General features: G+C 37.7%; 1 protein-coding gene across 2 annotated transcripts; it reads left to right on the top strand.

Annotated features, from left to right (window-relative positions):
- The first annotated feature begins 64500 nt into the window (after nucleotides 1–64500).
- LOC149804490 (protein amnionless-like) lies at nucleotides 64501–136757 on the top strand. 2 transcript variants are annotated; one of them, XM_089940705.1, is made up of 13 exons: nucleotides 64501–64660; nucleotides 65436–65602; nucleotides 91254–91353; nucleotides 91819–92039; nucleotides 92542–92694; nucleotides 104129–104225; nucleotides 104969–105054; nucleotides 109988–110120; nucleotides 111540–111638; nucleotides 133443–133554; nucleotides 134055–134229; nucleotides 134960–135067; nucleotides 136221–136757. In XM_089940705.1, exons 1-13 carry the CDS (start codon nucleotides 64618–64620, stop codon nucleotides 136320–136322), a joined length of 1596 nt encoding a protein of 531 aa, XP_089796831.1. In that variant the 5' UTR covers nucleotides 64501–64617; the 3' UTR covers nucleotides 136323–136757. The 2 variants fall into 2 exon arrangements, with proteins under 2 accessions (XP_089796831.1, XP_089796832.1); XM_089940706.1 differs by lacking the exons at nucleotides 64501–64660; nucleotides 65436–65602 and adding an exon at nucleotides 65609–65772.
- The last annotated feature ends 7422 nt before the right edge of the window (nucleotides 136758–144179 follow it).

Here is a 144179-nt window from a genome sequence, read left to right as displayed (position 1 = left end):
CAGCTTGCATTATTGGGCATCTGTCATAAATCTTTCCACATATGCTATTTATTCTTACACTACCTGGGGATGTTGTTGTTGTTGTTGTAGGGTTTAAAGTCATTTTTCAGCACACAATAGGCTACACATGGCAGCCAGTATTAATGGTGGAGGAAGAACCCAGGAAAACCTCGGAAAGAACCACTGACCCACAAGAAGCTACTGGCAAGCTTTCTCACATACCCGCATTGGCCAAATCTGAGACTCGAACCCACGCAGACAGAGGTGAGATGGCAGTGATCCGTAACGGAGAGCGCTTTAGACCACTTTGCCACTCGGGGGCCCCCCTGGGGATATTGTGATATCCTACATATATCCATATGATACATAATCAGTATGTTACCACATTTCCAAACCACGGGGTTAAAACAAAATGTTGCAAGAGGCATGGATGTCATACTTGTCCTTCATCTTCTACATAGAGGCATGCATAAGTAGAATTAATGCATCAAATGTATTAGACAAATTTTGTAATAATATTACTTTGTGGTCACTTTCAGTGGGCAGCCGGATAGGGTGGAAATGTGCATTAAAGTGGGGATTTGCATTCTTAAATTGTATTGAGCAGAGGACATTCTGGAATGAAGGCCTCTTCAGTTTGGTAGAAATGGTGTCGATTCATCATCTAGTATGGCCATCATTGCTAAACATTTAAATGCCTTGGAACGACTTCACAAAAACTGATCAGCAGGATTATTTGTTCTTTGTAAACAGCATTTAGCAGGCCCACTTGTTTGTTCTTTGTAACTGCATTTAGTGGGCCGACCTGTAGTTTGTACATTTAGTAGGCCCACTTGTTGTTTGTGCTTTGTAAGTGCATTTTAGCAGGCCCACTTCTTGTTTGTGCTTTGTAACTGCATTTTAACAAGGCTGACTTGTTTGTTCTTTGCAACTGCATTTTAGCAGGCCAACTTGTTTTTTGTTCATTGTAAACAGCATTTTGCAGGCCCACTTGTTATTACATTATTTTTTATTTTAGTGGGACCATTTCTTGTTTGTTCCTTGTATGTGGGACCATTTCTTGTTTGTTCCTTGTAAGTGAGACCATTTCTTGTTTGTTCCTTTAAGTGGGACCATTTCTTATTTGTTCCTTGTAAGTGGGACCATTTCTTGTTTGTTCCTTGTAAGTGGGACCATTTCTTATTTGTTCCTTGTGTGTGGGACCATTTCTTGTTTGGTCCTTGTAAGTGAGACCATTTCTTGTTTGGTCCTTTAAGTGGGACCATTTCTTATTTGTTCCTTGTAAGTGCGACCAATTCTTGTTTGTTTCTTGTAAGTGGGACCATTTCTTGTTCCTTGTAAGTGAGACTATTTCTTGTTTGTTCCTTTAAGTGGGACCATTTCTTATTTGTTCCTTGTAAGTGGGACCATTTCTTGTTTGTTCCTTGTGTGTGGGACCATTTCTTGTTTGGTCCTTGTAAGTGAGACCATTTCTTGTTTGGTCCTTTAAGTGGGACCATTTCTTATTTGGTCCTTGTAAGTGAGACCATTTCTTGTTTGTTCCTTCTAAGTGGGACCATTTCTTGTTCCTTGTAAATGCATTTAAGCTAGATTTGTGCTGCAGCTTACTAGGATAAACATGTCAGACTACTTTGTTCAGAGCATTCAGAAACTTACTTGTTTGCAGAATAATGATAGTTACTTATATCTGATTGTAATTAATACATTTAATTTGAGGTTTATTAAGTTTGTTGTTGTTGTTGTTGTTGTAGGGTTTAACGCCACTTTTCAGCACAAGATAGGTCATACATGGCGGCCAGTATTAATGGTGGAGGAAGAACCCAGAAAAACCCCAGAAAGAACCACCGACCCACGAGAAGCTACTGGCAAGCTTTCTCACATAACCACATTAGCCGAATCCGAGACTAGAACCGACGCGGACAGAGGTGAGATGGCAGTGATCCGTAATGGTGAGCGCTTTAGACCACTCGGCCACTCGGGGCCCCTATTAAGTTTGTAAATTGTTTTCCATTTACCATAATATAACATATTGTTATGGCATTTTGTGAGAAGCTGGCATGTGGTTGATATTTATAGGTTATATAAAAATTGAAAAAATCTCAGCTGAGGTCATATGTCAAATACTGTAGATGCATTAATTTATGTGGGTACTCTTTGCTACAGGAAGAAGGGATACAGCAGGCAGAAAATGTATCAAATACATATAAATAAAAAGAAATTGAAGATTTTTCTTTCAGCAGTTCAAAATAAACTAGTAATAATGTACCATATTAGCCCCATAAAACTATGTTTCTGGTTCCAAATTTTGTTTTCTACCCCCATAAAACATTATATTTCTGGATCCAAATTGTGTTTACTTCTAATTCTATAAAATGAAACTCAGTAAAACATATCCCTTGTAATGTGAAAACCAAGACACTTTTTGTCCTTTATCATGCACAAAACTGAACCCTATAAGAACGCAAACCTAATCAGACAATGTAGCCCGGGATTTTTTGGCTTGTTCTCAAGGGTTTTCATTTTGGTCCAAAGGGTCCCAAGGCATTTCTTTGGCCTAGAGAAGGGACTTTATTTGGTCACAAGGTTTTCATTGGTTTCAAGTGATTTCATAGGGTCCCAATGAGAGTGGACTAATATAACTGAAAATTTGTAGGTAGCATGTTTCACTTGGTATTTAAATCCTTACAACTATTTTTTTATGAGATGCAAAGGATTGTGAAATTAAGTTGCTGTTTGTGTTCTCTTTTTGCAGCTGGACAATCTTGATGAGTACCTAAATGCCACGGTAAGGTTGGAATGTTGTGGGATACAGATGCTGCTGCTTAGATGTGTCCCTGGCTCATTCAAGTGTCCCAACACGCACTGTAATGCCCGTTACCGTTTCTCATGGTGTCATGGTTGGTAACATTTACTCACATTGAAGTGTCTTGGCATGATATAATGCCAATTATGCATTTCTTAATGTCATGGTTAGAATTGTGAACCTAATTTGAGGAGTCTCAAAACCCACTATCCTGCCTATTAGTGCCTGGTGTCTTGGTTAGAAATGTGAACCTACTGTTAGGTGTCTCAAATCCTCTATCCTGCCCATTACTGTCTGGTGTCTTGGTTAGAATTGTGAACCTACCTTTAGGTGTCTCAAACCCTCTATCCTGCCCATTACTGCCTGGTGTCTTGGTTAGAATTGTGAACCTACCTTTAGGTGTCTCAAACCCTCTATCCTGCCCATTACTGCCTGGTGTCTTGGTTATAATTGTGAACCTACCTTTAGGTGTCTCAAACCCTCTATCCTGCCCATTACTGCCTGGTGTCTTGGTTATAATTGTAAACCTACCTTTAGGTGTCTCAAATCCTCTATCCTGCCCATTACTGTCTGGTGTCTTGGTTAGAATTGTGAACCTACCTTTAGGTGTCTCAAACCCTCTATCCTGCCCATTACTGCCTGGTGTCTTGGTTATAATTGTGAACCTACCTTTAGGTGTCTCAAACCCTCTATCCTGCCCATTACTGCCTGGTGTCTTGGTTATAATTGTGAACCTACCTTTAGGTGTCTCAAACCCTCTATCCTGCCCATTACTGCCTGGTGTCTTGGTTATAATTGTGAACCTACCTTTAGGTGTCTCAAACCCTCTATCCTGCCCATTACTGCCTGGTGTCTTGGTTAGAAATGTGAACCTACTGTTAGGTGTCTCAAATCCTCTATCCTGCCCATTACTGTCTGGTGTCTTGGTTAGAATTGTAAACCTACCTTTAGGTGTCTCAAACCCTCCATCATGCCCATTACTGCCTGGTGTCTTGGTTATAATTGTGAACCTACCTTTAGGTGTCTCAAACCCTCTATCCTGCCCATTACTGCCTGGTGTCTTGGTTATAATTGTGAACCTACCTTTAGGTGTCTCAAACCCTCTATCCTGCCCATTACTGCCTGGTGTCTTGGTTAGAAATGTGAACCTACTGTTAGGTGTCTCAAACCCTCTATCCTGCCCATTACTGTCTGGTGTCTTGGTTATAATTGTGAACCTACCTTTAGGTGTCTCAAACCCTCTATCATGCCCATTACTGCCTGGTGTCTTGGTTAGAATTGTAAACCTACCTTTAGGTGTCTCAAACCCTCTATCATGCCCATTACTGCTTGATGTCATAGTTTGAATTGTGAACCTACCTTTAGGTGTCTCAAAACCCTCTATCATGCCCATTACTGTCTGGTGTTATGGTTAGAATTGTGAACCTACCTTTAGGTGTCTCAAACCCTCTATCCTGCCCATTACTGCTTGATGTCATAGTTTGAATTGTGAACCTACCTTTAGGTGTCTCAAACCCTCTATCCTGCCCATTACTGCCTGGTGTCTTGGTTATAATTGTGAACCTACCTTTAGGTGTCTCAAACCCTCTATCCTGCCCATTACTGCCTGGTGTCTTGGTTATAATTGTGAACCTACCTTTAGGTGTCTCAAACCCTCTATCATGCCCATTACTGCTTGATGTCATAGTTTGAATTGTGAACCTACCTTTAGGTGTCTCAAAACCCTCTGTCCTGTCCCGTTCTACTTCATTTGAAGTCATGGTTAATGTTAGTGTTGTATTGAACTATCAGTATTTTAGTATGCATTGGTAAACAACCTTATTACAAATATTGTTAAAAATTCTTCTATATCATTATTCTAACTATCACTCTTTTTTAGCTAATATTCTGGATCTATTTATTTTAATTCGAAACTTGACATGATTAGTTTTAAAAAATGACACTAACTAGTCCAATATATGGTTAATCACTATCAAATAAACATACCACCACCACACACACACACACACACACCCGTACCAGATCTTGCAGTAAGCAGGCCAATAGTACCTTTGGACTTGATTAAGCTGTCTACATTTTTCAAAAACTTCTACCAGGAATCTGTCAATCCTAACGATTGTTTACTTGGGTACCCGATCAATGGGAAATTTTATTAATTGTGTACAAACCTGAAGTTGTCATCATTTTCAAAAAATTCACAATATCCTATAATATTACTAACAGTTGTCATCTGGTAGAAAGTCCAAGAGTTCATCCCGATTTCCTGATAAAGTACTGAAATCTCTCTATCATCGTCTAGTAAATAGTTGTGGTCTAGTCATGATAAATATCGTCTGACCCTGTGTCCTTTGCCTCACTGTCATATGCTGTTGCTTTTTTAGAGAATGCGATTGAGCTTTGTAAGTTACACTTTTATTATACAATTTGTGAAATCTTAGGTTGCAACTAAATACATCATTTGTGTGGCAAGATATAATAACCACCCTCTGTTACTTGACATTGTACCACACTTGCAGCTCAAATTAGAGTTGTCGCATGGGAAAACAAGCTATGGGATAAGGTCAGTTATATACTGGAAGAGGCTGGCCTCTGCTTGGCACTGAAAAAGTACACATATTTGCAGTTTAATCAAATGGATTATCACATTGAAAACAAATCCAGTGCTTCCTTTACAAGCACCGGCAAAAAACTTGGATATGGTACATGTATACCATGTGGCTCATTTTATTACCCAGGTTATTATCAACAGGTAGGTACCCAGACACCTGTTGGTATCTTAGTTTGGCCATAAATGCTTGGAAAATGGTGAAATTAATTGAGCATTAGATGCTTCATAAACATAAGACATTCTAGAGGGATTTTTAATCTTGCAATGTGCATGCTTTAGTACCATCTATCTGTGCATGTTGATCCCCATTGTACCTGCTGTGTCCACATTGATACATTGATATATTCGTATCAGTTGGAAAGAATTAGGAGAAACATATAGGGTTCCCACTCTAACAGGAAATCAGTGGGTGGGAAAAAGTCAGGAGTAAGAGTAGGTTTCTTCTTGACCAGGAAAAGCAAATTGTGCAAATAATTGATGAAAGTTTGGGGGAAAATCTGGAATTTTCAGTCAACTCTTCAGTCATTTGAGATGCAATGCTGTATGGATCATTTGAGTGCTTGCCCTAAACATTTGTATAGTTAATCCAAGCACTCAGGAGATCAGATTAGTGAAGTAGACTGGTTATCCATAGCTGCCAACTGTCTCCTTTTTTCCGTATTTGTTCCATATTTTGGACCTGAATACGCATGTATGTTTTTTGTGTGTTAAAAATCTGTTTTTTCAATAAATACTTTTTTTTTATAATTTCCTTTCAGTTTTCTGTTTTGAACGCAATCTGGTTCCATTAATATAGTAAATATGTTGCATGTATAAAATATGATTGGTCCATTCGAAATCGAGGCTGCCATGCCAAATTTTAACTGCCAGCCGCTGCCATATTGGATTGCGCAGACCATCTGCTGCTATCACTGTATCGCGATGATGTTGAAAAGAAAAGCAGAAGAGTCAGAATTTTATCCAGCATAGAAAAGAAAGCAGATCTGGAAGGACAAGTATTCTGTCATCTTTAAATTTGTGAAACCCTCTCGTAAAGGAGAAAACTTTACATTCTGCAAATTGTGCAACTGTGATTTCACTATTTGGCATGGAGGTGCCTATGACATAAAACAGCATGAGAAAGCTAATAAATATCAGCTTGCTGTTTCATTATCAACAACACAGCCTGAACTGAAGTTTATACGTACCAGAGAGAAACTTGACGTAATTCGATTGGAAGTTCTTTTTACTAAATTTCTTATAGAAAGGAACCTTCCTCTTTCAATTGCTCGTGAGGTTGGCAATTTATTTTGCACACTTTTTCCAGACAGCAACATCGCCAAGGATTACTTGTGTGCTAGAATGAAAACAGTGGCTATCATTATTGAGCTGGCAACAGACAACCATAACTACATTGTGAAAAGACTGAAAGGTGCGTAGTTTTTGACTTTCTAAGTTCGTATTTTATCTGTGATATTTGTGATTGCCAGAAAGTTTCAGACTCACCCCCATTGCACAAAATTATTTTTATCTCTTCATTTCCTTTCGTGCTGTATTGTTTTGATGCACTATTCAACCAAAAACTTGCATAAACTCAACTTTCCTCTCTAAAGAGGTCAATGATACTTTGTATAAAAATATTACCTTTTATTAAAATTAAGATGCACATTTTTAGTAAAAGAAAATGAGATGCTGATTTTGTGGTGAGCCTGATACATACTATTTTTTCTTCATTTAAGAGAGAATATTGCCTTGTCAGATAAATTCAGCCATTAAGTGGATAGAGCTTAAGAGGAAACAATTTACAAATAAGAGTGAACCTGTTTGTTTTAGATTATATAGTGACAGTTTGGGTATGTATCTTTCAGCGTAATTTTATGTTTCTTTTTCTTTTCATTTCCTAGATGGATTATCCTACATTGGTACTGATGGAGGAAATGATTCAAACAGCCAGCTTTATCCTCTTGTTGTAAGATTCTATGATCATACAAAAGAAAAGATTACAACTGAATTTCTTTCATTATCAAGCTTGAATACGAGCACATCAACTGGGGAAATATCTTCAATATGATAAGCAATGAACTGTAGCAGTTGGGGATACTATGGCAAATGTCATTGGATTTGTATCTGATAATGCATCAGTAATGATGCATAACAAGGGGGCATTTCTTTTATCCGAAGGAAGAAACCAGATATTATTGCCATCATCTTGGCTGCACTAAAGGCAAAGGCAGCTGATGCATTACCCATAAGAATGGATGAACTGCTAATTGACATTTTCTATTACATGGACAAAAGTGCCAAGAGAGTGCACAGATTCAAGGAGTTACAAAGCCTGTATGAAATCAAAGTGCATACAATTTTAAAACGTGTGTACCAGATGGCCGTCACTTGGCCAATGCATTAATAGGTTACTGGAACAATGGGAACCTCTCACAGCTTTCTTCAAAGCCAAGGCATGTGTTCATCTCCAAGCAATGCAGAAATCCAACCCAAGTACTTCTACCACCACCTCTGTGCTTTCAGTAGGAAAAAAAACCCAAGACACCTCTTCCAGCACAAAATGAATCACTTTAGAAATGTTTATTTAGTAGCCCAATCAAACTGTACAAGATACCTGAAGTTGCTGTAGATGGTGGTTCAAACGAGAAAGTCACGTGTGCACTATCTTATGACACCAAGTCAACTTCAGCACAAAAGTGGACTATGAAACCTCAAGCTGACAATCATGACCAGACAAAATGTGGCAAACATACATCATCAAAGAAGATGAAACCTGAACCATTGGCAAACAAGGGCTTGTCAATATATGAATGATTGATCAACAAGGAGACAGTTGCATATGCACTTTTCCTTAAGTCAGTAATTCCTGTTTGGGGTCGGCAGTGTGGTATTAAGGGCTGTTCTCCACAAATTCATATATTACAAGATTGTCTAATGAATCTTTTCAAAGACCTGGTCTGCAGATTTATTAAGCCCGCAGTCATAGTTGGGACAAATGACATCACTAACCTTGATTTCAATGATGAAAATTTTATGTACACAAAAATTCCACTTGTCATCTCTCTTGTAAACTTGTGAATACTGTACACAGATGGGCATATTCTCTTTGCTCTTTACTTACCTTTCTTCCTTAGACTTCTCACAGAAAATTTAAAAGCTAATAAAACACTTAACAAACCTTGAATTATGAACACTCATGCTAACAATTTTTTTTCCCCAAACATTTATTTGACAATTCTTCAAAAGAATTAAAAGCTCCAAAAAATTAAATTCATTTGCATCAGGGTCTAAATCTGGCGTTGGTCCTTTGTTTGGCCTCTTGTCATTGTGCATTTTATCATTTATGATCCATCGATCAGCTCTTCTTTCATTTTCTTCTTCTTCTCCATCCTTTTCAACATTCTCATTCTCATTGCTACCGCTGTAATCTCCAGTAGCTATTTCGATGTCATTATCAATCTCACCTGATTAAAATCTGAAAATTCTCCATCAGAGTCTATCAAGTAAAAGTCTGCTTCCAGTGGCTGATTCTTGTTAATTTGCATCATTTTCAGATCTATTTATTTTCACTATTTCTGCTGCTATCGAAGTCAAACTTTTTTCCCTTTTTTTTAGCAATGTCACTCTATCTGTGTAAGGTAAAATATTTTGGTTAAACTGCCTGCATAATTAGGAAATGGCTCAAATCAACCAAAGGTTTGCGCCAATTTAACTAATTGTGCGGGATACAGGCCTAGACAAATGCTGCCACCCAAACTCGGTGCCTGGGATACAAGCTAGGTAAATTCAGCCAAGTTATCGAGGCACTTGGGAGATGAGGGAGGTAAGGTATGGCAAGTTATCGAGGCAGCAGGGGTTAATGTGTTATGCACCAGGTATCGAGAGAAGTTTTTCAGTGCTGTGAAGAGATATTTTATAAATGCTTGCACCTGTGTGCAGAAGAAATTCCCCTTAAAGAATTAGGTTCTGACACGTGCCCGAGTTGCAAATATTAGCTCAGGGTTAGAGGTCTCTTTTGCAGACATCAGATTCTTTCTCAAGAAATTTTCCATGTTACTGCTGAAAAAGATGGTGAATCTTCTTCTGACGAGCTTAGAGCACAGTTTGCCACATACCAGATCAGGACAAGCTTAGAACAGTTTGCCTCATACCAGATCAGGGCAAGCTTAGAGCACAGTTTGCTGCATACCAGAGCTCCCTGACTGAAACAATACTCTCCTGCAGTAGTGTTGATCGACTGTGGATTCTGATGTCAAAGATGAAGAATTCATGTGGAGACTTTCTTTATGATCATCTGAGTTATTTTATGTTAGGACTTATTTCTTTACCACACTCTAATGCTGATTGTGAGAGGATTTTTAGTTCAGTAAAAAAAAAATCACACACAATTCAGATCATCCATGAAAGATGGTACATTGGAATCAATAATGATTGAAAAGACAAGGTGTGGAAAAGGCTCATATAAACATCCTGTGTCTGATGACTTACTCAGAAGGTGCAAGAGTGCAACACGTGTATCTTTGACATTAAATAATTAATTAACTTACTGACCTACTTTAGTGATGGTTGTGGATGTTGTAAACAGTTACATATGCAGTAAAATTTTAAAAATCAGTATTTCTTCCTGAAAATCAGTATTTTTGTCATAAGCAGTCAGTATTTTTGTAGTCAGGGGTTGGCAGCTATGGTTATCATTTAGTTCAATGTTCCTCATTATCGTTTCTCAAGTGGACTGATAAGAGAACTAACCCAGAATCACTTCATTCCAACTAGTCTGTGACTTGTGATCTTGGTAAATGTTTGTTAAAAATAAAGCTTATCTTGCCCAGTTTCCTTTATCACATGAAATTGTATTGTGATAAATATTTTTGCTTATTATTTGGTAGTTTGTGCTTGGAACATAGTGCAAAGCATTATCATCAACAGTAATTTTATACAACCCCCTCACCTTTGCAATGAATTTTACCCTGCCAGATATGTAGATATTCAATGAATGTTGGGGTAGTTTTCAATTTCATTGTCCTGAGCTCTTGATGTCCTTGACAGTGACTGAATTATATATACGGCCCATTAGGAGTGGAACGATTCCTCAATATATCAATACATTTGCCGTATCAATGCATGAAGCGAAGAACAAGTACAAAACATACCCTTTACAAGTTACTTTACTATTCAGCAGTCATGAATAGGTGTTGTTCCTTTACATTTTTATTCTTTAATTGAGAATAGACATCTGAGAGAGTTATCACATGCACAGGTACTCAAGTTTCTTAGTAAAAAAAGAGAAAACTATTGACAACACCCACTCGCCTTCTACAAGGTAACCAGGTTTGTACAAACCCCCCACAAGCCAATACCACGCTTTTATCTTATCCCAAGCACATGTTCATCTTAAAGGAGACATTTCAAATGTGTTCCCCATGTATAATGAAGTATTTTACTTGTTTAATTAACTCTTTACCTTCTGCTAACACATATATGCGACCACAAAAATTGCCTTGTAACCCCAGAGACGCATATACAAGCTGCTAATAATACTCTCTCTGTCCCGGTTGGCTCATACATGTGTTTCCGGCCAAGGGTTGGGAAACCCCAGATGCGCATATACACGTTTCATATTAAAGCTTTGTATTGGATGAAATTACACACATCCATTCTCTTTTATAATATTTAGCCAATGAAAATAGTCCTTACATAAAATGATGAACGTATTAGTAGTTTTACAGCATATAAACAGGAAATTCTATTGAAAACAAGGTCATTGGTGACAATAAAACAAAATGTCAACATTCATGTATTCCGATGACGATTCTGATGGAAGTTTTGAAGGATTTGAAAGTGATGATATTGATTTTAACCAGATTCAAGATGAAGATGAAGGATTGGACATTAGTTTAAGTCCAGTTTCGACACCTGACATTTCAGATTTATCTGATTCCGAGGATGAAACGCGAGACAATCAAATCTGGTTGGAACACGTGAGACTGGTAAATGTGGACGACTTTACAGCAGTTTCAGGGCCAGCATTTATTTTAGAAGAAAATGCAAGGGAGATAGATTTCTTTTTACGTGCTTCAGGCAGTATCATAAAAAATGACCAAATCTGCAGTAAAATAGTGGACACATTGGTGTGCAAAATAGTGGTGAGAAAAGTAATCTAATATACATTTTAAACACACATATTGAGATATATTTTTTTATAATAAATATGTGAATATAAACATTGATTCCTGTGGATTATATGTACTTGTTGGTGGAAATGAGTGGCACAAAACATTGGTAAGTCTTTAAAATTTTATTTTTCATTAAATTACATAGTTTGCATGGGACAAAATTGATACAGAAAATGTAGACAGCATTTAAATAACTCCAGAAGTTCTCACTCAGGCAGCTATTATGATGCTCTGGGGTTCAGCCTACAAACTGCTGCTAGAAGGCAGGCTGCTTATCAGGCTTAGTAGCCAGGGCAGCAAGTACTTGCAGAAAGTAAAGAGTTAAAAACCACTTTTATTAAGTTTCTCTGTTCAGTCCTATCTTGTCAGCTTGGGTCTAATTTGATGCCTATACTTCAGTTGTGTCATGCAGTGAAAATGTTAAATTGATATCTGATTGGTTGATATTTCTTCCAGTCAATAATAAACAATAACCACTAATCAGAACTTGATGTAGCTTATTCCTGCATGACACACAGGAAGTACTGGCAAAGCAACAGAGAAACGTTGCACTAAAATTTTGACCATTATGTAGTATTTTACTGAAGTTTCAGTAACGTTTATAGACATTTCAAAAGGTTTCAAATAAATATTGGATTCGAATTAAAAATGACTTTACTAACTAGGGTAATATTTCAGTGTACATGAAACATAATTATAATGCTTTTGTAGTCCTATGACATCCAAGAGATATGGGAGTGGTACTGTAGAGCAAATTTTAATGGGAGCAAAAACTATTATTTCTCAGAGTAGACATCAGGTCAATTTTCAAAATCCATCTTGCACCAAAGCTTGTAGTTCTTTTGATAGAGTTCAAAATTATGCCTCGTATTACTTTTATGCACACCTTGTTTTCGTTAGGCTAGTGTAGTGGTTCAGAAACCACATTAATTTCTTAGTACTTGCAGATATTTTGTTTTTTTAGGTATTAATTTTCTTTTTGGGACATAATCTCATAGATAAGCTTGTATTTGCTAACCATAGCAAAACTGGTTCAGTGTGTCAGAAATGTTTCAGCTAAAGTAAATTTCTGATTTGAAAGGGAGCTTCGTTTTTTTAAGAAACATGGTGATGTCACTCTACTTAAGATCTGGTGCATTTCCCTTCATCCGATGCTTAACTGACATTCAGCCCCAATCCCTCCTTTCGGCATGATGAGGCTGTACCCTATTTCCAAGCTCAGTAGCATCATGGTCTTTTAAGATACACCAAAGTGGGTGGTAGTACAATAAAGCAGATAGATATAGCTCTACAATGATACCAAATAATCTGGACTTTCTCCTTGCATTAGAAAATGCAGAGGTAAAAACAATTGTTGAGACTTGTTTTTTTTACACAAAAAATTCACCCATTGTTGGAATCTGATTTTGTGTCTGGATATGAGACTTTTTGGCCTCTGATCTGACGCACAACAGTCTGAATTACACACAGACAGGTGAACCTTTGCAGAAAGTAGGATAAGTTGGGGATTAGGAGTAAGAAATGGCTAGGAGATGAAAATGACTAGTCAATAAGTCACCAAAGAAAAAAAAGGAACTCCAACTTTTACCCTTCTGCATATGCATGAGCTAAATAGCCATTAAAAAACTGTTTCTAGCACAACTTGGCATGAGTCTAAGTGAAAAGCTCTTGGAAGCAGATGTATTTGAATGTATTCAGAATTAACTCCCAAAGTGAGTTTCCTGCCCCCCTTTCAGGCAAAAATGACGAAAATCTCCAAGGTCGAATGGGTTAATGCAACTCTAATATTTTGTGTATGTTGCTTAGAAATTTCATCTTGTACACATTATCAAGGACAAACAATTCTCATCAGCAACAGGATTTATAATATATAGAGTTTATGGGTTCTAATCCAAAGTTTTCCAATAATCCAGCAGTCTGATTGGATAACACAATGTCCAGTTATGTCATACACTGATCATTGAGCAAACTGAAAAATTGGAGAGGGGTACAGTTTGAAAGTACAGTTTTAGAAAGTTAGAAATTCCAGCTCCTTCTGATGCTGGCAGCTGTTTTTTGCTGAATCAGATACCTTAAACTGAGATGGGTGAAGAATGTTGTTAGCGGCTGTGTCGGAGATAATGCCACATTGAAACAAATGAAATGTGATCATGTGTTTCAGACAAAGTGGACTGGGAAATGGCCATTGCTATGAAGTAACAGTCAAGGATTGACATTCAGTGTATGTGTCAAGCATTACAAATAATGTGATGCCCTTCAATCAATCAATTAAAGGATTTAAATCGCCTACACAACTAGTGCTTTCGCGACTGGTTAAGTCTCGAAGGTCGAGATTTTCAATTGATCGGGACTGTAGGAATGGAGCCACTACAGTTCCGCTTTTATGTGCGAATGTCGTACTTTTTAATTCATGAACATGTCTGGCCAAGGAAAGGAGGCAAGGGGCCAGCGAAATGCGAAATGCCACAGGAAAGCTGTATGCCCAGAAACGTCAAAGCATGTAAGATCAAACCAAGTCCATTTGTACTAGTGGACAGAAATCTATTCCAATGGTGTGTAAGCCATTCATGTAATTTTCCTATTCCTTTGATTTGTGTAATTTCATTGCTATTTTTAATTAAAGTTGGAATTTGGTGTACATGGTGTACTTTTGATTTTCCAAAATGTTGTCAATCAGCTGGGTGTCAGGCACCCTATACATGTTTGGGTTACACTGTGTTTACTTTCGGTTTTCACTTTTGATGGTGGTGTACAAAGGATCGAGTTAGAGTTGTGGGGATAGAGCTTTTATCGAAAGCTTGTTAGGAGCTTCCCGTGGGACAGTGGTTCTTCCCAGGATTTTTCTGGTTTCTTCCTCCACTTGATATGGTCACCATGTATGTTCTACAATATGTTGAAAAATGGTGTTAAACCAAAAACAGCAGCAAATGATGTATTCATGACAGGATATACAAAATTTCCAAATTAGTACTGTTGAAAGATGAGAAGTAACAACTTGTAACGTGTTGGCAAGTAAGAATTTTACATATCACAGATATGGGCATTGAGTTAAGAATATCACAGATATGGGCATTGAGTATAATGTCACAGATATGGGCATTGATATGAATATCACTGGTATGGGCATTGAGTATAATGTCACAGATATGGGCATTGAGTAGAATATCACTGGTATGGGCATTGAGTATAATATCACAAATATGGACATTGAGTATAATATCACAAATATGGACATTGAGTATAATGTCACAGATATGGGCATTGAGTAGAATATCACAGATATGGACATTGAGTAGAATATCACAAATATGGACATTGAGTATAATATCACAGAAATGGACATTGAGTAGAATGTCACAGATATGGACACTGAGTATTGATATCACAGATATGGGCTTTGAGTATTGATATAACAGGTCCATGTTGTAATCTTTCAGCCATGCTGTGTAATGAAGGGGTGGCACCCAGAAACCACTGCACAAAATGTGGAAGGTGTACAGACTTCAGGAATGTCCACTGTCAGGTAGATATAAAATTGTAGTCGTATAATAATGACCTTATTTAAAGAGTGTAACACAATTAGCTAAAAACTAATCTACCTTGAGGCCCTCATACAAAGGAATTTATTTATTTTAGCTGTATTGTAAATAGAAGAACTTCATTTTTAAATTTTCTCTCTTCTTTAGTATGCCTAGATAATAACATTACCCAAATGAGTGATATTAGACACACTTGTGTCTCTTTGTTGTGTTTCTTTCTTAGTATGTCTGCATTGTAACATATGGAAATTTAATTTTGTTGAGAAGACAGTTTAACTGCTGAAAGGAATCCTGTGAGTATTTTTTATCTTGGACTGTAATGTTGTATTTTAAAGTAGTACATTGGAATTCACGGATATATGCATCATTGGTTCCCAACCATTTTTTGCCATGACCCTAAAAAATATCCTCACAATCGGGTTTCCACATTTTAATAAGTTTTGCAACCCGAAAAAAATCTTGGCAATCTCCAAAACATCATTGGGACCTTTGGGGATCTGAACTATTGATCTGCATTGTGTAACTGAATATTTTGGTGTTGGAAATGGTCGATGGAGGTTTAACTTTGTATATTGAGCAGTAGGGCTATGAAAATTGAAGGAAATATGTATTTTCCATTCTCACTGTCTTCAAGGTCTTGATTATATAGTTTAAACAAGGTTGTCTGATTTTTTTTCTTTTTACATCAGAAATGTAACAAGTGTTACTTTGCTGGAATAAGTGGTTTCAAGTGTCCTACCTGTAAAGTGGAAGAGATGGAAAGAAACCAACAGTCACCAGCTGCACAACCATAACACTTGTATGTACCTCACATATAAGGCTGAGAAAATGGAAAAACCAACCATCACCAGCTTGATAATGGTAACAGGTGTATGTTACATCACAGCATGCAGCCATCATTTGAGCTGATCCAGAAAGTAGCAGAACACAACAAGTACTAGGTTCGACTTTTCAACATACATCAGTGAGGACTATTTTTAGGAAAAAAAATTGTTCCCAAGTAATAATTTAGTGTTTGTTTTTGTAAATGTCACCTTTTTAAAATAATATGTTAGTAGGTCTGGATCCCATGCTGTTTGGTGGGTAAGTGAAGCTCAAATAGCTGTTTTGAGATTCCCAGTTTTCAGTCTTGTCCAACGTAGTGTTTTTGCTAGTCCATTAAATAAAAGGAATATTTATATATTGCAAGATTGTTGGATTAGATATTGCAAGATTGTTGGATTGGTTATGGGGCTAAGAAACTGTATGCCATATATTTTCTATTCAGGTCTTGCCTCACAACATTTAGAGCTAAATTACTTGTAAGAATGTCACTATAAAGAATCACAATGGACATTTCATACAAGTTACCTCATTCTTGTAAATGTATTTTAATTCCCATAGGATACTTTTCTGAAGTCATGGGTTTTTTTCTCCACCTTTTGGTGGACTGGGTTGAGATTAGTGATACAAAAGTCAGTATTTGAATTGTTTTCATATCTTACTTTGATATTGGTATATTCGTTGTTTTTTTTCTGAAAATAAAATTACATTAAATTAAGAAGAAGGGAAATAAGATGCTTGCAATGAGGAAACAGTTTGGTTTCTTTAAAAATATTGGATATTCAATAAACTTGAATAGATGATCCCTGTCGGTACCTATAATTCTATTATTACATTACAGTTTGAGACATTCCATGAACTGTGCAGTACTTTTTTGGGGTATGTTTTCTTCACAGGTAACATTCCAATATCATATTTGACAACGAGAATTGTATCAGGAAAACATGGTCTACTCCATTTGCTCATTAATATTTATTTTTTGCTTCAAAATGATAAATAAGAAATGTGGTTTTTGTTATTTATACATGGTTGGTATCAATATGCTTACTTCTGTATAGCTTTTGCTGCCTATCATGGGGAGATTTATAATATGTACTTTCAATATCCTGTATTTTATGCAAATTTAATCTTGGATAATTGTTTACCTTAGTTGCTCTCAGGTTTTCACAGATGTTTTATTTTCCATCAACTATTGAAAAAACCCACAAGAAACTTGAAATAATTGTATTTTTTATGTATACAATAAACATCACTAAAAGAAATTTTTACAGTAAGCATCCTATTGATCCAGAGTTTTTGGCCGCCTGCATTTAGCTGTTGGGCACATGATGGGGAGGGGAGCTATTTAAATGGTCACCTGTATTTAGCTGTTGGGTAGATGACGGTGAGGATAGCTATTTGAATGACATTCTTAATTTAACTGTTGTTACAGACTTTAATCCTTTTGATCTATGATACACTTGTACATATTTTCTTTTCATTATACAAATTACAATTGATAGGTGAGAAAATTGTTTATTCTTTAGGAGCAGTGTGTTATCTTTTGCTCTGTATTTTGTAGAAAATAATGTATATTTGAATAGAATGTTCATCTTTTTGTTACTGAAAATCTTCACTATTGCAGACTGTTTATGCAGAAGGTACTTCATACATTTTCTAAGTTCATGCCTGTCCTGTCCACCAGAGTGAAATTTTAGTTTTCATGAGATCACTTTTCAGCATATACAGATTAGCTTATTGATTCATGTACAAGAATATAGTTTAAAGAATTGCCAATGTAATTCAGCATAGCACATTTTCCATTGGAATTTATTTGATGATAAGAATTGCTCTTTAATATTTTTCCTTCTACTCCATTGAGAAATCAGACAAATTACATTTTATGGACAAGATGTTGGAAATGGTAGAAGTAGTACAAAATGGCTGAGAAAACCTAAGCTAGAATTGTATGTTTTCATGATTTTTGTTGAGCTGGCATTAGTGGGTAGCAAGGTATATCAGTAATTTTTTTCTGGAGCAATGTTTATAATTCCTTAGGGTTTTGGTTCAAGTTTTTGATTATCCTTAGTTTTGGCTAAATACTGTGATTTGGGATAAAAAAAAACAACACAAACACCAATAATTCTGTGCAACTAGTTTTGTATTTAATGTATGCTTCTTCAGGCACAAAATGTTTTGAAAGAAACAGATGACGTCTTTATATTTTAAAATAACAATTTTATATATACAACAGGATTTTAAAGATACACGAGTCTCTAATGAAAGCTGAATCAGTAAAATAATAAAACAAAATAGAGACAAACAGTCATACATATAATTATATTGTTATAAAGGTAATACAATTTATCAGTTTAAAAAAATTTTATACAATTTTATATAGTGCATTGGTATTAAGGCCATTTGTATATATATAGTATCTAACTTGTGAATCCATTAAGTTTCTTTTATGAGTATGTTCATGTCTCCATGCACAATATCAATTGGCATGAAAGAAAAATTGAGTCAAATAAGCTGAAATATTAGAGGAAAACTGAGGATCTCTGTAATTTTCTATATATTGGATTCATAAGTTTGATACTTTGTATACTAGTGACCTTAATACCAGTGCACTATATAAAATTGTATATTTTTTTTTATTATCGATGAGTAGTATATCCTTTATAACAATATAATTCTATGTATGACTGTTTGTCTCTATTTTATTATTTTACTAAATTCTGTGATAGATTTCTCATTATATTTGACATGAATCATTCTCAAGCTAAGACCATTCATTCTGTTACGTGCATACTTTGCCTTTTTAACCTTTGGGTCAAGGTCACAGAAAATGTGTGTCAAGGTCTTGGGTAACATTTGTTTAAAGGCTTATATTTCCTAAACTTTTTGATAGATTTTGTTCATATTTAGAACGAGTCAGATAAAACAATTTATTGAGCAACATGCATCCTCAGTCCTTTGATCTAGGGTTAAGGTCACAGTCATAGAAAATTTGTTTTAATGCTCCAGTCAGCAACAGATCTGTTTGACCTTCGGGTCATAGAAAGTTTTTGTTAAGGTTTTGGTTAAAGTTTGTTATTTGCTCATATTTCCTACTTCATTGATGGATTTATTCATAATTTGGATGAATCTTTTTGAAGCTAAGACAAAATCAGTCTGCAATATGCTGGCTCATCATTTTAACCTTTGTGTTAAATTCATGTGCTTTGATCATTGGCTTGATATGCAAACTCGCTAAAATAATAATAACCATTTTTGTATCTAAGATTGAATATATGCATAAACTGTCCATGAAATTCGAATGTAAGAGTTTTTGTGGCTCATTCACATAAATTCACAATTAACTTGTTTTGCATCTTGCAGATATACATGTTGAAAAGTTATCTACATGCCCATAATAGCTGTACATGGTTCTAAAATACAATAACTTCATTTACAACACATTAACAGCTGAAATGGCCATAATGTGGCTAAAACGACATGTAACTAAATATGTTGCTTTTGTTTCAATAGAGGATCTCTAACCTATTCAGGTCCACTTATTTTGTTACATTTCATTGATTAGAAGATTTTAAGTTTTGTTTGCTTGTTTTCTTTTTGTTTTTTTTTTTTTTGTTTTTTTTGTTTCCTTTTTGTTGGTGTTTTGAATTGTGGCTTCCAGAAGAGTGTAGCCTGATGTATGATAATATTTAAAGAGATGCTCCCTAGGGATGTGAGAGCACAAATTGCAGAATTTCTTCTTTTGAATTTGTGCACTTGGAAAGCAGTGATGTGTGCGAACTCCTATAAATTTAAAGTGGTGCATCTAAAAATGCACTGAGCATAATATAGCATTTTTATTGAACTGTTTAAGATAAACTGAATAAATAAAACAAAAATTTAAAAAGTAGAGATACTTATTTTATCGCAATACTTCAGTCCTTTCCAAATTATGCAGAAGGAGATTGATAATAAAGATTGCTGGGAAATCCCATTATTTAGAACTGGAAAATTGTGTACTTGAGGGGCTCAGCAATTGATTCTATTTCCTCATATTTGCACATGCGAAAACTTGGGTCTGTTTCTGGATTCTGAGATTCTAGTCAAGCATGGCTGTACAAAAACTACTGAATCTTTCAAGTGAGTGCAAATCTGTACAGTAAATGGCAAATGAAGAAGTGATGGATGGATGAAGCGAGGGTTTCTTACCAAACACAGGATGATAATTTTAAAAATATGTTAGATGCCAGGTTGGAGGAACCACTAAAGAAGAAACTGAAATTTGATTTAACATTTTAGAAATTCCTGCTGTTACAATATAAATGGGTACAACATTGCACCAAGATGAAATTTATGGTGGGTAATATTTGGAAACCTGTGGGAAAAGTAACCATTTTAGAGTAGAAATCATAGTTTGAATTGTAAGATATCCACTCTTACACATCAAACTGAGTGACAAGATCACATGCATTTTGGAGAAAAGATATCCATCAGAGATAAAAATCTGCAGAGATGGACTAGAATGGAGGCTGTCACCAGAAATTGGATGATGTTTATACACAATGTTAATATTTGTATTAGGCTATAATCATAGATCTAAGCAATGATGTGTCTGTAGTCAGTTTTTTAAAAAATCTGCCCTTAAAAACAGAAAACATATATTACATTTACCAAGCCAAATACACACTTCCTGACAAAGAAAATAAGCTCAAAAGATTCATAAATTATTTTTTTACAAAGTCTTTTTGCAGACATGGATACTTGATTGAAATTTTAAAAACAAAACAGTAATGACTTTCTTGAACAAAAATGATGCCCCGTGTCCACAGTGATTCTAATAAAATGCTTAGATTTGTGAGTAATATATTTACCCCTGAAGAAAAATTAAATAATATAAAACGGTACCCCATATTTATTTCCATATAAAGATTCATATGTATGATTTTACAGTTCAGTGCAAAAATAATACTGAGTACAAACATTTTGTACACAAGAAAAATTCAAAGTCATACCAGTGGTTTTATCTACTCCAATGCAATGTGGACAATTCTACACTGTAGACAAATAGTGCAATGTGGACATTTCTACATGATAGACATAATAAACAGTGCAATGTGGACAAGTCTACACAATAGCCATAATAAACAGTGCAATGTGGAAATTTCTACATGATAGACATAATAAACAGTGCAATGTGGACAATTCTACACAATAGCCATAATAAACAGTGCAATGTGGACAATTCTACACAATAGCCATAATAAACAGTGCAATGTGGACAATTCTAGATGATAGCCATAATAAACTGTGCAATGTGAACAATTCTTCACAATAGTCATAATAAATGGTGCAATGTAGACAATTCTACACAATAGCCATACTAAACAGTGCAATGTGGACAGTTGTAGATGATTGCCATAATAAACAGTGCAATGTAGACAATTCTACACAATAGCCATAATAAACAGTGCAATGTGGACGATTGTAGATGATAGCCATAATAAACAGTGCAATTTGGATCATTTTAGATGATAGCCATAATAAACAGAGCAGTGTGAACAATTCTTCACAATAGTTATAATAAACGGTGCAATGTAGACAATTCTACACAATGGCCATACTAAACAGTGCAATGTGGACAGTTGTAGATGATTGCCATAATAAACAGTGCAATGTGGACAATTCTACACAATAGCCATAATAAACAGTGCAGTGTGGACAATTCTACACAATAGCCATAATAAACAGTGCAGTGTGGACAATTTTACACAATGGCCATAATAAACAGTGCAATGTGGACAATTCTACACAATAGCCATAATAAACAGTGCAATGTGGACAATTCTACACAATAGCCATAATAAACAGTTCAATGTGGACAATTCTACACAATAGCCATAATAAACAGTGCAATGTGGACAATTCTACACAATAGCCATAATAAACAGTGCAGTGTGAACAATTCTTCACAATAGTCATAATCGGTGCAATGTAGACAATTCTACACAATAGCCATACTAAACAGTGCAATGTGGACAATTGTAGATGATTGCCATAATAAACAGTGAAATGTGGACAGTTCTACACAATAGCCATAATAAACAGTGCAGTGTGGACAATTCTACACAATAGCCATAATAAACAGTGCAGTGTGGACAATTCTAGACAATAGCCATAATAAACAGTGCAATGTGGACAATTCTAGACAAAAGCCATAATAAACAGAGCAATGTGGACAATTCTACACAGCGATAATAAACAGTGCAATGTGGACAATTCGACACAATGGCCATAATAAACAGTGCAATGTGGACATTTCTACATGATGGACATAATAAACAGTGCAATGTGGACAATTCTACACAATAGCCTTACTAAACAGTGCAATGTGGACAATTGTAGATGATTGCCATAATAAACAGTGCAATGTAGACAATTCTACACAATAGCCATAATAAACAGTGCAATGTGGACAATTGTAGATGATAGCCATAATAAACAGTGCAATGTGGATCATTTTAGACGATAGCCATAATAAACAGAGCAATGTGGACAAGTCTACACAATAGCCATAATAAACTGTGCATTTTGGACAATGCTACACAGTAGCCATAATAAACAGTGCAGTGTGGACAATTCTAGACAATAGCCATAATAAACAGTGCAGTGTGGACAATTCTAGACAAAAGCCATAATAAACAGAGCAATGTGGACAATTCTACACAGCCATAATAAACAGTGCAATGTGGACAATTGTAGATGATTGCCATAATAAACAGTGCAATGTGGACAATTGTAGATGATTGCCATAATAAACAGTGCAATGTGGACAATTCGACACAATAGCCATAATAAACAGTGCAATGTGAACAATTGTAGATGATAGCCATAATAAACAGTGCAATGTGGATCATTTTAGACAATAGCCATAATAAACAGAGCAATGTGGACAAGTCTACACAATAGCCATAATAAACTGTGCATTTTGGACAATGCTACACAGTAGCCATAATAAACAGTGCAGTGTGGACAATTCTAGACTGTAGCCATAATAAACTGCAATGTGGACAGTTGTACATAATAGCCTTAATAAACAGTGCAATGTGGACATTTCTACATGATAGCCTTAATAAACTGTGCAATGTGGACAGTTCTAGATGGTAGCCATAATAAACAGAGCAATGTGGACAGTACTACATGGTAGCCATAATAACTGACAGTGTGTACAGTTCTACACAATAGCCATAATAACAGTGCAATGTGGACATTTCTACATGATAGCCTTAATAAACTGTGCAATGTGGACAGTTCTACATGGTAGCCATAATAAACAGTGCAGTGTGGACATTTCTACATGATAGCCTTAATAAACAGTGCAATGTGGACATTTCTACATGATAGCCTTAATAAACTGTGCAATGTGGACAGTTCTACATGGTAGCCATAATAAACAGTGCAATGTGGACAGTACTACATGGTAGCCATAATAACTGTGACAGTGTGTACAGTTCTACACAATAGCCATAATAAACAGTGCAATGTGGACATTTCTACATGATAGCCTTAATAAACTGTGCAATGTGGACAGTTCTACATGGTAGCCATAATAAACAGTGCAATGTGGACATTTCTACATGATAGCCTTAATAAACTGTGCAATGTGGACAGTTCTACATGGTAGCCATAATAAACAGTGCAATGTGGACATTTCTGCATGATAGCCTTAATAAACAGTGCAATGTGGACATTTCTACATGATAGCCTTAATAAACTGTGCAATGTGGACAGTTCTACATGGTAGCCATAATAAACAGTGCAATGTGGACAGTACTACATGGTAGCCATAATAACTGGGACAGTGTGTACAGTTCTACACAATAGCCATAATAACAGTGCAATGTGGACATTTCTACATGATAGCCTTAATAAACTGTGCAATGTGGACAGTTCTACATGGTAGCCATAATAAACAGTGCAATGTGGACATTTCTACATGATAGCCTTAATAAACTGTGCAATGTGGACAGTTCTACATGGTAGCCATAATAAACAGTGCGATGTGGACATTTCTACATGATAGCCTTAATAAACAGTGCAATGTGGACATTTCTACATGATAGCCTTAATAAACTGTGCAATGTGGACAGTTCTAGATGGTAGCCATAATAAACAGTGCAGTGTGGACAGTACTACATGGTAGCCATAATAACTGACAGTGTGTACAGTTCTACACAATAGCCATAATAACAGTGCAATGTGGACAGTTCTACACAGTAGCCCAAAGAAACGGGGCACTGTGGACAGTTCTACATGATAGCCCTAATAAACTGTGCAGTGTGGACAATTCTACATGGTAGCCATAATAAACAAAATTCCTAATTCATTAACTTGTTAACCCCTGGAGGTTTTTGTGTTGTTATCGCCTGAAATGCAAGTAGGAAACACATTTTGGGGGCTATTTCTGAATACATCCTAATACATCGACTTTCAAGAGATTTTCCATTAGCCTAATGCCTAGTTGTGTTAGAAACATCATTTTTCTTTGGTTATTTTGCAGAAGGGTAATAGTTGGAGATCTTTTTATTAACTAACGGACCCATCATTTTCATAATGAGACCACTCTATATTCCAAATGCCCACCTTATCCTGCTTTTTGCAAAGGTTCACCTGTCTGTGTGCAGTTCAGATCGATCTGCCTTGGATATGAGGTCAAAAAGTCTCAAATTCGAACACAAAATCAGATTCTGACCATGGGCGAATTTTGGGTGAAAAAACTCGGGTCCAAAACATTAGGTTTTTGGGTGAATTTTTTTTTTTAGCCTAATGCCTAGTTGTGTTAGAAACATCGTTTTTCATTGGTTATTTTGCTCGTGCATGAGCAGAAGGGTAATAATTGGAGAGTGTTTTTTATTTTCCTAAGGGATCCATTATTTTCGTAATGAGACCACTCTTTATTCCAAATGCCCACTTTACCCTACCTTTTGCAAAGGTTCACCTGTCTGTGTGCAGTTCAGACCAATCTGCCTTGGATCTGAGGCCAAAAAGTCTCAAATCCAAACATAAAATCAAATTCTGACCATGGGCAAATTTTGAGTGAAAAAACTCGGGTCCAAAACATTTGGTTTTTCCCACTGCATTTTGTAGCGCAGCTAGAACGTCCAGATTATTTGGTATCATTGTACAGTTCCCACTGCATTTTGTAGCGCAACTAGAATGTCCAGATTATTTGGTATCATTGTACAGTTACATCTGTCTACCTTTCTATAATACCACCCACTTTAGTGTATTGTACATGACCTTGACACTACGGAGCTCAGCAGTAGGCTACTACCTGCTGCCGTATAAACGCGGCACCAGGGGTTAATGAGTGAATGATTTGCATATGCCCCTTCAGATGGCAAAATGTGAAAGGCGGTTCTGAGCAGCAAGAAATAAACATTGTTACAACTGCCCTGGGAATATTGTTGACAAAGACGAGACCAGAGTGGAGCAGGAAGAAGTTGAGATGGAGATAAAATCTTGGCAGCATTAATGCATTTATATTCTGGTGGGTTATTTTTTTACAGTCAGTAGATGTATTCCATTGTAAATTTGCTGGCATACTGGAGTATGGATGAGCTTTGTACCTTTATTTCACCAGCCAGTAATATGGTTATTTTTTTAGTTACATAATGTTAGACTGTATGAGAGTTCAGTTAATTTCATTACTATTTAGACCTTTGTTAACATGTTGCAGGTTGGGTGATCCATTCAAGTATATAGTAACCTGGTTTTTACAAACCTTGTTCACCCAAATTAGAACTTAATATTTTATCTTAGGCTTGAATTACAAATCCACCAACCCTAACAAGACCTTAATAAGACAGCATATTTTCCAGAAGTCAGACCAATTTTCAGTAAGGTGTAAGAAAATGTGCACTGATATTGTCAAGTCGGAAAACGTATTTAAAAAGTTCAGAAGTGTAATCAGAGACAGTGATGATAAATATACTCATCTCAGAACTTTGAAAGTTCACTTAGACCTTAATTACCTCTAGTACAGTTCCAAGCCCTATGGAGCTAAAGGGCTTCTAACTATCTCTCAACTTGACATAATCTTTGGCTTTTTATTTCAATTTCATTTGGTGACAGCAACCTTCTCTCCTGCCATGAGTCACACACAAATCAACACTTGCTGTCCAGTAAAAGTTTCTTTTGCCTTCCAGATTTTTTCCACAAATTCTGAATATTCCATTTGAAACCTTATCATTCGTTCATTTTGAACATGTATTGTTTGTTGAAGGTTACTTTAGAAAGTCCTATAAGCATTAGCTTGATGAAGCAGAGGGTTTGCATTATGAAAAAATATCTGCAGTTTAAAGCATCTGAGGTACTCTGTAAAGTTAGTCTGGTTTCCTGACCAACTTCATTGATTCTAATATGAAACCGGATCAGCATCAGATATGGACAAACCAGTAACTAGATTTTACTGCAATAATTGTTGTTAAGTAATTTTTTTTTTTACAGGTAATTTCCACAAGACTTGTCAAATCATAAGGGTTGGCATGTCTGGAATTTTCCAAGAGAAATAATTGTCATAATTTGCTTGAGTCAGTTTACCAAATTATTTTTTCTCTCCAATCAACATATTAACAGCATCTTGACCAAGAATTTTCATCTGTTGGAAAAAAAACTTGGTCTGGTGGTGAGCAATGGACACCTTGTCATGCAGGAGTACTCGGTTAATATTCAGCATTATTATATGCTCATTTTTGTCTCTGTTAACTTTACATTATCAGAATTGTGCAGTATCTTACAATACTGAACACCTTTATATTGCATGCACATGCAGGACATATGTGCCTAAAGATAGAATAATGTATTAGGAACTACTTTGTAAACAAACCTTGTGTAGTAGATGCTTTAGGTTTTGGTTGGATAAATTTGTGAATGAACTAAAGCAGCTGTTTTGTCCAACTGAAAGTATAGATAAAGTTAACGATGTGGATGAGTTCACCAAATCAGAAATGAAGCTTTCAGACAAGGAAACAAATAAACATGATATTTGCAGTGTCGTCAAACGTGAGAGATGCAGTAATTGAGAATATTGTTCAGATGACAAATAGAAGGGTTAAGACTATGACATGCTCTCTTGGGTCTAAAAAAATATAGCACAGAAAAGCATATTGAGGCCCAAGGCTATTGCATATCAATCAAAGACATACCGTTTTACAAGTTTGAGAAAATACTAAATTCAAGAAAAAAACTGCAACTAAAGTTTTTGGTAGGAAATGAAAGTCTCAGAGCCAGTAATCCAATGAAGAAAAGTATTTCCGCTGGGTAAATGGAGTGTCACACAACAGCTGCTTTTCAATTTTCCCAATGTAACTATTTTGATACAGTGTTAGGCTAGAAGACACTGTATGATACAGGTCGTAGCTGGGGTCCCTGCAAGTGTCAGTGCATAAGCATGTTTTCTTTAGCTGGTAATAAGAATGGGTAATAAATATACTTACATTTATCAACTTAGAAACAAAATCCATGCACATTCATTCACAAGACGACTCAAAATTTCAATTTTAAGTAGACCAAAATGACAATGCTTTTTTAAACTGATGCAGAGTGTGCGATTAAGTTAAAAGGTCGCTATGTGTGCATGAATACTGTTGTGTATTGATGAATGTATGGTTGTGAATTTATTTTGGAATAAAGCATTAATTCAATTACATTGTTTCTTATAATGTCCTTTATTTTTAAGCCTCAGACAGTTAAACAGAATGAGCATATAATAAAAAGGTTACTGCATTTGTATGGGAAAATATGAACTAATTTTTTCTGAAAAATACTGCACTCAGCAAGGTCATGCAATTTGTTTCCGAAAAACTTGTTCGTATTTTCCCATACAAATGCAGTAACCTATAAATGTACCCATTTTTTGATTTTTTTTATAATTTGTATGTGCTTGTTTTTACCTTGATTTAGGGAGGGAAAAAATGTTTCTAATAGTTCCTGTGCAAAATGTACATGACATTATTGCCCAGGATAACGGAATAATTCTACATCAGTCTGTTATGCATTTTTAGCTAGCCAATACATTTAAGCATAAAATAAAAAAAGAAAACAGTTGTGCTTGTTCTGAGTGAATTACAGGTGTATTGCATCTTCTGTTTGAAAATCTGAATCACTTCTATTAATACAAAACTTGCTGATTCAGTGTCCCATGAATTTTCTGGGGTTGGGGATTTTAATAGCTTTGATGGTTTCAGCAAATCACAAATTTAAAACCCAGCAAACTGTGTTACTTTTTGTGAAACATAGAACCTTTTACCAATGCCATGAATTGAAGTTCATTGTGACCCCGCTATAGCATGCTTTGTTATAACACAAATTTGGATATAACATGATCGTGCTGTGGCTCCAAAAATTTCATAAGCATGACTTTTTCTAGTATGTGAACAACTATTTTTTTCTTTTTAAAAGTACTCAAATAATGTAGAGATAGTATCATTTTGGGGGAAGTGATGTGTATGATTCTAATATAAGACAACTGTGTTTTGTATACATGTATTTTTCTAATACACGAAAGAAAAAAAATTCTTAAAATTATGAAATAAACATAAAAAGTCTGTTTACTCACCCACATATCACAAGATGTGTCAGTGAATTAGAATAGGTCCAATGTATTCTCCAAACACCACAAAATATGTAAGTGAATTAGAATAGGTCCAATGTATTCTCCAAACACCACAAAATATGTAAGTGAATTAGAATAGGTCCAATGTATTCTCCAAACACCACAAAATATGTAAGTGAATTAGAATAGGTCCAATGTATTCTCCAAACACCACAAAATATGTAAGTGAATTAGAATAGGTCCAATGTACTCTCCAAACACCACAAAATATGTAAGTGAATTAGAATAGGTCCAATGTACTCTCCAAACACCACAGAATATGTAAGTGAATTAGAATAGGTCCAATGTACTCTCCAAACACCACAAAATATGTAAGTGAATTAGAATAGGTCCAATGTATTCTCCAAACACCACAAAATATGTAAGTGAATTAGAATAGGTCCAGCGTACCCTTTCAGATCAAGTGTGACTAATGGAAGCAACCTTTTTGACCTGGAATGTATCCCATTGTTATGTTTACACTGAGTGCATTTTAAGGATCTTACTCTTCCCTTTTATGACTTTTCTTTGTATACTTGCTTGTAAATTCAACTGTCACCCACCCACCCACGGGGGGGGGGCTACAAAAAAGTCAACATCTTTTTGACCCTCTTACAAGTCAAGGTATATTTTGCAAGTCAGATTTGTCTGAAGCAGTGACTTATCAATGAGTCTGATCCATCTGAGGGGCCCCGAGTGGTCTAAAGCGCTCTCTGTTACGGATCACTGCCATCTCACCTCTGTCTGTGTGGGTTCGAGTTTCAGATTCAGCTAATGTGGGTATGTGAGAAAGTTTGCCAGTAGCTTCTCGTGGGTCAGTGGTTCTTTCCGGGGTTTTCCCGGGTTCTTCCTCCACCATTAATACTGGCTGCCATGTATAGCCTATCGTGTGCTGAAAAATGGCGTTAAACCCTACAACAACAACAACAACAACAAGATCCATCTGAAGCAGCAACTTATCAATGAGTCAGATCCATCTGAAGCAGTGACTTGTCAATGAGTCAGATCCATCTGAAGCAGTGACATCAATGAGTCAGATCTGTCTGAAGCAGTGACTTACCAATGAGTCAGATCCATCTGAAGCAGTGACTTACCAATGAGTCAGATCTGTCTGATGCAGGGACTTGTCAATGAGTCAGATCCGTCTGAAGCAGGGACTTGTCAGTGAGTCAGATCTGTCTTAAGCAGTGATTTATCAATGAGTCAGATCCGTCTGAAGCAGTGACTTATCGAGTCTGAGTTGCACATTGGAAAAATAAACAAACCCAATTGAATATGAAAAAAATACTTAACCAATGTAAAATACAGTAATATTATCATGTGGAACACGTCACAAATGACAGCTTACAATTTGTCCTGATTAAACCCATTAAAATTCATATTGTTTGACATTTTATATCCATTTATGACAAAGCCATAATTTCAATTATAGGTAGCATGCAAGTGTAAAAATAGTTCAGAATGATCCTATTCGCAATATCCTGTATTGTTAATTCTACCCATCTTATTAAACATTGAAAGTTAAAATGCACATTTTTATTGAACAGGATCCTGTAAATGTCACTACCTAATGTCATCTGGTACAAAGTCCAAGAATTTATCCTCATTGTGTGATAAAGCTCTGAATTCCTCGATTGTAGTCTAGTAAATCATCATGGTCTGTCTGTAAATATTTTTAGACTCTCTTTCCTTGGCTTCACTGTCACATACAGATGCATGTATACAGACTCAGCTTGGGCCTTGAAAGTGAAACTGATCATACAGTATGTGAAATCTATTAAAGGTTGTAACTTGATGTGTCAATTGTATGGCAAGATCATAGGGAGTTCAAAATACCACCCTCTGTTACTTAGCACTGAGCAAGTATCAGACCTGTTTTGATCAAAGGATTGTCACCTGGGAAAATAAAGAGGGTGCTGAGTTTACAAGTTAAAAGGTATTATGGCCAAACAGTCACTGGAAGATGTAGAACTCTACTTGGCACTTAACAAGTACAAGTACTAAATTCACAGAGCAAACAAAAGGAGTGTCAACTTGAAAGCAATTGAGTGATGCTTTTACAAGCTAAAGGACTGGCCATTTAGTATGCATGCGGTGGGGGGGGGGGCTACTGGTAATGTACATATGCATAGGAAACTGGGTGGTGGTGGTGGTGAAACCTCGATATTAGTGTGTCTAATACGTAACCTGTTCGACTGGGTTCAGTCGGCATTTGAATTTTAGTGGACACTAGACAAACTTTTTAAAGTTAACACAGCTTATTTCTTTGATGCAGCCAGACATTCAACGTCGGTGAACTATGTTTTATTAAACACAATATTATTAATCCTTGATTGTTTCTGCATGGATTAAATATAGGCTGTTCTGTAGAATTTGGGAGGGGGGTGCATCTAGCAGACATACGCAGGTTGGGGGGGTTGTAAAAAAGTATGCATGTGTACAGGGAGAGGGGGTCAAGCTTTGTCATATTTTTGCATACATACTAAATGGATGGCCCCTAAGTGCTTATTGGGTCAATTGCACTGGCAGAAAATGTGGGAAAATATCACATGGGAGTGAAAAAAATCTAACTCGAGGAAACAGAAAATACAACTTAAAACTGTTATTGCATCAAACACAGCAAAACACAAATATTAATACAAATCCAGGTTGTTAGGTCTTGTACAAAAATGGAAGCAATATACTTGCTAGCAAATACCCATGGTAAACTACATTGATGGACTTTCACTTTCATGTGGGTAGTATTTAGTTTACCTGTAAAGTTTTAAAATCCAAAAAACTGTAGATACAATCAAAACTGAAACAAAATTAAATGCTAACCACAATGATAATCTATTTCACTGTCAAGGCTACAATAAACCATTATTCAGGGACAGAGAGACAGCAGGGGCAGATCTTCTTGTATACATTAGGGAAGATGTAAATGCAGAAAGGTGACATAACCTGAGTCACATGAAATTGTGAGTATACGGGTGGAAATTTCTCAAAATAATGTAAAATCATTCCTAGTTGGTTTCATTTATAGACCACCTTCCTCCAAAGCAATTTAGATAACTTTTTGAAACAAATGGAAAATGTTCTTGCACAGGAGAAAGAAACATATATACTCAGTGATGTAATTAAGGACCTTCTCAATACTCAAAGTAGGAACAATTGGATGGAATTTATTGAATCATTAGGCCTAGTCAAGCTGGTAAATGAGCCCACAAGGGTAACAGAAATGCCAAGCACTCTTATTGATCACGTTGATACCAACCTACCAGACAGTGTGGCTTATGTTAATGTAACGAATGTTGGGCTTGGACAAGAAAGGTTAAATGAAAGAGAAATAGGAGAAATACACACAAAGCTATCATTTTTACAGAGCATTCAAAAATTTAATGAAGAACAATTTCTCAAAGAAAGCACAGTTAGATGGTTTACTTCATACTTAAGTGAGAGAACCCAACATGTTTATTTAAATAATGTTTTGTCTGAACCTGGAACAATTAGATATGGAGTACCACAAGGCTCATTTCTAGGTCCATTACTATTTATTTTATTTATTAATGACCTACCACTTTACTAAGGGACTCCATATCATCTAAAGATCTCTATGCAGATGACATGGTATTGTCAGATGTTCAAAACACAAAGCATGAACTAGAAATTTCTTTACAGAATGCTCTAAACAAACTGGAAAACCGGTGCGCAAAAAAGAACAAATCTTGATAGTGACTAATTATGCCTGACCTGGAAGGATACAAATATGTAAATGGTCTTTCATGTTAGACTACTTGGTGTTTTGGTAAAAGATAACCTATCATGAACTGAACATATCAAACGTATCAGCAAAAAAGTTAATCCAAGTTTATGGTTTCTTAGTAGGATAAGACATTTTCTCCCTGAAAGGCACAGAAAACCATTTTATAACGATTACATACAACCCTATTTGGACTACTATAATACAGTATGGGGTAATTCAGTAATAAAAACATAGCAAAGCTGACACATCTTCAAAACAGAGCTTTTGGACTAATATCAATCCAGAAAGGAAGCTAGGAAACTTTAGCTGGTAAGTTAAAAATATTAAGTATTTAAGACTGAATCCGGTTGAGAAAAGCCAAATTAATGTACAGAATATCCAATAATAGTGCTCCTGAATATTGACGATCACTATTCCGTTATAGACTACCTGGTAACACTCCACATCTGCAATCCATCGCTACCAAACAGTATAAAATTCACAAACCAAATAAGGAATTATGCAAAAAAAAGTTTCCAGTACTACTTTGCTCTGGAATAGTATTCCAGTTAAGATCAGAAATGCCCACACTATTTCCTTCTTCCAACACAATATATGCAGTGGCTTTAAGAGATGCAGTTAAAATAAATAAATTTCCTTTGTATGAGGGCATCACAGTAGATTAGTTCTTCAACTAATTCTGTTTTCCTCTTTAAATAAAGTCATTATTTTTATTATTATTATTAATAATGTGTAATGAATACTGTCATATATGCTTTCTGAATGGAACTAGTAAGATAGAAACATAAAAATATTTGAATTGACAATATGTTTTGCCCATTGGGTAGTTTTTATCAAAAGAATTCCCTTTCTTACCTGGTAAATGGATTAGATCTTGCCATGTATGTACAGTAACGGGTCTCATGATGAGGTGCCCCCTTCAGTATAAGGTGGCTTCATTATGTAACAGTAATGCTATTAATAATGTACCCCATCAATATAAGATGGCATCATTATGTAATGGTAATGTACCCAATCAGTATAAGGTGGCTTCATTATGTAACAGTAATACTATTTATAATGTACCCGATCAGTATAAGTTGGCTTCATTATGTAACAGTAATGCTATTTATAATGTACCCGATCAGTATAAGTTGGCTTCATTATGTAACAGTAATGCTATTTTTAATGTACCCCATCACTATAAGATGGTTTCATTATGTAAAAGTAATACTATTTATAATGTACCCCATCAGTGTAAGGTAGCTTTATTATCAGACAGGAATGTCTGCAATTGGCACATACAAAGCAAATTGGTCACAAGTTTAATTGGGAGTGAACATCGCACGCTTCCAATTTTGAAATCTTTGTGTCTATTCATCTTTTGTAAAATGTTTGAATATTTTATATTATAAGCAATGTAGTGAGGGATCTCTACATTTGATTGCATGATCAATTTCAGGATTTCTCTTCAAGTATGGATCTTTTGTTACAAGTCAGAGTAGTCCAACTGTGTCTATTTGGGACATCATCAAAGTCAGTCCATCTCATCACTTCATATTACAAAAACTCTGTCTCATCACATTGTTCCGAGATTTTGTTTCTATTTAGTAACTTTTAAAGGACTTCATTAATTTAAATCCAGTTTTTTACAAGCCATTACCTTGGTCGAGTTTAATTTCATCATTGTTTGGCAACATTTTGCAACGTTAAAATCCAGTTGACTTTACTGTTACCCTTCATTTAGTTTCACCTTAATTACTTTTGCAGGAGTTCATGGTTTGAAATAAAATTTGATACAAGGCTTTGCAACAAGGAGACCAAGGACATATTTCTACAGTTGTCTACAAAAGTGTCATGGAGTTGTTGCTCTTGTTTGACTTGGACTTTCCCCCAATAGTTTAGTTTCTGCATATTTTATCTTGAAGGATTGAAAATTGTTGTTGAGGATTTTCATTAAAGAGACCAAGTTATATCTAATTTTACTTTTCCAAGGCCCATGGTAACCAAGCAGTCAAAGGGGCCCCTGTTGGACTTAAATGTATGTGTACACCCTACATCAGTGACATCTTTTGATATATTGCCCTGAAAGTATTTAGACCTATTAGACTTTACGTCAGCATGCCCATATCTGTCATCTTGCTCTGAAAGTATTTAGACATGATAGATTTGAGGTCAGTATGCCCATATCTGTCATCTTGCATTAATTTTTTTTATAGACATAATAGACTTGAGGTCAGTATGTCCATATCTGTCATCTTGCATTGAATTTTATTATAGTCATAATAGACTTGAGGTCAGTATGTCCATATCTGTCATCTTGCATTGAATTTTATTATAGTCATAATAGACTTGAGGTCAGTATGTCCATATCTGTCATCTTGCATTGAATTTTATTATAGTCATAATAGACTTGAGGTCAGTATGTCCATATCTGTCATCGTGCCCTGAAAGTATTTAGACATAATAGACTTGTGGTCAGCATGCCCATATCGGTCATCATGCTCTGAAATTTTTTAGACATAACAGACTTGAGGTCAACATGTCCATGTCAGTCACCTTGACTGAGGCAGATTTTTAAGTTATGCTCCCTTTTAAAAGTAGAAGAAATTTTTGTTTGAATGTTTTTAAAAAAATAAATACAATGGTATTAAATATGGTGGATCAGATGATACACAACACAAGTAGTTAACAAAGTAACAATGGAGATGGATCAATGCTGCAGCAGGAACAGGAGTGTCCTTTTTAGAGGGAATCACACGTGTAAAAAAAATAATAATAAATACTTTACAGAACTAATCTATCTTGAGGCCTTCTATCTGTTACGTACAATATATATTGCAGAAAAGGAAGCATTATTTATTGTACCAGAACTGTTCAATTGTCTAAAGATTTCATCCTTTGATTATGAAAAGAAGAAATTCTTGGAGTCTGCTTTGTGTCACTGGGAATGTTGTTACATACCAGTGGACCAGTATATTGAAAACGTTTTTTAAACAATTCTTTCTTTGGCCTTGGCATAATGTAATTTTTTACTTCATATGGACCTTAAATTTGGAGTACCATCAGCATCTCTTTGGTGAAAGATATTGCTTAGATAGACAGGAATGGCTTTTCTGGATACACATCTATTTGGCCTAAGAACTATTCTTTCATGTATTGTTAAAACCTTTACATTATTCATTGCATCCTGGAAATCATCTATACATTGATGTAGAATTAAATGGCAAGCCCTCGTTTGGAGTCTTAAAGGTGTTGTTATGTTTGAATTAGAGGTATTACCACAAATTATATTACAGTAGTCTAGATATGGCTGAATATAATTTTTATAAAAGATGACCCTAAACTGATGAGGAATGTATGTTTTGATTTTCCTCAGTAGCCAAAGATAAGAGTTAACCTTTTCTGAAACCTGTTTAATGCGAATAGACTAAGTAAGTTTGTTATCTATGAATACACCAAAAATATTATCATTAGAGGTTATATTAAGGCTCACATTGTCAAATAGAACCTTGAGTATGTCGCTAGCTACCAGTAGCCTTGCTTATTTTGTTGCCTTGTAACTAGTAGGGCTTTCTTTTTTTTCTGTACTTATGATCATACTGTTTTCCTTGCAACATACTTGAAGTCTGTTGAGAGCATCTTATTTTCAAGTACTGTTTTGGTTTTGCCCATCTCAGACAGTGTAGTATCATCTGCATAGAGGTCAGTGGAAGAAACTGAAGTTCCAATCTTAAGAAGTAAGTCATTGATAAATAGAATGAATAACAGGTCCAAAGATAGAGCCCTGTAGTACTCCACAATTAATATATTTACTTTTAGAAAGTTTACCATTTTAAGATACTTTTTGCACTTTCAGTTAAGTAAGAAGTAAACCAGTTTAGGGAGTTTTCACTGCATTGATATATTTTTAGTTTTTCAAGCAAAAGTTCATAGTCTTAAAAGATCAAAAGCTTTACAAAAATCAACCATAATAATGCTTACCATTTTTTCTTGATCGAATGCTTTCAGCTATTTATCAAAGATACAAGTGCAGTTTCACAGGAGTGATTCTGTCGAAAGCCAGACTGATTATCATGAATAAGATTGTAAATGTTCAAATAGTTTAGAAAAGAATCATGTACACATATAAAGAAGGAGTAACTTATTTTTAAATATTTAATATTTTCATTTAAAAATCATATGTATGTTGTGGAGTCAAATGTGATCAAACATGTATTAATGTCATTTCAAATAGTTAATAATAATTGCAGTGCAGAAATATTTTTGAAAATCCCAGTCTGAACATTCATGTTTTCTGTATTGTGAATCAGTCACCTGATTTTTGTTGTTATATTCTGGTAGTAAATCAAATACTTTTCTTAATTTAAGAAAGAGAATACTCCACAGCTAGCATACCATTTGCACTTTATGGCAACTTGACTTTTCTGCTGTTAGCATGTCATCTTAATAATTATCTGTGGTAATAATAGCCAGTAATTTTCAAAATCACGAAACTTGATATCATAGGAAAAGCCAGCAGTAAGTGTAGTTTGATGACATACCTTCAGGTATGTATTAAATTTTAGGTTCCTTATCTGTATGTTAAAATAAATGTCCATATGTTGAAAGCAACAAATATTTACATGTATTACATTTCCATCAGTAAACCCAAATACACGTGTGAGAGGTAAATTTGACATTTTTGTCTTGAATATGCAGGCTGCTGGCCACTTCAGAGGTGTTACAATTCTTAAGAGTACTTTAGGACACAAACTTGTCAGTAATGGAGAATTCTGACTAAATAATGGGTGACCAATGGACTGGGGGGAATTCATTTGAGAGACTAATAATTATTTTCCATTTTATCACCTGTAGGTATGTGGTTCTAGTCAGCGATGCTTCTTTTATTTTCTTTTGGTTTTTCTTGCTCTTTATTTTTCTAAGATCTAGTCATTAGCTCTGTATATTTTCAAATGTGTGTCAAGGTACAGCTTTTACTTATGCTAGAAGAAGGTCGTGTCGTAATTACCAGAATTTCTAATCTTTGGCTAAGACTCAAATATTAAAGTAAAGATGTCACTATCTTTTGTGTAGAAACAAAGAGAAACATGTATAGTGAGTAAAGACATCTTATGAGGCATTCTTTAATTAGGTGGATTATAGCAAAAGATGTTTTTTCAAGACAGATTGTTTTAAGGTTATTGTACAAACTGATAATACAACTCTCATGTTAATTGTATAAACTGATGTACATCCATCCCAAGTGTGTCATAAAAACTGATGTCCATCCATCACAAGTTAATGGTACAAACTGATGTCCATCCATCACAAGTTAATGGTTCAGACTGATGTCCATTCATCACAAGTTAATGGTTCAAACTGATGTCCATCCATCACAAGTTAATGGTTCAAACTGATGTCCATCCATCACAAGTTAATGGTTCAAACTGATGTCCATCCATCACAAGTTAATGGTACAAAATGATGATGAACATCCATCACAAGTTAATGGTATAAACTGATGTACATCCATCACAAGTTAATGGTACAAACTGATGTCCATCCATCACAAGTTAATGGTACAAACTTATGTACTTGAGCTTGCAATACATTTAAGGTAGTGAAGCCAATATATGGGTATTTTTTTTTTGTTTGTTTTGTTTTGGTTTGCTCATATCCTGTACAGATCTAGAGGGAATGACCTGCAATCATTTGAAATCGGAATAACTCCACTGAAATAACTCAATATTGATAAATCCTGACAATACATCGGCATGTACTTTATTGTACACAAACGTGTGATGGCCATTTAGACTCCAAAATAGGTCATTGTTGCAGGTGCTTGTTTCTTTTAAGAATCTGTTTATTTTTTTAAATTATATCTTCATTAGCCCTCTGTACAAAATGACAGATGTGAACCCTTGAATACACAAGTGAGAAATATATTTTTGTACTTTATATAGATTGATCATCTCATTCTAGTTGCTCATATTTCTTTCATTATGTGTCATTAAAAATCAGCAGTTTTATTTTCTTTGCAAACTAATATGTTTGACGCAGTAATGCCTGATAAATAACAGGCATTTGCTGGAATCATACTGCTGCTGTAAATCTTGCGAAAATAAACGGTTTATGCCACCATCTAAATGTATATGTTTATGGTTTTTGTACACCCGTACTATGCAGTAGTAATATTATCAGCATGGTTTTTGTACACCCATACTATGCAGTAGTAATATTATCAGCATGGTTTTTGTACACCCATACTATGCAGTAGTAATATTATCAGCATGGTTTTTGTACACCCATACTAAGCAGTAGTAATATTATCAGCTTGGTTTTTGTACACCCATACTATGCAGTAGTAATATTATCAGCATGGTTTTTGTACACCCATACTAAGCAGTAGCAATATTATCAGCATGGTTTTTGTACACCCATACTAAGCAGTAGTAATATTATCAGCATGGGCATTAAATGAAACGTGGGAAATAATGTATGGTGTTATTTGGGAAACGTAATATTTAAACATCCAGAATTACCTACTATCCTGCACTCCATATGTACTATCCAGCACCCCATAATTACTATCCAACATGCTGTGTTTTGACCAGTATTCAGCAATATATAATCCAGTATCCCCCATTACCATCGATACACCATGTAATTATGTAATGACCAATACCCAACACTTGTTTTAACATGCCCCAATGTGGCCAGGTTTTGCCTTTACAGAGATCACTGGCATCTCACCACTTCTCAAAATATACTGGCTACCATGTAAAACCTTTCATGTGCTGATCAAGGGCATTAAGTCACAAATTGTTGTTGTTGTGTGGTTTAACGCCATTTTTCAGCACACGATAGGCTATACATGGCGGCCAGTATTAATGGTGGAGGAAAACCCCGGATAGAACCACCGACCCACGAGAAGCTACTGGCAAGCTTTCTCACATACCCACATAGGCCGAATCCGAGACTTGAACCCACGCAGACAGAGGTGAGATGGCAATGATCCGTAACGGAGAACGCTTTAGACCACTCGGGGTCCCCAAGTCACAAATTCACATCAAGTCAACATGCCACGTGTATTGACTAATACTTAGTGGTCTACTATCCAACACATCACAATATACTTTACAATATCCAGCATTTACTATCCAACATGCCCTGTGTAGTAACCAGTACTCAGTCATGTACTATCCAACACTCCACACGGACTCTCTGGTGGCCTGAATGGTTAAAGCGTACGCCTAGGATGCAGTAGTTCGCTGGTTGTTTCTGACTTGTTTATTACCACTGTTCTGGATTAATATAAAATAAGAAACATCTTGGCTTATCTCCATTATGTCGTGTTCAGTGTTTTTCTCAGGCTTACATAGTATTTGGTGTTCACCAGAGCCAATGCAAATTCTCACTCCACACGGAGTTCGCTTCATTTTATTATGTGGAAATGTCTATTATTGCATTGGCCTGGAGTGAAATCAAATCCATACGAAACACATCATCCTGCATAAGCGTCGTGCTAGATGCCTTCATTACTGTTGGTTCCTAATTGTCCCATGTTTCAAAGAGAGTCGAGTAAGATCTCGGGGAATTTTCTGGATAAAGGATCTGGTACACTAGGACTGGCTGTCTCGAATGACTTCTAAATTGGACACGTTTAAATGTTGGAACTGTAAAGGATTTTGATTGATAGCTCTGTTAAGGTCTGCATTGCTTGCTTGCTTGCTTAAATTAAAGAGGCGTGCGTACATAAGTATATATACCACTGGTTTATGACTGCACCGCAGCCTGATATTGTTCCTGGGGGAAGGAAACAGTGTCTCAGCCCCCAAGCTTTTATGCCCTCAACGAATGCTGATAATTTTAGCCGTCAGCTGGTGAAACATGAGGTTTCATGCTAGCTGAGTTGTAGGCTGACACAAGCGGGAATAGATCCAGCACGCACTCGTGTCTAATGTGTATTTTATTTTCTATTTGACTTGTTTTGTTGAGTGGGAATGGTACCTACACTCATTCAAATGAAGTTTTGGAACATTTATTTTTGGTGTCCGGACGTGGCAAGGGAGGGAAGGCCGTCGTCTGTTGTCCTTGGTGGTGACCACTGGATCCAGGTTGGTGTTAAGGTGAATTCTCAGTTTTGATTGATTATTGTAGCCAAAGAGAAACTGATGCTATCCTGTGCTGGTTTGTTTAAGTTAGTGAGAGAAGGTGAGAGAGAGATAATACAGAAGAAAAAAAATATTATTTATTTTTTTATATTTTCTTTTCCCTCCCCTCCCATAAATTTGAATATTATTATTTGGTTGGGGTTTCACTAGATTGCTTGGGATAGGCGGGCGACTTTGCTGATTACTCAGGTTTCTATGGACGAGTCAAAGTCGCCCGTCATAATTGTTTACCTAAGTTTGATATGGGTTTTGAATGGGGGGAGGGTACATTTTTTTTAAAGAATAATATTATATGGGTGGGGATCGTTTATGAGAGGCAGTGTAAATTTATGGGGATAGGTGGAGAGTTCAAATCTGAGAAGGAGAAGTCGATGACTTGTGAAACTGCAATCGAAACGGTGGATACCCTTTCCAACGAACTTCGACTTCTGGTGTCGACGTTCTCTCACTTTACATGTTCTTTGATGGAGAATGCTTTTGATATCGCACACGTCTTCGTTATTGGTCATTCTTTGTAAATATGCAAGTAAAACATTCCTTCTCACGCTTCTCAATTCTTATCTTCCAGTTTCACGTTTACATACTTGTCCATTGACATGAAACATTTATGTCGTCCATTTGGGTAAATAACAGTTGTCAAAAGTGCGTTGGAGTCGAAGGAACTACCCAAGCTGATTATGAAAACGCGTCAGTGACACAAAACAAATATTTGTAGCTTCGATTGTACGACGCTAAATGAGAGATGTCAGCTATTTTTGCCTGCCATTACTGATAATTCTAGCTACTTTTTTTATTTGATTTTTGGAAAAATTTTGTCGATTGGTTTTATGTAACGTGTACGTGAATTGATCTTGTACATCTTGCAGACGTACACGTTTTGGTTTGCTTTTAGTTGCATGATACAATTTTTTTTTAATTTCTCAGTAGCGAGTGACATGAGGGGGATTGTATTAAATGTTGGCTAAAAGTGTATCCATGCTGCCATTGCTGCTTCTAAGAAAGTCACGCAGTGTTCGATACTTCTCATAGGTTGTTCGTGTGGTACCTTCAGTTGCGACCTTTGACGCGTCTGACGAGCAATAGGAATAGAAGCACTCATGGATACTTAGGTCTCTTGTTTTATTTTTTATATCGGTCTTCCATCTTTCTGAGGTTTTTTTCTTCTGCTAAAGAAGGTGTAGACTGCTTTTATTTCTTCTCGCTGGGGAGCAGGGAAAGGTGTTAATAAGCTTTTATGACAAATAGTAAGTAGATTCCTATTTGTCAGTCCCTGTGGTTGTTCCTGTTATCGGCTGTGTTTCTTTTTGCTTGTCTTTGCCTTTCATGACATTCTTTAAATCTCCCAGAGCAGATTTAGCTGTTTTCTCTAAAGCTTTCTAATGCTACAGTTGAAAACGTTGCAATAATTGTCTGTACCATTATTATTTTTCACTTTGTGACGAGTCTGTTCGACCTATTATCGATTGTAATTATTTTTTTTAAGTGTGACGTCTTGGTGATGTTAGGATTAGGAGGTAAATGAGGTATTCGTTGTTTGTACCAATGATGAAGTTACATCATCGTTTGTAAGTAACTAAAGTTAATTTTTATCTTTCCATAATATCCTTGGATAAAAGTGTGAAGTCTGTCCAGAAGGGTGTCCTTTTCAATCTTAAGATTTGTTTTCTCATCGAAGCATGTAGATACAAGATGTACGTATATTTAGCTAAACGTGGAGACAATCTCATTTTCCTCTTGTTTTGAAAGAAGGTTTCTTTGGACGTTAACGATGATGGTGAACTTTGTGATATAAGTGTTTTAGGAGGATAACATATGTGCATTGTGGTGTTTCTTGTAGCCCTTTTTCTTGGCTACTCCAGCGGCAGCTAGAGCAACAACCAAAAAAAAAAAAAAAGAAAAGACGTCCACGAATTGGAAGTTTGTTTAGAAATGGATTTTCTGTTTTTCATCAAATCGAGAAACACTGGTATTCAATCTGATTTTACAGACATCATCATTGACGTAAGAGAAGATGTGCAAGAAGAGACCGTCACCCAGCGAGTTTTTCGTAAATATGTACGCGTACTAGCGGCAGAACCCCTCAAAATATCTTTAAGGATTTAGGCTGTTGTAAATTCAACAGTTACTGCAAAGCTCAAACCGACGTTATCTTTATTTTATGACGTATTCAATATACCGGTGCATTCTACATGTTTGTTATGATTTTATGGCCCTAAACTAAATAACAAAAAGAGACAAAAACACCTGGTTTTTATAAAATTTAAACAATTTAATTATCTAAGTTATGAAATGAAAAGTTTAGAGACCTTACAATGAGGTAAATGAGAAATATTCCTAAACACTTCTACCACAAGTCCGAATTAATAGTGTTTGGAACTATTTCTAGGTCCACAAATGTGTGGCTGATCCAACAGCCTTGATGTATCACAATGGCATTCTCCAGAACTCCTTTGAAAAAATTCACAACAATTCCAAATTAATATTTTAGTCCAAACAGTAATATAAACATTTTGTAATTCCAGTACATAAATCAAACAAATGTTTCCTCTCAAATTATATGAAAACATTAAACAAATCTACCGAATGAAATTAAAACCTGTACATGGGAAGACATAAAAGAACTAATTGTCTATTTCTTCGAATTTGTATACACTCTACGGATCAACGTCGCAGTATTTTCTCCTCAATCTATGTCGCAATTCCTCCTACATGACGTTTCATGCTACATCCCATACAACACATTGCAACAGAACTCACTTGACATAACCATCCAGTTGTAAATTACACCTAACTTGTCAACAGGATATTAAGCTTGATTTTTTGACTTGTAAACAACTATTTATAGCTATTTGCAAGCTGCAGTCATGCCAATATAGTAAAGGCACGATATAGACATATATAACAATGTATATCTCGTAATGGTCCAAATTTTGTGAGATTAAACTAAAACAACATGGTTACTAGTAGTCTAATTCAACCAGACACTCGCTTGGTTCTTTTACATCTTTGCAATACTATGGTCTCGCAAAACCAAACAAAAATCCTGAGTTTTTCTCGTAAAGACAGAACGATACTTTCAAAATCTAGAAAAGCGATTTAATTGGCTATTGAAATGAAGTGATATCCATGTGATTGCTATCATAAGGTGACGTGACGTTTCATTGCACATGTACATTTTTATTGGGTTATTGAGACACAGCTGCGTCGGTGGTGTTGTTAAAATGTATCCTAAAAGTTTTCAATATTATTTTGTTTTGAGTGATTGCAGAAATGTCTTAAACAGTTTTGGGATAGGGAGAGATATTTTTTTAATATTTTATCCACGTTTTACCAAAGAGCTTTGTGTTGGCAGCAGATATCAATGAAACATTGTATCCGACATTAGTATGCCGTAGGTCAGCTTGGTCTGAGTCGTGCTGATGTGTCAACAGTTCTTTGTTGAATCACAGAAAAGAATTTTCCAGTGTTTGAATTCTGTGAAAATTTCGATAACTGTCCATGTTCAAGAATAAATTTAGAGCACAAGTATTTCCAGGGAAAATTAATCTCTTGGAATCCAAATAATTTGAAGAAAACAAAATAATTAGCCCACAAAACTGGTCACAACGTAAAACACCTGGACGTATCCAGTGTTAAGGCAAGTATTGACTATTCTTTCACAAAACATCAATAATAAATCTAGCTGGGGCGCAAAACAGATGTCCTGATGTCGGTCAATCCTCTGGAGAAACCTAACTGACACATGTTATTTGTCACGTACTCCAAGTAAGCTTCGATTTAACTTTATGAATCTTACTCTGAGAACGAATTTTAATTTTTATTTTTAAGTTGTTTACTTCAACTCTTAATGATTCTGAACCAAGGTTATTACTAGGTCAGCATTAGCTACAATGTTTCTATTATTAGTAGTTTACGAAAAACAGTTAGGTCAAATATAACTTAACTGAATTTCTGGAAAATGTCAAATTCAGTAAATAAAGTTATTAAAATAGCATGTAATGGTATATAAAAATTTAAAACTAGCAAACAATTAAATTAAATCAAATATTAATTAAATCAAATATACATAACAACGGTTACAAAAATAAATGAGTTAAAAATTATTGTTATTCTCAGCTTGTACACAGGATGCCATCTAATGTTAAACCTGTTAACACCTTATCATGTTATTCCTCATGTAGGTATCATGGTACCAGTTGTTTCACCATATACCTCAATGCTAATGTTTGTGAAATAAATATACTTTCTATCCTACCGCAGCTTGCATGTCTGACACTGTCATAGAGAACAATGTTAGATTGTCGATTTGACAAGGACAAAACCAGATACTCCATTGCATTTAAGAGAGATACTGGAACTAAACAGGGGTATGAGTTATCTAGTCATAACAGACACATTTTCAGCCATGTGTACAACATTTTTTAAAAATACATAATTTGATCTCAACTTTTTAAGCCTAACATAAAGTATAAGTATTTCATAATGCACCAATCACAGCTAGTTTTGTTGCTTATTTCTGAATACAATGTTCCCTACACCTTAAGCTCCGCCCACCTGGGGTCGTACAATTGGTACCGTTATACCTATAGCCAACCTTAATTTTTTCAATAATCTGTGATATGGCTCGGGACTGTACAAGTAACAAGTGTACATAGTCTCTCTTGTCAAAAACAATGTTAAAAGGTACCAAGCTGTCTTAATTAATGTGAATGTAATGGTCTTTGAACTATTTCAGCAGTTGTTTTCATATTTGTGCTTTACTACCAAACTAAATTTTGGGAATAAAATGAATTGTTTTAACTATGAGTTGTGTTTTATTCACATCAGCACTTATTGAACTTCACATGGGTGATATGGGATAAATCACATTATGTCATATTATGTAATGACTAGGTCAACGGTCAATGTACCAAATAGTATGTACCTCTCCTACTTCAAAAAGTACAATTCACCTAACATAAAGGACTTAATATTTGTTTGGTAGATGCAGAACTTAACATCAGAGACAGGTGGACATGACCCAATCTTATTTTAAAATGCAAGCTTTGAACACTTTACATTGTCTTCAGATACATGAGGTCAGTAACCCCCAGTCCTCAAACAAAGGTCAACCTACCCATCCTCTTTGTCACACAAACAGAAGGCTTCTCTCCTCTGTGTAGTGAATAAAACTGATGCAATATGCCAATCTGACACCAAATATATTAGATCACAGCTTCTAAGTGAGTCCAGTGGAGTTAAAAACAGGAGAAAAGTGTGTATTCAAAATGGAAATGTAGCTTATGATAAAGGAATTAAAGGAGACAAAAGCAGCAATGATAAAAATGGGATGTGAAAGTTTGATGACCTTACCTTGGACAATATCTGGAGGCAGTGCCCCCAGAGGTCCAAGGACAGCCTGAAGGCACCTGTGCTATAACATCCCTTATAGGTACCAACATTTCAGGTGAAGTGGTGTTTATTCCCATCTAATATAAAGGGTGAATAATGTAAATAATATAGATGCATATAATTTATTTTTCTTCTACATAAGAAATTACCAATAATGGGCTTCAGTTAGGCAGAAAAATACCTAAACCAAACAAAAGACACTTTATCAGTTTTTAAACTTGTAAACTTTACTGTGACAAATTATTAAATAAATCTGGTGTAAGGGAGATAACTGAATGATATACATAAGGTGTGGTATTTTTATTTCCTCCAATATATTATCCATGTAATACAGATGAGTGCATGAACAAGTGTATTAACTTCAATGCATCTAAATTATCCAAAAATACATTACTGATACAATGAGAACCTAAAATTGGGACTTCTATATGTAGCGGAGACCTGAAGAGTGATGTAATTTTGCTTTCTGAGATCAGGCGACTCTTTAATATCACATAGTTCATGTTCTTTACAATGCCAGCATAAACATGCAGATATGATCCCATGCCAGTTTGGATTCTTGCAATGGGATGCAAAATTTGAAGAACAGTGTGGACTTGAATGGAAGGAATGGGCAATGTGACTAATATGGTTATCACTCAGTAATATTTGATCTAATATTGAAATGCCACAAAAACGTATGCAGAAAAAATAGAATTAATTGAAAGTCAATAGTAGGCTATATTTAGGCTTATACAGGTGTAAATGGCAAATGCTGACTTAAAGAAACTGCTCCTGTCTGTTGATATTCCCTGCTACTTCAACCAAAGGGATTACAAAAGAACTTATCTAGATAAACTGCATGAACAATTTTAAGGCAGGAAAGTGTATAAAAATGGACGATTAGAGCAGGACAATTAAAATCAAAGAGGGAAGGAATACCATATCTTTAATAAATTACCTAAGATTACCCATACCAGAACATCCTACATGATACAAGTGATCTAAGTGTACTTAGAGCGTTCTCTATCCTGGTTTATGGCATGCCTAACAAGAACAAGATAGTTGTTTTTGTACATATGCTTTTTCATCTTTTGCAGGAAAAATAGTCACTATTTGGCTAAAATGAACTATATTATGTTTACATAACTTATTTTGTTGCAGGTATGCAATCTAGGAGCTGACAACACAGATTTAAAGCAATCAGGCAATACAAGCCTATATCTGCCATAGCTGTAGTTATCAAAAGTCCCCATCCAAAGCCAACTTGCGCTGTTGTCTGAAGATTTCATACATTTTATTCTTAAAAGAATTTCAATATTTGACCAAAACTGCTCAGCATCCATTTGTTTTCCTACATCAACCTAGTACAGTTCATAAATGGCGCCCACATGTATGTGTTTCTATGGACACACTGAGGCTGTTCTTCCCTTTACGTATCACCGTACCAATTGTTTTACCATATACCTCAATGCTAATGTTTTGCGAAATAAATATACTTTCTATCCTACCTCAGCCTGCATGTCTCACACTGTCATAGAGAACAATGTTAGATTGTCAATTTGACAAGGACAAAACCAGGTACTCCACTGCATTTATGAGACAATACTCTAGTGAAACTAGACAGGGGTAAGAGTTATCTAGTCACAGCAGACACATTTTCAGCCGCGTGTACCACATTTTAAAAAAAGATCATAAAAATACAAAATCTGATCTAGATATGAATTAACATAATTTCACATGTTGCCAAGAGGCTCAACTTTTTTTATAGTCTAACAGAAAGCATAAGTCTTACATAATGCACCGATCACAGCAAGTGTTGTTGTTTATTTCTGAATACAATGTTCCTTACACCTTAAGCTCCGCCCACCTGGGGTTGTATAATTGGTACCGTTATACATGTAATCGTAGTGCGATCATTCTAAGATGGTGCCGTTAGGATTATTTATCTTGTACCTAATGTGTTATGTGGGTACCCACATCGCCACCCTATACTACTGTTAAGCATTTGTTGAATTTACGATTGGTAAAGTGTGCTGCTTTATTTAAATTTACAAATATCGCATAAATAACACGCTCGCAAAACACATAGGTCTGACAGAATTCGACTAATTAAATACACACAAAGTCTAGGAGATTTCCTGTAATACAAAGCGCGTGCTTTCTGATGAACTTTTGCTTGATTAGATTTTTTTTATAAAAAATTGTTCATTAAGCGACTCGCTTAATGGGTTTTCCAAAATAGATTGTAAAATTTGTCTTTTGCTGAAATGAAACCATAATGTTTGAAAATGTTCGATAATGTCCACAATTATGTTTTGAGGGAAATTGATGAATAATTCGATTTTTCTTTCTTCATTACGATTTCCAGCTATCTGATTTGCCAGGTCCTTTTGCAGTTCTTTGTTTCATACAGAAAAATAAGTTCATTCAGCTACGCCCACTGGCACTATTTTTTCGGACATTAGCAAAGAATTATGGATAAAATTTTCTAGCTACAATCAGATCATCATGTTTAAGGTGTAAAATAAATCATGCTGTGAATGAAAAATATACCCTTCCCCAAAACAAATAAATAAACAATGTTGCATCGATCAGAATGTAGATAATCCACTGTTTGAGAGAGAGATTGGTGGGGGGAGGGGTCGCTTGCCATGATATTCCAAATTCTCCTCGAAGTTAAATTTTTGCATGTAAATTTTAGCATTTGAAAATCTAGTAACATCAAGCTGACTCAATTATTCGAGTGGGACTTGATGGACTCGACTATTCGAATGGAACTGGATTGCTCGATTATTAGAGTGGGAATGGATTTACTAGACTTATCGAGTGGGACTGGATAGGCTCCGCTATTCAAGTGGGACTGGATTGACTGATTATTCGAGTTGGACTAGATTGACTCAATTACTCTAGTGGGACTGGATTGACTGCTTCTTCGAGTGGGACTGTATTGATTACTTATTCGAGGGGGACTGGACTGACTGCTTATTCGAGTGGAACTTGGTTGAATCGATGATTTGAGTGGGACTGTGTTGACTTCTTATTCGAGTGAAACTTGGTTGACTCGATCATTCGAGTGGGACTGGATAGGCTCATATCACCTTGCAATTAAACAGGCTTTGGATCTTGACGTGGAGTCGTACCTTTTTTTTTCTTTTTTTTTGTTGAACGAAATTGTGGCCTACAACATACAAACAAAGAAGTTAAAGATGTTAACATTCTTTTCAGCTGCCATTCCAACTGAGAAAAAAATATTTTCGCGGATTTAAAAGGTATGGACCTAGCTGACTCACCTTGAAAACAGGAGAAGATTCGCAGATAATACAGTCTGCATATCGTTTCTTCGTTTCATATTTCAATGAGTAGTCCAAGACCGAACTGCATTCGCTTCATCATTTTGTTCCGAATAAATACTTTGAAATCTTTTATTCAAACTGTTGTCTAATCATTTTCAAATGGTATACCTTTAATTAGTCCTTTAAATGCATTAGTTTGTATATTTAAAAATCATTTTATATTACACCTACATGCAAGACAATCAAACGATTGATTACATCCGGAATCGTTCTGACTTCAACTTAGAAAATACGAAAATATAGCTGCAACTGACCTTGAACCGCATTTATTTGCTACAATAAAGGCAACAGAGAAACTGGCATAGATGCCGCCATTTCATGGGTGGCTTCACACGTGTCCTTAAACAAACCAATGTTTTCCTGTTTTCAGTAGTTCGTCGTTGGATTTAGAACGGTTATCAGTGTTGACCGTTGACCATGATATTCCCAAGTTTAAGCCTCGAGTGAATCACTCATTTGGACATATTCAGTTTTTATGCTAGAGTTTTTCTTTAGTTTAAGCCATTTAAAAATTTAAGGCTCAAGTCACTTATATTGTGTTTATTCGTGTTTCTGTGAGGCTTCAATCCAAAGTTTCAGATTTTGCAGAGGTTACAGTTTTAAGGCAAAGTGAATCTCGACATATGGTCCAAGGGACCATGTGTCGTTGAATGTAGCTATGTTGAAAAGATCCGACATTGCTGATGTTGGTGTGAATCAGTTTTATATCAGCATTCAATATACACCTTACATGTGTCACCCGGTCCGCTTCGACTTTCATCGCTATTCAGTGGAAAGTTAAACCAGGGTTAGGAGGTATAAAAACAAAAGCGAGGCTCCATATATTTTGTCCATACGAGTCACTGTGACAGTTGACTAAGGAAATTCAAATTTAGCAATGTTAGATAAAACATACCAATTTTAAAATTTCAGGATAAACGAAAGTAAATTTCATATTACACAGGAAAAATGATGTAACATCTATGTAGTTCTTTATTAGTATAACGTTACGTTTGACTTCATGCACAGTCATCACATGATATTCCTGGTGAGAAAACATTTGCTCAAGGTGAGCGATTATTCAGAACATCCTTGTCTCTTCAAGATGCGACTTAGAGACTTAGACTGGTCACCTGTCTTAGTTTTGACTTAAATCCGCACGTGTGCGGTAGCTACATCGTGGCGGTGAAAAAAGCTACTTGAGACTCGGAGATAATCGTTGTTGTTGTTGTTATAGGGCTTAACGCCATTTTTCAGCACAAGATAGGCTATACATGGCGGCCAGTATTAAAGGTGGAGGAAGAACCCGGGAAAACCCCCGAAAGAACTACCGACCCACGAGAAGCTACCGGCAAGCTTTCTCACATATCCACATTGGCCGAGCCCTAGACTCGAACCCACGCAGACAGAGGTGAGATGGCAGTGATCCGTGACGGAGAGCGCTTTAGACCACTCGGCCACTCGGGGCCCCCGGAGATAATCGTAGTGATACTTATGAAATTTGTACGTGTTTGGCACACCAACATCGAGCGTTTCAGCTATCAATTAAATATGTTCACTTTTAATTCTAGAAAATTTAAATAATAACAAAGGAAATGTCCTTCATTTTCCATAGTTTTTCAACATGTGCTAACTTTGCTAAATCTGATGATATGTCGTCCATTAGTTGTGACGCCAGTGAGGTTATTTTGACGTAAAATGAAACAAACATAAAGCAATTCAATATGGCCTCATGTTACATCGGATGTTTTTTCTAGTATGCGACGGAAAAATCCGAACAAAGTCCGATTATGGGTGATTTACATTCGCTTGATGTGAACAATCTAAATTGTCTCAGATTAATATCGACAATGGTTTGCCAAGAAACAGTCTCAATCTGCTCTCAGTTGAGTGATGAAACAAAGCCACTGCCTGCAAAGATTTGTTGGCATGAGGTCAGTCTCATTTTCAATAATTTTTGTTATATTTGCTTTGAAATTTGGTGAAAAACAAATGAAAATTAACAATAACAGTACTAGATTTACTAAAATCTTACAATTTCTGTAATTTTCATTTTTTACGAATCTACGGTCTACGGTTTTGTACGACTCTACAACGTAACAGAAAAGAGTGAAAACGGATACAAAGTGAACAATTAATAAAAATCTACAGTATAATGAATGAAATCCTGAATAGTCTTACAAGGTCTATCGGAAGTCCAAAAGTATCGAGTATTCCAAATGAGTTCCAGTGGTGTTCCTAATGAAATCCAGTCTAGTGTGCTAATGTACCAATAGCCTGGGATACTTCAATGTGCTTACAGTCTTGACGTATTATAATGATATAATCCAAAATGTCTTTAAGCAAATTCAGAGAAATTTCAGCACAACTACTTAATCCAAGGTGAGCAACTTGTAACTCCAATCAATAATTTAAATAAGTAAATTGAATCCTCTTAACGGAATAGAACTAAATGTCTCCACTAAGACTGGTGTTTAAAATAGGAATGATGAATATCCGGGTAAACATCTTATCTTGAAAACTAAGACGCAGTTTGAGAATCAGAACGAGAGTCGGATAATCATTTCCTGAATATTCTACTTTTCAACAATTAGTAGCTAACCAATAATAACTTAGATCACATCGTTTTCCTATAGAGAAACCCATGGCCTTAACTCAAATCCCATCAATTTCGCCAATAAGATTTTTTCTATAACTTACAAGGTCAAAAGGCCAGAGTAGCATTTTTGCCAAACGAAATGGCTTTATCCTTAAGTACAAACCCACTATCTTGAATCTATGTAATATGTTTGAAATGAAACTTACAATACAATAATTTTAAAAAATTAATACACGTAATATAGATATACATACCACGTTACCTTCAGCGAATCTCTTGAAAAGAACGAGTTTTAACAATTAAGAAAAACGAGCAGGCATTTCAACAAGAACACGACTAATTTGAAGCTATGGTGGCAGTGGCATTTTGAGAGAAGCTTGTTCGTCGCCAGTTGAGCAGTTTGGTCCAGTCTGAGTTGGCATATGTTGCAGATATTCAGATATGTAGCACATTATGATTGTCACAATGCTTGAACTCGACACTTTTGCTCTGTCCGTCAATGCGCAGTTTTAGGCAGCAAAATAGCGTAGATCTACAACAAAATAGCGTAGATCTACAGCAAAATAGCGTAGATCTACAACAAAATAGCGTAGATCTACAACAAAATAGCGTAGATCTACAGCAAAATAGCGTAGATCTACAACAAAATAGCGTAGATCTACAGCAAAATAGCGTAGATCTACAGCAAAATAGCGTAGATCTACAACAAAATAGCGTAGATCTACAGCAAAATAGCGTAGATCTACAACAAAATAGCGTAGATCTACAACAAAATAGCATAGATCCAACACATTTTTTTAAAAAAAACTGAAACGTTTAGCCCATGCTTTATACTCCATACTTTTTAGCCGTAGGACGATTCGTATATCAAAACAGTGAGTGGGAAAAATTACATAATTTCTTATATACTTTGAATCATTTTGCAAGTTCATAACCTGAATTTATGTGAATGCAGAATAAACGTGACTTTAAAAAGTACGGTAACGTCACTAGTAACATTCGTAGAGGCTTTTGTTTCGGATCGTACGAGATTACACAAGTCCTAGTTTTTGGGTAGTTCGCATTGCAAGTTTGTACCTCAAATAAACAACATAAGTGTCAAAAAGAGGAATTTTGTGAAAACTGGTGCGTAACCTTAGACTAGGCATAACTAGTGTATTTGCACAATTTCTTTTAAATATATTTTGCTCGTATATTTCTTTTCTGGAAAAAAATATCTCTCAAACATCATATGCACTTTGAAAAAAGTATATATATGCTACTATATATATATATATATATATATATATATATATATATATATATATATATATATATATATACATATTATATTGGACAAAAATGAAATTTATGTCATTTAAATTTAGTTTACAATGAGATGAGTGCTTTTTAAATGTCTTGAAATTTCGAGTATTCATACTGTATTCTGAAAACAGTTATAAAATGTGAAAACTTCTGAGTTTGAGTGTAACTTTTCGTTTAGTGCTGAAAAAGTTTGGCGTAAACGTGAACAAAGCCTGGCCAGAAGTCTTACAATCCAATCCTATTGTTAGTAATATGCGCTCTGATCATGACTGTAAAACCTTCGCGGATTAGTTCGATGCTTTGGTGTTTTAACGGTTAGTTTGATGCTTTGGTGTTTTAACGGTTAGTTTGATGCTTTGGTTTTTTAACGTTTAATTTGATGCTTTGGTGTTTTAATGGTCAGTTTGATGCTTTGGTGTTTTAATGGTCAGTTTGATGCTTTGGTGTTTTAACGGTTAGTTTTGTGTTTTGGGTGTTTTAGCAGGTTAATCTGGTATTTTGGTGTTTTACGGTACAGTAACATAAGATCTTTAGCATCGAAACAATGGGAGTAAAGTGCACTGCTCATGAACACACAATCGTGGCCGATATAGGAAGGCTGATCTGATGGTAGGATTCGAACTCGCACCATTTCGGTTGCGAGATTGGTACGCTAACCATTCCACAGATCAGATCATTTAGCTGAGGCAGAATGTAGTGTATCCGCCATGTGTACATAACTAGCTCTGCTGGTCTGTGTCACGCGGCATCAGTTGAAGTGGATTTATATATGGAACGGATATACAATAAACGAGTACCCAAGAAAACACTTAACGGAAAAATCCTTAACGTGCACAATTAACTAATTGCTTTTCATTTTCGTATTGTCCTCCTCTTTGTGGCAATTGTGACATGCTATTTTGTATGACGTATCGTGATCATATGTCTCAGAATGATGCTGGTTAGCTCAGTATTTTAAATATAAATGCGCAACTATCCACTCATATGAACAGCTGTGAGCTGTCATCAGCCACTTATAATCTTCCGCGACCTTCTATTGTCTCTCATATCTAACACAGTCGCGCATTACAGAACATCACCAGTGAAACAAGGTCAAATTTAGGCTGCGGACGTTGATACCACATATGCAGTGTGGGCCAATATGATTCATTTCATCAATGTTGGTTAAAACTTTGGATTAGAGTAAATTCAAGGTGAGAACATGGCTCGTGTGTACGCTTAAATGGAATATGTGGAGCGAGAGATCTACATTTGCTGTCATATTATTTTTTTAAAAACACAAGTCGTGACAGAATTTCCACTTTGACTAAGTTTCTTTGGTTGAAACTCTTTTTGAAATCATAATCTAAATATTTCAGATTGTGTCCGATGAGAAGTGTGTGTGTGCTATTGTATCTTACTCAGCATCAAATTGAACAAGTATACATGTCTAGAAGGAAAGCGGTCTTCTTCCATGATACAAATATTACAGTCCATTTAATATTTCAGTTATTTATATGACAAATTAGTCATATCCACCGTTCACTTACGAAGATTAGAAATTGCATGTAGGCAAGCAGCGCTCATATACGATGTTTCATATTTTTCAGTTGACGCTGTCAAGTTATCTGCATTTTCCGTATTACCAGTCTGCGTGCTAACTAGTGAGGCACCAAAGAATGAACTTGTCATTTCTCCCAACATCCGCACCTGTCAGCGTTGCATCAAACGAAACTATGGCAACAGAGAGGCCGTTTCTAATCGCTTTACCCGTCGTTATCGTCTCCATTTGTATCTTGGTCGGGTTTACTGGAAATTACCTTGTTCTTTATGTTTATAAGAGCAGATGGAATAAATCTACTTACTGCATATTCATCCTATGCCTGGCCCTCTTTGACTGTGTAGAATGTGGCATTGGAATGCCGTTCATGATAGCCAATCAATTCTCTGTATCCTCCAATGCAGCCTGTAAGGGTTTTACTTTTGTACAGTATTTCGTGTCAATCGGATCTGGCCTGATGCTGGTGATCATCGCCTTTGAACGCTACAGGAGAGTCTGCAAACCCAGTTACCGCCAATTATCACCCGCCACGGGCAAGTTACTCGCTTCCGTTATTACTGCCATTTCTCTGTCGCTGTCCTGGCCGGCATTGCTTTTATATGAGTACGATACACTTGTTCTTGATAATTTTTCTGAAGGAACATGTCATATATACACTGAGCTACTGTCTGGCTCCGTCTATCCAGTCGTGTATTATGCCATTCTCGCCATGACGTGGTTAATTGGATACAATACAGTGACCGCTTTTTATGTTATGATTTGGAGACAAATGAAAACTCAGTATGATATTCGTAGGCAAAGGAGAACATTGTCCGTGAGAATGTCAAAGAAGAGCGAGACTGGTCACCACACAACACAAGATTCCTTCGCAAAAACCAAACATGGCGCAAGATGGAAAATTGAAATAATTGAAGTTCAGGAGACACATGAAGACTCGAAGAACCGTCAGTTGCCTGGGGCGAAATCATCAGGAAATAACCTGGAACAAAGTCCCGAGAATGAATCAGAACGCCAAACATTAGCAGAGCAGATGAAAAGCTCAGTGACAAATTCAGAGAAGTATTCGTCACAAACATCTACAGAGCGATCTTTGCAATCGACGAACGAGCTCGTACAGAAATCACGGGATAGTCACTTTCAAAATCTTGCTGAAGGCGAGCCCTCGCTGGAATTGACCAAGAAAATATCCAGAGACTTTCTAAGGCCAGAAACAAAACACACTCCGTCCTCCAGACAGTCCGACTGGGATCGTTTGAGGAAAATTACTAAAATCATGTTTGTCATAGCCCTTGTCAACATGGTCAGCTACATCCCACACATTGCCTTCAGTATTCTTACTTTTGCCAACCCAAACCGTGTCTATACAGAGATAGAAGAAGTTATTTACTTCCAGATTTTATCAAGATCCTTTATGATCAATAGCGTTGTCAACCCGTTTATTTATGGCGTGATGGACCAAAACTTTCGCCTCAAGTGTAAGAAGCTTAAATCAAGATGGCAACAAAGAATTAAACTAATACAATTTCCTTTTATGAGGAATAAATGATGAAAGATTCTGATTGTCAATTTTTATCATACATCAATCCCATAGTTGAACACTTTCATACTATTCTCAAACCATCTGGTCGACCATGTGAATGCGACTAATTTAAAGGGCAATTTTAAGAGGGGGGTGGGGCTTTTGCACGGGAGTTGGTGACTTAAGACAACTTAACTCAGCTATTAATTTGTCTAAAGTTTGTTGTTGCATATGCAATATTGGATTTCGGGACTGGTTGTATGTTTATGAATGATTTTGTTATGATGGAAACTGCTGAATAAGGACTGACGAAGTACAGTCTAGTAATATTCGAACATCTTTGGACTAATGTTTAAAATCCCCGGCTTTATTAAATCGTAAATCGCTAATTACAAAATGACGTGGAAGATGTCGAGAACTTTTTCCCAGTTTTATAGCTAAAATTTATCACTAAGATGTCTGATACAAGACTTCATCCACACAACGTTGAGCTTAGTTTATACAAACTGCAAGAGTTAACTCCATTTTTAAAAGACAATCTTTTTAAAATATTTGTTATTTATATTAAAGTGCAATTCACCGGAAATTATTATTATTATTATTATTATTATTATTATTATTATTATTATTATTATGTTAACTTTTATTATTATTATTATTATTAATATTATGTTAACTTTTATTATTATTATTATTATTATTATTATTATTATTATGTTAACTTTTATTATTATTATTATTATGGTAACTTTTATCATATCTTAATATCTTGATTTTCATGGAATCATTATCTGCTATGCATTTGTTATCGGAAGACGACGCTTAAGATGGAGGACAGATATGTAAATAGTCTTGTTCACACAGACACTTGTGTAACTCTGAAAGATATATCCTGAGCTAAAGTTTGTTATAAAAAGTCTAAACAAACACTTGTGACTCTCATAAGTAGCTTTGCTAAAAATCTGATGAAGTCGCTGATAGGTCGACTGGCTACATGTATCATAATCGTCATTAGGGCCTAGCGTATTTAAAGAAAGTGGTTTGGTATTGTTAACAACCGTTTATTTTAAAGATCTGAACGAGATAGCTCGTATTAACCGATACACATGATGCATATTCTTCAACAGGTCTAGGGTCTAACGATTATTGCACAGTTGTTGTTATTGTTTTGGGGTTTAACGTCATTTTTCAGCACACTATACATGGCGGCCAGTATTAATGTTGGAGGAAGAACGTGGGAAAACCCCGGAAAGAACCACCGACCCACGAGAAGCTACTGGCAAGCTTTCTCACATACCCACATTGGCCGAATCCGAGACTCAAACCCACGGATACAGAGGAGAGATGGCAGTAATCCGTAACGGAGAGCGCTTTTAACCACTCAGCCACCCGGGGCCCCATTATTGCACAGAAAGGCCTGAAGGCCAGGTGTACAAATAAGCACAATTCTTTCATTTTTGTTTGTGTCTTTGACTCGGTAAAAAAAAAAAAGCAGGTAAAAATTTATCAGATATGTTATTCGGCACCAAATTCCTGCAAACTGCAATTCTGTTGGAAAAATATGAACACCAATCTATTCCTTAGACTTTGAAAATGATTTTATTGTGAGCCGTGTTTACCGACGGTATGCCGATACTTACTACGTGTTTGGAAAACCCGTGGATTCAGTTTAAGCCGGAGACCATTTGAAAGTGTGGTTTGACCGTGTACCGGGGCCCCGAGTGGATCACTGCCATCTCACCTCTGTCTGCGTGGGTTCGAGTCCAAGGCTCGGCTAGCGTGGGTACGTGGGAAAGCCTGCCAGTAGCTTCTCGTGGGTCGGTGGTTCTTCCCTGAGTTTTCAAGGGTTCTTCCTCCACCAGTTATACTGGCCGCCATGGCCTATCTTATGCTGAAAAATGGCGTTAAACCCTAGAACAACAACTTGACCGTGTACCTGCCGTGCGTCGCCAATTGTCTTCCATAACGTTGAACATGAGTGACTATTTTCAACTACTTTGTTTTTAAGGATAACATTACTTGATCAATATCAGGCACGCTTCACTGGTAAATCAAAGTCTTTGAGGTATGCAAATACTGACATCGGACATCCGATATCGTATAGATCATTAAACCCTGCTTGGTACCATCTTAGCCTGGTAAACTATTACCAATAATAAGGTCGGCTGACGTGAATGCTTAGTAAGCATTAGACGAAAGAGACCAAATATTAACACAGTTCTACAAGGAAAAAATATACTAACTTGGAACTGTTCATTGAGTAGTGAAGATTTGGGTGGAGCTTAGAAACATCTAGTGAAACTATCACTTGGCGTATCGACAGCTAACAAAACAGTACGGTCTAACGATAATTCTAGTGCATGCCTGTACAGGTGACAAACTGGGAAATATTACATAATTAACCCGTACTGCTTGTTTTTTTTAGTCCTTGCCGACAGGTCCTGTGCACCGAGACAGTCGTCATTATGGACGATGTACAAACTCATAAATGTGATGATATTGGCGTCTTGTGCCTAAGTTCAGCGATATTTTGAAAGGGTCTCAGCGATGCTGCTGAAGCATTATGTTACGTTTTACAAGACAATATTTCATTTCAAGACGTTGAAAATAGTCAAAAGTCATATCCGCCCCCAGACTTCAAACGCCCTTCTCACTCTAAGTAAAATTATGCCAGTTTGGCCTCCAGTTTTTGGTACAGGTGGTAATGACTGAATAGGTTTCCCCCAAAACGTGCTTGACAAATAGACTGCGTTCTTTTGCTATAAATACTATTCCCCAAAATGTGTTTGGCGAATCCATTCTTTATCATGTACAAATACCAACTATTAAACATAAACATATTTACAAGGTTGACAACGTTTTAAAGTAAGACTATATCTCCAATCACTTTGTACAGTATCGTTTTGGCAACAATGTACAATAAGTTTCTAATCCAAAGAAGAAGAAAAAAGCCATGATGTTCACAAAATCACCTTTCTATTTTCTCATCATGTTTAGAGAAATCATTTACGAAACATGTTAATACATGTTTTAATGGGAATCGAAGAGAGCGTTGATAAACAAAAAGGAAAAGCACAATTGTTACGAATCTATTATCATAAAATAAATAACAGAAAGGAGGAAAACCATGTTTTGTCAAAATTAACAAATAATTTAATTACGAAAGTTATCAAATAAAAAATTAAGAGGAACTTACGGTATTATGAATTGAATACAAAATAATCCAAAAGTCCAAAAGTTATATTCAAGTCCAAAAGAATCGAATGTTCCAATGAATTTCAGATCCTCGAACGTCCTGGTCTGCCAACAATCCTGATGTATCAAAATGGCATTGTCCAGAACTTCTTTGAATAATTCACACTAGTCTCAGAATAATATTTTAGTCCATTGAGCATTTTGTAGTTCCAGTGAATAATCTAAACAAATGTTTCATCTGAAATAATACCTAAACACAAAACTAAATACATTTAGAGACTGATGCTACAAAAAGAACGTAAGAAATAAGAATAAGAAAATCGTCCAGCTCCACGTACTTACGTGCAAGCGTAATAGGTAATGACGCATTTGCTCATACTAGCTACGTGGCATATTGAAAATATCCCACATCGTAAAAGATCCCACCTGACTTAACCCATCCAATGGGAAATAACTTTTCTTATAGAAGCCTCCTGACCCTACCAGTCAATGAAAAATTACCCTAAACTTGTCAAGAGGTTGTATCATTAATATTATTATTATTAATGATGTTAAAACACCAATGTCAACAGCCATTTATAGATCCTACGCAATCAGCCTTTTTCGTATCTCAAAACAGAATTGTATACCCGTGTACAAAAATTAGCTATTTAATATCTTGATTATAGATGATTATTACAATTTACAGGCATGAACAAAATTTACACATATAATAGATATAGATAACACAAAATATTTCTCACCAAAAATCACATCCAAAAAAATCCGTTCCGTTTTGCTTAAGGTATACAGGGTATGGAGCAATATTTGGTTTGAACATTATTCCAAACAAGGAAAATAATCTCCATCAGTCGTCATGAAGTCATTTACATGAAAGTGGGACACTAAAGATTATCTTAGTTATTCAGACGTGCATTTGAGAAGAGTGCCTAAAACGTTTAGAATGGCAAAGGCTAATTACCACTTTTTTTAATACGGAAGCCAATCAGCATAGTGTACTTATGTATTTGCCAGAAGTACACGAGTACGACCCTGACTGTATTAACGCAGAACATCGAGATACATTCTGCGCTTGGTACCAAACTCAGTTATCATACCGTTTTGGATTTAAAGAAGAAAGTTTGAAATACTGTATATCTAATATAGACATTTTACGACGTTGTTACGGAGAATCTCGACAACTACTTATGGATCAAAGAGGTATCGTTTCCCCTTGAAAGATGTTTCTACCATTCCTAATGCCAGCCAGTTAGTGTACCAAATGAATTTCATGCCTGAGAATACACTAACCATCACACCACCACAATAAACTAACCATAACACCGAGAATACACTAACCATCACACCACCACAATAAACTAACCATAACACCGAGAATACACTAACCATCACACCACCACAATAAACTAACCATAACACCGAGAATACACTAACCATCATACTGACAATACACTAACCATCACACCACTACAATCCATTCATGCGTTCAGTAGTTGATACCCCATCAAAGTTTTAGGCTGGCTACTTTAGCTGTGTGAGACTCAAAACAAGAGGATACAACATAATTGAAGATGGTGAAGAAAAGAAAATCGGATCTCATTGTGTGGCTGGTCGGGATTTAGAAAATTAATAGACAGAGAACGAATTTCAAGGATGTTTATATCACAATATACATTGTCAGTAGGTAATAATTACATGCTCCGATGAGGAGACACTATTCAGAAAGCATCAAAAGAAATTATTGAGACCATGCGTGAATGTTGTCTGAATGCATTGAAAGGAATGATGCCTTTGCCTAAGATACAGAAACGGTGATTAGGACAATATCGTCAGTGAGAAAGAAAATGTCAGTATGTCAAGAACAAAAAATGCTCGTTCAACGAGGAATATTTCTACCATTGCTGATTGGACCGTTGTTAAAAATGGCTGCTAATTTGTTTGGATTGATTTCTCGACCTCGTTTTGGAGGAGTGATGCTATGATGAAAACGATAATGAAAGGACACACTTTTCTAGAAAGACATAACTGTTGTACTCTTCGGTCTTATGGAAGGAGGAATGTTATTTTTTAGTTTCTACAAAAGACTGATGGAACTCCATCGTTGATACAAAAAATTCCTAATTATAATCTCACCGTGATGTCACTCCTACAGCAGGAGTTACTATCATTGATGAATATGCAATGTATCTGTATCACTTGTTGTTGTTGAGTTTAATTATAGTGGCGTGCGCACAATTGTGCATGTGCCACTTTTTTTTCTGACTGCACCGCAGCCTGTTAGTTGTTCCTGGGAAAGAGAATGGTGCCACCTCCCCCAGGCTTTTATGGGTTCAAGGAACCCTGATAGTTTGGCCTCAATCTGTGGGTCCATAAAGGTCCCTTACAGTTGAATGGTTGGCTGTCATTAGTGGGAGGGAGAGCTCGGGAACGGTCCTGGTTGGTTTTCACATCGCTGGTTTCTTGTTGCATTTGCCTGGGGTTTTTTTTTTCTGTTTCAAAATGTTCTAAAAGGGGGGGGGGGAGTTCTATGCTGTTTATAGAGGTTGTTAGTACAAATCATGTACGAAGAGAGATTTTCAAAGTTATTATGGTATTACTAGTCGAGATGTTTAGTGTGTGCTTCCTACGTTTTGTTATTTATAAGTTTTTAGATATTGCCTCTTTAAGTTATTTATTTATTAATGTTTTTAGCGATTGAATGTTATTTATACTTTATTTAGCAAGAGACCGGAGTCCTAGCCGATTACACGGTTCGTTAAGGACATTTAGGACCGGAGTCCTAGCTGATTACTCGGTTCGTTAAGGACATCTAGGACATCCAATTTTGCGGTTTCCTTAGTTTTTGATATGTGCTTCGTAAGTGAATTATTTATTAATATTTTTATAAAATTGAATGATATGTTATGGGTTTTTATGTGGGGGCTTCTAAATGTATTTATCTGTATCACTATTCCGACAGTGAATGTGAGTGTGTTGTATGCAAAGCATCGCGTCGCAAATGCAATATATCTGTATCACTATTCCGACTAACTGTGTGTGTGTGTGTGTGTGTGTGTATGTGTGTGTGTGTGTGTGTGTGTGTGAGTGTGTTGTATGCAACTCATCGCGTCGCAAATGCAATATATTTGTATCACTATTCCGACTCTGTGTGTGTATGTTTGTTTGTGTGTGTTGTATGCAAATCATCGCGTCGCCAATGTCTGTATCACTATTCCGACTAAGTGTGTGTGTTTTTCTGTTTGTTTGTTTGTTTGTGTGTGTTGTATGCAAACCGGAGCGTAGGATATGCAATATATTGTTGTGTATATTTAATTTGTATTGTATTATTGACCTTTGTCCGTAACTGTGGGTAGGAGTTGGGTCTACCTATACTTTTTTGGTAAATAGTATATGACATAGCTAATCCTTGTCCATGATTTTTTATTCTATATTAAGATTTTTTACTTGGAGCTAAGTATGTTTACTTGGATTTGAGCGCAGGACATTTTGTTCCCACAGGAATTCCTGGTCTACTTGCTGTTTGACATGTTTATTTTTTTTACTAAAGTTTTAGTGATAGACCTGATATTATTCATAACATAGAATTTTTACAAATGAACCTTTGACCCTGATCCTGGACACTCATATTGTGACTTAGGCTCTTATGTGAGAAATAAACGGAAATTCATCATTCCTACTTAACATCAATCCTTACATTATTCAATTTTATTTGTGTTCACTTACAATTTTAGAGGATATATTTATTTAAATTAATCACTGGAATTGGAATTGGACTGCGCTTTTTGAATTTACGAATAATTCAGTTTTTTAATTAGCAAGAATTCTTTTAGACACATTTTGGATTATAATATTGTGATCCATCAAGACTGTTAGCATATCAACACTATTCAATGCTATTAGTACATCAGCACATTCACAATTTAAATTCATCCTGGTCGCCGCTGGAATTCTTTCAGAATACTGTATACTTTTGGACTTGTGGTGGAACGTTTATAGCTATTAATTCAGAATACTATAAGTTCTTTTTAAATATTACTTCCCATTGTATGGAAATATGTTATTTACTGAATTTTACAAAACTTGTAGGTTTTCACTCTTTTCTGTTAATTAGTTTAAGACCATAAAGTCATAACTAAATATTGGGCACTCGTCCGGGAAACGATTTCTTAAAAAATATTTCAGAAAACATCAGTTTCTTTCTGAAATTTAAATTCACTTTGTTTCGGAAATATATTTTACTTCCTGGTATTTGCAATCTCACATATTTGAGAAATCTGTGAGGAAACCAACACTCTTTTACAATATCATCTAAAATATAAAACTCTTTGGTATGACTCGGCCGGAGATCGAACCCACGACCTCCCGCATCCGAGGCGGACGCTCTAACCACTAGGCCACCGGAGCGGTCTCTCTGTAGTTCATACTAACCATCAGGTGGAATAATATAGTTTTCTGTCTAACTGTGTAATTCGTCATAAATTACCCCTTTCTTTCTTGTTTGATGACCGCTCTGGTGGCCTAGTGGTTAGAGCGTACGCCTCGGAAGCGGGAGGTCGTGGGTTCGAACCCCGGTCGAGTCATACCAAAGACTTACAAAACTGGTACTAACAGCTGCCTCGCTAGGCGCTCGGCGTTAAGAGGTTAGTGTTAGGACTGTTCGGCCTGATGTCAGGAAAATGTGACTGGGTGGGACATCATGCTACATGTATGCGGCATCATGCCCCGGTGCTAGACATCACTATAAACTGCCATACTGCAGACATCGTAGCAATATGACTGAAAAATTGTTAAAGCTACGTTAAAAATCCTAATCACACACACACACACACACACATTCTTGTTTGTATGTGAAGAACGAAAGACAGACATATAGAACGAAAGAAACGAAAGGAAGAAAGAAATAGTAGTGATAAACAAAACACTGCCTTTCGGGTAAATTACTTTTTAAGCATTATTGAATAGTTTAAGGTACAAGTACATTGTATATGCCATTCCAAGAAAGTTTCTACATGGGCCGATCTAATGAATTAATCCACGTACAGGTATCAGGTTACCTGGTCCATGTTGGATTTAACTACGCGTGCTGTGATTCTGATAATTCTAATTAACTCGCCGATTGTATGCTAATGAAGTGTCGTCCACTGCTTTAGTACTTATCTCTAACACGATAAGTTTATAACATTTGCAATGTTTTCTTTGCCTTCCTAAGTGGTGCATTTATTGGTGAATCACGTGGCGGAGACGTTACAACCAGGTAGGGAAAAGTCATAAAGTACGCCCCCTTGTCAAAAGTTGAATAGAAGATTGCTTCAGTTCAAAATGGAGAAGGCTGTGATAAGGCTTGTTTTGTATTTCACATTCGGTAAGCTCTCTCTCTCTCTCTCTCTCTCTCTCTCTGAAGCATTGTGTTAGGTCGGAGATTATTGGCATTGTGGGAGGGGGGTCTGAGGAATGAAAGAGTTGTTATTACGGTTTTTGTTTTAGCTTAGTAGCATCCTGACAGCACAAAACTGTCAAAATAAGTATACCTATGTTAATCTTTTATTCTAAGAAGTTGTGATATCAACATTATATTTGATGTGGTTTTATTTTTATTCGTTTTTGAATGAGAAAGGTTTGGATTAAAATTGGGTTTTTAGCGTCAGCCCCCTCCCCAATTCCGTTTTTCCTTTTCTTTCAATATTTGCTTTAAAATTTAGATTTATATTCAAGTTACAAATCTGAATTTCCTAAATCTGTGTAAAAAAAACATAATGTGACATAAATATAGCGACACCATTTCCACATTTTACTGGTTTGAATTTAATTCATAACACATTTTCATTCGGCATTTTTCTACGTTCAAAATGACACGAATCTTAACTAAACGACCGAATTTCCCTGATGAAAATGTCACATCTGACGTTATTTTAGTTTTATTTTATCGCATCATCTCTTGGTCACTGATGATTGAAAAGAAGCATAATTGCATTATACATGAATATTGTACAACGGTAACATATAATTGCATTATACATTAATATTGTACAACGGAAACATATAATTGCATTATACATGATTGTTGACCAATGCTTTCTTCATATTCTTCTATTCCATCTTATTCTTCTTATAATAATAAACATTTTATTTTTATAAAGTGTCGGTGACTGAATGTTTAACTTACATGAAGTGGCTGCCCAATACGAATTTGGATAATCCGTCTAACTGGAATGAGGGACGATTGCCATGCGGAGATGACCGCCTTGTCATTCCTGATGAAAGCCCCGTAGTATTTTATCAGCTGAACACAACGATCCGGGAACTTGTAAGTAGCTGAAGCACTGCAAAAAGAAAAATGGGTGGGGGTGGGGTAATCTTCTGGCAGATGTAGATACGGTTCGTGTTGGCGTATGCACATGCCACAGTAGAGTGTAACCGTTCTGATGTATCAACAACATACCATCACAGAGTGTACTAATGACGGTGTGTCAACAGGTACGTCAGTTCAACTTTTTTCGGGGGGGGGGGGGGGCAAAACTTGACGGGCTTGTTAATTTTCTTATATAGGCAACAGCATAAGCATATTTACTATTTACAGCACATGCAAATTCGGTGGGTGGCATTTCCCCTCCCCTCCTCAAATGACGTCCCTGTGTATCAATATACCATAATAGAGTACACTTATGACCGTGTATCAACATACCATAATAGAGTGTACTCAGGACGGTGTATCAACATACTATAATAGAGTGTACTCAGGACGGTGTATCAACATACTATAATAGAGTGTACTCAGGACGGAGTATCAACATAATATAATAGAGTGTACTCAGGACGGTGTATCAACATGCTATAATAGAGTGTACTCAGGACGGTGTATCAACATACCATAAGAGAGTACACTCAGGACGGTGTATCAACATACCATAATAGAGTGTAATCGTGTTGCTTAATGTGCATAACACAGTAAATTGTAATCGTGCTGTTTTATGTGCATAGCACAATATAATGTAATAGTATTTGCTTATGTACAAACCACAGTAGAGAACATTCTTTTTGGTTTATGTATAGACCAGAAGAGATTGTAATTCTTGCTTTATTAACATACCACAATAAAGTAAAGTGTTATCGCTGGGGTATGTGTATACAGCAGTAGAGTGTGATTGCTGGTTTATCTTCATACAATTTAAGATTGCAACCGTGTAAGTTTATTTACACAACACAACAAAATGCAATCGTGTAAGTTTATGTACATAACAATGCAATCATATACATTTATGTACAAAACACAAGAGTTTATGTATATAGCACAATAGAGTGCAGTCGTGCGAGTTTATGTACATAACACAGCAAAGTGCAATCGTGTAAGTTTGTGTACATATCATAACAGATTTCAATCGTGCAAGTTTATATACATAACACATTAGAGTGAACTCGTGTAAATTTGTGTACATAATAGAACAGAGTGAAATCGTGTAAGCTTATGTACATAATGCAAACAGAGTGCAATCGTGTAAGATTTGTGTACATAATACAACAAATTTCAGTCTTGTAAGTTTGTGCACATAATACAACAGATTTAAATCGTGTAAGTTTGTGTGCATAACACAAGAGTGCAATCGTGTGAGTTTCTGTACATAACACAACAGATTGCAATCGTGTAAGTTTGTTTACATAACATAAGAATGCAATCTTGTAAGTTTGTGCACATAATACAACAGATTTCAATAGTGTAAGTGTATATACATAATGCAACAGAGTACAATCGTGTAATCGTATAATAAAACAGATTTTATTTGTGCAAGTTAGTGTAAGTTTGTGCATATAATACAACAGATTTCAATAGTGTAAGCGTATGTACATAATGCAACAGAGTGCAATCGTGTAATCGTATAATAAAACAAATTTCAATAGTGTAAGTTAGTGTAAGTTTGTGTACATAATACAACATATTTTAATCGTGTAAGTTTGTGTACATAATATAACAGATTTCAATCCTGTAAGCGTATGTGCATAATGCAACAGAGTGCAATCGTGTAATCGTATAATAAAACAGATTTCAGTAGTGTAAGTTAGTGTAAGTTTGTGTACATAATACAACATATTTTAATCGTGTAAGTTTGTGTACATAATATAACAGATTTCAATCCTGTAAGTGTATGTACATAATGCAACAGAGTGCAATCGTGAACACTTATGTACATAACAGTTTTCAATCGTGTAAGTGTATGTACATAATGCAACAGAGTGCAATCATGCAAGTTTTGTGGTCATAATATAACAGATTTCAATCGTGTAAGTTGTGTACGTAATACAACAAATTTCAGTGGTGTAAATTTTATGTACATAACACAACAGATTGCAATCTTGTAAGTTTGTGTACATAACACAATAGAGTGCAATTGTTGGTTTATCCACATACCACTTTAGATGTAAGCGTTGACCTGTGTGCACCCCACAATATAGAGTAGCTGTGTTATAATATCACTTTGTTTTTGTCGCAGGCTTAACGCCACTTTTCAGAACATGATAGGCCATTCATGGCAGCCAAGCCACTGGCAAGCTTTCTCACACACCTAGGATGGCCGAGCCAGAGAATCGAACCCACGCGGATAGAAGTGAGACGTGAGTGATCTGTGAAGGCAAGCACCTTAGACCATTCAGCCTCCCGTGGCGATCGTTGGCTTCAGTGGCGTACTAAGTGTAAATGGTGCAGAGGCGTAGCTGGGGGGTGGGGCAGGGGGGTACATATGTCCCCGGGCGCCAAGGTACAGGGGCGCGAAAATGAGGCTTACAACGTTACATTATAATAAGTAAACAAGGGTAATATTCAAAAATGTGATTAAACGGGGAGGGGGCTGGGCGCCAATTTTATAGTTCGTCCCGGGCGCAAAATATCATAGCTACGCCTCTGAAATGGTGTCCGGGACGACGATGATGGCCTAAAGAGGTTTTAGCGCCCCAAGACCTCTGGTTCCCTTGGCAACCGCCCCGTTCCCCTCCCCCCCCCACCCCTTCTACTGTCTGGCTTATGGAATATCATTTTAGAGTGTAATCGTTGGTTTATGAACATGCATCTTTAAAGTGTAATCGTTGATTTATGGAGATACCACTTTATGATGTATTATTTAACTTACGTACATACCACTTTAGAATGTAATCATTGGTTTGTGGATATACCACTTTAAAGGGTGATCTTTCGTTTTGCTGGTATAGCTTTATAATTTTACGTTCACTGCAAAGGAAATACAGCTCACTAAATACAGTGCTGCGCATGCTCAGCAGTTACAGTAGCGGCCTTATCTAGGTATGAACGGTGGAAGGGGAGGCTACAATTTTGGAGATTGTTTACAACAGGTTATAATTCAATCAAATTATTTAAAAATAAATATCACTTTGAAACACAAACCTTAGTTTTTTTTATTATTTCAAAGAATGTCCTCAGTGATGTAAACATTAGATTTTGGGGGCCTAATGTCCTCGTTTTGCACCGGGCCCGCACAGGCCTAAATCCGCTGCTGGCAGTTAGCATTCTTTGAAAAGATATTAAAGCAATATGATTGTTTCATACCAAGGTAGATTTTATCATTCTGCACCTTTGCCGTTAAGTATACGCCACTGTTCTCTGGCGATTGACTATTCACGTTTGGATATTATCCCTATGCCGAACAACTCGGAGGTCACATCTGTATATTCAGATTAAGGAAATAGTGCGAAATGCTTGTTCCTGTTGCTTTATTTATTTATGTGACTTGGTAAGGTCAGTCTAATTTATCTCTTAATTGTAATTTAAAAGTACAATTCTAAATGTACAAAATGAAACATTTGTTTTTGCAAAACTTAAAATTGCCCATGTTATTTGAGCACTTCCGTTAGTTTTGCAAGCTTTTAAGCTCTTCAATTTCTTTAGTAAATAAATCTTGCATGAATCCACAATCCTATAATATCTAAATAGCAGTGATCGGTTTTGAAAAACACATGAACTTAATGACCTATGCTATACTATGCATGCAGACTATTTATTCCATTCGGTTTACGGGGCGTGTGATGAGTACAATCCTCATTTATTGTATGATATCTTTTGTGTAAATATGAGAAAGACGATCCAACAAAGGTTGTTGTTGTTGTTGTTGTTCTAGGGTTTAACGCCATTTTTCAGCACAAGATAGGCTATACATGGCGGCCAGTATAACTGGTGGAGGAAGAACCCTGGAAAACCCAGGGAAGAACCACCGACCCACGAGAAGCAACTGGCAGGCTTTCCCACGTACCCACGCTAGTCGAGCCTTGGACTTGAACCCACGCAGACAGAGGTGAGATGGCAGTGATCCGGAACGGTGAGCGCTTTAGACCACTCGGCCACTCGGGGCCCCCTCCAACAAAGGAAAACCTCTTCTACATAAAGAATAAAAACAGCCCATAAATATACATCCGCCAAAATAAAAACAAATCTAATAAAGAGAACAACAACGTTCTGTAATGATGAGCCAAAGTGATGTATGATTGCAATACTTAATTACTTTCTCGTATCGGCGTAGACGGGTCATGCTAGTATTGTGTCACAGCAGTTACAAGTGACTAAGAAGGCGTGAATGTTAAATCGAAGCAAAATTAAATTGCTTCACGCGTAATTTCATGTACACATCATTATGTCTTATATGACTACTATAGGTTTTGTCGAATCCATGTCATATCAGTTTACGCGGAACTGAGCAGTTTCAAAACGTCCTATAAAGCTTATGTATTTGTTACGTAATTTGTCATGATCTGCGTGAAGGAAATTTAGCAATAATTTTAATCGCGACGCATTATGATTAGGTAAGTTAGATTTTCATCAAATGCATATACCTCTAATATAAATGCAAGCATGGGCGACCACAGAATTGTTTTCGGGGAAGGGAGCACATCTGTTGTGGTCAGCTATTAAGTTTTTATGGATTTAGGCCAAAAGATGTTTAGAGGTGACATCCGGGTAACTGGGTGCAAGCCCCCCCCCCCCCGCCCCTATTCGCGAGTCTGAAGAATACGTATGATCACTGGAGCAAAAAAAATAGGTCCCTGATTCTTCGTCTTGACGGCAATAAGTAGACTTACTAAAGCTGCGTCAAACACCGGGGCAATAATAATAATAATATAACTGCTTCACATATTAGATCTACTTCTCTTGTTTCCCTACCACTTACTTGGGGGGGGGGGGGCGGTTTGAAGATTCTGTCTTGTATAGTCAACCAATACACTAAATGAACCGGACACATCAAGTTTTTTTGGTGTTGTATAAATAGCTGTATGATAGTGTCGTTGTTTGGGTTAGCGCAATTTTCAGCTCAAACAGGCTATACCTGGCAGGACCTGATCGGTGTGGGGTGGGGTTCAGGGGTTTCCGACCCAACCCAACCCCGGCTAAAACTAAAACCGTACACACACATAATGTCACTTTTCACTTGAAATTTGGCCATTATTTTATTCTTGTGCACTTTGATTGTATATAATGCACACTTTAAGTAAATTGACACATATACTTATTTTGCTTTGGTGCAATTTCTAGGAAAGTCAGGGCACTTTTCAAAATCCGGGACTCCCCCCCCCCCCCAACATTTAACGTGATGCAGCCCTGACCTGAAGCCAGTATAACTGGTGGACGAAGAACCCTGGAAAACCCCGGTAAGAACCACTGACCCACGGGAGTTACTGTCAATCTTTCCCACATTGGAAGTGTTCGAAACTCGAACCCAAGCGGACAGAGGTGAGATGTCAGTGATCTATAAAGGCGAGCGCTTTAGACCACTCGGCCACTCGGGGCCCCAGGTGTATAAAAATGTATAAATTATAAGTGAAAACCGTGAAATTAACTGTTATGTTCCGTTTTTGCAGTGCTAATAACGATTTCATGGCACAGACTGGTCAATAAAGGCAGTTCACATTTAATATTTTTCACGGTGACAGAACCGGATCGTCCGATAATTCTGTTTACTACTCATGAGCACTAGGACGGTTGCGATGTATCTAAGTTACTATTGTCTTTTAAACTATCACCTTTCCTAGGCATTCCGTAACATAGATCGTCAGATTTCAGCTTCATTTCGTAATGTCATCTCTCCTTTTATACGCCATGTTATGTATTATGTGATATATTTTCTGCACCGGCCATTGGTATGAAACACAAAACAATGTTTTGTACTAACGCGTTATGTGAAAATTTAATGCTTAACGATTAATAGATGCCGGTGTTGTTTTGAAATACATTGCTAAAAACTGATGAAAGCGTTGTTTTCTGTGTCGTCCGATCATTCCGTTATTCATAATCTTTGTAAGTTATAGTAGTTCTCAAGAAAAAATAGCCTTGTCAGAGTGTCAGACAGCAAACTGCAATTTGATTTGTAGTGAATACAAAATAATACATTAATTAATTTCTCTTAGTAGTACATTTTACAACAGAAACATTGCTCAGCGGTAACAACGACTAACAATTCCACTTCTACTTCTCATCCTGTCACAATCATTACTTTTACTTTGAAGCCTATCAAAATTAGATCATTTATAAAAATAAAAAACTTTTTCCATTGTTCGAACTTTAGTCATTATGAGATGGCTTGTCGCCTGTAGTCCGTCTGTGTGCGTTAGCGCTGTTCAAACATTCAACATGGTCACAACATTGCCCATCTTCAAAATATTGTTATTATTACTTCTCCTGAATAAATGGTCAAATCAGAATGGGGTCTTAGCTGAAAGACTTCTTATGATGTCTGGTTGGTTCTAAATGAAAATGGCACCGAACTGATGTCCAGTACACGGGGATACCGAATAGGGGACAGTGGGGACGAATCGACCTGGGAGGTGCTTCTACAGAGGCAACAAAAATGGTAAAAAAAGAGAAGAAAAAAAGGAAAGAGGAAAAAGAAATGAGCAGCAGAGGGGGCGAATCCCACAACTTTAAGAAGCCTCCAAACGCCGAAATAAGCCCTTTATAAAACCCACGCTTCATTGTAAACTCAATTGTCGCCGCGCGCTGTTGTCGTTTCCCCCAGAAGGGGCGCCGCCTACAACTTCAGTGACTTCGTCGCCGACGCCGAAATAACACCGCGAGGGTGCTTCGTTGTAAACGCGATGACGAAGTCATCATCGTCACCGTTGTTGCTGCGTGCTGTTGTCGTCGCCCCCTCTGCTGCTCTCTAGCTGAAAACTGTATCTAACCTGACTCGATACCGTGTTCGAGGATCATGTAAATTTATCGTTACAAACCCATGTGGTTTTGCCTGAGCACGACTAAAGAAATGTTTAAACTTATTTATATCCATATCGCCGCTGCACCAAGTCTGATGTATATTTCGTAACGTGTGTGTGTCAACGCCGTTGAACAGCGCAAGAATGTTACAGTTGTCCCTGATCACTTTCGGGATTTGTGTATATCGTTGAGTTACACAAATCACATCTACATTTTTATGTCAGCCGCGTGAGAATATCCTGGCAGGATTTGATTGTTTGTCCAACATCACATCGTCGTACACGACTAAATTATTAATACTTCCATCAATATCATCGATACTTGGTGATTCATCAATACTAGTAATAAATTCAACAACATCATGGCCACCGCTTATCGATTTTGCATTCTCATTAAAATCTTTTAACACGCTGTAGCATCGCTGATCGTCCACAGATGGAGCTACCAAATACAACTTATCCCACTTCATCCACTTCATTATTAAATTAAGCAACAACTGCGTCTTACCACTCCCAGATGGGCCTATAATTATCATGCGAATTGAATTTGGTAGCACCGAGTTATGTTTGATTGGCTCTGGTCGTTTTGTAGCAGAAAAGTCAGTGATCTCCATTAGATATATTATAAAAGAATATAGATTTATATTGTGTGAAATGTAGAGCACGTACCCCAACTGCAAACATAACAACCACTACAACAAAAAATAATCGACAAGCGCTTACAGGCAAGTGTGAACGATGCGGCACAAAAAAGTTTAAATTTATTCGGTCAGGTGGGGCGCCAAAACCAAAGTCAGCGTCAAGTAAAAAAAAAGGAGGTGATATTGCAGCCAAGTTAGGAAAATTACCAGGAGCTCCGTGGGCTAAATACCCAGGAGAAAAACATCTTCCAGGATATAATTACTGTGGTCCTGGAACCCGACTTGATATCAGGCTTGATGCCTTAAATCAACCCAATCCAGGTGAGTACCCGATAAATGCTATCGATAGCGCATGCTATGTCCATGATGTAGCTTACCGAAGTAAGGATTTGCAACAGCGCCATCTCGCGGATGTGAAATTAATTCACGCGTTAAATGCCATTACTGATAAATCTTTCAAGGAGAGGTTAGCTAGCTGGTTAATAAAATCTGCAATGAAATCTAAGCTTGTATTAGGTGCTAGTAATTAATTATAATGGAGTCGATTTATTATTCCCCATGAGGATACTGGAGAGGTAGCGCAGCAATCGGCAAGCTTGCTAACGCAGCAACGGTTACACGTGATACTGCTAAGAATTGGTTATCCAAACAGGCAATATGGCAAATTTACCAACCACCGCCTAAATAAATTCACTTTGCACATTTCGATGTTAGTGTGCCAAATGAAGTTCATCAGGCTGATATATTATTTCTGCCACATGATACCATTCGTCGTCGAACATACAAGTACGCGTTAACTGTAGATGATGTTGCAAGTAGATACAAAGATGCGGAACCGTTAGCGACTAAAACAGCATCTTAGGTTGCTTCTGCGTTTGGACGAATTTATCAACGAGGACCTCTACGATGGCCACAGCTGCTGCAAGTTGATCCTGGTAAAGAATTTCAAGGCGCAGTATCGTCGTTGATGAAACAACATAACGTTACCATCAGACGAGGGCATACTGCAATTCATCGTGATCAGGCAATTGTTGAGCAATTCAATCGAACACTTGCTGAGCGGTTATTTGGATATCAATACGCGAAGGAATTTATTCAGGATACGAGATCACGCGAATGGGTTGCAAGATTACCAAGCGTGATAGCTGCGCTAAACAATGAAATTACTCGAACAACCAACATGAAACCTGCCATCGCGGTCACTAAAAAACATATACCTGTGCAACGACGTGGTTTCTCAGCACCGCCAATACTGGGTAATGTCACTGTGAGATATTTATATGAACCAGGTGAACTTGAAGGTGGTAAATAAAGAGCGACTGATCCTATCTGGAGTATTACCGCACACAAGATATCTAACATAACTAGATCCACTGGTAGACCAGCAATCTACAGACTGGATTCAACTGCTTCTCAACGTGGATTCACACGTGAACAATTACAAGCAATTCCCGAGGACACACAATTACCACCCCGATCACTTAACTAGCGCCTCTACGCCGGTTGCACTCAAGACAGGACAGCATCACATTTTCGCATGTATGACCAAGATGATTATCTTTTCTGTCTACGGTAAATTGTTTTGGGTGTTTACTCGAATACTGCCACAACATTATACAATTACAGCACGCACAGTAATTATTCTGCTGTTGTTTCAGTGTCATGATAAATTCAACATCGAGATCAAAATCGCGATTATTTTTTTTGTCACTCTGTTTGTAACCGGTTAATATTTTTCTTATTATATCACTGTTGTTTTCATTATTATCAGCCATTGACTCTTCCAAGACAATTCTTCGCAATTGACATATTCTTCTGACTCGAGACACTGACAAGTAAACTAAGTTTGACCACTCGATTCGATCATCAACGATCCAGACAGTTGTATCACTGATAGTTAGTCCATGAGATGAATGTATCGTCATTGCGTGTCCTAGCGTCCACGGGGATTTACTCATGCGCAGTGCGTCTTTAGCAGCATCAATGTCAACTAGCACAATATCATTCAATACTAAATTCTGTTTCTCGGTCTGTCCTGGTATATCAACATCTATATTCTGTAACCGCGTATCAGCTGGTCTATAACACAGTGGCGTTGGCAACATTGGAAATTTCTCCCGCTGTAATTGAAATAACTGCTGTTGAAGTGTGTCTCTAACTATCTTTCTACTTGCCACTATCAAATCGTCTGGTTTCCATGTTTTCCAAAAGTCGCTCATTGAAGTTTCAGGAATCATCTCGCGCATGATTTCACATTGAATTTTATTCGGTTGTAATCTGATTAATGTTTTAAATTCCTTCAACGTTGCATCAAGTGCTATATGATCATCAGACACTTCTTCATAATAATCAACAAAATCTTTTAACCATAAATGCGGAGATGGACCAACAAAAGGTGGTGGCTGACCGTGATCGCCGCACATTATCACTGCAGTATTTTTTGTTAGCAGCACATCCAGGAACAATTTTAATATATCTAACGACACTGTGTATATCTCATCCAAAATTATTTTTCCCAGGAATATATTTTGTTCCCATTCGATCTGGAGTCCATACACCGCCGCTGTATTTAAAAAAGCTGTGATAAGTACAGGCATTGACTCCTCGTTGTTTCATCTCCCTGTCTAGTCTGTGTGTAGGTGTTAGCACAATCATATCTGAATTTCGAAATAATTAAATCGCTCGAGTTGTCTTACCAGACCCACCCGATCCGCTCAAATAAACGGTTTTGTGTCTGGTGATTGGATCATACACAGATAGTGCATTCGACATTTCTGATAATTCTGATTTGCAATAATTATCTTTGATAGCAACATCAGCGGATTCACAATATCCATGTAACATCTCCTTTTTTATTCTCCACGAACTCCATGATTCATCAGTGCTTGTAAAACGAGCCAGTGATTCTGAATATCTTTTACTTAAGTAAAATGAATCCGTTGCAACTCTAACTGCAGTGTTTGGAAATCGATTTATCATTGATAGTAAATTTATAGAAACATAGGCCAGCATTGAAGATCTTAAATGTGTGTATTGAGGTGACTGTCCGCTAATATAACTTACAATTGTGCCCAACTTTCCGCCGTCGAACAAGAGCGCGTCCTCCCGATTACAAAATATATTTCTCGCAGTGGCATCAGCAATTATAAAATTTAATTCAGCCTCATCGATAATCAATCGTGAATGATGTAGTTTATCATCATATGCACCACCTTGAGTAAATTTACCGATTATTCTTCTACCGAGATCTTTTGCTGTTTTTTCACTATTGCTGAGTTTAATCTTAAGAACTTCAGGAGCCTCACCGACAATGACATCCATGGGAGTATTTGGGCTCTCTCGTGCATATTCTTCAATGACTTCATCTACACTGATACACTCCGGTGTTGGCAACCAAACTAAAGCCTGCGGTCGATATGATATGATTGCTTCACTGACCGTCAACGAAACCAGTATTCGGCTGTCAAGCATATATCGCAATAACACTATTGGTGCCCAACGCTTTTCACTAAAGTGTCTGCCAAATCAAACATAACAAATCGGATGAAGTTTTTCAGCTAGCGCAAACGACGTTACACGAGCAAATCCTGTCAGGGAAAAATCGGGTATAGGACCGTTTATAGCAACTCGGGTCATCGAGTTCGTGGGATGTCCAAATCTTTTAAAGTATTCGTTACACTCGCCCATCCCGAGAAAGCTTCCCGGATAACACGCAATCATATCCACAGAAATCATCTCGCTGTGGTCATACTCGGTATTCCACAAACCACCGTATCCATACTCGACACAACTCAATTGTATATCCGAGAGAAACTCACTTCGTGTTGGTCTCCACGAATTTCTTTCTCTGGCGGTGTGAGCGGCAACACTCGGAACTGTAAAACAATTAGTTAATAACTGCTCAGTATTTTTAAAATCTTCGATTTTCACATATTTCTCTGCGAGTTTTTTCATTTGTTGTTGCAGAGATTCCGTCCGGTATAATTCGCCGTTAGATTTTACAAATTGATCATACTCGCCATCTTCGGAACTTTTAAACAGCCACATCGACACAGGGTCGGTTTTGCTTATCTGTTTAATAAAATCAAATATATTTCCCTGATAATATTTCACAACACGATCCCGCGGAAATATCGTAACTGCGTTAGTCCAAGCGTGAGCGTTATGATCAATGATATTTATTGGAGCTCCGTATCGATTATATTTCGATTTGTATAATACTTCCTCTGTTATCGTTGTTACGGTTATGGGAAATCTTAATGCTTTTTCTAGCTCGGCAACGTCGTTTATTGATGCTCCTATGTGTTTGACCCGCTCAGCCCACGCTGATATCTTGGACTGTCTTAACGCAGTCAGACCGTTTCCGCGCATCGCATTTTTGAAATGTTCCATTACTCGCTCGGCTACACAATTCAGCCTTGACAATCTCATCGGGGTGAGTTTATCAATTTTTGGGTGTTTTTATCGGATAGATTCCATAAATGACCACGGTCACAGGATATGCTCGAGCGTAATATGGTTTATCAATCCCAGTCAGCATTCCTGGTTTGGAATCTTTACTTAACAGAACAGTCTTTCCGCTAGCAAGGATAGGGTCATTTTTATCACGGATAATCCAAGTATCGGAATCTGCTTGCACAATAAATTTTATTCTGAAAAAATATTTCTGAATAAGATAATCAATAATTGTCTTCGCTCGTGCATCATTCACTGTAGCATCGATAACACCTTCGGTGTCGCGTATAATTTTAAATGACGACCACACGTGAGATGCACCGTCGTCGCGGAATTCTTTTTTGGCATTCCTGATAATATCAAACAGATCAGTCAGGGCTGGTCTCCGCGAGTCGGGGGTTAGTCTGTCAAGATCGAATCTAGAAGCTTTCCCGGTGCCCATGGCAGATCATCTTTCAAACTCCTCCATATTATATTTAAGACAAACATTTAAATAAGAAAATATTATATATAGAATGAACCGGTGCAAGTGGCTTCAAGTTGGGTCAGTAATTCCTTGTAATAAATTCTGCAGAAAAGAATTCTGCCGCAGCCATTTCCAAAGCGTCCGAAGGGGGAGTTTAGGGCCAATACCATGCTTGCGATCTAGTGTTGGGGTTAGGGGTAAAACACGGTTATGTGCAAGTTGCGAAGGAAAGAGATACCGTGAACTCAAGCGATATTACAACAAAAAAAAAAAACGACGTTGCGCTAAAATGCGAGCGTGATTACTTAACTAAGTTTTCAGACAAATTATAAATTAGACAAATACATTATTATATAAATGAGCCAAGAATTTGTCTCACATCCTATCATCGAGAATTATGAAGCGAATCGTGATGGAATAGTCAGACATTGCAGGTTGAAAAAACCAGTCGGCGCTGTTGATAGTTCTGTTATCGTAGATTTACTGCTGGAAAAAAGAAGTATCTCTGCCATCGTTTCGTGTTTGAGGTATTTAACGGAGTGATCCAAGACAATCTTGTGATCGATCACATCAATGGTGTCAAAACCGATAATTCTTTATCCAATCTGAGGGTTGTGACGCAAAGCCAAAATTACAGGGCTGGTAATACTGGCCGTAGCAATAAGAGCGCCAAGAGAATTGTATCCATAAACTTAGATACGAATGAAAAAATAATATTAATGTAATATTTCAATCGATGAACTCAGCTGGCAAGTATTTTGATATTTGTGTACCCTCAGTACGAAGAGTCGCAGAAAAAATATACAAGTCTTCCATCTCAAAAACATATAAGCAGAAAATTGTTTTTCATTATCTACTTCACTAAAATTCGAGGATTTTTAATGTAAATGGGAGATAACTCCGTTAAGCATATCTCACGCAATTAGTTCCCTCCCTTTGTCAAGGTGATTGCGCCACGCTCCTTGGGATTGTGCAATACCCGAGCGGTATAACAATTGAGTCGCAATCTATAACACTTCCGCGTTTACAAGTACAGGTATTTTTCAAATTCAGAATTTAAATTCGGCTTAGAATTTGTTAACTGTAACGATATACACTACAGGTGGGTAAATGGTTCTCCGTGTTACCTATATGGTCTCCAATTACTTCCCCTTTGACTTTGTCAAGGTGACTTCGTCAAGGTGACTTTATCAAAAACTGTCAACACGGGAGGGCGTATAATAAATAATATTTTTTTCACAGATAAAATCCTTATTTTATTACATTTGTTCGGTTTTATGGTTCATCTGTATTTTTTCTGCGATTATATTTAAAAAAACAAGTACGAAAAACCGAGTGAGCTATTTTTGAACTTCCAAGTATCAGTCGGTTTATATACTATAGCGTCCGCATTATGTACGGGGTTTCGAACCCCAACAAAGTTGCACAACTTTCCGCGTTACAGCCCTAACTGGTGACATTTTGCCCCTCTGCGGGATTGATTTTGGGGGAGGGTGTGCAACTTTGTTGGGCGTAGAATATAACCCCGTATCTGTCTGTGCCGTCCTTAGTTACTATACTATATCCTACTGTAAATAGTGTAAATACTATATGTTGTGCTGTCCTTAGTTACTATACTATATCCTACTGTAGATAGTGTAAATACTATATGTTGTGCTGTCCATACTATATACTACTGTAAATAGTATAAATACTATATGTTGTCTGTCCTACTGTAAGCTTGCTAAGATGCGGTGGTATTTTAGAAGCTTTACAAATGTAAATACATGTAAATATTATGTATAATAGTGTAAATATTATGTATAATAGTGTAAATACTATATTTTGTGCTGTCCCTATATGAACCTGCTCGCATTTGATAAGCTAGAGACCCAAGGAGATGTGGGTCAATTTTTTTTCTTTTAAATATATAATGTTATATATATGAATTACGAAAACATCAATGATGTGATTGCTGCTATCAAAAAATTAGAAGAGCGCGGATTTAATATATCACTAAATTCTGAAACAATTATGTCTGATTTTGAATCATTACATGAAGCTAAATGCGCAGGGCATTATATTCTTCCAGCTCAGTATCGATTTATAAAAGGGATCCAGACGAGTTTATATAAATCGCTGGCTACAGTAGAAGAAGCACAAATAAATGAATTTGTTTCATTGTCTCGTGCAATTGAAAAGATTAGGTTGAAATTAGCTCAAGAGTATGAAATAACAAAAATAATAAATACTCGTGTAAGGAAGTTAAAAAAATTGTATGTCCCGTGATGAAATCAAGGACGAAGTCAAGGATGACGAAATCAAGGAGGTAAATACCTCACCTTGATGAAATCAAGGACAAAGTCGAGCATCAAGGAAGTAAATACCTCACTTTGATTAGGATAAGTCAAGTATTTGGAAATGAAATTGCCTTGATAAAATCAAGGAAGTAAAAAAACGGTATATTTTTTTTACTTGCATCAGCCTTGACTTCATCAAGGAGATAGTATTTTCCTTAGTCGATGGGGTTTAATGCAGGAGTGTGCATAATTGAGAATTTGATCTCTGTCGCATACAATTGAAATAATATGCTCGCTTCTGAGACTATCTAACTGTTGTTGTGTTAGTAAGAAGTCTTCGTCTCCGTATTCGTCAATAATAAATTTAACGTTAATTTCTTCTTGTGCAAATGCAGCCCTAACTGCTTGCTCGAGCGCTTGTTTGTCATACACGAAAACATTTATGTGGTGGTACATATAAATCTAATCTAAGATCTAAATACGCGTATATATTCGAGGATTTGATGTATACTGCAATGTGCGATCACAATATGATCTTTTTTTAATACTTCCAGTTGCTTATCAGTTAATATAAAATCGTCATTACCGTATACATCAACAATTATTTTTTCCGGGGTAACTTTCCCCCCGCTGACAGCTTCATCAAGAAGTTCTTTATTATGTATGAAACATTTTACACAGTGATACATTTATATAATCCTTGCTTGATTAATTGTCAGTAAAAAAATATATTTCTTTTTTTGCTTTTTACTAAATTCGCATGATTTTTACTAGTAAACACCCTATCAAAATTGAGAAATTGGCCGATTTCTGTGATTTTTACTAGTAATTACCCTATAAATTTCAGTGAATTTGCCAGCGTTGCAGAAAATATAAAATAAAATTAATTTTTCACTCAAAAATCCCTAGGATTAAAAGTCTTAAGACTTTACTAGCAGACTAATATGTAGTGTTTCACCTTGAAAATCAAGAAGATTCCCACGCTGGTCTGTCAGCGCGAAATTTATTCTAGTCAGCCACGGATTATGACATCGTAGATAGACCGGATTGATCGGCTCTTGCACAATCAGAAATCCAGGTGGTACATCTTTCGGAGTAAATGAATAAAGAATAAACCCCTGCTGGGCTTGATTTGATACTGTCGTGTCCGTGCTGTAACTGCCATCAATGACATCGCACACAAGATTGACCGCGACCACTTCGGTTATATTTACGATGCCCGGGGATACATGCCGGCCGTCGCCCGAAATATTATTGTTGTGTCTGAGGATAGTTGGCTCCGGTAATGTTTTTCTGTGTTGTGCGAGTATGTCATCAAAGAACTCGTTGATGAGGTCGGTGACGGATTTTCTTAACTCGGGCACGTTATATCCGGGAAGTTTAAAATTTGGCAGAGTGGCTTCTGTCAGTGAATAATGGGCTAGAAATTGTTGTTTATAGCGATTTATGTTATCAGTGTGATCAATTGTTGCCTGAATTGCTCGCTGGTTAATATATTCTATGTCGGCAGCAAGCTGATTTAATATTTCAATCCGCGTAATGATTTCGCTGCGTGAACTTGTTATATCAAAAAGATGTTCTTGGAGGCGCTGCCGTAGTCGCTCTAATTGTGTTTTATGTTCTTGATTAATGGTTTTAAAATATTCAATAATATCTCTTAGGTCAATAAAAACCGATTTAGTTCCTCCTGTGAGAAGTTGTTCATAAATAAAAATCCACCGAATATGTCCTTACGGTAGAAGCCAAAATCACTACCCAACGTTGCATTTTTTATACCATCCAGACTTTGTTTGTATGATGGTGTAATGTCATGGTATGATTGTGTGTTCGTTGTATAATCAGACTTTATCGGCTTTGGTGGTATTGGTCGTGTCGGTGGAGCGACTTCAGGCCATCCTAACACTGTTCTGATTGAACTATTGTATATACCCACGGCGTAGTCTGGGGTGTTTATTTCAATGGCAGAAGACAGCGTTGGCTCATGAACAGTTATTGCTATTTTGGATTCCTTTGTTGTGATATATTTTATTCGACGTTGTAATTCTTCATTGATTTCTTCGATTTGATAAGACCCGGTTGGTAACCCAATGACATTCCAGTCTGGCGTGCCATCGGGTTTATTTTTATATGCAAATACCAGTGAATTATTCGCTGGCAATCCACCAAACGACGCTGATCTGATATTGGGCCAACTGTGATATACTCGTAATTGTGCTAACGCAATCTCGTTTACTGGAATCGCAGTTGGAAAATTAATACTGAATTCTGGTCTAGTTGAGGTTACTGTTATTAAAGAAGTTCGCGCCCGGCTTGTATTTTCGACTATCTGTTGAAGCAATTCCGTTGACATTGTTATTTATCTGCCGTCGCTTCAAATGACCAGTGTAGTCTTCATACACCTTTGCCATTTGCGCGAATTCGGAATCTGATATTGTTGTATCATCGAGACTGGATGATATCAGCGCCGACAATTTTGAGTAGGCGCTCGTGGCCGCGCTGTTTAACTTTTCATATTCGTGCAATTTTGTTAGCGTAATTGAAGATATTTTTTTCGCGATAATATTAGCAACTCCTGCAATTGTCGCTGATGTTGAAACTGTAATTGTGACCGCGATTGCAGTTGTCACTGGTGTTAACGCAGACAATAATACTCCTGTGGATGCAACTAACGCTGACACTGAATACACTATTGTGTCTAACATGGTTACATGCCGCTTGTATTTTTTTACCTTTGCTGTGCATTCGCTGATGATATTTTTTAACTCTGACTGCCATTCGCGTACTTGATCATATCTGTATTGTTGCGCATCCAGTGTAGTCGTTGATGCTGCCTTCATTAATGCCATATTATTATTTTACGCAGTAACCAATTGAGGCGTTCCAGCTACAAATTCCAAACACCACCAGTAAGATGTTGCGGTTAATTTCTTGTCGGCGGATTCCAGTATAAATGTTTCTTCGGTTCCCTTGTTTAATATGATAGTCACAACCCCAGAAAACTTATCGGTGTAATGTCTTCATGGATATGTTGTGAAGATTTCAAATTTAGCGGCGCTGAACACAGACAGTCTATACACTCCAGTGACTGTTGCTGTATATTTGATAGTATTATTTTGTCGAGACCATGTTGCAAATCCAGATGATATCGTGTATACTATGTTGGTGATATGCCCGGGAGTAACTCCAGTGGGGACTTTAATCAAACTGGTTTTGTTAACGATATCAGGAATCCCCTCTACGATATCCTGTTGTGTTTGTTTGATTGTGTCAATGTTGGTCTTGATATCAGAAAGCTTTATATCAATGACGGGAGGAGTTCCAAAGAACTTATCCGTGGCATCATCGGTTTTTTGAAAGTTTCTTCGAAGTCTTGCAAACGCGTTTACATGAACATCATACTCGGCCCGCAACGTGGTTAGTTTAACGTCAATGGTGTCAACATATTGTTTGTTTGCGGCATCTTCCGGGGATGTTGGATCTCTTAAAACGGTTATTTTGTTGCCGTTCATGCTAAGTTCACCTGTCATTGTATCACCGGTCTTTTTTACTGCAACTTTCTGCATATCATCTCGCAGCGCCGTAATTGATATCAGCGAATCTCTGATTTTTCCGCTGTCAGTGAACACAGGGATGTTACCCGGAGTGGCTCCAATAACCCCACGAATTATTTCATGCCATTTAATATCACTGGTTCTTAGTTTTCCGTGCCGGTCCTGAAAAATAACAACCTCATCTGGGTCTATCCCGGTCAAACTTAAAAGATTATCGATTTCATCCTTGGTTGCATATTTTGATAAATCCACGTCGGTACGTTTTACTTTTCTGTTGAGGAGAGATCTTTCGTAAATATCAACCATTATTTGATAGGAAACTGTTTAAATCGACCCGTGGTATACTCGTGCACGACTTTGTGAGGTGGTTTGGTTGACGCTGATATCGCATCAAGAACATTCAATACTTGTTGACCACATATCGGAGGATCGGTCAGTGTTTGTGTTGGCAGCGTTGAGTACCAAACTGACGCGGGGACGTCTTTTGTATATTGGAGAAATTCAACTGGCGGTGCTAACCCATACGAATCAAAATAGATAATTCCACGTGGATCGATCGCGTAAGCAACCCAGTGAGTTCCTGGACCATCACTGTTATCAAGATTAATAATTCCTGTTTCTGGATTATTTGGTTGGCTCGGTAATTGATCTCGCATAAAGACGCCTCTGAAATTTTTTATATTTAATTGTTTAACAGCATCGAGCAAATCAAAATTGGACATTGGAGTAAAAACACTTTGTGCGCTCAGAACCGTTTCGGGTACCACGATGGTGGAGTTCCTGGAAGTCTTAACCCACGTCTCTTTTTTTGTATCCTTTTCCAGTGGCTTTCTTTAGCACCATTCCAGCAGCGGTTCCAACAGCTCCTAACGCGGCGGCTTTAGCAACAGCTGGGGCAGCAGCGGCTATCAACGCTGGTATTGCCGCGAGAAGAGAAAAGATACCGTCAGTTTTAACCATGAGAAGGATCAGGGACTGGTAACGCGCCGACACGAGCTCTGAAGTGAATATCAACAACAGACTGCTTGGACAAGTCAAGATGTTCCAGTGAAAAGTAATAAATCGGATACAGACTTGTGAAATCAAGTTGTGATATTTGTGTGCCAGTATCTATATTTAGGTTACGCGCCAAAAATGTCAGCCAACGATGATACGCGCGCGCCACGTGATTATTTGTATAACTCAGTGATATATCTTCGGATGGTTCTTACTGACTGTTTATTCTCAACGAAACCTCAGTAACGTCAAGTTTGTCAAATATCATATGGGACTTTAGTTGATTATTTGTCCGGGAAACATCCTGCAGCGCAATAAAGATATGTCGTGGCGCAGAAACTCCCTGTTGTGATGCTATATGCCAAGTAAACACATCCCTGACTCGACTTGAGACGGCGTCTGTGGTCACTGTAAGCCATAACATCAATGATTTACCACCTTGATTCATAAAAGAAAGCAGTCGCGGCTCTTCTGTGACCGATGGAGTTAGCACTGGCATCCACAGCGAAAGTTTTGTTAGTGTTACCATACCAGCATCAGCAGCACCAGCTCCTCGCCAGATCGCATCATTGTCGTGGCCTTTTCTGTGAAGCATAACTGTGTGTTTGGCTCCAAAGATGACCTTTCGGTAATCTCTGCAAAATCCAAAGATATCAGAGAGTGGAATCGCGCATGAGAAATTTCTGGTATCTCCTGACAGCGTTGCTCGGCGTGTTGCAAATCCCAAATTGTAAGTCGCGCTGATATTTTTTATAACTTCAAAGGGATTAGCTGGTCTAGCTTCACGGTCGGGGTTGTCAGCTTCTACCTGATCAGCAACTTCAGTAGCTACTGGCGTAAGTAACTTAATATACTGAATATGATTGGCGTTATCGGTGACTTCCTTGGCAAACATCATTGATGGACCAGATGACCTTGTAAAGTCGTCAGAATATCTCGCCAGACCAATTATTGTTGTGGCAACATCGAGGTCGTTTTGAATTATTTCGATATTTTTTCCATCAATCATATACGCGGCGCTATCAAACAATGCCATGATTCCACTGTTGACAAAACCAACTCGGTCATTGGCGTCGCAGTTAGTACCATCCGCCTTTGTAAGTCTACCTTCTACTTCAGTAAACGCATCAGATGGCAAGAAATATCTGCTTGTATCGTGAACTTGAAGTTCAATACGCCCCTGTTGATTTGGATCTCGTGCATCGTAGGAATAAAATTGATGATCACGCACCGATCTGTCTCGCTCGAACGGCTCATCTATATTAAATGCTGGATCGGATATCAGTTTGAACATTTTATACTACTACATGTGATTTCAAATGGACGATCCCGCTATCAAATTTGCTGTAATATTTCGCTGCACGTCGGATTCCAGCGCCCCTAGTTTTTGATTTGCGGCTTGATTTATTATTTTACTAACATCCACGGACATGGTTTCGGTGGTTGGTAATTTCACCGGTTTACGTCTCATTAGTCGCGTTATTCTCTCTCTGATTGCCGAAAGTGCTTTGCCAGCAGCGCCAACAATTACAGCGGGAGCTTTTTCACTAACAATATTAATGGCTTTCATCGATAGCTGTTTTGCAAGTGGACCCAACTTTGGTGCCAATCCTGCAAATAATCGCTGAGCGGTATCGCCAAGTCCGTCTCCTTAAGTTGCTCTATAGATTGGTAATCGTGAGTTTACTGCTCTGATCTGCGCAGTTGTAGGTATGTTATATATGACCATGTTATGCTATTGTCATGTGTCTAATCGTGGTAACCTTAGTCACTATCAATGAGTTCATCGACGAGTTCTTGATACATAAGAGCATCCATGATGCCACCTTGAAATAATCTCTGGCAAATATCAGAGGCCTCATTGATTATTTCCGGCGAGTTGTTTCTGGAAGGTCTTGCTCCGATAAGAACTTCTAACCGGGACACATCATTGAAGATATTATCAGGGCAAGGAATTCCATAACCACTGCCAGTAGGTGGCGGCTGTTTACGTCCCAGAACTATTTTACCCGTCTTAGATATTGGCTGTTGACTTTGCGAGTCAGATCGATATTCTTTCCTTTCCTCCATTTCCTGTTGAATCTGTTTAAACGATTTTCGACGGGGGTGGGGGGGGGAGGGCGATGACGACCCTGAAGTCGCTGCGGTTGACCAACCTCGGTCGTCTCCTCCTCATACTCCATAGCCTCTTTAAGCACCTGGTCAGCACCCAGTTCAGGATCTGTTGGCGACCGCGACGGAGACACATTTACATGTGGCACTGTTATCGACGGTATTGTCTTGGGTCTTCCTCGTTTATTTTCCGTTTTTTCTTCTCTCTCTGTTGCAACGGCTCAGGAAGTGAAAGGTCTTGTGGCTGCGGAGAAGGTTGACGTTTTTTTGCTGGTTGTTTTTGCGCTTGTGCTTTTTCTTGTTGTCTTTGCTCTCGCATTATTTTTTGCTGTTCTTTTTTTTCCGCCAGTTGCTGCTGACGTATCATTTTTTGCTGTTCTTGTTGTTCTTTATTGTAGTCGCCTATTCCATTAGCAAAAAATGGATAACCAACATCTGTTCTGTCTATGGTGTAGTCGTTTGTGGCTATTTTATACAACCAATCACCCCAGGTATCTTTCTTTACGCCTTTAACATACTCGGGTTTTAAATATTGAGCTCGTAGCGGAAAATTTTAGGCAGCAATCTTACCAAAATCATAACTACTATGGGCATCTGTCAATTCAAATTTCTCAATTTTTTTTATACCCTCGGGGGTAAATCTCGATTTGAAATCAATTATTTTTCGTCTAGCAGGTTGCAGCGCGGATTCTTCTCGCAATTCTTGAATAAGACTTCTTTTCTCTTCTTCGGGGCCCCTAATAGCAGTTTAAACCCTTTCAGTGGCCGCAGTAACAGGCTTAAATAATTCCTTTGCTTCAGTTGCGTATTCAACTTGTGCTTGTTGTTGTAATTGCACATCCTTTTTAAACTTTTCCTTCACCGGGATATATTTTTTAAGTGCTTCTGCTCGCTCCCTAGACAACCTGGCTGTGTAAGATTCTGAGTGTACCATTATTTGGTATAAGTAATTTTTAATTTATATCCTCGAGTCGGGTTAGATACAATTTTCAGCTAGAGAGCAGCAGAGAGGGCGACGACAACAGCACGCAGCAACAACGGCGACAATGATGACTTCGTCATCGCGTTTACAACGAAGCACCCTCGCGGTTTTATTTCGGCGTCGGCGACGAAGTCACTGAAGTTGTAGGCGGCGCCCCTTCTGGGGGAAACGACAACAGCGCGCGGCGACAATTGCGTTTACAATGAAGGGTGGGTTTTATAAAGGGCTTATTTCGGCGTTTGGAGGCTTCTAAAAGTTGTGGGATTCGCCCCCTCTGCTGCTAAATGAAAAGATAAAGAAAAATAAAGAGTGAGGGGTAAAAGGAGGATAATATTATGAAACGTTGGTGATACCCCCTTGGTGAAGCCGCCTTCTTAAAATAAGCGACGGAGGGCGGCATCTCGGGCCTCCGCCCCGGCCGGCAGTTTAGCTCTGCACGCCACTGGTCCATTACGATCGCCAAGGCGGTCATCCTGAAAATCTTACTGTCGCTATTTCTCATAGATAACTAGTTGTTTTGATATCGTGCTTTCATAAAACGACATTATTCTGATGTCTAGTTGATCCTAAATGGAAATGGTGTTAATGTGATATCCAATGTGGCCACCATGGCAGCCATCTTTAACATTTTGTTATTGTTATTTCTTCAAAACGGAAAGTCCTAGTAACAATGGGTATACTCAAGAATGCTTTGCAGTATGTCATTTTGGTCCTAAATGAAAACGTTGGCAGTCAGACACCCAATACGTCCACCACAGCAATTAATTTCAAATTGTTTGTTATTGCTGAAGAATATCATAAATGGTTACAACTCTCCACAATTAAAACGAAAGAAAAGGTCTTATCTTGAATTTCTTGAGGATCTTTTCGTCCAGCAGAACGCCGTTCTCTTCGAGGGCTTTTTAGCTGTGAATTGCCCTGAATAATTTCGGTGCTCTAATTGTTTAATTTACACGAAATGACCTAAAGGAAATAACCGATATTAGCGAAAATCAAAGTAACAAACAAACTGGCGTTTCAAGAAATAAATAAATAAATATTCCTCTTACTTAAGTAATAGTTATTAATACTTAAATACTCGTTGTCACGATTTCATACATAATTATTACCATAAATGTAGTATAACTCAAGGGAAAAATTGTTCCCTTCTACTACTACTACAACTACCACTACAACAACAACTACTACTACTACTATGGCCGACAACAGTATTAATTAATTGCTTCTTGAGAATTTCCATCACGTGGTCAATTGTGATATTTTAATTTTGTACGGAAGCTTGAGATTTGTGTAAAATGAACTTTTTTTCGGTCATTTAGATTGTAGCCTTAAACTGAATAAATCATAAACCGTTTGGTCATGTCTGTACATATGATTCTGTGACAAAATTGAAAATATCGTCCAAGCCACTTTCCACCACCCAAGTTACAGTACTCATTTCCTTCATTTGTATCACACTGGAATGCTGGCTAAGGTTTAAGCAAGGTATTGTAAATTTCTTCGCCGCTGTTTAGTGATTGGGGAATAAAAGTCACAACATTGTAGCAATTTGGTGATTTCATTGTAAAAAAGAGAAATAAGAAATAATGTATGCCCGTGTCGTGAAGGTATAGCGTAAATAAAGAGGAAGCTTGTGACGTTTTCTTTTTTAAATTTAACGACGTGCTCTTCTGATGTTACGGTATGGGCGTATTCTAATGACATAATTAACGAAATCAAGATATTGTTTTATATTTTTATCCAGTATCTGAATGTGTGATTTCTATATCTAAATGTGTGATTATTATTTCTAAATGTATGATTTTTATCTGAATGTGTGATTTCTGTATCCAAATGTATGATTTCTGTATCTAAATGTGTGATTTCTGTATCTATATGTGTGATTTTGTATCTAAATGTGTGATTTCTGTATCTAAATGTGTGATTTTGTATCAAAATGTGTGATTTTGTATCTAAATGTGTGATTTCTGTATCTAAATATGTGATTTCTGTATCTAAATGTGTGATTTTGTATCTAAATGTGTGATTTCTGTATCTAAATATGTGATTATTATTTCTAAATGGATGATTTTGTATATGAATGTGTGATTTCTGTATCTAAATGTATGATTTCTGTATCTAAATATGTGATTTTGTATCTAAATGTATGATTTCTGTATCTAAATGTGTGATTTTGTATCTGAATATGTGATTTCTGTATCGAAATGTGTGATTTTGTATCTACATGTGTGATTATTATATCTAAATGTATGATTTTGTATCTGAATGTGTGATTTTGTATCTAAATGTGTGATTTTGCACCTGAATGTGTGAAATTTTATCTCAATGAATGACTTTTGTATCTGAATATGTAATTTTTGTATCTGAATATGTGATTTCTGTATCTAAATGTGTGATTTTGTATCATGTGATTTTGTTTCTGAATGTGTGATTTCTGTCTCAAATTCTTTGATTTTTTTTATCTGAATGTGTGATTTCGTATCTAAATGTGTGATTATTAAATCTGAATGTGTTATTTCTGTATCAAAATGTGTGATTTCTGTATCTAAATGTGTTATTTTGTATCCGAATTTGTGATTTTGTATCCGAATTTGTGATTTCTTTATCAAAATACGATTCTTAAACTAATAGTGTGATTTCTGTATCTAAATGTGTGATTTTGTATCTAAATGTGTGAATTTTGTATCAAAATGAGTTGGGCTTGTAAACGAATATGTGATTTTTGTATCTGAATGTGTGATTTGTGTATCAAAATGTGTGATTTTGTATCCAAATATGTGATTTTGTATCTGACTGTGATTTCTGTATCAAAATGTGATACTTGTATCTCAGTGTCTGATTTTGTTTCTAAATGTGTGATTATTATATCAGAATGCGTGGGTTTTTTTTAACTGAATATGTGATTTTTGTATCTAAATGTGCGATTTTTGTATCTGAATGTGTGATTTAAGCCTAAACGTGTGATTCGTATATCTGAATATGTGAATTTTGTTTCTAAATGTAGGATTTTTGTTTCTAAATGTGTGATATTTGCATCTGAATCTGTAATTCTTATATCTGAACGTATGACTTTTTATACCATGTATTTTCCTTACATTTAATTGTAAAATACTTTGCAATTAAGACTAGGACAGTCTTGACTCTGAGTCTGTAAACCGATATGTTTCGCCAGATCTTACAAGTTTTAATTTCAATGTTTTTAAAAAAATCATTGCAATATTTAACCTTTTAGCTTTCTATAGGAATTGATATGTCATTTCATCGTGTTGATAGGTTATGCCAAAAGATGGCGAGTTTGTACTGGGAGCATATTCAACACTGGCGTTCACTGAAGAGCCCGACCACAGTGCCAGCTGTCTTGGGTCCGGAGCAGGTAATGCACTCGCCCAGCTTTCATATGTATGTATGTATGTATGTAGGTAGGTAGGTAGGTAGGCAGGTAGGTAGGTATTTATGTATGTACGTACGTACGTATGGTATGTATGTACTCATATGTCTAATTACGACATGTCTGCAACCAATGCCTATGATTAATGACGGAAATCAAGATATTAAAAATCAGCAGAGAATATCAACTAGTGCATGTTTCACATTCCTCTTTGCTCGCTCATTTATTTTATTACAATTTCAGAATCGAGCAGGACAAATTATAATTCAGAATAATACGAATACAATCGCATCCCCAGCAGTCAACACCATTTATATTGCATACACAGCAGCTCACCCACCCCATTTATCCTCATTAGGACCATCTGGCAAGGTTTTCATTTGCTAATCAGTTCACAAGAAAGATTATAAGTTGAATATTTTCATATTTCGTTACTAACTTATTTTTCAGATGTGGAATTTAACATCACTCGTCCGGCCGACTGGATAGACCCGTTAAACTGGTGCCAAACAAGTTCAGAGAGCGGGAATTGTGATGACGTAGCGCTATTGGACAACGAGAGAGTACCTTGCGTCACTGATAACGTCATCTTCCCGACTGGAAGCTCCTACTACGTCAACCTGGGGTCCAACTTGGATATCAGCATTAATACTATCAAAGTGTCGGGCAAGGTAAGGATACAAACCACATCAAATATCGAAAGAACGTTTCGAGTTTAAATTTCAGAAAATTCAATTCCCTTTGACGATCATTGATATGTTTGTTGTTTTAAATAAATTTTCATTTTAATTTTCAATACGTAATCTGCTAATAAAACACGTGTTAATATAATGTATAGCAAACACTTGATAATTGCTCTTCTTTTCTTGCCAATTAAGGTCCCGAAAGTAATTCATGTATTTAAAATTAATCTTTTAGTCAATTGGAAAGTTGAAATTAAACAAAAGGATACCAAAACTACTTTTCCTAGTGATGTAATGAGAATAGCACAATAACAAGATTCTCACAAAAATTATCGTTGTTTGTGTAGTTTTTTGATTCAGCGAAAGATCGACATCGAGTGACACTAATTAATGAATGAAAACTGTATAAGAGTGATTCCCCTTTGTTTCCTCTTTTATAATAACTTTAACTCATATTACAACCCTGATGTTGATATTCCATCCATTCTAGGCCTACAGCACCTCAACATTCGAGACATTTCTAAACAGTGACGATGGCAAGAAGATCTTTTCTCCGTTAACAGGAATTCGGTCACGTGTAACAATACGTAGGTCACAGTGCACAGATGTGACGGGCTGTGCGTGCAGAAACGACCAGGGTGGGGTAGGTACACAAAAATCGTGTGATTTCAGCAATATACGGTGGGACGTATAGACATTCGTTTTATATACAAGTCATCTTAGAAATGTCTCTGACCGTTTCTCTTAAATTTAATTGCAAAGTATCCTAAAGCTGTTTGCAGTAGACTGCATACGTTATCATGAGGAACAACATATAATTAGCAAATAAACATCAAACAGAACGACCTGATTCGTCGGTGGTTTAAAGATGTTGAACTTATGAACAAAATTACTTTTAATTATAATTATTTCTATATGATATTATACGTTTGAAGTGTCCATCTGTCATGCAGGCCAGTTTAAAAATAATGGGAGAACAGGGAATCGGTATAGATAACCACTCTGAAATTGAAACCTCCGTGTAAGTAATGTCGAACTAGGTTGACCAGAACACAGCAAAGTAAGGGCGTTTGTGCCCATTATGGTCATTACAACATATTTTTGCAAAACACAAAATACACATTGCAATTAATTCTAACTGATATGAGTACCTAGATTACATTATTGTAATTTGAAACTTAAATATTTAATATGCTACCACTAGAAGAAGCAATTCTTAAACTCCAAAACATAACCAAAAATTGATAAAGATCAAAGAATTCACAATCAGTTTGATTTAAACCATGTTTTGTCAAATCCGAGTACAAACATAGGACTGGCGGATTCAGTAGAAAACATGAGTTTGCTAGAGCACAGTCGTACTAACAGTAACAAAACTACAATGTAAGGAATATGAATAGCGGTACAAGTGATTACAAATAAAATAATTGTATTGTATGCGTTCTTTCTTCTGTACTGTTCAAGTGTTCCAAATGCGGTCAGCGTAATCAAAACTCTGTAGAGACCCAGTTTGAATATAAGGCTTTTTAAAACAGTTTTCTTTCTCCCAGGCTTTATTAGAAATACGTTTAATACGTTCATGTATAATATTCGAATGTGGTTACGGTCGTTTTCGTGATATTATATGTATATGATTGGATGCTGGTTACGGTTCGTTTTCGTTATATTACATGTATGTGACTGGATGGTGGTTACGTTCGTTTTCGTGATATTGCATGTATACGATTGGATGGTGGGTACGGGTCGTTTTCCCGATATTACATGTATATGATTGGATGGTGATTACGGTTCGTTTTCATGATATTAGCAATCATTTTTTAATTGAACCTTTAAACATGAGGTTGAACAGTCGAGGTTATTCCACTGTAACATCGGTGGCCATTATTGTTTGAATAGATGACCGCAGTGTATGTGTATGGAGACACCTGTATGTGTTGTACACGCGTATATATTTATAGGAGTTGTTACGAAACAGGTGGCTATTATTGTTTGAATAGATGACCGCAGTGTATGTGTATGGAGACACCTGTATGTGTTGTACACGCGTATATATTTATAGGAGTTGTTACGAAACAGGTGGCCATTATTGTTTGAATAGATGACCGCAGTGTATGTGTATGAAGACACCTGTATGTGTTGTACACGCGTATATATTTATAGGAGTTGTTACGAAACAGGTGGCTATTATTGTTTGAATAGATGACCGCAGTGTATGTGTATGGAGACACCTGTATGTGTTGTACACGCGTATATATTTATAGAGGTTGTTACGAAACAGGTTTTGGATTATCGTTTTTAGTCGGGTTTAAGAAACAAAAAGCTTAAAATCTTTGCTCAATTGGCAGTGTATTCAATATGTTTGCCTATTTCTAATTATAACAATGCAATTTAGGTACTACAATTAGTTTTATTAATTATACTATATAATTTTCTTTTTTGCTAATTAGAGATCATATGGTCCATGTACACGGTCTAAAAATGCTCACATAAACCAATAATCGATGGCAGTTGGTACCATATGTATCTTACCTTGTTTGTGGCAATTGTCCGGCCTCTATGTACCTGGTAAATAAAAACATTCAGCAGTATGGTAATAGACGTATTAAACAAAGTTTTCTGATATGGGTCGACTCCTTCTGTACCCGATAACTTTACCAAACTTTTACCATCGCGTTACACGCTAATGTGTGTGGTCTGACTAGACATGTATGAGTAGAAATGATTATTTAACTTTAGTAAACGATTATTTTGGTTGCAAAATCGGCTTACGTAAACGATTTTTTTCTGTCAAAATCGGTTACGACTTTTTGTAGCAAAATCGGCTTTCGTAAACGACTTTTCAAAATCAAAACATGCATATACCATAGTTTGTTGAGATTTTCCTTAAAGATAATATATTAAACCAGCACACTACTACTGTTTGTAGCGTCACAGAAAGGATTAAACCATTATTTCGCGTAAACGCGTCATACGATTTATCAAAGAGGCTCGAAAGATGTAGGACTTTTCAAATACTTAGCCGGAGCAATTTGTCAAATTAGTCGAGTTAGGAAACTAATTGGAACAAGAATGAAATAAACTCGGTGAAGCTTATGATAAAATCCTGAAAAGTCCCTGTATGATGATGCGCAAGAAAACTTCGTTGACTTTGGGTAAACCACGCAAAAAGACATAAATGACCTGAGAGGACAGTGACAACATTGAAATGATTAGTGAAGATAGTAACAGCATAAAGATTACTAAGAAACAAATTAATCAGAGAGATGCTTTCGGCATTATAATATGCAGATATACCAACGATACACACTTGGATGATAAATATATTTAAACTCTAGAGTCCTGACGGCCGATGCAATGTCGAAAGTTTCATAAAAGATTTACATGCAAAGATACATAACCTTTGGAGTCAATATGCGAACAGTATAAGACGTTTTAAATAATTGGATACACTTTTACGCAGGGCGGTCATGTACAAGTTCGTTTATTACTTTATATTTGCCAGTGTTTAGTGATTCGGCCAAATGCTGGTTTGAAGAAATTATATTTAAACAGGAAGCTATTGAAAGTAATATTAGGTTTCTGCAGTATGTATGTTTACTATTCACCGTCCCGAGTTTGTAAATTACTATCATGGATGGAAGTATTTTTAAAGAGAATGATTCTACACTGAAATATTATCCACTTGAGTATGTATTATATCCTTGTATGCTCTGTGAAACAATGGACAGGATACGCATGAAGTTATGCACACCATCACTCGAAAAATAGATGTTTATTTCTGTTAGAGAATTCATTCCTCATACAAGAAGTCCAGTAGCATTGGGACGCAATCAGTGCAAAGGTGTATGCCTTGGAAACGGTGAACCCTGCGGAAGAAATCATTAATAATATTGTAAATCACGTTTGCTCGACTTCCATTTTGCGATCGGTACTCGACCATATCTTAAATGTGGTAATAGAGTAAAGGCGCTCAATCAGCTCTACAACGCAAATATGTTACCTATTGTTGTAGAAAACAAAACGACGTTAGCATCGTTTAAAAATAATGAAAACAGTGAAACAATAGGCAAGATTGAAACGATTGCAGTTTATGATCCTTGTTATTGTTGTTGTTCTAGGGTTTAACGCCGTTTTTCAGCACAAAATAGGCTATACATGGCGGCCAGTATAACTGATGGAGGAAGAACCCTTGAAAACCCAGAAAAGAACCACCGACCCACGAGAAGCTACTGGCAGGCTTTCCCACGTAGCCGGAACGGTGAGCGCTTTAGACCATTCGGCCACTCGGGATCATTGTAAAGTAACACCATTTAAATATTTATTGACAGAATAATCAATTAAATATGAGATTTACTCATATATCAGCATGCCGACTGTGAACCACCTCAAGCAACTCGGTTGAGATCGTTGGATAAGGATTTCAAGCTGTATGCAAAAAACCTACATATGTCTATAGAGGCGTCGCGTCAGATTTTGAAACATCTTTGCAAAATAACAGCGCAGTATCATGTCAAAATTCCTTTGCGGGCCAAGTGGGCCGAAATCTAACAGACGGTTGTTGACACGAAAAACCCAGTCGACTTATTGAAGCCATTATTGCATCTGAAGCTGTGATGTATGTTCCGAAATTGATTAAAGTCCCCGAATTCAAGTTAGAACAACGTCATTGTAATTTCGATGATTACCATGCGATAAACGAACCTGCGTGCACAACAAGCAAAGACGCGGTGAAACGTCTGTCTATGATGCGTCGGTTGTTCGTATGAAGGTTCCAGCTCTCCAGCACGTCTGAGATTAAGGAGGACATTATTCTCAGGATGCAGTTAATTATGACGTAATGCATCAGACAATGATGCGCTAAAAATCACAACACCATGGAATTATAGGAGTGCCTCTGTGATCTTAAATCACAAAGACACTGAGGCTATTAACGGTGAACACAGCAAAGGCTTTGCATCGATTCTCGAGTCGTGGGAAATTCATCAACCCGGGGTCTTGATAGACTTTTGATAAATGCGATTGCTTTCACAAAGGTACCTCCCCAAACTTACTGTTCCACAGTTCAGACGGTATTAATACTCCAAATTTATATTCTGCTACGAGTGATAGAACACAACGACAATCGAAATAAATTTTGGCAATATAGAATTTCCTGTACAGGTAACCAAGACGTTACTCAAAGAGATTGAAGAACTCAACCCTGATATCGCTGTTAACTTGGACTCTTGGAACAATGTTATTTTATGCGTTTAAACTATCACCACCTGTACAAAGCAAAACATCATATGGGCGGACCTAGTTTGATCTGCCATTTGGAAGTGACATGAATGGCTTAGATTCACGACACGATTACATGTGGATAAAAAAGAATGAACCGGTTGCTTACCGATACATTAATTTTCGTGCCGACGATGCCTGCATATATTTAGCACCCAACAGTAGCTTCACGACCATGATATACACTGCAGTGGAACCATTAAAAAGCCGGAGAGTACAATCTTGCCAGCACCTAGCAAAATGTTTTGAATTTTACAGAGGTGTAAAGAAATATGAACCTCATGTGTATCATCTACGCGTTCAGTGTGTTTGCACGTTCTCAATGCCACCCGAGTGGTTCAGGCAAATATAACACAAGTTGATAAACAAATCCCACTTGTTTCTTCCTTCATTGTTGTCAGATGTGATGGAGCGACTGAGCCACCTATGATCTATTCTGACCAAGTCTTAGTTGAGATGTTTCTTAAGCTGCAAGACATTACGGCGAATTGGATCTGGAATTGTAGTCATGCACGCTATTTTACGGCGGACTCATAACTGTCCACAGTAAAAATGAAGTCGACAAGCTGGACCTGTCGAAAGCTCCTAAGTATAAGTTTTCCTACGAAAAGATAACCATTATACTGGGATCGTGTCAATATGCTTCACATACACACGTCGATTTAGTTTTTATGCATTCGACTATGGCATCGGATAAACTCGCCAATGAATTCAACATCAGCGAGTACCCGAAGGGACACCCTCTAAAAATTAGTGTAAACAGAATTTTGGTAGGTAAATTCAATGATACGTTTTCGGGCCAGCCAATCGAGACATACATAGAGCTTAAACTAAAAGTGTACGCAATCGTGGTTGTACCGCAGAGTGGACAATAATCTAGAATGCAAAATAAGTTCCCATTGTTGTGGTCGTACAAGATCTCCGGCTTAATAAGTGCGTGCAATGTTTGCACAATTAGCGCGAATTCGCATGCAACAAATCTGATCCGGTCGCGAAAAACCACATACCATAGCTTCTGTGTGAATTTGTCCGCGCTGGATTCAAAGCAGTGGATATTACCCGATAGAATCACTATGTATAGGCACCACGCGATTGTGAACATGCTATTTCAGACACAATCTTGGAAGTATTCACCTATCTTGAAAGATTATTTGCAGTTCCTCTCGCAAAAATGATCTGCTCGGTGGTTGCTACACGGGATGGTCTCGCATTCATTAGCTAGCGGGAGCAAGATGGTAACGTACTGAATTACCTGGCACATCAAGTCTGTGTGAGATTTTAAATATATCAATAGACCATATCGAGTCGGCTACGAGGTCTGTTTTCTAACGTTCCCCTGCATACATTTACCAGATCAAATTTTTCTGAGTCGGGCTTAATGTGATAGTTGTAAAACTGTTTTGTGGGAAACAGTTACAGTCCATTTTCAAATCGCTTCAGAGGGCTTTTACTCTATCATACGTGTGATTTCACTATTAAACGTTGATTAGTCTGAACGAAGCCGTACCACTCACCTGTGAGATTGATTTTAAGTGCTAGCACTCTGAACTCAAGACCGCTCTAGATTGTTAGCATTCCGGATATGAGTCATTAACAGTTCATGCGCATACTGCTATTCATTCCGCAAGGGTGTGACTGAGTCGTTCCACAATAGCCTGACCGCGATGCATGCAGACATGTCCAAGACGAACCATCACCTTATGTTTCATTTACAACGCATCAGCGGCTCCGAAAAATTCTTTTCCCGGATCAACCCTCAACAGCCGTGGCCATGTTAGCGGTGGACATGTATATATACGTTTACATGTGTCTGAGGCACTTGTTGATTCTTTAGTCGTCAGTGGCAGTGTTTCCTTGTATCTGCTGGCGACATCTTCTACCGTTAACACGTGCTTGTATATACGGCCATGACCGAGGCCACGTACACGTTTCTGATCATGTCCGAGTTACAAATAATAAGCCTGCTGAACTTCATTGGGTTTCTATCATCAAACCATCCATGGCAAATCTTTTCTGGCCGCGGGTCGGTAGATTTGCTATAATGCTTGTTTGACGAACCATTTTCGAGCAACATTGTGAGTCACTTTTGCTGCTCTTGCTAACTATCCAACGGCAGCTTCGCCCTCTTAATACCTGCGCGGACGGCAGTATATCGCGGACAAAGTCAAGTCCTCTAGGAGGCTATGATTTTCGCGGCCAGTTTCTTATCCTTGTCTGTTTGTTTGCTAGATTACACCTTTACATCCAGTTAGACTTTGTACGCCTCCAGTGAGAATCTTGGTCTTCATGTCATCTTTGGTTCACCTAGCTATACTGTCCACGACATACCCCCATCCCCCGATAGCATTCAAATCATCGTCACCAGTACACGCACGGATATCACTTGATGCTTCTTACGCTAGATCAAGTCGGTAGCATGCAGCATCGGCACATTTAATAGGTGTCTCTTCCAGCTTCGGTCGATTGTTGCAATCCAGTCATGTTCCACGCCCGCAATAATTGTATCTGGGGATATGCTTTTCAAAAGGTATTTGCCACATGATCTTTCAGGTAGCTTCGCTAACGTGATAGAGATATTATTGCCGAGATTTGCTTAAACCTGGAAGGTTTCACGAACGTAAACTTCTTTGCTTTATATCGGACACAAGTTCCACCGATCTCAGCACGACCATTATGTGTGTGAACTCGAATTGAATTTCTATACGAGTTTTCATGCGGCATCACACATACACACTATGAAGGGATGACTGAGTTATACACCAAGTAATATTCAACAAGGCATCACAAAAGAGAAAAGTCAAGGATGCTTCCACCATCATTGACATATCTGGGAAAGCAGTACTCAGATCACGGTGGCGCGTTTCCAAAGTCATATATGGCAATGATCCATGGCCAAATTGGATCCTGGAATCTCATATTGTGATAGCTACCGTGAAATTGGTTGCACGAATATATACTATTCGCTGATTATCAGCTGTGATATGATGTAGTTAAGGAATTTAAGGAAATGCTTGCGTGGTTCTTGAGATGCAAAGGTTTTGCTATTGATTTTCTTTACCAGAGTCGATCAAAACTCCGTCGTTGAAAACCTGGAACCGAGAGCGAATAATGTTGCTGTGTACCACAATGTAATCGCTGAACATCAATACAACCCTTCGAGAATATTTTCCCGATATCAGCCTGAAATCAGCAGGAAAACACAGACGTGATACATATGATAAAACGAATCGCATACTTACTTGAAATGAGCAGGCACTACTACAGTATGATGACGATATTTAGTGGTATTGACGCGCATGGTCTCACAGATATTCATCGAACTTATTGTGCTGCACAATGCTTGTGGAATGCGATTCAATATATGTTTGTAGAGGTCTCCCAGGACCCATATTGTTTCTCACTACTTACTTGACTACTGGGCTTCAGAGCGTTCTCGCCACCGGGAGATAATATCGTATGAGTCTAGAGGCAAGCGTCTGACAAAGCAATTTAGCAAGCATTATTTACATATATTATATGAAATCCACCGGCGATGCCATATCAGAGGGTGCTGACCAACTCAGCAATGCTACGTGCGAACAACCAAATCTTCGTAGCTATTTCATCGGTGCACGCAAACGTGGCAAAGATCTGTTACAGTCGCGACAGACATCAAGGAAAAGGCTCACAGCTGGCGTTGAAGAAACGTTTGCACCGCTGATTACACCAGCAACAGAGATTCTTCGCCATGACCCCTGACACCGCAGAAAAAGTGCAGAAAGTCGCGAAAACCATCACATCGATGATTGGAACAGAACAAATCCTTGATTGATCAGACATGGGACAGTGAACTTAGCGAAGCTACGGTTAGAGGACATACAACACTGCATGGATCGCTTAAGAAGTTGCAATATCAGTATTTGATAGCATCAAAAGCATTGCTAAGGATCAGTTGAAAATCTGGTTTAGCAAGCGCTTCAATCGATTTTGATGGATGATTAGTAACTGAAGCACCGTCAAAGGTGGCTGAACCAAAGCAAGTACTTCCATCAACAGCAACAATGCCCACGACGGTTAGAAAATCGCCAATAAAGATGTCAAACAACGTCTAATTATAGTGGCAATGGGTAGATAATTACGGTTGTGGACGAGGTCTGGCCGTAAGTTGCGAAACCATAAAAGGTATTAGACGAAACCAATAATGTATAAATAAAAACAACGGCTACAATCAAAGAAGTACCCGACACTGTGTTTGACGTGTATGTGCCTGATCTCATTGATCGGAACAAAATAGATTTTCAATATTATCCGTACCAGGCGAAAGATCCCGAATTCAAAGGTTTAATATAATTACAAATGCAAGATACGTCTCGGTATATCCTCCCGTGTAAACTGGAACATAATATTATTGTGGACCTGCAACATGATGGTATAAATAGCAGACATATTGGTATCGTCGCCGGTATATTAAACGACAACCCTAATTACAAGCTTGGATCTGTACAAATGTCTGAGACAACTTCACAGACGTTTATTATCGTTTTCGTGTGCAATTCCTCTCAGTCATATATTCGGGTTTTGCAGAGATCTTCGCGAAGCTATTTTCTGAGCCGAACACACTGTCACATTATACCGAAAGGGTGACAGCAGTGATGCAATTTAGCATCATGGTAGTGCAGCTGAAAAAGTTATGTTATTGAAATTGGTATTGTGCATGCTTGTGATAATACGTCAGTGGCTACAGAAACACGTTTGTTGTTTTTTATGTCTTGGAGGTATACCACAGCTGTCTTTTCCTACGCTCACCACTGACTCGTATGTAGGTAATGTTCAGCAGTTATTACGGTAAATAACTACCCAGCAAGATGTCAAAGCAACAAGACATGTTATGATAGCGTTCCGAACTAAAGCTCGGGGACGTGTGGACTGTAAGTGAACACATTTTTTAGACATGTTATGAGTGTCTGAAGTATTTTTGTGGTTAAACGGTTATTAGGATCCCTCCAAAGAAATTTTGCTTGATTTTACAAACAATCTTGTCACACATGCATATTCCCAGCGATGGTCTTTCATAGGCCGAGACCAAATGTTGACACTTGTCTGATTATTTCCTAACATAACTTCACTGCGTTATGCCCGATTTATTATTTTATATCGAAACACCTGGACCTATTCAGACAGTCAGTGGTCGTTATGCAATTGCATGCGCATGTTTCCCGCATTGTTTTGATTAGCTGTGATAAAATGTTGTTGAAGACGCGGGTCGTCGAATTCGGGTCAGTAACGCGCCTGTGGAAAACCCATAATTGCTGTAGTTGTTGTAATTAAACAGTGCAATTAAAATAATAATCACGAAGTTAACATTGGCTTTAGTGAAAATGACTATGGAAACACGTCCATTGAAAATTTTTGATTTAATCACGATGACAAGGTTAATCAAGCATTTCCGATGTGTCTGTACGGTGTTACGAACTTGCGGTAATGATCTGGGGAACGCTGAAAGCTGCCATCATCAAAGTGGATCTAACGACCGGACATGGAACGTGTTCGGAACTATACGTGATAACGCCTCGACATCTAGTATATTCTGACTCATACTGGCCTGCACCGGCACTTAAAGTTGATATTAATTAAAACGGAGCTGCAGCACTTATGGACGACCGCTACATCATTCAACACTATCGTTCCAAACTCAGATGAACGACCCAATATGGGGACATCTTGTCAAACCATTGATGCACTCTCAGGAAGCAAAACTTCCTCAAGCGCAACCCCGCTGAAGCTTATTGGCTGAACACTATCACTTAAAATTTCCTCTTAAAACGTATACGAAATGCCTATTAAAATCTCCGGACGCGAAAATGCAGAAACACGACGCGCAGGTGATGATTTGATAATGTCTTCCACAGAAGCAGATAGTTAATGAATTTAGCAGCCGGGTTGTTGTTGGCATTCTTAGGTCTGGGTCTAGGTTGTTGGAATTCCCCTATAATTTACGTGGATTCCCTGATATTTTGTCCAGGTTATTATGTAACATACTTTCTAATTATAACTTATATTTTATTTTTTAAACATTAAGTACTTTATAGGAAAAAGACAATGATAGATTGGAAGTCACTAGCAAACTCACCACAGTAGGATTCCCTGTCAGTTGTACTGAGCCATCGTCGTTGAATAAGAACCTCAGATGATATTTGACAAAGAAACACTTGTCTGTGTAACAGTCTTTCGGATAAAAGAAACGAAAACCACTGGTGACACAAAGCAAAGGCGCAGCCCATGTAAAACCATTGCAAAATCGTTCGTTCGATATATAATTGTATATATTATCCTAAAAACATTATCACACCGCACTCTCTAGCGTGTGACGCGAGGGTAAACATTTGGTAAATTTACAGGGTATAGAAGACGTTAACCCATGTCAGTAATCCCGGTCTAAATCTCCCACTCTCATTCTACTCATTCAAAAATTGGACACTGAAAATTCATCCGCTGTCTAAATTTGGGTTAAATAAAAAAAGAGCCTGATTTCAGACAGCTATTGAACCCCTAGCCCTGACCTTTGGAATATCCTTATAACCACTTACATAGTGGGTGCCGCCCTAAATGTGATCTGTGCGTTGCACGTTCGATATTACAGCACTGAATAGTCTTTCATGTTCTCATGTTCCATTAAACCCCAGCCAACCAACGAACCAACAAACCAACTTATCTTCTGTCAATCGGTTTTGTTTTGATCAATGTTTAGAGTTTTGGGTTGTTTTTTTTTTAAACTACCATACACCCTTGATATTAATTAAAATTTTCCATGTATTATTCAGCTATTGGACGCCATTTGTGCCCTCCAATCTCCCCGATGTGCCAGACCAAGGTGTACAATAGCGTTTCGTCCTGCAGGAGCATGCTGTGACATGTGCGGTAAGTTAAAGCCAATCACAATTTGCAGACCTAACGAATATACCCTACATTGTGACAAGCGCTCTTAAAGTATATGATACTATGTTCGAACAAATATTAAAGTTTCTATCATGAAAATGTATGATGTCGTCATCCTCTGCAGCGACTTTAAAACTAAGTCCGTCTACAAGATTCATGGGTTCTTGAATAATGTTTCAACGTCATGATTTATTTATTTATTTATTTATTTATTTATTTATTTATTTATTTATTCAAACCCAAATTCATATTGATAGAGACGGTAAAAATTAATGTATCATAAACAACGCAATATAAGGTCGATTTACATTCTCTCCATACTATCTGTATATGTCGAAATAACGGCAGATAAAAGTCAGCGTACATTTTCATTCAGGTCCATAAATTATTTCTTTAAGTGAGTTTTTAAAGGTTGAAATATTGTTAGTCATGATATCTGTGTTGTGTGTTTTTAACGGCTTTCTTCGAGCTTGTAAAAACTGTTAATGATGTTCAAACATTTTTTATTTAGCACCAAAGACTTTTGTTTCTAAGTATTTCTTCTTCGAACACTTTAAGTTAATTGGCTGACTAAAGATGGACTGCATATACATTTAGAAACAAAAACAAAAGTCAAAATCATTCACATAGTCTCTTAAGATGATCTATTTCATGTTTAGATAAAAGTGCAGTTTGCTTTGTACTACTAATTAGTCTTTAAATACGTATTTTTACCTATTTCTCAGGTGGAATATTTAATCTAACGTACGGTAGTGGTTTCAACCTTGAGACACTGAGGACGGGGATAAAAAGAAACTTTCTGGATGGAAAGGTTGCATATATATATATATATATATATATATATATATATATATATATATATATACATACATACATGCATTCTCAAGATAGTATCACTGGATACGACAAGCAGAATATCCTCGGACACATTAATTTGAGTCCGATTTTGACATCGATTGGAGATGCACATGCATTTTACTCCTCCTTAACTTTGAGACTAGTTGCATATGTTTTTGAGTGCAGCTTCATCTGGTGACTAACATCATATTCAATTGATTCTGGTTTGACCTCCAGACTTGTTGCTTATAAATTTAATTTCAGTTTGTTTGTTTTTTTTTTTTTGGGGGGGGGCACCAGACAGATGCCCCCCTCCCCAATCTTAGCCAAATCTTATAAAAGGTTTATATGTATTTGTTACCCCCAAACGTGTGCTGTTTTTTTTTTTGGGTTTTTTTTGTTTTTGTTTTTGTTTTTTTTAATTTTAAAAGATTTTTTTTATTTCGAAATTTGGAGTAGGGTATTTCTAAGTTTCCCTAGTGTGTCTATAGGGTTGTTCCTCCGAGAGTGATTTCTATTATCCTCTCGGATTTCCTTCCTTATTATTTTGTCGAACTTGCTAGGGTCACCTACGTCCCATGTTTGCTATGTGTGTATGCTATATGTTCTGATTGCTATTTTTGTGTTTTCTTGTTGGGACAGCAGCTATGCCAAATTTATCGAAAACCCAGTTGCCTTATCTTATCCCGTGTTTATATTTACATCGGGATTGTTTATTTAAAATTTTCAATTTTGGCGAAGAGTGTTATTTTGTATATTAATTTGAAACCCTTATGGTTTATGTGTGTGTACCTAAATTTATCACTCTTGCATATAAAATAAGATTGAGACTATGCTCGAAATGGGGTCTATACTTTCTTTATTTGTGTATGTCTCCCATCTCGAGCATGTCCATCTTTTATTTGAATATTATGCCAAAAAGCCAAAAAAAATCTACCTGTAAATGGTCTTCCCTTTCGGGGTATTTTGCACAGTATGGAAACTGTACTATTGTTAATAGGATTAAAACAAAAAATTCTATAAAGTTAATCTAATTAAAGTGTTATATTTGAATGTCTAGTCCATGAGGGTTTCCTTTCCAGACTATTTCATGGGCCTGTTCACTTCGCGTAGCGCCATGTGACGTAGCCCCATGACGTCCTTATCTGTACTTTCCTCATGGTGGACATTCTCATTTTTTATCTATGATAATAACCTGACCACATTCCTTAATGGTTGAAACTATAAAGTTAGTTATTTGATATAGGGTGTTTTTATTGTAGTTTCCAACAAGGTATAAGATATTCTGTGGTTTATATATATTGCTCTTTTTAATTTCAGTTATAATTTTTTCTCTATTTCCTTTAGTAGATGTACATTGTAGTAAAGTATGATATTTATTAAATGGACCTATTTTACACAGTGGACATTTCGGCGGTACTCTGACCATGTGCCGTCTCAATGCAGCCTCTCCCGTCAACCACGCATCATGCATGTATTTGAAGCAGAGGCTTTATATTTTAAGGGATCCTAGTTTAGACCAGTGCCCCCATGCTCTTTTCCAATTTACATACATATGTTCTTTCTCTATCTTACATGGTATACTCCCTGTAATATCTTCCCGTATCCAATTATAGCTTAGATTTTCCTCAATATCCCAAAAACCTTTTTTGTCTCTATATTTAAGTCCTTTATCCCTTTAAATTTCCTAGGTGTTTCTAAAAGTTTGCTGAGTATATTATTTTTATAAATATATATTCTATTTCTTAGGGTAAAACCAATATATATATATATATATATATATATATATATATATATATATATATATATATATATATATATATATATATATATATATATATAGTCTAGTCTCTTTTTTAAATTGTTTTCTATGTCCCTATTATTTGTTTGTTGAAGTTGGAAAATAATGGATTCCTTTTCTAATTTAAGTTTCTTACTTTTTATATTAGAGAATTTAATTGCTATTTCTTTAAATTTCTTTTTTAAAATTTCCCATTCTATAATTATATGTTTTCTTTTTGTTTACAATTTTTTATTTCATTTTTAATTTCATTAATAAAATTATTATCTTTTAAAATTGAATTATTAAACATCCATTTCCCCCTTCCCCATCTTTTTTTGTTAATTTCTACTGTCAAAAAAATAAGCTTATGATCCGAAATTTTAAAATTTGATATCCCTGATTCTTTGTAGATTTTCTCATCAAAATTTGTAACTAGAAATTTGTCTAATCTACTCCCTTTATTTATTTTGTATTCATATGTATATTCTTTCCTTAAAATGTTAAATCTTCTGTAAATATCTACTAGTTTATGTTTTCTTATAAAATTTTCCATTTCTGGTTTAATCCTTAAATCATTTGATGTTAATTTCCCCTCCCTGTCTATATTATCACCTATCCAATTAAAATCCCCCCCCCCATAATGACGTTTTCCATATTATATTTTTCTAAATATTTTAACTTTTCTAAGAAGTTTTTTTTATAATCTCCTTTTGCTGGCATATATATGTTTATAAAATGTGTTTTTTCGATGATTATGTGTAATAGCCTACCTTTGAAATTTTCCTCTTCGTTAACCTTTTACCAAAAAATACCTTTTTTTATTTTGTTTCAGAATTGCTACCCCCCCCCCCTTTTATGTCATTACCTTTATAATCATTTGTTAATAAAATACCATTTAAGTAACTTTCGCATAGTGCTTTATTTTCATTGTTAAAACCATTGTGTGTTTCTTGAAAAAAGTTATATCATACTTTATATCTTTTGGAATTTTCAATATTTTTTCCTTATTTATTCCATTAACATTTATAGACAGGAGCTGTAAGTTCATTTCTTCCATTCCTGTCTCTACCCAGGGTGTCGCATTGATGGTTATACCTTCTATGTTAAAAATTTTAGATTATAAGATTTGTTTAGTTTGTTTAGTTTGTTTAGTTTTGTTTAATTTTATTAGATGGGGACACTGGTCTCCCCACCCTCCTCAGGAGAGTTGGGTGTAGTTTCGGTTTCTGACATTATTGTGGTGTTTGTATCCTGCAGTGTAGTGTTTGATTCTTGTATGGTTTCAGTCTTTATTGTTTCTCTTGTTTCTTCTTGACTCGTATATTCCGTTTCCATTCCGATTTCTGATTCCATTTCTGATTCATCTTCATCTTCAGCATTCTCATTTCCCGATTCGCCTTCGTCATCTGTTTCATCTTCTCTTATTTTCTTGGGTTTGCCTTTTTGTTGTTGAATTGGTTCTTTTCTGGGAGATGTAGTTTTCTCCAGTGGAGACACCGAATCCGCCTTTCTTTTGTACCTGTTTCTTCTCGGTAACGGCATCGAGGTTAGCGGATGTACAGATGTTTCCTTTTTTTCTTCTTCATGGATTGGTTCTATTTCTAAGGCTTCGAACCTATTTCTTGTCTGCACTCCCCCTTTTGCTGGTGTCAAAATCTTCCCTGTTTTATTGGGGCTAAGTATCTGTTCCCATTCTGGAGTTTTTGGTCCTTCCTCTATATTTGTTAAATCTATTTCCGGCAGGGATTGGATTGTTTCCTAATCTGTTTGCTTTTCCTCCCTTATCTGTCTAATCAGGTTTAGTATTTGTTCTGCTGGCTGCTGCTGTTGTTGTTGTTGTTGATGCTGTTGTTGCTGCTGTTTCTGGCGGCGACTTTGCCTGCACAAGTGTTTGATTCCGGTCTTATTGTTTCTTGACAATCCCTGGGGCCATGTCCCCTTTGATAGCAAATTGGGCAGAATCTGTCATTCTCACATCCTTTGTACCATGCCTTTAATTTGAAGCCCAGCACATAGAAAAAGAGTGGTATCTTTTTCGCATCTTCTCTGTTGACGTATATCAGTCAAATCCCCGACTTTATGGGGGCAAACCCCCATACAGTTGCCATTTTATGTGTTATCACTTTTGCCCCAAATTTCTTTTCAATTTTCTGGATCAGTTCAGCGTTTTCTACTTCCATGGGTAGTCCTATCACATGTATTTCAGTAGCCTTGGGCTCAATTTCCCTGATGAATGGCGGTGTCTTCGTTACTCTTACTTGAATCTCTTTTATTTGGATGAATTCTGCCTCTATCAGGGGGGTCTGCTGTTTAGGATAAATTACGAATTTATTTATCCCACCATTTTGCAGTGCATCAATCTTTCCTATCTATATACCCATAGTGTTCAGAGCCATTAGGACTTCAGCTTGTCGAGGCATGGAGGGTGTGTCGCCAAAGTCCAAAGTTTGACAGCCTTCAGGGTGACAGACTATAAGCCTTCTGTGTTCCACAAATGTGTTAAAATATTGCTTCAATTTTGACCCTCTTGGTATGGATCTCGCCGGCATGGTTTCTTCTTCCATTCTAATTGTAGGTTGGTGAAGTGTTATCACCGCTTGCAGGTCTCACACCACAATGTATATTTTAACACTAACAAATTTTTTTAAGTTTTAGGCGGTAAATGTACCTAAATTTGAAACAAGGGATCTATTTAACAAGATCCTGAATAAATAATTTTCTTTTCAAGATACAAAAATGGGTTTTTAGAGTGTTCAAGTCTCAAAATACAGTGGGTTTAGGCAAAGCTGAGTATAACTCAAAACACTTCCAATGGTTACTAATCCCAGCCGGGATAATTGTAAGCAGTAGACAAGGACAAAAAAAAAACAACGTAATTAAATGTATTTAAATATAATGACAAGGTATAATAATAGAGAAATACAAAAGGTGTTAGTATGTAAAGACTCTCCCCAGAAAATCTTTCTTTGTAGACTTCTCTAGCGAAAGTGTTTTGTAATAAAGGCTTGTATATTATTTTAGTTCCTATTAAATATTTCCCAAACCTCTTAACAAAACCGCCTTTTGTACTGGTTATTATGATTCGTCACGTATATCGGTGTTTATTTTAAATTCCCTTTCTTAGGGGGAGTATCAAGGTGTCTCCCTCTTCGTATCTAAGATAACCAGTGGAAACGTACAGATGGTACTGTCTGATAGTCAAGGGGGAAAACTCTCTTCAGCTGTCGCCCGCAGTGTCAAGGTCGAGCTTGAAAGAGGTGAGATACATAGACGGTATTTCGTCTGTTTGCAGTCTCTGAATTTGCTTATCAGGCTATAGTAAACATGAGTAGTTATACGAGTCACTTCGACCCCTTACGGATTTCCCTGTTAAAAAGATCGAAGGATTATGGTCCAATTTTTGGCCACAGTGACGCTATATGTAAACATATGTGTTTAAGAATGACCAGTGCACCATATGTACTGTCCCCAACACCGTGTGTAAAAACCAACACCCGGTCATCTACAATCCTCAGCCCCACGTTCTGCCACTAACATGCACGTGACAGAAAGTAGTAATACAATTCCGAAACTATCACGGACTGTAACTGACCCATGATTTCAGAAACAATGTCATTATGGTTCGAAACCCATACGTTTACATACGTCACTATGGCCCCAAAAATGGTCTATAATTCTTCGACCTTATTAAATGGGAGTCCCATACTCCAGTGACACCTCTAACTACAGTTAGCATGCGAGAATAATATTATCATGTGCGACTATGGTTACCCCTCTTTTTACCGTCCTTTCTTGTTCATTTCAAAAACTGAGATCAACGTACATTTGATGTGTTTACATTAAAATGACCTGTACGACATAAAGAGCTGTGAAAAGGTAGGGTTCATAAAGTATTCTATACTGGGCTATGATAATATAAATTGACTAAGTGATTGATATAGTTTAGTAAACTGTATATTTAATATTTTTTCATAAAGTTGTATTGCAAATTAATGAGTATTATTCCTTTTTGTGAAGTATTTTGTGAAACCATCCTCATTCCGTCATTTCGCCAGTCAGTCAGTCCATCCCACCCATCTCTGTTCGTTTGTTCGCCAGTCAATCAGTCAGTCGGTCCATCCCATCCTCTGTCCGTCCGTTCCCCAGTCAATTAGTCAGTCCGTCCATCAGTCTTTTCGTTATGGTATCTCCTCATAATCCATTAATTCAAAATGATGAAACTCTGTAGCTTTGTTGCACTTCATGCAGCCATGCGTAAGAGGGGAGTCACACTTGGCTACCACCCCTGTGTCCCTAAAATGAGGTAAAAGGTCAGATTACAGACATTTTTGGTCTAGTTTTTTTTCTGAGCATGCCATCATAGTAAAATGATGCATCATATAATATATGATGCATTTTGCATTAGAACCTCTGTGGTCACTGTCTTATAGTGCATACCCGAAGACTGGTAGGTGCTTCTTTTTTGGAATATGCAGTAAAAAGCGTTGGGATTTGTGATGGCAAATCATTGCTGTTGCACAGGTTTTATGTTTTGTTATTGGAAGAAAATGTTATTGTTCTTTAAACTTAGTAAGGTTCTGAATATTTCCTTACGTGACATTTCCTTACGTGATATTTCTTTACGTGATATTTCTTTACGTCATATTTTCTTACGTGATATGTGCAATTTCGTCTAGATATCAGGGATGGTAGTTTTGGGTATGGTATCAACAAATTCACGTTGAAGACAAGCGATGACCAGAATGAGCCTGCAGCCGGAGGTCTCACCGGCACAGGTAAGTTGCATCTGTCCTTGAATGTACAACGCTCACAAGACGGGGGTATTTGATCCTGGTAAAGATTTTGAGGTCAGAGATCTCCAATATTATTTATAATATCTGCATGAAATTTATAGCTTTGACTTTTTTTCACAAATAAATACCACTGTAATGTTTGAAAGACTTTAATATGAACTACACCTACGAATTATAGGAAAATAAGTTTCGACGTAAATTCAGTCATTTTCTCATAAAGTTCTATGGATATTAGTGTGCATCTTTTTCTGTTTGGTTGCTGATTGCATTTTAAATGTAGTTGGGCTAAATCAACATTTATATTGGCAGGTCACTACCCAGCATAAATAATGACAGTCTATAACACGTTTCCTCCTTGCAAACTCCTATGACCAGAATGAGTGATCAGTTATATAACATTTTACGTCGACCCTGCCAATTTAAAATTGTATCCAACGTGGAAGAAACTGGGTAATTAAAAAAAAAAAATTACCAACGAAAGATGAATACCATTTAATGATACGATTATCTTAACAAGAAAAATAAAGCCCCCCCCCCCAGTAGTTATTGTTTGTGTTAGGACAGAAGTATCCTGGTTCTGTCAATAGTTTTATAGAGGTAGTTTGCTATGAGTGAATAACGGATATATTTCATCGAGTGGATGAAAATACTCAAGTTTTTCACCAACGACATGAAATATATCCGTTATTCGCTCAATAGCAATCAAATGTTCCTTTTGTTTTATGCTCAACTGTATTAGCGACCACGGTGTACTGTGTGTGAATTCTGAATAAGATACTGAAGTAGCATATTTCTTACTGAATTCCCGAGTGCGATGTCCGCGGTTTACCGTTTATGTTCTGCTGTGTTTTGCAATTGATCACACAGAAAATGTAAACAGTTATATAATTCTCCTTCCCAATTAAAAATAGAATAGCTTATTAAGAAAATCGAAATTATATGCGCTTTGTTGGATCTGAACGGTTTTAGGGGGGCAGGGGCCAGTCTTTATGTACAAATTTAATGCCGCAATCAGCGACCTAGTATAAAAAATCATAAAAAATCAAATACACAAGTGAGGTCAAAAAGATCCATATTTTTAGATACCTATATTAAAACAAATCATAAGAATATTATTCACTTGACCAGAGAAATCAATGGCAGTTCATAGCAGAAGAAGCTTATGCACCCAACCCCTATTTTATACATGCATTTTTCACATCCAACGGCCATTTTTGACAGTATGTGGTGCTCACAGTGCAAGTGGTGCTCACAGTGCAAACGCAAGCCCTTTTCTTGGATGAAAATTCTGAAAAATATTCTTTACTAAATAGTTTGATGCAATTTAGAATAGTTGTCATCCAAGCCGTTTTTGAGATATTCTACTTGCCTTGAACCCACGTGAGTAGTTAAGTGGGGCACTATACGTACAATGGAAATTAGCATTACGGAGACCCCTGGGTGAATATACGTACAATGGAAATTTAACATGGCGAAAAATCGTGGGTTAATATACGTACAAGGGGAATTATCATGGGAAAAAATTGTGGGCCGATATACGTACAAGGGGAATTTAACATGGGAATAGAGTTTGGGGGTTGTTTAGGGACAAAGGGGAATTGAATATGGGATTTTTTTTTTTTTTAATTTTTTTTTTTAAAAAGGGGTAGGCAATGTAAAGGCTATCTCTTTTCGAGAAATATGGCTGGCCCTGAAAAGGGCCTTTGGGTTTTCTTCTTCTTCTTCTTCTTCTTCTTCTTCTTCTTCTGCTTCTAATTTCTTCTTTTCCTCCACCAACTTCTTATTTTCTCTCCTACACTCTTTCTCTTCTTTTCTTTCTTTTTTTTCTCCTCCTCTTCTTTCTTCTTGTCTTCCTCCTCTTCTTTCTTCCTCTTCTCATTTTCTTCTTCTTTTTCAATTTTTTCGTTCCATTTGCTTATTCTGATCCTTTCCTCTTCATCCTCCTTCTCCTCCTTTATCTCTTTCATTACACCACTAATCTTGTCCTTTACCTTATTTAAGTTATTAATTTCCATCTTTACACGATGGGGACTATAGGAATAATGGTCTTCAACCAGTCTTATTAACATCTGCTCCATCATTCATAAGTTGTCTAAAACGTCTTGTAATGTTTGTATTTTGTCCATTTGGTTAGAAGCCATCTTCTTTTTTTATTCTTTGCAGAATGGTTTGAACGACGAATACTGTGGGTTCTTATACTTAAAGCGCGTACGTGAAGGAAAACATCCCCCTAAAACGTAAAATTGATCTTACCTAGATCATGACCAAACAACGCGCGGACGTGAAGGAAAACATCCCCCTACTTTTTCATTTCATATAATAAAAACCCAAACTATACTCTCCACATACGCTAAGAAACAATAAACAAAATCCATAATCTACTATCCACACAATCTTACGTGAGCGCTTACAAAACCCTAACTATACTCTTCACATACGCTAAGAAACAATAAAGTAACCCATAATCTACTATTCACACAAACATACCTTAGCTCTTACAAGCACAAACACACAAACACATACCCTCTCACTATCTTAAAAAAGAGTTAGTGTTTATTTTCACACTACTCTACCTATACACATTGGCAAATCGATCGTTATTTCTTTTCTAGAGTATTGGGTAGCCCTGAAAAGGGCTGTTTTTTTTTTTTTTTTGGAACTTCATGGACACCTGGTTAATGGTGGCACCTTCCAGGCCTGGCGCCGCATACACATCTTATCCCCCAGTTACTTTTTACCTTTCGGGGGGAGAGAGCAGAGGCAGGATATGTGGCTTCAGAATCCCAATTTTCGGTTTCTGGGATTCTGAAATTTCTTCTTCTTCTTCTCTCCTTTTCCTCCTCCTCCTCCTCCTCCTCCTCCTCCTCCTCTTCTTTGTATCTCCTCTCCTCCTCTTTGTATCTTCTTTCCTCTTCTTCTTTATATCTTCTCTCCTCCTCTTCTTTGTTTCTTCTTTCCTTCTCCTCTCTTATCCTTCCCTCCTCCACAATGGCTTCCGCGGCCAGTTCATTTAATATGCGCCTGGCATATTCCAGATGCACATGAAGTTCCAACAGTTTCTCCAGTCTCGTGTTCATTTTTGGTGTTGATCAATCAACAAGGGTAGTTGGACTGCCGAACGAGTTTCAATTTATAGTGAAAGCGCGGACGTGAAGGAAAACATCCCCTAAAAACATAAAATTGATCTTACCTACATCATGACCAAAAAACAACAACGCGCGGACCTAAAAGAAACACTCACTCACTTTTTATGCTACCCATCACTATTTTAAAATTTTTTATAAATCACTTCAATAGACTATCCACATACGCAAAGCAATCCAATCTAACCCCAAATTTACACCTCAAACACCAAAAAAAGACATCATTTTAATCTACTATCCATACCAACGTACTTAACCACTTACAAACACAAACACACAAACACATACCCTCACATTTTTTTTTAAAAAAGAGTTAGTGTTTATTTTCACACTACTCGACCTACACACATTGGCAAATGGATTGTTATTTCTTTTCTAGAGTATTGGGTAGCCCTGAAAAGGGCTGTTTTTTTGTTTGCTATGGCATTCTTTTTTAGTTTCTAAGAATGCGATGTCCTCTGAGGATAGACTTTCTGGCGATAGGTCTGCTTCTTCGAAAAGAGAAGAAGAACTCTTTGGTGTCGATACGTCAATCGACAAAGCTTCTGTCAGCTTCAGGTTGCTGCTGCTGTTGTTGTTGTTGCTGCTGTCTCTGAAGTCTGTACTTCTCTGTCCATTCTTCTTTTTCCCTGTTCATTTCTTCTCTGAAGAGCTCTTCTATCAGGTCTTCAGTGATTTTTAACATTCTCACATTCTCTATTTCTTCTGGCTTCGGTATCAGACTGTGTCTGACCCTATGCAAATTCACGTAGGCTTCGTTGAGCTTAGCTAGTTTGGAGCACATCTTCGTAGGAGGATGAGTCGACAATGGATGGTTAGACTGGAAACAACCCCGGTTCTTAAAGTCAAAGCGCGGACGTGAAGGAAAACATCCCCCACACGGTTTTTGAGTCGCAACGTTTAGTGAGTGTCATGAGAGGGATAGTAAGAAATGAAAGAGCATCAATCCAACATTCTTATAGCTAAACAAAAGACAAAGGCATTTTTTTCAAAACACAACATTTTTTATTCAAAAATCACTTAACACTAAACAACAACTCTAACATTTTTAACAATAATCCAACAATATAACATCAAACAATTTTTTCAAAACACAACATTTTTTATTCAAAAATCACTTAACACTAAACAACAACAACTCTAACATTTTTTTAACAATAATTCAACACTAAAAGTTTCTCCACTAGGTAAAGAGGGATAACAGTCTTCCATGGTTTCTAGTAATCTAGGATGACTTCTCTCAAACTGTTGATTTCTATGGTATTATCGAATTCTGCATACAGGATGACGTTCACCGTTTCATCAGGGTCTCGGTCTTTAAACTGAATTTCCACACGAATCTGGCCGGATTTTATAGGGTGGAAATGTCCCTCGTCGCTGCCTTGGTCTGGAGTGAAATCGAAAGCCCACAAAGCGTAGCCTCCTGCATAATCCTCGTACGTAATACCGTGACTGGTATTGGTTCCTAACTCCGGTGGCTTCGTACAGGGACAAGTACGATCTCAAGTAATTCTTCTTGGTAAAGTCAGGTTCGAAAGGTCGGGTACACAAGGTCTTGCCATCGCGACTGACTTCGATTTTGGACACGCCAAAGTGTTGAAAGTAGAAAGGATTTTTTTCGGCAGCTCCGTTGAAGGCTGTATTCTCGACGATACCAACGATCAAACGTTTGGGTAACTGTCCTTGGAACAGATGATCTTCGATCATGGATCGCTGTCCCTTGGGAATGGTGAAGGTTTTCACTTCCACGCGTCGTATGGGATACTTGACGGTCGTTCTGCTCAACGTCTGACTGATGTCGTTTCCCACTTTAGGTCACACTTCCACACGGCGTACGTAGAGTCTGGCTTCTAGGATTTTGGTTTTGTAACCGTCACTATCAGCCATCAAATGGAAAGCGGCACTGCTACGATTCAGTCTCAGGCGGACATCCACCCCGTTCAGCAAATACTTTTCTTGCAACCACATGTCCAAATGCAAACGATCCATCAGTTCTAAACTTGTGTCGGCTCCCGTGATTCTCTTTCTTCGTTCTACAAATCCATCATTGTTGTCTTTCTTTTCATTAGTTTCCAATATTTCAAACTTGGTAGGTTCGTCAGCTTCCCATACCACTCAGGCATTGAGATGAGTGTTCTTGGCATCTATTCCGTACGTCAAGAGATTTTCCAGGTAGGCACGATAAGGGTAAGTATCCATGCTGCTACTGACCAGTTTGTTATTCAAGTACAAGTCCACTCCACTGAACAAGGAATGCATGAAATTGTGGACGGGAGCTACTGCTTCATCGTCTATAGCACCTCCAGTCTTATCTAGAATTTTGACTTTCAGGTACAAGTAACTGCTATTCAGATCGATGTAATCTTCGGGCTGTCCTTTGATTTCAAACTCGATGGGAGCGGAATCGGTCAGTGAGGAGACGGGGTGAAATTCCACCCATTGGGATTCTTGCATCATCATCATCGTGGGAGGCATGGCAAACAGGTCCAGTTCCGTCTTGGAACAAGCGCAAGATTCTCGGTGCATCATTTTTTTGTCTCTTTTTTCAATAATCGAAAACGTCTAAGTCTCGAACGGTTCTTCTTTTCTTGGCCTTTCTCGCTTGAAGTCTGGTGAAAGGGTGTTTTCTTCGTCGTCTCTTTCTGCCTTGTCCTTGCTGAATGCCTGACTCGGTAGCGTGCAGGGTATTTATAGGTGTTTCTCGTTGGTCTAAAATGTCTTTGCCCGTTTGCAGCAAGACATTTTTGCCTGCCGTCATGAAGGCTTCTTTAGGGTTTTGTTTGTCGATGATGACATTTTGGAGAAATTCTTTGCCTTGCGTCAGTGCCGCATCTTTCAAGGCGTGCAATCTGCGTGTCACCATCGGTTTCAACACCGGGGCCACCGAACGAAAGGCCGATTTTAACATATCTCCTAAGCCGTGTCCTCGCTGACGAGCAACCCCTTGGTACACTGGATACATGACTTAAGAGTCGTGAGAGAACCGTTTTCGAAAATGGAGTTTCACCGTGACTTTTCCTTTGGTGAATGGAATATTTTGTCCTAAATCTCCTTTTATAGCAATGTTGACCGTGTCCAAATACAACTTGCTGACCGGCAAATAGTGAGGATGGACAAATTCGCGGTGGACGTGGTAAGTGTTTCCACCTTCCTCGTCAGCGTTCGCGGCAGAATCTACTTTGAAAGGAATGACACGCAGTAACGGTACGGAGGTGTGTCCCACCACGTTGTACTCCACCACATCGGAATACCCGAACATCAAATTCAGTCCTTGGTTCAGTTCTTCCGGGGCACGAAATAACTTGCTAAAAGACTCGTTGTCGTAAACGATGGGTAATTCGTTTTTCTTGATCATGGCCATTCTCATGTCCATGTCTCCGCCCAACATGTCAAACAATTCAGGACAAAATAAAATGGACAGGATTTTACTTCGTTCAAATTTCATCAAGAAGCGACGAGCTGGTTTGTGGTACTCCATGGTGACATTTTTGTTGACATGCTCCAAAGCTTTCAGAAACACGACATTAAACCTGGAGGTTATGGTGCTGACCAAATGTTGACCACTAAAATAATAGCCTGGGGGAATGAACAAGTGATAGGTGGTGTACTTTTGTGTACGGGTTTTCTTGTCATATTTGACATTGCTATCCATCCACTGTTGCATTTGCTCGTCATGAACTTCCACATCAAAAAAATTTTGATTGGGAAGGACATTGAGGACTTGGGTCGGGTGAATCATTTCTACTAAAGCCACTTCCCAATGGGCTTCGTGATCTAACTGGATGGCCTGAGGTAATTTGGCCGTGTAACAGCACAACGTGTTCTTGGGAAACACCTCCATGGAACTGTCACTGGGTAAAGTTAAGTAAAATTGGTTTTGGTGACTCATAATTCCAGATTTCTGTGGCTGTCCGAGGGGTTACTGGACGTCAGAGGCGTGTCTCCGTCTAAAATGGGGTTCTGGTTGTGATTGAAGTGGTGACTGGCACTGGCACTGGACACAAGGCTCCCGTGGTTCCCGTTCGAGGTGAATTTCAGGGAGGGATTAGGAAGCAGGTAACCGATGCAACTGCTCAATAAAATGGTCCACAATTGTTTGTCTCCTTGATGCAAACTCAAATTGGCGATGGCTGCCCCGATGACACAATACACCACGAAGATTTGGCAGAAAAGGACGATTTGCGTTTTAGGCACACGTTCTCCACACCACACCCACAAGGGTTGTTTTTGTAAATCTTGCACAGAAGAACTAGGTGAAGGAGGAGTTGTCGACGTAGCTGCGTCTGCTGTGTGAAAGGGCATGATGGTCACTTCTTTTTATAGTCGATGACTTGCGAAGCGTCGATCCAAGAATCGAAACTGGGTGGATATCCTTTCCAACGTACTTTGACTTCTTTGACACGTCGTTTGCCCACTTTACGGGTTCTGCGTTCGAGAATGCTTTCGATGTCGTACACGTCGTCTTCTTTTTTGGTGACACGTTGTAACTCGGGCAAATAAAACGTTCCTTTGAGCACTTCTCCGTTCATGTCTTCCAATTTATAGACGGCAGGATGACGGCCATGCACTCGTCCAGTGACGCGAAACAATTCGGTCGTCCAGTTAGGTAAGTAACCTTTGTCAAAAGTGCGTTTGGTTTTGCCAATGCGCACCCAATCTCCTACGGCCAACTCTCCACTTTTCTTGGGGACAGCCCTCGTCGGGGACGTACCAAACAGATGCTCAAACACCAGCACTTCGTTGTCGGGAGTCACTTCTTGCGGGGCACGTCCGACGCTTCGATGGTAAGATTGGTTGTACGCTTGCACCAGGTGCGGTAAGATGTCGATGTACTTCAGAGTGTGGTGATGCGTAAAATATTTCCACATGCGTTCTTTCAAAGTGCGTTGAAAACGTTCCACGATGCTGGCTTTGGTTTCGGGATTCTCGGTGGTAAAAAAATGAATGTCACGTTTCTTTAATTCTTTTTGGAAAGCTTGGTTCAGAAATTCGGTACCTTTGTCCGTTTGCCATCGAAGAGGGTGACGACCGCTTTGTTTCAACACCCGTTGCAGGGCTCGCACTAACTCGCTGCTCGATTTGGAAGTCAAGGGTACGACCCAAGCAAATTTGGAAAAGACGTCGATGACACAAAACAAATATTTGTAGCCACGATTGTAGCTGGCCAAATGAGAGACATCGGCTAAATCGGCTTGCCATTGATGATCGATGCCTTCCACTCGGGTGTGACTTCTGGCAAACTTGCGTCGAATGGGTTTGTGTAAAGTGTAGGTACCTTGTTCTTGTAACCATCGTTGCACTTGAGGTAAACGGAGACTTTTCAGTCGCGTTTTGGCAGCACGATACAATTTTTGAACTCCTGCGTAACCTGCAGGATGGGAGGGATCGTAGTAAATGCTGGCTAAGACTTTTTCCATTTTTTTTGTGTTGGTTGGTGTGTTAATAAGGCACCCACTCTTGGAGGATGCTACTCTTTTTCTCTTGGGGTATTTTCTTGGATTGCAATGCTTTGCGTGTGCGACCGGCAATAGGTGTTGAAGAGGAGGAGGATGTCTGAGCGGGGGATATCGGTTCTTGTTTCACTTCTGTCTTCACTTCTGTCTTCACTTTCTTTTTCTCTTGTGATGAAGAAGGGGTGGCCATCATCTTTTTAATCCATCCAATTCTGGAGGTAGGTGGTGTTGTTAACTTGCGTACTTTTTCTGGTGGAGTTTGAAACCCTTCTTCTTCTTCTTCTTTTCCTTTTTCTGTCTTGGTCACTGGTACTGGTAATGATGATGGTGCTGGACTTTTCATCAAGGTCTTAAAATCTTTCAGAGTGGGTAGAGCTGTTTCGTCTAAAGCTTCCTGGTGAAAGAGTTGCAGTCGTTGCAAGAGTTGACCGTACTTTTGCGATTTTTCTGTTTCGGACAAATCTTGGCGATCCATCAAGGACTGCAATTCGTGTTGTAACTGGGACATCTCGCTCAAATGGGGATTGGGAGGTAAATGCGGGGTGCGTTGTTCTTGCCACCGATGGTATTCCATCCATCGTTTGTAAGGCACTAAAGCTAGTTTTCGTCCTTCCATGGGGTTGTCAGGGGTCCATTCTGAGATCTTGGGACTTCCAAGGGCCTTTTTATCTTGCTCCCACCAGTCCTCCCAACATGGTTCCCAAGACTCCTTTCAGTATGGGGCCTAACAAGAGAGGCAAAATACCTCCACGTTGGACCAACATCTTTTTTTGACGAATGGGAATTTTCTTTTGAACCATTTGGCGAAGAACGTGACGATATTTGCCTAAGCATTGTTTCTGGTGTTTGGACAAAGGGATCGTGCCTTTCAAAACGTTCAAACAACATTCGCACACGGTATCGATGACCTCTTTGGAGGCTGTTTGAATGAGTTTTTTTCGTAGGGGTGGAGAAGCTTTGGACAGGACAGATAACATGTCCCCATGTTTGGCTAAACGTGGTGGCAGTCCTTTCCTTTTCTTTCCTTGGGGTTTTCTGGAGGGTGACATCTTTGAGTCTTCAGGAGCACCAAAAAAACACTGATACCCTACTCGGTCACAGGCCTTTTTTATACTGGAACGCGTCGCCACTGATTGTCTTTACGTCGTATCAGTTTGAGGACAGGCATGACACGTCGTGCAGGGGTACGCAACGGACTAAATCGAGCCAGTTCTTGCTTGGACAAATCCAGTAAACTTTGTAACATGCCCGATCTTTCATGGACTTTGATTTTGGGAGAAGGTACTTTGTGAGCAGCAGCCACTGCCACTAAATTGGAGGGTCCTGCCACTGGGGAAGTTCTTTTGGGGGTCATCAACGGAGAAGTTCTTGGTGTGATCAACGTCTCCAAGTACTCTTCAGTTCCTGGTGTCATCAACGGAGAAGTGGACAAACGTGAGGATGCCAGAGACGCAGTCACTGCCGTGGCAGATCGTGGTTTACGAGTGTAAGGTTGCCTCCTGGCCGATGTGCCTCTCTTGCGACTAGTTTTCTTCTGTGGACTTTTCTTTTTCTGGGGACTTTTTCTCTGTTCCTTTTTCTGGGGGCTTCTTTTCTTTTTCCGGGGTGGTGGTGTCTGGTCAGAGGAGGGTCCTGCCACTGGAGAAGTTCTCCTTGGGGACCTGGTCTTTTTCTTCTTGGGGCTTCGTTGGACTTTTTTCTTGGGGATAACTTTGGGGGCATTAGGATCCCATCTTAAGAGAGAGCGAATGATGACCCCTCCTAGAGTACCGCTCCCTCCAGGTTTCAAAATGATTTGTTTTTTCGTTTGAGTGTCGATGCGGGGATCGGCCAGTTGGACCAAAGCGACTTTGTTTCGATCGAAAAAGCGTTTAGTTTGATGAGGAATCTGAATGATTCCTTGGAGTAGTTGACGTGCCGTCACCGTGAACCATCGTAAGACTTCTTTGAGACTAGCTTCTAAGACACGAGCTCGTGTTTGTGGATTTTTTTCTCGACTGATACCATACAAGGCACGAATCAATTTGACGGGAAGATGCGACTGAAGGGACGTCATGTTCACACTGTGTGTGAGACAGACGAAAAGGGTCTGAGGTTTTTATAGATTTTTTTTATGGGGAGTGAAATGAAGTCGAGGACGGAGACGTGTACAGGACAGGCCCTCCGTCTTGGCACCAGTGGTGAAACAAGTGGGTACGAAATCGCAAATCCTCGGGAGTCGTAGGTTTCAAATCGACGAGTAAATAGGCGTGTGGCGTTTGAGTGGCATCGTCGTACACCTGAGTCAGCCAAGGCGTTCCTAACTGTTTGGCTAAGACTTGCACTTGCGATTTATCTCGAGGGCTTTTAAACAAGACCACGTAATGCGCATTGAGACTGATGGTGCGATGGGCTTTACTTTGTTGAAACAAATTTTGGGTGATGTAAACGACACTGGCATTACGGTGATGCCCTTTGCGCGTAAACCACAGTTTAATTTCTTCTTCGTCTTCTCCTAACATGTCGTCGAAAATGACCAAATGGGTTTGACGGGAGTCAGAGACGATACCGTCGTCTTCTTTAGGAATGCCTTCCACAAACACGATGGAATCGCCTTGACTTTCTCGCAAGAGGCTGTACGCCGATTGCCACTCTTTGTAACACCACACGATCCGTTGAGGTGGCCGATCGATCAAATGATGTTTATGTTCGATCAAACGTTTGACGAATTCGGTTTTGCCTGAACCGCTAGGTCCAGCAATGAGCATGTTAAAGGGATGGCGAAGATACAAAGCCTCCCAACTGGCACGATCTAAGTGTTCGTCGATGACTTTGACAGTAGAGGAAGAGGGAGCAGAGACAGCAGAGGTAGCCATGGTGTGAGAAATGTCACTTGTGACACGAAAACAAACAAGACAAGAGTTTATATACTTTTTCACAACATTTTTATTGAATGTTTCAAACATGAATACGAAAGACAAAAATACATAAAAGCTAAAGGCTTAAGTACAAGAATAAAAGGCACATGATAACCATGAACGTGGAATAAACACAAGTGTCTGTACAACATGTTTTGGGTAAAGTTCTAACCAGTTCTATAGTAGGGGGTAAGATCACACAAGTGTCCTCCCGAAAGGGCTTTTCAGGCCTGTCCACGACAGTCCCGTCCTGGGTGACGGGTTCTTCTGGCACCGTCACTAACACGGGTTGAAAAGTAACTTTTTTCCTTGAATAACTCTCGTGCATGGCCACCTCTTGTGTCCAAGCCTCAAAACCCTGGTCTCGGTGATGTCCAACATTTGACTCCTAACCAATCTGGTTTCTTCTTCGTCAACGACATGGTAAGTTACTTCAATGAACAATGAACTATCGATCTTGCCTAGGGTTCCTTTTTATATACAGACCAATACCGACGTGACCGTACGGTAAGGTGAAGTGATTGGGAAGTCGCACTCGCTTCTGGTATACAATTTGATAGACTTTTTCCAAGGGTCGACTGACGATGTGGTGAGTGGGTAAACGTACAGTCTTGTTCGGTTGATAGGTGGTCACTTTAAAGTTTCCATCCTCTCCCGATTGCAAGGCTTCTTTCAATACCCCAAAGTTGACCACTCGACTGGTACGATAATTCAGAGTCAGTCCTTTCACTTTGCACGTCGTGTGCACTTCTCCTTGTTTGTCCCGGTATTCGTAGCCGTAATTTTTGGGACCACCACTGACGAAACTTAGAATCTTGTCGTCGGGATGCTCGTCTGTCCAGGCTCCTAAACGGTCTCCTTCGATGTCAGGGTGCTGTTGAATCGGGTGATGGATGTAAATGCAACTGTCCGTGTCAAAGTACAGGACGCGTTCTTCTAACAGTTCTAAAGCTTCGTACAATTTTAAGCGAGCATGAGCTGTCACGTAAGCCGCAATGATGACATTTCCAAAAGGGTCGTCTTGTACAAAGTCCAGATCTTCTTCGTAATTGACCAAGATCAAATCCTCTCGAACGACGTCCACGTGTTTCATGTATTTGGTTTTGTCGTGAATCATCTGGAAGTAGCGGGAAGGTTCTGTCAAATATTCGGTCTTGGGTAAACACGGTCGTTGTGCCATTTTACCCCACAAGCAATTTAACATCACTTTGGCAAACGATCGCCTGCCTTCGTTTTTTTCGATGTGGTCTAAAGAGATGCCTTCTTGTGCGTAGTATTTCTCTTTGAATTGTATTTGGTCTTCGGGAGTGTGACACCAGGAAGGATAGCCGCTGGCTTCTTGTTTCAGTTTCAAAAAGGCATCCACGTAGTCGGCGAAAATGCCTTTCTGAGTAGGGTCACCCTTGTGGTACTGTTGTGTCTTGGGAAAGTGGCAAATTTCGTACACTTCTAACAGTTGGTATCCCATGTCCAGAGCTTTGAACAATTCCACGCTGACCCAGGTTCCCGTCAAGGCACGTTCTTCCTGGCTGTGATGGCAAGGTTGGTCCTGGTTGCACGTTTCGGCACAAGTACGGCACAAGGGAAACATCAGTTTGCCTTGACAATGGTGAGGTAGGACGGGATGGTATAGGTTCGTGGGAGGCAAAACTTTACACTTGATCAAGCCTTCGTATTGTCGAATGTTTTTCAGGTCGATGTGTTCCGTCAACAATTGCGGGTGCCCTACAGGAAAGCGACAATATTTGCACACGTAGGGATACAGCGAACACACGTCCAAGTATTTGATTTCTTCTCTTTTCTCTTCGTCGGCTTGGTACAGCAAACAGGTGGCATTGGTCCTTCCTCCGTACAAACTATCCCTCGGGTTCAGCGGGTCCATGAACTGGTAACTTTCCACGAGGCGTTTAAACTCGGGATCGGTTTTCAAACGGTGATCGTACTCGTGTTCCCACATTTCCACCACTTGGTATCCTTGCTGTTCTAACTTTAGGCGTCGCTGACAAGTGTCCTGGTACAAGTCTTCCATGGTTCGTTGCAAAAACTGATTTTTAGTGTCACGGTCAGGGTAACAGACGGGACATCCGTGAAATAAGCAACCGTTAAACTCGTACACGATCTTGGGGTTTTCTAAGTCCCAGCCATCGACCGAATACGTTCCGATGGTCTTTTCGCCTCCTCCGTTGCGGGCATGCTGAATCCACTTGTCTTCCTTGTCGCACAAGTAATGTAACCAACGTAGGGCTTTGACCGAGTATTGACGTTTGACATAGTGGGTCGTTTGAGGACTGATGACAGCCACGGTGTTTTCAGGCATGAATCGTTGGCGGTACACTAAGGAACACGCTTTGGCAATGGTGCAAGCTTCTTTCAAAGGATCGACCCCTCCGTGTTCCATGAACAGTTCTCGAAATTTTCCACAGCAACGTCGTAAAATGTCCACGTCGGAACGACAATACTTTAACATTTCTTCCTGAAAGTCGAAGGGGTCAGAGGCATGAGCCTGGTACCAAGCGTAGAAAGCTTCTCGTTGTTCGGTACGCCTATTGTCGGGTTCGTAATAGTGAGCCTCAGGCAAATGGGGTAGAACGGCGTGTTGATTGGCTTCCGTATTGAAAAAGTGTGGAAAGTACCCTTTAGCCATTTCTGTCATTCCAAACTTTTTAGGCATTCGACTCAAAGGCATGGCCAAGTAACTCATCGAATCTTTAAACTGCACTTGTCCCACTTGCATGAAAATGATTTTGGCTCCGTTCAAAATCACTTTAGGACGTTCGGTGCCATGTTCCGTATAGTACCTCAAAAGAAACTGTCCATCGTATCCGGAGAAATTGTGAGCCATCACCGTGGCATGACGATGACAATCTCCGTAACGTTCGATGTCCTCTTGGTTCCACGTCTTGTCGATGGGGTCTAAGACCCATCGGGCAAAATCGGCTAACGTGTTTGGTCCCCGAAAGATTTTTTCACGCCCTCCGGGAATCTTGCTGCAGTGAGGGCAATGACTGAAGATAGGTTCTTGAATGCACTTCTCGCACGCTCGATGAGCCACGCAGAAATTAGGGATGTGAATGCCAGTCTCTTGCATGCATTCGAAATCGAAAAAGATGAAATTGCCTTTCTTCTTGTGACCGTCCTCTTTCTCTGGTGGGGGTTGGTATTTTTGCACGTAACATTCGTGTTCCAAGTCCACGATGTGGTGACAAATGTGACATTTTTTCTTTCCTCGACATACGTGTGCCTTGGCATTGTTGGTAAGTATGCCTTGTCCACACGTAGGGCACAATCTCAGGAGTTGACAAGCACATTTCTTCTGTGAACCTTGTGTTTTCAAATGTTGCTGGTAACAGGCAGGTCTGACAAACGTGCGCAGACAAGTTGAACAAGGCACTGGTTCTTCGCTCAGACAGGATGGAGAGGCCAAACATCCTGGGCATTTCAATCCACAATGCTTGTGTTGCTCTCGATTGTTATAACCATAATCACATTTCTCACAATAATAACTGTATCCCAGGAATCCGGTGATACTGGTAATGGTATCGAAATGGTCATCGTGATAATAAAGGTGAATGTATTTTCCGTCCTTAAAATCCTAGCCTCGAAACAACAGAGACCCGCGCATTTCTTGAGGGTGCACTTTCAAGGTGTATCGTGGAGCTAGGGCATCTTGCAATTTTTGCATCTCAGGAATGCCACAGGGTGTCTTTGGACAGGCCAGCTTGTTGCAACAGGAGTTCTGCTTCGTTTCGTTGTTTGGCTCGATCGGATCGTTGAATAGTGTTCCAGGTTCTTTTCCATTCTGTCGTGTCGTTCTTGTTGGCATAGGTTCGTCCCACCACGATGGCACGGGCTAAACACATCTGGTCATGAGGATTGTGAATTTGGACAAGACTACGCTTAATGCTGTGAATCTCGTTCACCAATAACATCTTTTTGCGTCCTGTCCCTTGAGGAAGAGAGACGTGGGCCATTTTCAGTGTGGCTTTACCATCGGTGATGTCAAACTGGTCATTAGATTGTTGTACGTGTTGAATCTTGTCCATGATTTTGGAAGGGGTTAGTTCTGCAGGTCTGCTAAACTCGATCCAAACAGGGGATTTCAAACCGTCGTGATCTATGGATAGTGTCAAGCGATCGTCTTCTTTGGGTTGACATTGTCGCTTGAGTGCGGTGAGCAAAGAATCCCACATCTCGGTGATAAACCCTTCTGCTTTCTCCAAGGGTACGTCGGCCTTGAAATCTTTAAACTTCACCGTGTAGGTGTAAGCCGTGGTTCAAAATTTTCTAGAGGAGCGCTTTTCCGTCTCTCGAATGGAATAGTACTTTTCAGGGTTGACTAAGGGTGGTGAACTTGGTTTAGAGGGTTCGGATTCTGGTTCACTCATGTCCTCTTCAAAATCACTGGCATGAATTTGTGCCAAGATTTCAGCCCTGGTACGAGGCGATAGATCACGTTTCTGCCTCTTACTTTCTTCTTCTTCTTCTTTCTTCTCGAATGAATGGGATCGTTTCATCTTGAGTGCAAAACGTCAAATGACTCAAGTTTAAACACCATAGACTAATTTATAGTCTTGGCAAACCAGCGTATATAAAAAGGGTGTGTCTTGTCCTTTCACTATTCATTTCACTCTCAAACCGAGGAGAACGATGGAAGAGACTACCCAGATGGAACGTTTCGTCAGAGCTTTGCGAGGGGTCATTAGAAAATTCTCTTCAGACCAGCCGACGGACTACTCTCCTTCCTTTCGAGATAAGAGTCAGGATACTTGCTATATCTGTCAGAAGAAAGGGCATTGGTCTTCAGAGTGTCCAGACCGTCAAAAAAGAAAAAAAAAACAGGGGCTAAAAAAGACAAAAGTCAAGATACCTGTTATTATTGTAAAGAAAAAGGACATTGGTCTCCAGATTGCCCAAACAAGAAACAAGAGGAGTCAGAAGAAAAGAAGGATTCTTCAGAAGAAGAGAGGGATTCTTCGGAAGAAGAGAGGGATTCTTCGAAAGAAGAGAGGGATTCTTCAGAGGAAGAAAGAAGACAATTCTATTTAAAAGAAGCAAAGAAACAGGAGAAGAAAAGAAGAAGGGAAGAAAATGAGGAAAAAACGGTGAAGAAATTCAAAAAACAGAGAGACTAAACAAGGAGAAAGAAGAAGTCAATGAACTTTTAATTAAAGTGTTGTGTTGTGAATTGGATTGTAAAAGATGGATAAAAGAATACATGACTGATATAAGGTAAGTGTCTTTGAGTTTTGATTTTAAAATAAGAAGCTACACTCACGCACTCATACACAGACACGTACTATAAGGGTAAAATGGGTGGGGTTTTTTTTTTTTTTGAGTTATTGGCAAATTGAAATTGTATTTCTTTTCGAGAAATGTGGGTGGCCCTGAAAAGGGCCTTTTTATTTTGGTGTAGGGGTGAGTTTAACCAATCAACTTTAACTGCCTTAAGCCTTTGCCACGGCCAAGGCCTACTTCTGATGATTGGGTTGAAATCACTAAGGGTGGTACGACAGGCTTAGTCACAGGGTTGGCGTGTTTAGCTCGGGAAGGTCGTATTCTCTTCGGTCGTGATAAAGAAGTCTGATACATTTGTTTCAGACTTCTTAACTCCGCTTAAATGTCCAACAGTACCGTAGCCGTTTGATTTTCACCCTCTTGTTTCTTTGCTGCTACTTCTTCTTGCTGTTGTTGCTGTTGTTTTTTTCTTACCTCTTCTTGTTGCTGTTGCTGTTGTTGTAGGAGAAAAGCTTGTTCCGCTTCCTTTTGTCGTTGCATAAATTTCTCCAATTCTTCTTTCTGTCTGTCTAAAATTCTCCACTTGCGGTAATGAAGAAGGTAACGAAGGTTCCGGAACAAATTCTTGCGAGGTAAGAAAATCCACAAAATCCCAATGTACCTCTTCTGAAAGTAAGTCCGGGTTCCCTTGGGCAGTCTCCCCTGCTGGTGCACCCCAATGGATCGTTTTCTGAGTTTCCGTCATGTTGAATCACTGTCGCATAGATTGACTGCACACAAGCGCTAACGAATCTATATAGACCACGTGACGTCACAGACTGCTCTCTTCGGATTGGATGCGAGCTGACTGAATTTTGTAACGCGTGTTCGGATTGGTGAATGAATTCAATCCGTTTCAATCCTTCCTGTACCTATAAATAAGCGCAGTTCACTGCATTGATTCACTTGTTCTCGTCGCTTCAAGATGTGGACCGATGTGCAATCTTCTACGCTTGTGTCTTCCATGATGTTCCGGACGGACATGCTCATGTATGTCCGATCCAAGTGGACCGTTGTCCACAGGACAAACACCAGCCTGTGGATACGTAGGATCTACGTTGAAAGACAAGGATGCCTGAAAAGAGTGCTGATTTACGGACCAACAGTGAGACGTAGCCTAAGGACAAGAAGAAGACCAATGCGGTACCCTTTATGTTAATGAATACATTAACATAAAGCCAAAGGCCCTTTTCAGGGCCAGCCATATTTCTCGAAAAGAGATAGCCTTTCCATTGCCTACCCCTTTTTTAAAAAATTTTTTTTTAAAACAAAAAAAATCCCATATTCAGTTCCCTTTTGTCCCTAAACAACCCCCAAACTCTATTCCCATGTTAAATTCCCCTTGTACGTATATCGGCCCACAATTTTTTCCCATGTTAATTCCCCTTGTACGTATATTAACCCACGATTTTTCGCCATGTTAAATTTCCATTGTACGTATATTCACCCAGGGGTCTCCGTAATGCTAATTTCCATTGTACGTATAGTGCCCCACTTAACTACTCACGTGTCTACTGCTATGGGAGGCTAGCTCTTCTTCCCAGCAAACTATTGGTATTTCACTATCAACATACTGCAGAGTAACTATGGAAGGTGTACATGTCTGACATCAATTTCAAGAACAACACAAGCCCGAAACACCTAGTTCACAAATATATCCATATCTATAAATAGCAAACTATAATAGCTGAAAAAGTCACACCATAGCCTTAAGTTAAGAAATTTGTTAGGGGCCAATTTACGAAACTGGACCCTGCCACCTTAACGCGAGGCAGACATTTTACCATATGGTCTCGTAAACATCTAAGAATAACTCTGAATTGCACGCTTGTCTCGTTATCGGGGCCCCGAGTGGCCGAGTGGTCTAAAGCGCTGTCCGTTACGGATCATTGCCATCTCACCTCTGTCTGCGTGGGTTCGAGTCTAGGATTCGGGCAATGTGGGTATGTGAGAAAGCTTGCCAGTAGCTTCTCGAGGGTCGGTGGTTCTTTCCGGGGATTTCCCGGATTCTTCCTCCACCATTAATACTGGCCGCCATGTATAGCCTGTCGTGTGCTGGAAAATGGCGTTAAACTCTACAACAACAACAATTGTCTCGTTATCGATGCGGCAGTGAAACTATCTTTGGTTATTCACTCCAGTGAATTATTACTTTTATTTTACTATAAAATTCAATAAGTAAGGGCCGGATATATATATATATATATATATATATATATATATATATATATATATATATATATATATATATATATATATATATATATATATATATATATTACGGATAATTAAATTTTAACTGCGTAAGTTAGCAATACAGAATCTGACATAGTTACCCTAATATCCTAATGCTTAGCTCCCCTATGTTTTTAATAAGTCTATTTTGAACTCAATCTGCCTTAATTTTTAAAAGGAAAAATTGGGTTAACATATGAAATGTACTTAATTCATAGAGTTCTTCTATTTATTACATTTGCACAATCTGCGTACCGTTTGTCCGCCAGTTAAGGAGAAATAGGTCCATAACTTCTGAATAATTCCACCATGGAAGATTTGCCATTTTCTCCTAGTGAATGGTGTATATATGACTAATAACCACCACATGCAGCTTTTTCCATGTTAACGCTTGTAGAAGATAAATACATTGTAAACAATACCAGGGAAGTTTTGTATATTTTCAAAAACTTTTATGTTAATGTGGCATTATACATTGGCAAGAATGTTAGGTTTGACATACTTACCAAAGTATCAAAGTCATTAAAGATGATAATAGGATTGATACATTTATGTTTGCAGTTTAAGCTGATTACCTCAAATGATGTCTATCAATTTCTATCAAACCTGGGATATCGGCTTATGGTATCCAAATATAGGAAGAGTTTGTTAATGAGCGTGGTCCACGCAGAATATTGAGGTAATTTTGTATCTGTTTGTCTGACCCTGTTGGCACTTCGCGGGCCAAATGTAAGCAATAATTCTTACCCGAATTTGATCAATCTTGGAATATGGTATTTTATCATCAAGATCGTGAATGCGTTGACGTTGATCATGAGGTGATCTTGCATCTGATATTGGACACTTAATTATGCCTTTGCCGTATTAAACAAGTTTCCCGTTAATACTTTCTCTCATTATATTAACGTTAGAAAGAAGATCTGCAAACTCTTGAATCTATCCATCGTGGAAAGACGAAACTTTCGAAGTGAAAAACTATTGCCAACCTTTCCTTCCCATCGCCTAGAGTTGTTCATCAGTTACTAGCTTTCGTTTATATTAGACATATTCAAAACATTGTTGTCGATACTCTTCCAGAATGGACTGTAATGTCAAAGTGGGGTTTTGACGCCAAGACTTGTTTTACTCTCTAGTGGACGCCGAATGAAAATGGACTGATGTCCAATATGGCCTTTTCAGTGATGATATTCTTCTTGAAAGAATAATTACATCGCCATGTTTTTTTTTTTGCACCACAATATGCCTATGGTCTTTTATTGATGATCCTTCTGAGCGAAACGTAATATTGCCATGGGGTTTTCAACAGAAGACTTGTTAAGATGTATATTCAGCCCAAATGAAAATAATATTCATCTGATGTCCAAGATAGCTACCACAGTGGCAATCTTGAAACTATTGTTGTCAATATTCCTCCTGAATGAGCTATTTCCTAAACAATTTCGTATGATGTCTGGTTTTCGTAATGTTGCCTTTCAGATGATAAATATTATTCCTAACAGCGGTCATCCTGGAATCTTGTTATCACTATTTCTCCTGCAAAAATGGCGATTTCAGCATGGGTTTTCACTGAAAGATATCCTATGACGTATAGTGCATCACAAATGAAGATGCCGCTTTTCTGACTTCTAATATAACTGATCTGGCCCTAAGATGGCTGATCATATCGATTTTTTTTACCGACTTCGTATCATGTCCAGTTGTTGATGAATAGAAATGGCGTCAATCTGATATCGAATACGGCCATCGTGGCATCCGACTTGAAATTCTTGTTATCGTTCCTCCTCAAGAACGTAAAGTCACATCAGTGTGAGGTTTCCATCAGAGAACTTCTATTAATGCCTTACCGGTCCTTCCAGGGACTTTTGTTAACTTAATCGAGCGAAATTGTTCATCCATTTCTCAAGTGGAATTTACTGTGAGTACTAACATTGACATTGCACCTAACCAGCATCTCTTTGACGGAACTAGGATTCAAAAGGTGTTTGGTGATAGCTCTAGCTTCAGTATGCAGAGTTTGCTTGATCAGAACTATTTACAGTTCATATCACATGGTTCCTTGATTCTGGTGACGCAACCATGCTTCATAGCGAAGTACAGGCTACGGTCAATAGACGGGAGTAAAAGTCGAACCAATTTAGTGTGAATGCTGTGTAAAGTCGTACCAATTTGCTGCTTATTAAAGTATATGCCTCATAATGCACACACAGGCACACACATGCACACATACGCACACGCACGTACACACAGGCACACACACACACACACACACACACACACATGCAAAGACACGTACATACAGATGAATATTCATCTTAATAAATAAACGTGAACAAAAATATATCAAATGCAAAAAGATAGATGCAGTCATGGAAGGTCATTATTCAGCCACTGTCCATTGAGCGAATACGTTTGGGTATGACCCACGTATGTAACCCGGTTTGCAGTGACCGGTAATATTTGATGTGTGATTGAAAGGAACAGTAAATGGAAAATCCAGCTTTTAATCTTGCTATCGCTATATTATTGCACAGTCAGTTTAAGATGCTGCACCGGTTTTAAGGGTTTTCCAAAGCGAGTAACTATCTTATAGGCCAAACAATACATGGTGGGTGGGCGTGATAATTTTGCCCAATCCATGAATTCGGACAATGCGTTTGTTAGTGTAATTCAGTGGTAAAATTTTGACTGCGTCACTTGCACATTTAATTTTAATTGTTTCCTTATAGATCGAAATCTATACGATACGTGATACACTGGTAAATAAGTTTTATTGTATTAATGCAGATAACGGAAGTGGTCTGCCTCAGTCGACCATCATCGCCATTGCTGTCGGCGGAGGAGTGGGGCTGATACTACTGCTACTTGTGGCATTCTTTGTCTACAGGAGAAGAACGAGGTAATGGTGTAGTCATAACACGTCGATACATAATCTACACAATTTGCTTTTCTATTGTGTTCAGTTTCTAATTTGAAAGGATTTATTTATTTAAATTATTCACTGGAATTACAAATTGTTCATTAATACTTTTTGGACTAAATCACTATTCTGGGATTATTGTGATTTTATTCAAGGACATTTTGGATTATATCAGTGTGATACATCATAATTGCTGACACATCAGGACATTCGAAGATATTGGCATATCAGCACGTTCAGCATTGGAATTTATTCGGAACACCACTGGAATTAATTTGGAACTCTGTACATTTGGGTTTGTGATAGAACGTTTAGGACTATTTGGGATTTAATTCACAATACTGTAAGTGTGGCTTAAATTTTCACTTTGTATTCTAGGGAAATAAATTATTTGTTGAATTTTACAAAACTTGTTGGTTTTCGCTCTTTTCTGTTACTTAGTCCAATACCATAGACATTTTTTTAATATTTGGACACAGCCCTGAAGGTGACCCTGGATACCAGGTATTTGACCGATTCTCACTGCGTAACATCCGGAAACCTCACGTGGTCGTACCACCCTCCCTTGCCTTTAGCTGGTCAACACCGCCACCGGAAAATGTCGGCTTTAGCCAGGGATTTGACAACCCTATGTATGGCTCTGCCCCTCTAGAGGTATGTTTAACATATAACAGACACTGGCAGACAGGATTTTCGACAAATGACAGAATTATCGTCGCTTTTAAAAAAAATTCACTAAAAACGGCACTTTTGCGAATTCTTTGCAAATTTGACCTACTTAAAACGATTGCATTTCATTGTCGATTCTTCAGCTAGTTTTACTTTGAGGACTTATAGAAATTCTTCCTTAAAAAAGCTATTATTTTAAGGAGCTGTTGGAGAAAAAACAAATGCAATTAAGATATTTTCTAAATTTTATAATACTGTAGCACGGGTTGTTCTTCCAAAAAAGTTCAACTATATCACACTACTGTCTTCACAGAAAAATGATAAAGGGTGGAAAAATGTTTGCATTGACTGAATTAGATTTGTGTTCGCTATTACAATGTATGACTTTTTATCCGTCCTTATAGAAGTCACTCATTTTAATGTTGAGACAAAGCTATTTAACAAAACCAAAACCATGCTGTCAGAAACAAAAACACAAATCTGTTTCTTTACGAGTTATAAACATACATCATTTGCCATTGTATTCTCTCAGGAAATACAGTGACGACCACGGTGAGTTTACATAACTGAATTCTTAATTCCAGTCGTTTTCCGTTATGTGAAGATGGATAGAATATAATTGTTAGTAATAGTGTATTATTATTATTATTATTATTATTATTATTAATGTTTAAATCACATAGTGCATCTTTATTTGGTTATTTTGTCACTGCAGCAGCCAAAGTCTTTTGAGCTGGAGTTGACGACAACGGCTTTAAATGAATCCGAGGAGCAGCCGACAACTGACCGCGGATTTGACAACCCTCTGTATGGTGACATGCAGGTACTTTTGCGACCATTTTTTAGTGTGTTACTTTTCCAGTGTGTGTGTGTGTGTTTATTTACTCCATGCAACAAATGAGAGTTCGTATCAAAGATGTTGATGTCAAATACTGTAGATGATCGTAATGTAGGAAAATTATTTTGCCGTGTGCCTAAAACATCAATATTTCTGTCATTCCTTTAATAAATCTGGCACACGCAGTTTTCCCAGGTGAGAACGATCTGTGGAATTACAAGAATCCGTCATATGCATGTGACTGACGTAAAATTTGGATCCCCGGGTTGAATTTTTCTTGGTCATAGTCCTATAAATGCATGACTGGATTTTCCAGTGTGGAACACCGGTGCAGGATAGTTCTATCCTGCTTCAGTTATAACTTTATCCAGATTCCTTTATATAATTGCGCACTCTGCAGTACACAATTGGGACGCTGCGTATGACCATTAACGTAGCAATGTTATAAATGCCAGTTTTTCAAAATTAAGATTTTTCTTATTATTTTTGAAGGGTAGATCATTTCATTTCATTGGGCATAAAGGAAAAGAAAGTATCACATTTGGTTTTAATAAAAGTAATCTTAATTGGGCATAAAGGAAAAGATCACATTTGGTTTAAAAAAAGTAATCTTAATTTTGTATAAAGCAAAAAATCACATTTTGCTTCAATATAAGTAATCTTAATTTTGCATAAAGGAAAGTATCGCATTAGGTTTTAATAAAAGTAATCTGAATTGGGCATAAAGAAAAGTATCACATTTGATTTCTATAAAAGTAATCCTAATTGGGCATAAAGGGAAGTATCGCATTTCGTGTCAATAAAAGTAATCTTAATTGAGCATAAAGGAAAGTATTACATTTCGAGTCAATAAAAGTAATCTTAATTGGGTATAAAGGAAAGTATCACATTTCGTGTCAATAAAAGTAATCTTAATTGGGCATAAAGGAAAGGATCACATTTGATTTCAGTAAAAGTAATCTTAGTTGGGCATAAAGGAAAGTATCACATTTGATTTCTCTAAAAGTAATGCTAATTGGGCATAAAGGAAAATATCACGTTTGGTGTCAAGATAATATTCTTATGGATTGTTTCAATTTATATTTTCTCTATGGAATGACGCAACATCTAATCAATCAACATTTAATATTTATCTCAGGTGTCGATGTTCAGCGATCCCGCTCAAGTTCAGGAAGAGAAGATAGATGACTGTGTAGCTGAAACTGAGACAGGCAATAATAAGAACGATTCTAATGCCTAAATTCTTAGCTTTTTTCAAAAGGATTACATTTTTGGGTTAATGGATAAGTCGCTATTTTGGAATATGAAATTATTTTTAGAGATTACGTTTAAAGGTGTAAGAACCATACCAGATAATACGGGAAACGACATACAGTCTTCTCGTTAATACATAAAACAACATTCTGGATTTTACTATTGATGAGAAATGCCATACGTGTGCAAAACAGATGAAATTTAACTAACAAGTATTGTTAGTTTTAAGACATTGGCAGGAACTTAATTAATTTATGAATTGTCTCTGGCAGATTTAGCTTAGCAGTCTTAAATAAATAGAAGAAAAAATGATGTAACCTGTTAAACGTTAAAGTTTCATTTGTGACAAATTGTCCTTCTTGGTCCGTTTTTATCGTCTCATGGTAATGTACAGAAATTAAATACTCTATAAATGTTTTTATTCCGTATAATTGAATTTAATATTTAGACAAACGTTTACAATTCTTGCTTTTTTTGGTCACCTTTGCCATTTTGACCACTGAACATTATCTAAAAGTCGCAAAAGCCCATATGCTTTCTCTCTAGACTGTCAATCCTAGAAAATGGTCATCTGTGAGGATTTTGATGCAACTGACCATCACAGAGGACAGCTTCATTCCGTTCTAACAGCGAAATTGGGTTTGTGGGGTTGGGTTGGGTTGGGCTATATAATGGGGATGTTGAGTTGGGTTGGGTAGTGGAGGCTGTGGGATTCGGTTAGGTAATGGGGGTTGTTTGATTGGGTAGGGTTGGGTTGGGGCTGGGCTGTGGGGTTGGCGTTGGGATTGGTTTGGTTTTCGCCCTATTTGTTTGTTAGTGTTTTGTTTCATTTGGTATTGTGTTAACTTTAAATGGGCCGGTGTATCTTCGGCGCTTCGATCGCTTTAATTAGACACGTAAATTTCACACATTGGAATACCTGGATGAAACTTGAGGTTAGTAAATTTCACACATTGGAATACCTGGATGAAACTTGAGGTTAGTAGCACCTGAAGTAATTAAATCTTTGTCATAATGAAACTACCCTTCGGAGGCTCATGGTGCCAGGGCCGCCGCTGGAGTAGGACAACTAGCAGAAAATGTCGGGGTCCATAATGGTCAGGGTGTCCCCCCCCCCCGACAGAATTTGTAAATTCATGGTTATCTGTGGGATACTTTTTCCTAGGGTTCACAAATCCTGTCCACGGCCCTACATGGTGCACCAGTACTGTTGTATAACTTGTGCATCTGAAATATTCTCCACACAGTTCCCATTTATTTGGCATCGATCTACGGTCAGATCGACAACCACCATTTTATACCACCGAAGCAATAAACAAATATTAAGATAGATCTATTCGCGATTTCGATGCGTGGAGATGTCATAAAATATTGAATCTGTTCATTTAAATGTAAACATTAATTATCTCATTTAAAATCTCTTTGCAAGAATAATATAGCATATTGTTCTCATAATTGATTCAATTTATAAAATGCCTGATCATTCAAATAAAGCAACTTATTAATTATTAATTTTCATAACTCTTAAACCAAACCATAATCACCTTTTCTAACTAATTAAACTGTAATTATTATTCAGTAGGTTAGACAGACTAAACACAATAAAATTACTATACAAAGATTTGAACATTCTTTAACATATGACATACGACACACACTATAATTAAATATAGAATTTATCAAATGTTCCAAAAATCTCTGCAAGGTACTTACATTTATTCATCCTAATAGTAGTTTAAGCAATTTACTAATTACAGTCGATAAATAATAACAAGCATACAATTTTAAAAAAAACAATTCCGAGAAAACATTTGGTTTTAATCCATATTCATGTGAAATGAAAAGAAAATTACGGTGTCTATTATCTACTTTTTTATAAAACCACTGTTCTTTGCCCGATTGAGATTCGGAATATACGCGTATGAGACTGAAATGACTATTTACCCATACACTGATGGGATGAAGACTAAGAAATAATCATCAGCTGTACAAACAGTATTTTCCAAAGTTTCTACCTTTCGCTCATCAAGGTAGGTCTTGACGTCACCATTCACGCGAGTCTTGAACTCTTCAGTTAATATAAGCTGTCTGAGGTTATCATACTTGATCAACCTTCGTGGCTAAGCACCACTTATTAAATAGTTATTTTACCCTAGCAAATTCGATATGGGTTTGTCCAGTTTCTTTGCTACAGTTCCTAAACCTTTCTGTATATTTCTAAGGTACCAGACCCATTACCCTTGAAAATACATTCCATAAGCATATCATTAAAGTTGTTACAGTGACAGTTCAGTTTACACTTCATGAGCTTTACGCCTCAGAATCGGAAAATGTATGTAAGGATAGGGAGAGTGTGCTCTGACAGCCACTTCTAATTCGTTTAATTTTCCTTTCTTCTCGCTGCATTTGAATTTACCCTCTTTCTCTCTGAATCTGCATTTCCTCTCTTGTCTCTATCTGCATTTCCTTCTCATTTCCCTTCCATATATATTTCTCTCTTTCTCTCTCTATCTCTCTCTCTTTCTCTCCCTCGCTCTCTCTCTCTGTCTCTGTCTCTCTCTCTCTCTCTCTCTCTCTCTCTCTCTGCATTTGCCTTTCTTCTTTTCTATTTCCTCTATATCCTCTTTCTGCTACTGTTTCTCTTCCTTTTCTCTCTGTTTTTGTATTTCTGTTTGTTCTTACTCTTTTTTATTTTTGATTTCCATAATTTCTTTCTAATGCTTAAGTTTCCTTAACTGTATTTCAATCAGTTTTATTGCTGCAATTCTTTTAATTTCCTGTCAAAACCAGATACAAACTTACCGATCAAATTCAAAGCACTTTTATCCAAAAAAATTATTTTCTTTCAAATAATGAATCACAATATTTTTAATATCTGCTTTTGTTAAAGATGACTTTACGTCCGAACTAACATATCTGGCAAGCTGAAGCAACTCGTACGTTTTTAGGACTCTTTCCCTTTCTGAGTAGGATTTGATACCCGGGAGACCAGGCTGAACTATTATATACAGTACTTACACAGTGCAAAGCGTGCATAGTGTCACTTAAATCCTTATTTATTCACAAACATTTTCAGAAGCCAAGTAGGGAGACTGAATAAAAAATAGAGAGATTGGGACCTAAAATCGGAAGGTTTTTCGTGACATTTTTAAAGCATTGTTTTAACAAAATATTGATCGATCTTCCGGGTCCAATATGCGTGAAATTCGCAAAGGACACGCCGTTTCTCCATGTGACGCGCCATATTTCCACCAGGACGTGCCTTATTTTCATTATTCTGGTCAGCTGTGGCCAAACTGCTGAAGGTTATTCTTAAATAAACGAGCAATAAAGCCAGCGTGACTAATTAAAGGTTCATCCTTATCGATGCAACTATTTTGTGAAAACGACTGGCCCTCCGTTATAATTCAAAGAAACCATGTTCTACACTACTGCGTGCTATGCACCAGCAACTGATTGGCAAATAAAGGATTCAGAATTTTTTTTAAAAACTAGACGTATCTTGGTACCATACATGTGGCAATTCTGGCGCCCCCCCCCCCGAAAATATCAATTTCTACATTTATAAACAATTCCGGTCAGCCTGGTGTTTCGGTCAGACTGAATTTTCCCGATTATTTGTCTCTGTATGAAATAAACCAGGATAAAAAATGAGCCTCAATAAAACTGAAATTTATTTGTTTATTTTTCAAAACTGTTGTTGATTTGGAGAAATGCACCCCCTGAAATCAGCGCCCTAGGCGGCTGCCTAGTTTGCCTATATGGTAGTGCCAGCCCTGCCCTCGTTGTATACCTGACCTTATTCCCTTATTGTCAACTTGTAAGGCATTTACGATTGTTTCCCATAAAATATATGTATTCTGGATTAGGTTTTTTTGAGGACACATATGCTGCGTGGGATGTATTTTCATTCGTTCTTTTAATTTAACGATTCTAATTTATGTTCGTATATACGTTATAAAAACGCCAGGTGTTGACTCGTGCGAGTTTCTTTCGTGGGAATGGCGCTATATCATATGGAGTTCCAGCATTCATAGTGATCATTCTTGGGATTGAAATTAATCGTCGACAGTTTTATTGTTGTGGTCTATTTTTTTGTTCTCGTTTATTTTCTGATTTTTGTATTGTTGAAGAGGTAAAACAAGATCATAAATTTACGTGAATAATTTTCAAACTTAACATTTTATTTAGCGAAGAAGCTAATTCATTCTAGTAAAGTAATTGTTTCGTCACAACAATATTCAAAGGTGATGCAACAGAACATGGCTTCCATGGATTGCATACGATACAGCTATATAGGACTTTTCTTTTTTAGGAGACATGAAAATCGAAGAGATAATGTAATAATCGGGAATTCTCTATTTAAAAAACTCGGGAGATATGAAATCGGGATGTAGGCGTTTTTTCTCTCCCGGCGTGAGAGTTGACAGGTATGGTGTAAGGTCGCTTATATCAAAGCAAACTACAACTCAGCTTTTACCATTTTAGCATAATTTTCGAAGCATTATTTCTGAAACTTCATTATTGTCTTTTGGAGATATCATTAAAGTTTAGTGCAGCGGAGCCTATGATTCGACTCCAAGGGATGTACTTCGTTCAGCGGAATGTACTTCATGCAGCGCATGTTCAAACTTACAAGTACATGCGGTGGCGCATTATGTAAATACGTTTAGTAGCATAATTGCGCGCGTTGAATCAAACCGTATTGTTGTCCGTTGTGTTGTTATACTGGGATCACATTTGTTCTTGTTGAGTTTAATTATAGTGACGTGCGCACAATTGTGCATGTGCCACTTTTTTCTGACTGCACCGCAGCCTGCTAGTTGTTCCTGGGGAAGGGGATGGTGCCACCTCCCCTAGGCTTTTATGGATTCAAGGAACCCTGATAGTTTGGCCTCAATCTGTGGGTCCATAAAGGTCCCTACAGTTGAAGGGGGGGGGCGAATTTCTATGCTATTTATAGAGGTTCTTAGTAGATATCATGTATGAAGAGAGATTTTCAAGGTTATTATGGTATTACTAGTCGAGGTGTTTAGGGTGTGTTTCCTACGTTATGTTATTTATAAGTTTTTAGATATTACCTCTTTAAGTTATTTATTAATTAATGTTTTTAGAGATTGAATGTTATTTATACTTTATTTAGCAAGAGACCGGAGTCCTAGCCGATTACACGGTTCGTTAAGGACATCTAGGACCGGAATCCTAGCTGATTACTCGGTTCGTTATGGACATCTAGGACATCCGATTTTGCGGTTTCCTTAGTTTTTTTTATAGGTGCTTCGTAAGTGAATTATTTATTAATTCGTAAGTGAATTATTTATTAATACTTTTATAAAATTGAATGATATGTTATGGGTTTTTATGTGGTGGCTTCTAAATTTATTTAGCTAGTTACTGGGTCTTTTGGTTTTGTGGGGATAGTAATTATATTTTGTTCCTAAGTCCTGCTGAGTCTATGAATTGCTTTATATTTTTATAAACTGATTGTTTATTTTTATTAGAGTCCATAAGTAACTCTGTGTATGTGTGTGGTGATCCAATCTCTTTTTGGTTTTTGATAAATATTTTCCGAGCGGGTTGATATTTTGGGCATATATTGAATACGTGGTGTAGATCTTCGGTGGTGTGGCAGTTAAAGCAGTTAATGGTTGCTGGTTTGGGTCCTATAAACCTTCCAAAACTGCTTGCTAGTTTAGTTTTTCCAGTTATTATCCTGTTTATGGTTTTCTGTTCTAAATAGGTACCCTTAGGTAGCTGTATGTTCCTATCTACGTTTTTTGGGGTTTCATGGTGCTTTTTACCTTTTGTGGAGGAGTTCCAAAAATCTTGCCATGTTTGGTCTATATATGTTTGTGCGAAGCTTATTGCTTCTGTAGAGCTATAGTTAAGCTTGATAGAGTTTTGATCTCCTAGTTTGGTTTTTGCAACTTTGTCTGCTGTTTCGTTGCCAGAGATTCCAATGTGCGACGGTATCCACATGAGCTCGACTAATTGATGTGCTGTGGTGATATCGTCGATTAATTGGCATGCTCTGTCGAGGAATTGTTCCCTAGAGTGTGTATTGAGATTTTGGATCGATTTGATAACGCTTAGGGAATCGCTTATAATGACTGCTTTAGATATTTGGTTGTCTTTGATCCATTGTAGTGATTCAAGTATAGCCCAGAATTCAGTGGTGTAAATGGAGAAGTAGTCAGGTAATCTGGATCCCGTTTGTATATTGAATTCAGGGATGATTATTGCTGCTGCTGTTCTTGGTGGGTTGTTTGTTTTTGATCCATCGGTATATATTTTAACATAGTCCGGGTATTTTTGGTTGATTTCGTTTACCAGTACAGGTTTTAGTAAGTTTTCTTGTCCTTCTTTATTGCCTAATTTAGTAGCTTCAGTGTTAATCCTTGGTGGTTTTTGTAACCATGGTGATTTGTTCTGGTCTGTAATGTTTGTTACCTGTTTTTTTAGTAGAGGTATCTTTTCTCTTAGTTCAAGGATTACTTTTCCACTTGGTGTGATGGGTATGATTTTGGGTTTGAAGACAAGTTTATACTTATTTATAGCTATTTTGGTGGGATGGTTGTCTGGGTGGGTATCTAATCGAATGGAGTATCGGAGGAGCAGTTCTTGCCTACGTAATTTTAAGGGTAGTTCTCCTGTTAGTGTTTGTAGTTCTTCTAATGATGTTGAGGGGAGTGTTCCTGTACATAATAACAACGCTTTTCTCTGGATAGTGTCAAGTTTTTTGTAGTACAGGCTGCTTAGCCGAGTTATATGCTTGACAACCGTAATCCAGTTTTGATCTAATTAGGCTTTTATATATCGTGAGGAGGGTTTCCTGGTTGGATCCCCGGTCAGTCCCTGTGATGTTCCTTAGTAAATTGAGATCTTTGTTACAATTCTGGGTGAGTTGTTCAATGTACTGTTTCCATGTGAGGTGGTTGTCAAAGAACATTCCTAGGAATTTTACTACTGTTACGTATTTGATTAATTGATTTTGTATATAGAAGTTTGGAAAGACTAGGTTGTTATTTCGTTTGGGGGTGAATATGATTGCCACAGTTTTTTCATGAGATATTTTGAAACCCCATTTGTCCGCCCATCTCCCTATGTTGTCTAGGCTCTGCTGGATTTCTTTAACTACTGTGTTATTGGCAGGATTTCCATTCCTCCATATGCCACTATCATCTGCAAATTGTGACAAGTTTATTTTTGTGGAGGCTACATTGAGGTCAAGGTCGTTTACCATTAGGTTAAATAGTAACGGACTTATTACACTGCCTTGCGGTGTTCCATTTTCAAGTGAAAATTCTTCCGAATGGGTGTTGCCTATTCTTGTGGTAATTTTCCTGCCTGTGAGGAAATCGCCAATCCAGTTGAACAAGCGTCCAGTTATTCCAAATTGGTTTAATTTGGCCATTAGTCCATTGGCCCATACTAGGTCGAACGCTTTTTCTAGGTCTAAAAAAACCGCTGTGAGGTTGCGATCGGTTTTCGTATGTGCGTTAAAAGCGAGTTTGATGTCTGTTTCCAATCTGAGAAGTTGGTCAGTGGTGGACCGTTTGTTCCGAAAGCCACATTGATTTATGGAGAGTAGGTTATTGGTTTCTAGGTGGTGTTTTAACCTATTTGCGATTATTGTCTCCATTATTTTGCAAATATTGTTTGTAAGGGAGATGGGTTGGTACGAATTTATGTTGTTGGGATCTTTACCTAGCTTGGGGATTGGTATTACTATGGCCTGTTTCCATTTGGTGGGTAGTTGGCCTTTATCCCATATCCTATTAAAGAGTTTGATTATGGCTATTGTTACATTGATAGGTAGTTTTTTGTAGATAATGTAACCTAA

This window comes from Sinohyriopsis cumingii, chromosome 2 (genome assembly GCF_028554795.1).
Source record: "Sinohyriopsis cumingii isolate HCF-2022 chromosome 2, ASM2855479v2, whole genome shotgun sequence".
Taxonomy (NCBI): domain Eukaryota; kingdom Metazoa; phylum Mollusca; class Bivalvia; order Unionida; family Unionidae; genus Sinohyriopsis; species Sinohyriopsis cumingii.
This window is presented reverse-complemented; position numbering and strand designations above follow the sequence as displayed.

Excerpts from the sequence above, each read along its gene's own strand:
- LOC149804490 (XM_089940705.1), top strand. The coding sequence starts at position 64,618 with ATGGAGAAGGCTGTGATAAGGCTTGTTTTGTATTTCACATTCG. Across the intron at positions 91,354-91,818 it reads CTGTCTTGGGTCCGGAGCAG|ATGTGGAATTTAACATCACT; the intron begins GTAATGCACTCG and ends CTTATTTTTCAG. Across the intron at positions 133,555-134,054 it reads GTCTACAGGAGAAGAACGAG|CCCTGAAGGTGACCCTGGAT; the intron begins GTAATGGTGTAG and ends ATTTGGACACAG.